We start from the raw sequence: 144179 nt of genomic DNA on the forward strand, positions 1-144179 counted from the left end.
CAGGGGACTTATGTCCCCTGGGCATGGTCATTGGGCATAGTGGCATGTAGGGGGGCCCAAATCAGGCCCCCCTATGCCACAAAAAAAAAATATATATATACTTACCCCAACTTACCTCAACTTCCCTGGGATGGGTCCCTCCATCCTTGGGTGTCCTCCTGGGGTGGGCAAGGGTGGCAGGGGGTGTCCCTGGGGGCATGGGAGGGCACCTCTGGGCTCCTTCTGAGCCCACAGGTCCCTTAATGCCTGCCCTGACCCAGGCGTTAAAAAACGGCACCCATCAGGCTGTGCGCCGTTTTTTAAGGCCCGCCCCCTCATGTGCGTCAAAATGACGTCAGAGTATAAATATGGGGCACAGGCCTTAAAGTCATTTTTTGGAAGGGAACGCCTACCTTGCATATAATTAACGCAAGGCTGGTTCCCCCTTCCAAAATATGACGCAGATGGTTGAATTTTGACGCCAGCGGGGTCGGACGTCAAAGTATAAATATGGGGCAGAGTTTGCGCCGATTGTGCGTCAAATTTGTTTAGGCACATTCGGCGCAAACAGAGTATAACTATGCCCCACGGTGTCTTAGTTGTGTGCCATATGCTGTGATGAACCATGTTGCCAACATGTATGTGTGAAATAGGTGTGGTCCTCTGCTATTGCCCTTCAAAGGTGAAACATACAGGATATATGTCATTTACATTGTGTGTATATGTGACTGTTGTATTATACGCATCACAATTGCTCAGGAAATTTCTGTGTCATGATCGGTATATCAGCAATGCTCCATGAGGCTACACTATTATTCTGATAGTTAGAGATAAAGGTGAGCAAAAATGATTAGCCAGACCATGATATGGTGATTATTATCGGTGTTTATGTACATTAGTTAATACAGTGGTGATAGTGAGTTGGTTTCAAAGAAATTGTTCACAGTATGTTGGCGCCTACGCACTCCAGCAGCTGTGTTTTGTTTTCCCCCTCATGTTGCAGGCCAGTATCCTCCTCTTCAGGCATGTGTTGCTCTGGTTTTAAGAGGGGAATGTTCCTTCGTATGCAAATGTTGTGCAGGATGGCACATGTTAGAATGATCTTACAGACCAGTTCTGGGGAATATAGGAGGCTGCCACCAGTGATGTCGAGGCACCTAAATCTCGACATGAGGATTCCGAAGGTCCTCTCGACTATGCTGCATGTCCTCATATGTGCGTCATTGTAGGCACGCTCTGCTGCAGTGCTTGGGTTGCCAAATGGTGTCATAATCCATGGCTGGATCCCATACCCCTGATCAGCTGAAAAAGAAAATGAATGGGATCATGTTGATGTAGCTTGCCCCATTGATATCAGCTTGCATGGCAGTAGTTGTCTTGTGTTGTCTGTTACTCTTTTGTATTATTGTGTTCCTTCCTAGGCTTGTAGGATGTACCATCTGCATTGGATTGTTTCCTTGGCTGAACAAGTGTTTGCCTACTGACTGGTTGTCAGCAGTATGTTTGGGTATTTGCAGTAGTGTGCACTCCCTAGCATTGTGACTTGTGATACAGGTGTCCCTGTGTCTTCACTGGGGGTGAGATGATAGTTCCATACACAGATTCATTTTGACAGTGGTGGTAACATGTTAGCATCTATGTACCCTGGACATCCCATACCTTTAGACTTATGCAATGGATTAATTTAAACATCAGTGAGCCGCTTACATTTTGCAAGGTGACAATTGGCCAAACCTCTCCATACGTTGTGATCATTGATGTCTTAACATTAGACTGTACACTAATTTCAGATGTGTGACAGGTTCACTGCAGACCTATGAAACATGGCTAGTGATGTCACTACCTCAGTGTGTTCCTGTCCACATGTTGCTGTCATGGTGTATGTGTTGTGTGTCCTAGAGGGTTGCTGTGCAGTGTGTATATAAGTAGGTTTTTGTACTTACCAACAAGTAGTCCATTGCCATATCGTCCATCCTGGAAGTGTTGATTGATGGTAGAGTGACAGAAGATGAATGAGTCATGGACACTCCCAGGATACTTTGCCACGATGTTGGTGAACAATCCTTGGTGATCGACAATGGCCTGCACATTGATGGAATGTGAGTGCTTCCAGTTGCGGTAGAGGTGTTCTGTTGCAGCAGGTGGCACAAGGCGTACATGTGTGCAGTCGATGGCACCAACGACGTGTGGGAAGCCACTAATGTGGTAAAACCCCTGTTTTGTCTCCTGCTGCTTCTGCAGTGTGTTAGGGAAGCAGATGTGGCGGGGTGTGAGTTCAATGATGGCATCCAGTACTTTGGGCAAGAAGGCAGAAAATGATGGCTGTGATATTCCGGCAACCAGGGCGCCAGTGCTTTGAAAGGAGCCACTTGCCAGCATGTGAAGTACAGCTAGCAGCTTGGTTTCTGTTAGGATGGTGCGGGGTGTCAGCAAAGTGGGTGCCATCTGTGGCTCGATGTTGCGCAGCAGCTGCTGCATGGCCTGCCAGTTCAACCTGTACCTCTGGATGATGTCATGTTCCCTGATGCCATGAACGGTTGTTCTGGTGTGGAATATTCTCTCCTGTCTTCTGCGCTGCCTTTGGGGTCCCTGCTGGTGTTGTTGTAGCTGCTGTTGCTGTTGCTGGGCTTTCCGTCTGCGTGCACGCTGGACGAGAAGCACCTCCATGTCTCCCTTTTGCTGCTCTGCTGTTGCTTCTGTGTGTTCTAATTAAATACAGGTGTGTTTGCCCCATTTTAATGCCTGCCCTGACCCAGGCGTTAATTTTTGCCGCAAATCAGGCTGTGCGTCATTTTCCGGCTCCACCTCCCGGCATTTTTGCCCGGAAGCATAAATACGACGCACGGCCGCTTAAGTAATTTTTTTGACGGGAGCGCCTACCTTGCATATGATTAACGCAAGGCGGGTTCCCGCATCCAAAAAATGATGCACACTGCAGGATTTTGACGTCCATGGGTTCGGGTGTCAAAGTTTAAATATGGGGCAAGGTTTGTGCTGAATGTGCGTCAAAATATTGGACGCACATTCGGCGCAAACAGAGTATAAATATGCCCCTTAATTTCTCAAAAACTACTGAACGGAGGTAAACCAAATCACAAAAAGCACAAATTGTGGAGCAAGATCAAGGTTCCTGATGAATTTTGTGTTTTGTTCAGTTTTTTGCTGGAGCTCTACCTAAAGAAGTCTATGGAGAATGCATTGGGAGTTTATGTTTTAGGGCCCTTCTTTTTTTCAGCCCTGCTTGATGGATCACCCCAAAACTTTTCAGGAAGGCGCTCAGGTAGATAAATTTTTTTGGGAAAGTTTCGTGAAGATTCATCAAAGGGGGGCAAAGTTATTAGCAAACCAAAAAATGCTCTGTCTATAGAAAAAGCAGCCCTAACTATAACTGCCTAGTAACGACTGCAAAGAATCGGAATTCCAACGTATCAATATTCTTTTCCTTTAATAACTCTGAAACTACTGAACAGATTTACATCAAATTACAAAAAGGGCTCTGTCTGGACCAAGATCTTTGTTTCTGCCAAATTTGGTGTTAATCCATTCAGTGATTCAGGCTGTAGCCATGTCTAAAAATTGCAAAGTTCCCTTAGCCATTGCATGGGGAAAAAGTGTTTTAGGATGCCCTCTTTTTCTCAGACCCTTCTAGACAAAGGACCCCAAAACATTTTCCACGTCATCCTGAAGTGAGTGGCAAACTAGTTTTGTGACTTTTGTGAAGATTTATCAAACAGCGCTTACACTCATTCTTATTCATTCTCACTCACTTGCCTGCATTCACTTCTAATCTCATTCATAATCTTTCATATTTATTGACACTCAGGCCCAGATATACTAATGCTTTGCACTGTGTTAGTGTAATTTTTGTGACACAAACTCAGCTAAACTGTTGGGGTGGGATTTACTAGCCAGCGCAAACCCTGATATGCATTGGATAGTATCCCAAAGTTATACAAAATCGTGCTACACAGCATTTTGCATTATTTTGTGTCAAGGGTATTCCATGAGTGGTGCATGGGTGTTCCCATTCAACCACCCACAGGTTTGACATAAAACTCTTTCTACAAACATTGGAAGACAGGAAGCCAAGGGTGTACCAATATGTGAGAGTTCAGGGGTGAATCCCACCTCAGTAGCTGATTTTCTCAATGGGGAGTAGCAGGTGGAGGAGCTACAACATGGCAAGCAGATGAAGACATCATTGTGGGGATTCTTAACTGGTGGTGGGTGCAGTTTCAGGCCCAGTGACAACAGGGTTTGCTCCTAGGACACAACAGATGAAATGTCTTGGCAAGGAGGAGCCCCATCATCTGCTTCCTCCTACCATGTTATGACCAGATCAACCATGGTCTTGGTGGTCTCCAAAGCATCCATCCAGAGTTTCTTACATTGTCAGTGAGTGACTTTACAAGCTGGTGCAAATTGCTGGGCGATTCTCCTTCCTTTTCAATCATGGTCTCCTATTACTTTGCCTTTTGCCTGTGTCAACTCTGGCCTCCTTCCTTGGGAAATATGCAATGACCTTTATGTTCACCTCAAGGCACCCCCAACACAGAATGCTGCTATACCACAGAGTATTAGGGTGGCCAGGTGAGAGAAAGGGTATTGGGGAAGGAACTGCAGGGAGGGAGATCTGAAAAGGAAAAGGTTAGATAAAACCAAAACAAATATACAAGTTTGCAAACACCACGCTTCTCTGATTATGAGTTGTTAGGCGAGTGGTTGTCTTCCTCTCATACAATAGAAACATCCAAATCAGGGCTGCAATCCACAAGAGGAATTGAGACACACATAATGGTTAAGCTCCATTTATCCATTAGCTGACACTTGCAGCATTCTCACAATGAGGCCAACAATACGCAAGAACAGTTCCTTTCACTGCAATGCGCTTTTTATGTTGCCAATTATGAACCTAACAGGTCTTTTTACTGCTGTGCAGTTTTCATGTAACCAACATTATGCAACAACATTGCAATGTGCTTTCCATATGGCCAACTATGCATCAGGACAGGTCCTTTCACTCTAGTGAGCATGTCAAATGGTTCTACTTTTAAAATCCTTGCTACACTCCCAAAGGGAGAAATGGCCCAGTTCACGTGATCACACTGGAATTCAAAATAACCTCCTGAAGGAAGCATTTAATCTCCAAAGCCATTGGATAATAGAATATGAAGAAGGCTTACCAAAAAAGAGCTCATCGGTCTTACTTGGATCACTTGCACTGAATTGAAGTTCCAGCAAGAGCTCGACAGCCAGGGCAGAATTCAGGAAGCTTGAGAATCCTTTTGTCGGGAACGCTGAGAGTACAGTTAGTGTGGACCCTCAGGGTGGGGCCGCTCTTTATACCCAGCCACACCCAAGATGGCTGCCATCTGGGGCATCTGGGAAATGGAGTCTGGATGGGTAAACCAGGCTGGAAAGAAAACAAGGCAAAGTGAAAACACCATTGCAGCACAGCTACCAGCGCACAGATCCAGCAAGGCTGTGAGCCTTACCAAAAGGCAGGCCTCTAACCTTGCGGGTTCTACAAAAGGGGAGCAGGAACCTGCAGGTGAGTGATCTATCTGGGCCTGGAGATAGCATAACTATGGCGACTGAGCCAGCCCTAGAGTGCACACTTCAACAATGTTGACAGCCTGTCTAACAGCCAAGACCCTCCTATGTCTTTTCCTCTCATCCCACTGTTCTATGATTTGCCCTTGGCTGCCAACCGAAAAGGAAAGGCAAGAAAAGAAATGTCATGAATGCTTATGTCCAGGACTACATTTAATTTAAAAAAATCATTAATGGAGTATTAAGGGGCATATTTATACTCCGTTTGCGCCGAATTTGTGTCGTTTTTTTCGACGCAAATTCGGCGCAAAACTAACGCCATATTTATACTTTGGCGTTAGACGCGTCTAGCGCCAAAGTATGAGGAATGAGCGTCATTTTTTTGCGTGAACGCCTTCCTTGCGTTAATGAGATGCAAGGTAGGCGTTCCCGTCTAAAAAAATGACTGCGACGCAAATGCGTCGTATTTATACTCCCTGGCAAAAATCACGCCCGTGAGTGGGCGGGGCAAAAAACCCCGCATTTGCGTCTCTTTTTAACGCCTGGGTCAGGGCAGGCGTTAAGGGACCTGTGGGCTCAAAATGAGCCCACAGCTGCCCTCCCATGCCCCCAGGGACCCCCCCTGCCACCCTTGCCCACCCCAGGAGGACACCCAAGGATGGAGGGACCCATCCCAGGGACATTCAGGTAAGTTCAGGTAAGTATAATTTTTTTTTTTTAATCTTTTTTTTTGGCATAGGGGGGCCTGATTTGTGCCCCCCTACATGCCACAATGCCCAATGACCATGCCCAGGGGACATAAGTCCCCTGGGCATGGCCATTGGGCAAGGGGGCATGACTCCTGTCTTTACTAAGACAGGAGTCATGTAAATGGCGTCTGGGCGTCGTTAAAAATGGCGCAAATCGGGTGGAGGCGATTTTTTTGCCTCAACCTGACTTGCCCCATTTTAAGACGCCCTAACGCCATTTTCCCCAACGCCGGCACTGCCTGCTGTACGTGGTTTTTTTCCACGCACACCAGGCAGCGCCGGTCTGCTAGCGCCAGCTAACGCCATTCAATAAATACGGCGCCCGCATGGCGGTTCAGAATGGCGTTAGCCGGCGCTAATCTTTTTGGCGCAAAACTGCGATAGCGCAGTTTTGCGTCAAAAAGTATAAATATGGCCCTAAGTGTGACAAAGAATGACACTATCACATAACCCACTCCCCTTTGCCAGGCAAGTTGATAAATCTCACATGACACTTCTACCAGGGGTGACAGTGGTAAACAAAGGTGCTGTTGAAGCACATATTATTCCAGCAGTGTCTGGATTGGGTGGGAAGCCTGTGCTTTGTGTCTAGGTGAATGCCCGGGAGGAGAGGAGCACAGAGGCAGCCAGCAGCGTACGAGTCAGCGGCAGCAACAGGTAACTTTTTTTAATTATTATTCTCCCAACACTCCTCAACCCCAGCATTTAGGATTTTTGGAAGCCACCACTGATTACGTCCCAATTAAACATGTAAGTATGATACAGAAACCTAATTCACCTTAGCATTTGGGATACCTTGAAATACTACAACAATATCACCCTAACATTACCTTATGCTGACAGGAAGAAAGACATGCATGATTTGAAGGTCAGGAGATGAAACTTGATTGTTACTCTGTGCATGGATATTATGAGGCCAGGTGATGGCTGATCCTTGTAATTGTACACTGAATTTACATTATATGACATTGACTATTTTAGGTTTCTATCTTAAAAAAATGTAAAAGATGTGTTTCACACTGTCTATGAAGTGTGTCTGACATGACTGTTTATCGATAATGTGTGTTATGTGGGTTCAACATTAGTAAGTCACTCATTGAGTGAAGTAAAGCATATGACCATATTGCACTACACTTACTACAAACATGTAGATTTATTTTTTTTTTAAAGTTCCTGTGTGGCAATATAAAATACTATAAATTGAAATATTTTTTATCAAAGTAAAAATATAATGTAAGGTACAAATATTTACATCGATAATTCAGCTGCGCATTTAAGTGAACATATATTCATGATAACATGGATGTAAACTAATTAAACATGACACTATGAAATATTCAATCCATGGATACTTAAAAAAAATATTTTATGGGTAATGCATATTTATCCATCTGCCGGGAAAATAATTCCTTTTCCCTGCTATTTACTTGACCAATGGCTAAACAGTAGAAATTATTTACTATTATTTACCTCATGCGACCTTGAAAATAGCAGAGAAACGTCACTAGTTCCACAGCCGCTGGTTAAATAATAGAGATTCGGCAATGTTTCCATGCAAATAGCCTAAAAACTTTACTATGTACTCAGCCTCTTACTAACTAGTAGAGATTCTGCACTGTTGCGCCAGCAGCCATGCAAATGACATGGAAATGTCATTAAATACTAGCACACTGGCTAATAAGCTGAGGTTTTGTACTATTTTGTCCAGTAGTATGGCAAACAAAAAAACTTCACTCAATACCCAGCTGCTGGCAAAACAACGGACGTGTACAGTTAGGCCAGCAATCATGTAAAAAGCAAATAAATGTGATTAATTACATGGCTGCTTGTTGAATAGTAGAAATTGTAGATTGTTTTACCAGTAGCCTGCCAAGTCCTAAAGAAATCTCAGTATTTACCCAGCAGCTGGCAAAATAGCAGAAATGATATACTGTATTGCCGGTCACCTTGCAAATAACTTGAAAAGTCACTTCATTATTTACCTGGAAGCTGGCTAAATGGTAGACAGTATGCACTACTTGGCCAGTATCCATGCCAATAGCAGAGGAAATTCACTATTTACCTGGCTCTGATCTAAACAGGTAAACTTTTCTTTTAACATGCCTTATGTAGATTTGAACTCGGGAGGCCGTTGTTGAGCTTCCCCATGCTCCACAAATGTTCCTACTCCTTTGTTTACCTGCAGAGATTACTAATGATAAAGATTATTAGAATCTTTGCATAACTAGTTAGAGCTGTTTACTCTTCGAAATCTATGTACTCAATCTTTCTCACTAAGCGATGGGAATAATCCAGGGCCAGATGTAGGACCACCAAATGGTTCTATGTTATCAGACTATCCCTTTTTCTGCAGCAACTCAATGCATTCTTGAATTATTAACTCTAGTTCATATCAATTAAACAAATCAGACAAATCAATAATTTATAAAAGCAAACACTAGAACTGGAAATTCTATCTCCCTGTAACATAGAGCCACCTAATATTTAGGGTGATTTTATCAAAATATAAAAATTACAGTGAACAACACAGTATAATTGAGAGGCGTCATGCCAATCTAATGACAAATGGAAGAAAAACTATGGTTTAGAGTTTGCATGATGGAGTTAACTTTGAAAGATTGGTGGTGGACAGTACCTCTGCCACCTTGAGGATCCTCTGTCCACTAAATTTAGAGTTGCCCATTGACTCTGTAGCCAGCTCGCTATATTTACAGGAACCGCTGCCATATGCACAAAACATTTGAAGGATAGCACTGTCATACAAAATGGTTGGCCAGAAACTTTTCAAAAATGTATTTGTGTTTAAAAAACAACTCCCCAGAAGGAGGAGTCTGTTTTTGAAAATCAAAAAAACTAATGCTTCCATATGTTGGGAGTTTTCTCCTGTGGTAAGTCATTTCTTTTTTTCCTGTCTCTTACACCCAGGCTTTCCTCTAAATCACGGTGAAGGCATAAAGACGTTCTTTTGATGGCCCCTACTCGGTCAGACTATCAGAGGAAGTGTTCCGTTGAGGAGCCACAAGCAAAGAAATGGGACTATAATTAATTCTACGTAAACAATTTGAATATGATTTACATTTCCAAGTAAATCAGGGAGGGACATACAGGTATCAAAGACACAGAAAAAAATAAACTCACACAGATTTTTATTCATTGACTTTATTGTAAATGTTGTAAGAAATAAGACATTGAGTAAACAGACATTTTGTTACCTCCATTAGTCTGACCAATGGAACAATATTTTCACAGTTCCAATTTAATACTCATTCTCTAGACCGGGGAAGTGGATCCACTATTAGTGTTTCAGAACTGATGCCGGGTAATTATTTTTCAAATATTATTTTCTGGTTGTACCTAGGACACAGCCTTTTTGATAGATGATGACTCTCACAGCATACTGCTGGCTGCAAGCAGGTGCATTAAAAAACGGATACAATGAAATGTGAGATCTCAGCACTTGGATGTCATTAGTGTTCCTAATCAGTCATTAGGCATATACAAAAGGGCAGCCCTTCTTAAAACCCTTGTTACCTTTAAAAAAAAAACTTGTGACCTACCCCATATTCCCTGAATGTACCCTATGTCGTCACTCAGTAGGAACTAATTAGCAATGCCTTGCTATAAAGGACCTCACAGAATAACTTTGGGAGCCTTTACTTCATTACCCCTCACTTCAGTTCTAGGTCTTCGCCCGCCATCCACAGGGATAATTGGCAGATACTGACTTACTTGTGGCACTGACATATGGGGCCAGATGTATCATCACGGCCCATTGCGATTCGGTAATAGCGATTTTTAAGAAATCGCTATTACCGACTCGCAAAGGGCCATGTATCACATTTGCTAATCGGTAATAGCGATTTCTTAAAAATCACAAATGCTATTACCGAATCGCAAATTGCGATACCGGCCCCATTCGCAGCTATGGGCCTGTTGGGCCATAGCTTCAAATTTTTTGCATTTCCAAAATTTCGATTTCTGAACCAGAAATCGCAATTTTGGAAATGCAAAAGGCCAGGGTGCTGGGGGTCTAAGGCCCCCTCTCCTGCACCCAACATATTTTTTTTTCTCAACATGTAACGTACACACATGCCAAAAGGGCATGTGTGCTTTACATGTTAAATTAAAAAATGCAGTTTAACTGCATTTTAAAATTTTGCACCAGGTTACCACCTGGTTGCAGATCCTGATATTTTGCAAGTGCAAAATGCCATTTTTGGAAAAATCTCAATTTGCGATTTTTTCCAGCATAGCCTTGCAACCTGGAATTTGCGAATCGCAAATTGCGACTCACAATTTCCAGGTTGCAACGCAAGAAATCGCAATTTTAGCGATTTCTTATTTGTGGTCTGTGAATGCATTTCATGCATCGCAGACCACTGTTTTGCACTCGCAAACGGCCGAATTTACCGATTCATACCGTTTGCGAGTGCAAAACTATTTCATACATCTGGCCCATGGTACCCAGGGCATGTAAGCCAGAATGTCCACCCAAGGCTGGACCACTGATAGTGTCATCCTAAGTGTTACAAAATATTAAATGGCTCCCAGCCTGCCACTGCAGATTGGAAAGGGCAGTGGTAACACTGCTAGTTCGAATTTGCCATTCAAACCAATGACAAAGTCCCCATTTTCCTTAACAATATATGTAAATCTCCCCTAAGGGACACCAACTGAGCCCTAAGGCATGAAGCTATACAATATTAAGTTCGACATGCATTTTTTGTATATGTCTTGGCAGCAACAATTCTAAATTGTTGTTTTGTTGTGGGAGAGTTAGTAGCCCCATCGGCAAACACAAGGTTACCAGCTGACCCCTGAGACCAGCTAACCTCTGCGTGGGACTACTTCGATGGGTACTGTAAGGTATCAAATTATTCATGGCATTAAACTCAACATGATGCCCAAGTCGACTTTAATGTTTTTAATAAAGAAATGCAACTTTTAGAATGTTGTCACTCTGTGACCTAGTTTGTCAAGTAGCCTCAAACGGTCACTGGTCAACAGACAGCTTTATGCCCTCCTGGGTATAATGTGAACAACTTCCAGGCTTACGAAACATTCAGCCTGCTACATTGTGAGGTGTCACCTTCCCTTCACAGGAAGCCACTCCAGGTGTTAGCCCAAAAGGCGAGCTTCAAAGGCGATGCCACCTTTGGGTGGCAAATAGGGATAATTCTCCTGAGTGGCAGCCCTTTGTTCAGGTAGACAGGCCGACAGCAGTGCCAGAGAGGGGAGATCAGTGCCCAAACTGGTTTTACCATTTGCGTATAGCCCACAGGTAGCCACACCTCTAAGGTGGACTACCAAGCTCCTAACATCCAAGGAAGGGCTCAGACATCATGAGAGTTGGCAAAATAGTGTGCTTTGGGACTGCTAGATGCCACGTATAGCTGGAATGTCATCAACAATAGAAGGGGGGCCTGTAGCTCATTGGCTAGTCACTGCATCAACCCCTGGCACTTTCTACAGCTAAATATGGCACCACTGGCCTCAGATCATGCTGGAACTGGAAAAAGGACCCGAAGAAGGATTGCACTGCTGACCCCTGGACTTAGCAAAGAGAGGCTGCACCATCAGCTGGACTTCACTCGCCATACCTTGTGGTAGCAAAGAGAGTATGCCTGTGGGTTCTGGCTTTAAGAAAAGTCACTCCCAAGTCCCAGACAGAAGAAGTGACTCCAAGGGTCAGTTGGTTGTTCCCTGGAACCAGTCCCTGGGATATCAAGGCTGTATAGCCGACTTCGGTAAGTCAGTAGCCACTCCAGAAGAATCATAAATGGATGCTGCTGGGCACCCAAAGACACCACTCCTAGATGGCCAAAAGTTATCAGCAAGACCCAGGAGTGATGTCTGAGTCCTGATTTGACAGCCAAGAAGGAAAATCAGCCTCCACCGTGTGGTAGCACTGGGACCGCTGTGGATGGAGACTGTTGGCCCTGCCACAGTTGGCCTTCTACTGTCTCAAAGAAGACTATAAGGGGCGCCAACCTCTGTGGCCAGAGATTCCCCACCTGACCTTTGAAATGAGGAATAATTGCAAAGGCACTCCCATTGACTGCACAACACCCAGCACATCCTTGAGCATCTTGCAACGCCTGCAACCACTGCATCAGAATCACTCAACTGAAGTCTATGGCAGAAGCGCTGGAAAGTTTGGAACTGAACTGGAAGGCACTTTGGTGGCCAGGTAACTGTCCAAACACTCCTTATTGACCTCCCAGACCTTTGCCTGGCAGATGTGGTGGCCAAGGCGGGCCAGAGTAGTTGAAGTCAACACTTACAAACTTTTCAAAAGATTACACACTTTAGAGTTACCAATTCTTGTTGCAGTTGAACTAAGATTTAAATTGCTTTTAAAAATGTGCATCTCCTGTATCCTCTGGTGGATTTTCCTAATCTTGGTGTGTAAAAATTCATAAAAGTATAATCCATTTTTAAAATTGGTCTCAGATTTCTTTCATGTTGTGTGGCTTACGTATTCCGTTGTTTGGTACTGTTAAATGCTTTACATTACTTCATTTGTTTAAGCCTTGCTGCTCAAAGCCATAGAGACCCGGTTTGAATTTAAGGTTTTTCAAACTAGCCTGGCTGGACTCAGGACAAGTTTTTGCAAGTGTATTACAGGGTAAGGTTGCACATTATATAATACACCTAAATCTGCACAGTATGCTACTGATAAACTAACCAAAAAACGTTGCTTTTCAATCTGACTGCCCCTGTGTCATGAAAACGTGGAAAATAACTCATTTAAATCTGACTAAGGGAAGTTAATAAAATCAAGCCAATGCTAAGTACTTTTAGAAATGGAGTCTTTTGCAAGCATCCATATCAGAATGTTAGTACAAACATCTGGGGGCACACAGAATCCCTCTTTGGGGTATCTGTGATGATCTAACTGGAGCCTCCATCTACCCCTCATCTGTTCATCAAGACCTTCCTAGAATCCTAAACTTTCCTTTGGTGATTGCCATAGTCCTTTGACCCCTTTATTAGCCTTTAGCCATTTTTCCAGATTTCAGCCAACTGAGTTTCTCAAACCCTTTCTGTCATGCTTCACAGACCACACTCATTTTCACCCATCCACCTATAAACTCCTCTGCCACATTTCAGCCCCTATGCCCTCAAATCCACCCTTATACCACTGTGCTGGCATTAGACAGTGTCTTTTATCACTCAGAGGTCAGAGCATAACAGTCCCAGTTTTTTATTCACTTTGCACGCTCTGATTTTTTCAGCTAATATTTACCAGTTCTAAAGGTGAGCTGAAGAGGTGGGTCTTTCTAGGGGTTGACAGCATAAAAAGCATAAACAAGAACTATTTACAGAATGGATATCTGTTAGAAATGGGGTTTCTGGTTGGCTAGGGTATGCACCTAAGCCATGCAGAACCCAACCACTCTAGTAAGGGCAAGGGAGTTACAGGTCCAAGGCAACCCCTGATTACCCCCTTGGTAGCTTGGCACGAGCAGTCAGGCCTAACCCGGAGGCAATGTTTAAAGCGTTTGCACAACACACACAACACACGTGACGCAATATGTACACCACAAAATAAACACAACACTGAGCTATGTAAAAATAAACTATATTGCACAAAACCTAATTAGACCAAACATTACATGTCAGTAATACCCTGCTACCTTAGCGGTTGTCAGAACGTTACACAAGAATAAGCAGTTGTCACATTAGAACATGTAAGTACTCAGGATTCTGCAACATAAGCAGTAGTCAGGAATCACAGTAAAGAAATATATGTACTTGTCATAAGCACATCATTACTGTCCATAAAAGGATCATTATTACTTATGGCAAGTCTTAGCTCATGGCAGCAGAGCATGCCCATAAAAGGAACCTCCGGAACATCTACGGCAAGTCAGGGAAATCTATCATGATATCTACAACATGAACCATCAGCTTATTACATCCATGCGCACAGATTATCATTGAAACAGGGTAGAAACTGTCTCATGTGAGGCACCGTGGGAATCAGCTGGTGCAGATGTCATTACAACAGCTGGAATGCCCATTAATCAGAAGACATTTGTTACCGAGTACCTGCCAAGTTCCTGGGTCCACGGACTGGAGCCCCAGCACTCTTCCTGCGTGGGGTGTAGCCCAAAGCTGGCCTCGCAGGGACAGTACCTCCAGCGAGGGTCCCCTTCCCCTCTGGGGGCCGTTCTATTAAATGCAGGGGAATCGGGGGGATTCTCTCCTCGACGGTTGTGGATAACCCTCTACGTCACCCTAGGGGGTCCTCTGCTCCTAGATAGGGGGTGAGTGGTGCTTGAGATGGGCGACCCCACTCCTCACTTGGGGACGCCTCGCCCTCATAATCCTCAGCTGGATGGGGACCTCCGATGAGGTTTCCCTCCTGTTCGGCGGCGCAGATACAGAGCCTTCTGGGACTCCTGACGGCCATAGCCCCTTTATCAAGCCGCAAGGAGCACTCAGCAGGCCTGCCTGATCGGTGGGTGACTTGCTTTACTCCCCAGGCACGGCGGTGAAGTCCGAACAGAAGCGGTAGCCTGTGGGTGCCCCAGGGGCACTCTCCTCAGTGCCTGTCACCCCAGGGGTACGACGAGGAGCACACTCGCTCCAGTCTTTGTTTCCCCATCCTCCAGGGGCATCAGAGGGAATACATTTTCAGATGCGCTCCGAGTTTATAGTTGCCCTGGGTCCTGGCGGTGATTCCCTTCCTCTAAACCACACAGCAAAGCATTAGGAAGCACAGGGGCCACAGAAAATGTGCTCTCCAGGTGCCAGATATATAGAAAAGCAGCACTTTTCATATTGGATAGATGCAGGGGTCAGGGGTCTCGCCACCCTGCCCCTGGAGACAAGTGAGGGGAGAAGCACAGGCCTAGCAGGCCCAACAACAGGCCAGCACAAGGGATGCAGATGGTAGGAGTTCCTCCTAGTGACCAGGCAGGTCACAGGTCAACACAGCAGCAGCAGTCCAAGGAGGTTCCTGGCGAATCCACTCAACAGCGTAATGATATAACAAGTCAGACCCACAATTATTCAAAATATGCCCTCTCAGAATCAAATTATGCAGGCTTTCATAGTCAGTCACCTTACTGCCATTTAACCAACCTTCTAAGGCCTTCACAGAACAGTCTACAAAGTCTGTCCAGTCCTGTGATGACTCCAGACAGAGGTAACATGAGAGTGTGCAGAGGCAGATCTATCTCTAACAGGGGCCACTCTAGTGACCTGGCCTCTAGGGGTGAAGGGAGCCCCACTTGTGTGTGAACCCTTCCCACTACCAATTATACTAGGTGGCTTATTGACAGATAGATCTGTGGAAGGATCCTCCCCAGGTTTGTCAGTTTGCTCCTCTGAGCCTTCCTAGTTGGAATCATCCTCTACCTCTTACCCTATCTGATCTGGACGATTGCTGAGTCCCTGCTCATCTTGGAGGAGAGGATTTAAGAGGAACTCCTTATTGGGGTTCTTCCCAATCCCCAAATTTCTTTCAATACAGAGACCCCTCAAACTTTTAAAGTTAAGACTTTCATATGTTGTTTTCACATCTCTAGGGGTAGCTTATCCAGAAGACATATTGAAAGAGAAAAAATAAGTTTGGGAAAGTCAGTAAAAAGTTAGTAGAGTAACAGAGCTATCTTTTTAGAGAAAAGAAGAAAACTTTTCAAGACGTTGTTAAACGTTTTGCAAAGTTTAAATAACTTTTAAAAAGTTAGAAAATTACTTTTAGGTATATATTATATATGCTCTAAGTATTGTAGCAAGCTTTTCTTGTGAAAAGCACAGGTAACAAAGTGGTAAAGCAATTGCAAGTACTTATCCCACTGCTGCCACCAATGTAGGAGGCTGCCTGGTTTGTAGTGGGTACCTTGGGTACTTACACACTATACCAGGTCCAGTTTCCCTTATTAGTGAAGTAGTAGTGTTCTAGCAGCTTAGGCTGATAGAGATAGCTATAGCAGAGCAGCTTAGGCTGAACTAGGAGACATGCAAAGCTCATGCAATACCACTTATAGTTACACAGGCCCATATTTATACTTTTTGACGCAAAACTGCGCCACCGCCAAGTTCAGAAGTCGAAAGAAGTTCCAGGGAGGACAGGAGCCCCTGCCAACCCAGAAGAGGGTGCAAAAGAAGAGTCCCCGGTTAGTCAAAGACTGAAGGAGTGCACCCTAGGAAGATGCCAGCAGGTTCCTGCATGATGCAAAGGATGTCCAACGACATGAAGATGGATGCAGATGTGATTTCATGTTGGAAGTCGCCAACAAGCCTTGGTTATGAGAAATATGCATTTTGTTTTCAAAATGGCACTGACTGGACTCAGGAGGGACCTGGGGGCCTCAACTCTGTGTGAGGAGGAAGAGGGGGCTCTCAGCAATTCAGAGAGCCCTCAGGATGGCAGACATCACCCACAGGAGTCCCAGGACACAGGGACAAAGGAGATGCAAAACACAGTTGGTGCAGCACAACAAAGGAAAGTCCAACGCTGCTGGAGAACAACTCAGCGCGTTGAGCCTCACAGGATGGAGTGCTGGGGAACTGGGCCAGGCTGTGCACAAAGGAATTTAGCAAATAGTGCACAGAGACCTCAGGAGGTGAAAAAGACGCAGTACACAGGGGTACCATCGCTCTCAGGGAAGGCAAGGTATTACCTCCTCCAAATTGCGTCAGCAGGACCTCAAGACAGTCTATGTCAATGGGGTCCACTCTCTGTGTCCTTAGGAGCATGCTCATCGCTGTGAGAGGAGTCCAAGGGTACCAGTCGTCATGCTGCAGGGGAGTGACTCCATCACCCCCCGGGAGATTTCTTCGGTCCCTCTGGTGCAGGATGAAGACAGGGAGTCCCCAGAGCGTGCACACTGTGGAAACTGTTGCAGTTGCTGGCTGGGGCTGAAGTTGCAGAGGAAAGGTATCCCTTGTGGATACTTTGTTGCTGTTTCAGCGATTCCTGGAGCAGACTGCGGTTGATCCGAGGTCAGAGGATGTAGTAGTAGTTGTAGAGAATTCCTGAAGGAAACTTGCATGCAGAATCTGAAGCGAACCCAGGTATGGACCTATCAGGAGGGGTCTCTGACGTCACCTAATGGCACTGGCCACTCAGGGCCCTGCAGAGTGCCCCCACACCTTGCAAAGGAAGATGGCTGAAGTCTGGGACACACTGCAGGAGCTCTGGGCACCACCCCTATGGTAGTGATGGACGGGTGAGTGATCACTCCCCTTTCCTCTGTCCAATTTCACCCCAAAGCAGGGGACAAGGGGTCCCTGAACCAGTGTAGACTGGCTTATGCAAGGAGGGCACCAACTGTATCCTCCAAAGCATTTCCAGAGGCTGGGGAAGGCTAGCCCTCCCCTGCCTGTAACGCCTATTTCCAAAGGGAGAGGGTGTAACACCCTGCTCTCAGAGGAAATGCTTTGTTCTGCCTTCCTGTGACTGAGCTGCTCAGACCCCTGGAGGGCAGAACCCAGTCTGTGAGGTGGCAGCAGCTGTAGCTGCAGTGCAAGCCTCAGAGAGCTGGTTTGGCAGTACCCGGGTCCATGGTGGAGCTCCCAGGATGCATGGAAGTGGTTCCCCAATACCAGATTTGGAATGGGGGACAATTCCATGATCTTAGACATGTTACATGGCCATATTTGGATTTGCCACTGTGAAGCTACATATAGGTTTTGACCTATATGTAGTGCACGTGTGTAATGGCGTCCGGGAAATGGCCCTGAACTATGTGGGGGCACATTTGCTAGTACAAGGGTGCCCTCACACTAAGTAACTTTGCACCTAACCTTCAGCAAGTGAAGGTTAGACATATAGGTGCCTTATAAGTTACTTAAGTGCAGTGAAAATGGCTGTGAAATAACATGTGCGTTATTTCACGCAGGCTGCAATGGCAGGCCTGTGCAAGGGTTTGTCTGAGCTCCCTATGGGTCGCAGAAGAAATGCTGCAGCCCATATGGATCTCCTGGAACCCCAATGCCCTGGGTACCTAGGTACAATATACTAGGGACTTATAAGGGGGGTCCAGTGTGCCAATTGAAATTGGTAAATGAAGTCACTAGCCTACAGTGACAAATTTAAAAGCAGTGAGAGCATAAGCACTGAGGTTCTGATTAGCAGAGCCTCAGTGACACAGTCAAGCACTATACAGACTCACACATTAGTCCATAAACTATGAGCACTAGGGTCCTGACCAGCAGGATCATTGTGAGACAGGCAGAAACATACTGACATACAGGTAAAAATGGGGGTAACATGCCAAGGAAAATGGTACTTTCCTACACCTGTGTCCAGTGCCAACAGTGTCTCTGGAGTCCCAAGAATGTATAAATTGTGGAGAAAATTCCCATGTACTTATACTCAGTTTACAGTTGTTTTTCAACAGGAGGGGAGAGGAGGATCCAGCCAGTTACAACTGGTCCTGGGAGTGCCCCATCTCTCCTGCACCACAGGCTCCAAACATCAGTTGGGGGTAAATGACCCTATTGTGTGAGGCCAGGGCACAGCCTTCAGGAATGCAGTTGTGCCCCGCCTCTCCCTTCTCTCAGCCCAGGAAGACTCTTCAGTATGTAGATGCACCTCTGTGACACCTTCACCCTCCCTGTGTCCAGGCTGTCTGAAAAGTATGCACAAAGCCCAACTGTCACTCTGCCCAGATGTGGATTGGAGTCAAGCTGCAAAACACCAGAGTCATAAGCAGATAAATGCTCACTTTCTAGAAGTGGCATTTCTGTAATAGTAATACAAAATACACCTACACAGTAAGCAGAATTTCTTACTGCCATTACAACCATACCAAACATGCCTACGCTACCCCTCATAAATTAGACAATACCCCTTACACATAAGACATTTGCATTTCCAATGCAATCCTATGAGAAGGCAGCACTCACAGCAGTAGGAAACCAAATAGGCTTTTTGTCACTACCAGGACAGGCCACATTACTAGGCACATGTCCTGCCCTCTACATACTTGCCACCCTGCCCATAGGGCTAGCTAGGGCGTACCTTAGGGATGACTTACATGTAGTAAAAGGGGAGTTCTCGGCCAGGCAAGCATATTCAGATGCCAGGTCCCTGTGGCAGAAACTTGCGCACAAAGGCCCTGCGCTATCAGGCATGAGACAGTTTGAAAGGCTACTTCAGTGGTTGGCACAAGCAGCGTGGCAGGCCCACTAATAGAATTGAATTCACAGGTCTGGGTATAGGGATACCACTTTACAAGGGAGTTATAGGTAAATTAAATATGCCAATTAGGTATAAGCCAATCATACCAAGTTTACAAGGGAGAGCACATGCACTTTTGTACTGATTAGGAGTGAAAAAGTACTCAGTCATAACGTCAGCCAACAAGGGTCAGAAAATTAAGGAGGAAAAAAACAAAAATCTGGGGAATGACCCTGTAAAAGGGCCAGGTCCAACAATATCCAAATACATGTGGCCTAGATTTATATAAGTTTGTTCTTGCCAAGTCTTATTTCGGCCCCTCCAGGTCCTTGTGTGCCTTTAGTTGTTGGTCCTCCTCCTAGTCTTGTTCCATTTCTTTCTTTTCTTGGTTGTTTTGGTTGTCCTGATACTCATATTGGCCTTGGTCCACCTAGTTCTAGTTCTGGTCACCCTTGACTGGTCTCTGAAATCTACAGCTCCTGGTTGTAGTCCTTTGTGACCCTAGTCTTCCTGACCCTAGTATTCCTTGCCCTGCTTCTGGCTCATCATTGTCATAGCCCTTCTTGTCCTCTTGGTCCTGGTACTGATCCATACTATAATCCTGCAGGTTTGGTGGGTCCTTTTCCACCTAGCCATATTATACCATTTCTCCTAGGGCTGGCACTACTAGTCTTCCTAGTTTGGGTCACCCTAATTCTCCTTGCCCTGTGTTCTAGTCTTTGTGGTACAGCTGGTACTACATCCACTCATCCTGGTCCCTCTGATTAGATCCTCTTGGGCTAGGCCGGTCATTTTGGTCCTGGTCTGACCCCGTTGGTCCACATTGCTCTTGTTGTCCAGGTTCCTCTGGTCCTCACCAGCCTAATACCCTAGTTCCTCCCCTTAGAACATCAGATGCTAGCCCCATTAGTTCTAATCTCTCTGGTCCTCCAATCCATGTTCCTGCTTATTCTGATCTTTCCAGTCTACTTAATCCTCTACTATATGGTCCCTGTACTTAATGGCCCTAGTCCACTTGCTCCTGACCTGACTAGTTTTCTGGATCCTCCTCCAACATGTTATAATAGTTTGGCCCTGGTCCTCATGCTCATTTTCATCCTGGACTAATTTGTCCATTTTGTCCTGATATTCCTTGTTCAGGTCCTCTTGTTCTTACCACTGAGCTTGGTCATCATGTCTCCTGTCATTGTGGCATTCCTCACCCTGGCTTCCTTGTCCTCCTCATCCTGGTCCTGCTTGTCTTAGTATGCCAGGTCCTAATACTCTGGGCCTCTGTGACTTGAGCTTCCTTTTCCCCTGGTTGTTTTCCCACTGGTCCTCCCTAACCTGTCCCTTTAGCTGTTGTCCTGTTGGCAGTGGTTGCCTGGTCATCTCCTCATGAGTCTGCTGTTCTCCTAGTCTTCCTCACTCTCAGGCTGATTTGCTTAGCCATGGTCTTCTTATTGCTAATCTTCACAGACTGTGTTCTGTTCTTGATGTTGTGTCCATAAGACTTGATCCTTTTGTCTGGTCCTCCTTTTTGGGTCTTTGTATGGGTAATTCTTTTGGTTCTGGTCATCCTGGTTCTTTTGAGCCCTCTTCTCCTAGCTGTTCCTTTTCTTTCGTGATCCTCTTTACCCTCATCCATATTACCTGGTCCTTTTGATTGTTCTCACCCTGCTCATCTGATTTCCTGTACATCAGGTTCTGGTCCTGCTAGTTCACTCTGTCTACTTGGCCTCTTGTGTCCTGGTCTTCTTAGGTATTGCCTTCTTAGCCCTTGGCTTCTTGGTTTAGCTCATCCTTTTCCTCCCAGCCCTGTGTCTTGTCCATATGGTCCTTCTGGCACTGCACCCAATAGACTGGGCCAGTGCTTAATATGAGCTGTAGTTTCCGGTGCTCAGCATCTGCACCTAATTGTCAACACCAGCACTTATGACAATATGTCACCTGGGGATGCTGTTGGTCTAATTTAGAGATGAGCACAACAACTGTTGGTATACATAGAACATGGTTAATATCTGTCACCCAATGGGGTCCTGGAATAGTCTGAATTGTCACACTTGTAGTAGTTTGAGGGTAGTAGTTGTGTTGGTACTGTCTTTGGTAACTCTGCCAGTGGTAGTGGGTGGTGCAAGCTGCAGTGGCCTCCTGAAAAGGACTTTGGCACTTGATTTTTCTTTACAAATTAAGCCCTGGGCTCTCTTGGTCCTGGTTCTCTTTGTTTGGGTACTTCTGACTGCTACCTCCAAGTCTTTCTGCTCCACTTCTTGGTCCTACGGTAATTTTCCCCCTAGCACTCATAGTCCTGTTCGTGGTACTATTGGTGCTGCTCTTACTAATCCTCCTTGCTCTGTTCCTGACCCTGCTGGCTTTGGTTCTTCTGGTATTCTTGGTACTGACCCAATCATATTCCTAGTTTATTCTGCCCCCTTGTCCTATTGGCTGGGATTGAGTCTTCCTAGATCTGGCCCTATAATTCCTGGCACAGGTATTCCTACTTCTTATCCCTGTGCTTCTACACAAACTAATCATGGCCCTCCTTTATCTGGTCCTGCTGGTTATGCCCATAATATTGTTCATCTTTCTGGCCATCCTATTCCTAGCACTGTGTTCTGGACCTCCGGTATGTGATAATCTTGGTCCTGATATCCTCGGTCCTGACCCTCTTTCTCCTCCTTACCCTGGTTCTCCTAGTCCCATTACTCAGTGTCCTGATCCTCTTTGTCCTGATCTTCCTGGACACTCTAGTCCTTTGTTTACTGGTCCTTGTTTTCCTCTGACTCTGGTTGCCCTTTTCCCTGGTCTCAGCTACCTGGCACTCCTGGCCAAGGTCAGGTGTTCTTGTTTTTCATAGTCCTAGTCCTTCTTAAGATTCTGTTCCCATTGTCGATCATCTTCTTGGTCCTGTTCCTTATAGTTTGTTTTTTCTTAAGCCTAGATCTCTTGGACCTGACCCACCTGGCATCCAGGTCTTGGCCAACTTGGATCTGGTCGCCCTGGTCCTTTGTGTTATATTGTGCTTGTTATCATAAACTTTGCCTTCTGGCCATCATGGCCCTTCTTTGTGTCCTCAGTATTGGTCCAGATGGCCATGTTCATATCTGGTCCTCTCGTCCCAGGCCACCTTGTCCTGGCTCTCTTCACCGTCTACCTCCTAGTACTGGTACCACAGGAACTGTTTCATCAAGGACTTGTTTCTTGTGTCTTGACATTCTTAGTCTTTGTCCTCCTGGTTTGGGTTACCCTGGTTCTCCTGCATCTGTTGTTTGTCCATTCAGTCCTAGTGGTACTGCTGCCTTTGAGCCATGATCCTCTTGATCCTGGTTCCTCTTCTTTGGGTCCTCTTGAGCCTAGTCATGTTGGTCCTGGCCACCACATTTAAGTCCACTTGGAGTTCCAGATTCCGTTTGTTTTTCTTCCATCTGACCCTCTTCATCCTGGTCCTGCTACATGTAATGATTGTTCTGCCCCACTTGGCAATCCAAGCCTTAGTCCCGTAGGTCCTGATCTTCATAACCATCTCAGCCCTGTTTCAGTTGTTTCTGGTCATGATGTCACGGTTTTCACTGGGCTTACCGTCGAAGTTGATGAGGGTTGGGGAACGACCCCGATTCCGGCAGGTTCTGCTCTGGCCAATGTAGGGGCGACCCCTTCCGGTAGCCACAGTGCTGTTTGACAATAGCAAGCCACTACAGTCCGTGCCCTCCAGAAGGAGTCCCAGAGGAAAAACCCCAAAAGGGTAAAAAACCTCCAACAGGAACTCCCTGAAACAGAAGGAGGACTCAAGGACGTTAGAAATGAAGATCCAAGAGTACAGGAAAACTGGAGACGAAGACAGGTCAGGAAATACTGGATCCACAAGAGGAAACCAGCCGGAGCGTGACTACCACCAAAGGAGTGTTGCAACGCAATGAGCAAGCAGCTGAATTCCCCTTATATATCCCCTAGACAGGAAGTAGGAAACAGGAAGTAGAAACACCACCATCTTGGATTGGGGAAAAGAGTATAACATTGAATAAAGAACATGCGTCCAACAAAGAGAAACAATGCATGCTGGGAAGAGAGGAAGTGGGCAGCATGCTGGGAAAGGCAAAAGGCATGCATAAAAACACCACCATGTGCAGGTATCCGGCATTTGCCTGTTAAGACTGGTAAGTGGTGAAGAAGAAGGTTGCATTAATGCCAGAATGTAAAGCGCACTAAATGCGCTATGCGCGGCAGGATCGAGACCGAACTCAGGGTCTTATCTCCTGCCGCGTCTGCCCTTGCGGCAGAAACAAAAGAAGGGGGCGCGGCGAGTGCTGCGACCCCTGGCCGGACTCGCGGTTTCCCCCGCGGCCCGCATGCAGGCCACGGTTTTCACCAAATGCCGCGCCGCGGCGGCCTGTGCTTGCGGCAGCGGCCGCCGCGGCGTGACACATGATCCTTTTAGTTTACCTAGTCCTCTTGGTCTGGGCTTCTGGGTGCCCATGGTACAACCCCTCAGACTTCCTAGTCCCTGTCCTGCTTATCCTAGTATCCTGGGCATACTGGCTATTGCCCTTCAAGCCCTGATCTTAATAGTCCTCTTCAGTTTGGTCCAGATACTCCTGGTCCTTATCTGCCTGCTCCTTCCACTGCATGGTTCTGCAATTATTTGTCCCATCACAGATTATCCTAGTTTTTCCTAGATCCGGTGTTCCTTGACCTGCAATTCATTCTAGTATAAGACCTTCCTGGCCCTGTACTTCTAAGTCCTGGTCTGTCTGGTCCTCATTCTCACTCACACTCTTTATTGTGTTTTGAAGACCTTAAAATTTTGATGAGTTTGGAAAATGTTTCATTTTATGTACCCCTAACAATCGACACTCATCTCTCTTTCCACTGCCCCTTAAACCCCCCTCATGTCCTGCTTCTCTTATCATGTGTTTTAACAAGCTGTACCAGCATGAAAGTTGGGAAATCTGAGCTCACTCCCCCCAATCATACTGACCAAGCTAGACCCTGACTACATGCCCAGTTGGTTATCTGGTAGTACTTAAACCTGGAAAGCATGTACTCTGTTCTCCTCAATATATCTTTCAACAAAATCAAGCCCTCTTACTGGAAAAGTTGGCCTCACTTTTCTAAACCAGTCAGCATCAAGGGTAACGCAATCTGATCTCTCAGACATTCTGGGGTACTTGAGGAATCCTGTATGTGGGCCGATTCACTATAATAAGGTATACTAAATATCGATCTGATGTGGGTCCAGAGACTGACCACCATGCTCATGACTTTGTTTCACCTTTTTTAAGGACTTGGGCCCATATTTATACTTTTTGATGCAAACCAGCGCCGGCACTGGTTTGCGTCAAAAATGTAATCGCCGGCTAATGCCATTCCTACGCGCCATGCGGGCACCTTATTTAAGGAATGACGTTAGCCGGCGCTGGGGACTGGTCAGAGTAAAAAAAAAATGACTCAAACCAGGCAGCGCCGGCGTAGGGGGAAATGGGGGTTGTGCGTCAAAAAATGGTGCAAGTTAGGTTTGAGGCAAAAATCATGCCTCAAACCAGACTTGCACCATTTTTTGACCCACAACCCCCATTGAAATGACTCCTGTCTTAGCAAAGACAGGAGTCATGCCCCCTTGCCCAATGGCCATGCCCAGGGGACTGCTGTCCCCTGGGCATGATCATTAGGCACAGTGGCATGTAAGGGGGCCCATATTAGGCCCCCCTATGGCACTTTAAAAAAGTTTAAAAAATACTTACCTCAACTTACCTGTACTTACCTGGGATGGGTCCCCCCCATACATGGGTGTCCTCCAGGGGTGGGCGAGGGTGGCAGGGGGTGTCCCTGGGGGCAGGGAAGGGCACCTCTGGACTCCTTCCATGGTCAGAGACCATGGAAGTGAGCCCACAGGTCCCTTAACGCCTGCCCTCACCCAGGCGTTAAAAAACGTTTTTTAAGGCCCACCTCCTCCTGTGCGTCAAAATGACACAGGAGTATAAATAAGGCACACAGGCCTTAATGTCATTTTTTGGGCTGGAACGCCTACCTTGCATGTCATTAACGCAAAGCAGTTTCCGCATCCCAAAAATGACTCACACTGAGGAATTTTGACGTCGCGGGCGTCGAAGTTTAAATATGGTGCACGGTTTGCACTGAATGTGCGTAAAAAATTTTGATGCACATTCGGCGCAAACAGAGTATAAATAAGCCCCTTAACATCTCCAAACTTATGCAGAGTTTGCGACCCTCAAAGTAAATCTTTGTAATATGGTGCTGAACATACAACCAATTTGTGACTGGTCGGGACAGAAGAGCAACATACATATTATTTTTTCATTGAAAGGCCCAGCAACGTAGTTAAGATCCAGGTCCTTCTAAGCCTCCCTCCTCCTTTTTCCTAACCAGCTTCCTCCAAGCATTCCTAGCCCCTCCTGGAGGCCCAGATAAAACTGCTCAGCTCACTTTGTAATTTGTTTTAACAACACTTCATGAAACATAGTGGGATGGAGTAAAAAAGAAAGTTGAATGTGGGTAGCATTAACATGTTAACAATGTTAGTTCTACTGAATATAGTAAGAGGGAAGTTCATTCATCATTCTCAAAAGCTCTCCAGTCTTAGTCATTATTTTATAGAAATGTCCCTGTGCTAACATCTCCATATCATGTGTTACCTGTACGCCTAAGTATTTGATCTCTATTTTCATTAGATGGCCCACCATTGCTTGTTCCTTATCATGATCTCAGTCTTAGTATTGTTAAGTGCATATCCAGTGATATCACCATATTTCCTTAAAATTCCCTCTATAGCAGGATAATAAGTTCCTAAGTCTGACATAAAAAACATTTAGTCATCCACATACAAAGCCACTTCTCCCAAATATTATATTGGAAAGGTACAATGCCTGTCCCTCAACCTCCTTGGCAGTGTCCATAGTTTAAATTAGGTAGAAGTGGGGACAGTGTCTTGTACTCCTCTGAATTCTAATCTCCCTTGTAAGACCACCGTTCACAGCAATCCTAGCCATGTGTGCCCTATAGATCAGTTCCGTTGTCCTACATAACTTCTTTCCAAGGTCTTTCTTCCTGCGCACTGCATTTACATTCTGCCAGCTCCACCTGTCAAAGTCCTTGGCTGCATTATAGGTCAGGATAGCGAATGGAAGGTTCCAAGATATTGCATGTCAATGGATCCAGTCAACCCACTTTTTATCTCATGCAGGTGCTGCCACTAATAAACTCCTTCTGATCTTCCTGCACCAAAATGCCAATCATATTGTCTATTCTTTTGCCTGAATCCACATTAAAAGCTTATAATTGCAGATCAGCAGGGAGACTGATCTGTGTGATTCAGAGAGTTGTGTTTCCCAGACAGCCAAATACTCCTAGACTGCAGCAGAAAATATATGTGTATCATATCCTTAAGCTCCTAAAACCGAAGCTTGAATCCTGTATTTCTTATTTGTATATTAAAATAACATACATGTTTTTATTTGGAATTGATTTGACTGTTTGTCATCTATAAACTGTTTAGCTTAATCCATGCACTCTCCTTTGCACAAACTCTGGTACATTTGTATATACACTGACTTTCAAATGCCTCATATGTGTTGCATCCCCATTACAAGATGGCCACCACACTACCTTTGTTTGTACTTCCTGTATGTCATATTTTATTTGTTGTGGTAGGTGGAGAATTCCAACCCAAGTATGGAGTTCTCCACTTCTGTTATTGAGATTTCCACCTACATAGCAAAGGTGGGAAATTTTGCTACTTAGGTGGATTACATTGTTATCTGTAGAAAATGAAGAAAAAGACATGTCTGGGCCTGAGGAAGTCTCACAAATGGTACCTGAAATACATTTTTATTCTTATGATGTAATGTGATATAGAAGGAGAAACTTGTGAATAGGAAGATTTGTGGATGTAATCCTATGTAATCCCATATGTTACTGTGTTAGCAGATGCAATTTACAATGATACTTGGACATTTGGATGTGACATTACTGTAGTGGTGTCTCAGAATAGATAGTGATATAGTCCTAATTCATCATTGACTCAACACTGTCCAATCACTGAGTGGTACATCAACCAAACCGGTAGCTCCGGTGAAATGTGAGGCCACTGATACATTGTATACTTGTAGATACACCTGTATACCTCTTCATCAGGATTAAGGTCTACACTTAAGCTCTGTTGCATGACAATGTTGTGCAACATGTTACAGGCTATAATAACCTTGCACAGTACTTCTGGGGAATACTGTAGCACACTCACTGTATGGTCAAGACATCAGAATTGTGACTTGAACATACCAAAAGTGGTCTTAATAATGGTTCCTGTATGTGCATGCTGTGTTATACCTCTGCAGAACCTGCATGATAGCTCATGGAAAGGAAGTGGGGCCATGAGGAGAGAGGGCATACTCAGCAATTCAAATGCAAAAAGAACAAGCGATGGACAAAATGCTGAACAATGTCAAACATTCACCCCCAGTACAGAGATCTGGACCTAAATCCCTCTTTTTTTTTTACTATCCATGCCATTCCAGTTTGGACCCAGCCACATACAAATCAGTCTTGACCCTGTTCCCCATGGGAACAGTCCATCCCGAATTGCCAAATCAGGTCCTCCCTGGACTGAAAACAAGCATTCTAGGATCGGTTTAAGGGTTTCACCCTTCATCAGCCAGGCTAGCTTGATTCTAGTGGCATGGGGAGCACGGACCCCAAGTCAGGGCATACCCTTCCCACTTGAGACAACAAATGCAAAAAGAACAAGTGATAGACAGAATGTTGAACAATGTCAAACATTCACCCCCAGGGCACAGATCTGGGCCTAAATCGATCGTTTTTTCCTCTCCATGCTATTCCATTTTGGACCTGCCCATATGCAAATCAGTCTTGACCTTCTTCCCCATGGGCACAGTCCAGCCCGAACTCCCAAGTCAGGTCCTCCCTGGACTAGAAACAAGCTTCCTAGGATCAGTTTCAGAGTATCATCCTTCATCAGCCAGGCACGCTTGATTCAGGTCTGGGCATACCCTTCCCACTTGGGGCAACAAATGCAAAAAAAACAAGTGATGGACAGAATGCTGAACAAAGTCAAACATTGACCCCAGGACAGAGATCTGGGCCTAAATTCATCGTATTTTTTGCTACCCATGCCGTTTCAGTTTGGACCCAGCCATACGCAAATCAGTCTTGACCCTGTTCTCCATGGGAACAGTCCAGCCCGAACTGCCAAATCAGGTCCTCCCTAGACTGGAAAAAAGCATCCTAGGACCGGTTGCAGGCTATCACCCTTCGTCAGCCAGGCTAGCTTGAGTCCAGTGGCATGGGGAGCACAGGACTCACGTTTGGGCATACCCTTCCCACTTGGGGCAACAAATGCAAAAAAAACAAGTGATGGACAGAATGCTGAACAATATCAAACATTCACCCCCAGGACAGAGATCTGGGCCTAAATCCATCATTTTTTTGCCATCTATGCCGTTCCAGTTTGGACCCAGCGATATGCAAATCAGTCTTCACCCTGTTCGCCATGGAAACAGTCCAGCCCAAACTGCAAAATCAGGTCCTCCCTAGACTGGAAAAAAGCATCCTAGGACCGGTTGCAGGCTATCACCCTTCATCAGCCAGGCTAGCTTGATTCTAGTGGCATGGGGGAGCACGGGTCCCACATCTGGGCATACCCTTCCAACTTGGGGCAACAAATGCAAAAAGAACAAGTGATGGACATAATGCTGAACAATATTAAACATTCACCCTCAGGGCAGAGATCTGGGCCTAAATCGATCATTTTTATGCTCTCCATGCCATTCCAGTTTGGAACAAGCCATATGCAAATCAGTCTTGACCCTGTTCCCCAGGGGAACAGTCCAGCCCGAACTCCCAAGACAGGTCCTCCAGGGACTGGAAACAAGCTTCCGAGGACCAGTTTCAGGGTATCATCCTTCATCAGCCAGGCTAGCTTAATTCCAGTGGCATGGGGAGCACGGGACTCACGTCTGGGCATACTTTTCCCACTTGGGGCAACAAATTCAAAAATAACAAGTGATGGAGTGAATGCTCAATAACGTCAAATATTCACCCCGAGTACAGAGATCTGGAACTCAATCCATTGTTTTTTTGTTACCCATGGCATTCCAGTTTGGACCCAGCCACATGTAAATCAGTCTTGACCCTGTTCCCCATGGGAACGGTCCAGACTGAACTGCCAAGTCAGGTCCTTCCTGGACGGGAAACAAGCATACCTGGACCAGTTTCAGGGTATCACCCTTCATCAGCCAGGCTAGCTTGACTCTAGTGGCATGGTGAGCACAGGACCGACGTCTAGGCATACCTTTCCCACTTGGGGCAACAAATGCAAAAAGAACAAGCAATGGACAGAATGCTGAACAATATTAAACATTCACCCTCAGGGCAGAGATCTGAGCCTAAATCCATCATTTTTTTGCTATCCATGCTGTTCCAGTTTGGACCCAGTGATATGCAAATCAATCTTGATCCTGTTCCCCATGGGAACAGTCCAGCCCGAACTCCCAAGTCAAGTCCTCCCTGGACTGGAAACAAGTATCCAAGAACCAGTTTCAGGGTATCACACTTCATCAGCAAGGCAAGCTTGAGTCCAGTGGCATTGGGGGAGCAGGGGACTCCCGTCTGGGCATACCCTTCCCACTTGGGGAAAGAAATGCAAAAGAACAAGTGATGGACAGAATGCTAAACAATGTTAATCACTCACCTCTAGGGCAGAGATCTGGGCCTAAATCAATCGTTTTTTCCTCTCCGTGCCATTCCAGTTTGGGCCCCAGCCATATGCAAACCAGTCTTGACCCTGTTCCCCATGGGAACAGTCCAGCCCAAACTGCCAAGTCAGATCCTCCCTAGACTGGAAACAAGCATCCTGGGACAGGTTTCCAGGTATCACTCTTCATCAGCCAGGCTAGCTTGAGTCTAGTGGCATGATGAGCACGGGACCACCGTCTAGGCATACCCTTTCCACTTAGGGCAACAAATGAAAAAAGAGAAAATGATGGACAGAAGGCTGAACAATGTCAAACATTCACCCACAGTACATAGATCTGGGCCTAAATCCATCATTCTTTTGCTGCCCATGCCGTTACAGTTTGGACCTAGCCATATGCAAATCAATCTTGACTGTGTTCCCCATGAGAACAGTCCAGCCCGAACTCCCAAGTCAGGTCCTCCCTGGACTGGAAACAAGCATCCAAGGACCAGTTTCACGATATCACCCTTGATCAGCAAGGCTAGCTTGATTCCAGTGGCATGGGAGCACGGGACCCACGTATAGGCATACCCTTCCCACTTGTACAACTAATGCAGAAAGAACAAGTGATGTACAGAATGCTGAACAATATCAAACATTCACCCCATGACAGAGATCTGAGCCTAAATCCATTGTATTTTTTGTTACCCATGACGTTCCAGTTTGGACCCACCCATATGCAAATCAGTCTTGACCCTGTTCCCCACGGGAACAGTCCACCCCAACTGCCAAATCAGGTCCTCCCTGGACTGGAAACAAACATCCTAGGACCAGTTTCAGGGTATCACCCTTCATCAGCCAGGCTAGCTTGTTTCCAATGGCATGGGGAGCATGGGACTCACATCAGGGCATGGCCTTCCTACTTGGGACAACAAATGCAAAAAGAACAAGTGATGGACAGAATGCTGAACAATGTCAAACATTCACCCCCAGGGCAGAGATCTGGGCCCAAATCAATCGTTTTTTCCTCTCCCTGCCATTCCAGTTTGCACTCAGCCATATGCAAACCGGTCTTGACCTTGTTCCCCATGGGAACAGTCCAGCCCGAACTGCCAAGTCAGGTCCTCCCTGGACTGGAAACAAACTTCCTAGGACCAGTTTCAGGGTATTACCCTTCATCAGCCAGGCTAGCTTGATTCCAGTAGCATGGAGAGCACAGGACTGACGTCTGGGCATAGCCTTCTCACTTGGGGCAACAAATGCAAAAAGAACATGTGATGGACAGAATCCTCTACAACGTCAAACATTCACCCACAGTACAGAGATCTGGGCCTAAATCCATCGTATTTTTTGTTACCTATGCCGTTCCAGTTTGGACCAAGCCATGTGCAAACCAGTCTTGACCCTGTTTCCCATGGCAACAGTCCAGCCCGAACTGCCAAGTCAGATCCTCCCTAGACTGGAAACAGGCATCCTCGGACCGGTTTCCGGGTATCACCCTTCATCAGCCAGGCTAGCTTGAGTCTAGTGGCATGGGGAGAACGGGACCCACGTCTAGGCATACCCTTCCCACTTGGGTCAACAAATGCAAAAAAAACAAGTGATGGACAGAACGCTGAGAAATGTCAAACATTCACCCCCAGTACAGAGATCTGGGCCTAAATCCATAGTATTTTTTGCTACCCATGCCGTTCCAGTTTGGACCCAGCCATATGCAAATCAGTCTTGACCTTGTTCCCCATGGGAACAGTCCAGCCCACAATGCCAAGTCAGGTCATCCCTGGGCTAGAAACAAGCATCCTAAGACCGGTTTCAGGTTATCATCCTTCATCAGCCAGGCTAGCTTGAGTCCAGTGGCATGGGGGAGCACGGGTCCCACATCTGGGCATAGTCTTCCAAATTGGGGCAACAAATTCAAAAAGAACAAGTGATGGACAGAATGCTGAACAATATTAAACATTCACCCTCAGGGCAGACATCTGGGCCTAAATCGATCATTTTTATGCTCTCCATCCAATTCCAGTTTGGACTCAGCGCTATGCAAATCAGTCTTGACCATGTTCCCCATGGGAAAAGTCCAGCCCGAACTCCCAAGACAGATCCTCCCTGGACTGGAAACAAGCTTCCGAGGACCGGTTTCAGGGTATCACCCTTCATCAGCCAGGCTAACTTAATTCCAGTGGCATGGGGAGCACGGGACCCACGTCTAGGCATACCCTTCCCACTTGGGGCAACAAATGCAAAAAGAGCACGTGATGGACAGAATGCTCAACAACATCAAACATTCACCCCAGTACAGAGATCTGGGCCTAAATCCATCGTATTTTTTGTTATCCATGCCTTCCCAGTTTGGACCCAGCAATATTCAAATCAGTCTTGACCTTGTTCCCAATTAGAATAGTTCAGCCCGAACAGTTAAGTCAGGTCCTCCCTGGACTGGAAACAAGCATCCAAGGACCAGTTTCACGATATCACCCTTCATCAGCAAGGCTAGCTTGATTCCAGTGGCATGGGGAGCACGGGACCCACGTATAGGCATACCCTTCCCACTTGTACAACTAATGCAGAAAGAACAAGTGATGTACAGAATGCTGAACAATGTCAAACATTCACCACATGACAGAGATCTGAGCCTAAATCCATTGTATTTTTTGTTGGACCCACCCATATGCAAATCAGTCTTGACCCTGTTCCCCACGGGAACAGTCCACCCCAACTGCCAAATCAGGTCCTCCCTGGACTGGAAACAAGCGTCCTAGGACCAGTTTCCGGGTATCACCCTTCATCAGCCAGTCCAGCTTGATTTAACTGGCATGGGAGAGCATGGGACTCACGTCTGGGTATACCCTACCAACTTGGGGCAACAAATGCAAAAAGACAAGTGACGGACAGAATGCTGAACAATGTCAAACATTCACCCCCCAGTATAGAAATCTGGGACTAAATCTATTGTTCTTTTGCTGCCCATGCCGTTCCAGTTTGGACCCAGCCATATGCAAATCAATCTTCACCCTGTTCCCATTGGGAATAGTCCAGCCCGAACTCCAAAGTCAGGTCCTCCCTGGACTGGAAACAAGTATCCAAGGACCATTTTCAGGGTATCACACTTCATTAGCAAGGCTAGCTTGATTCCAGTGGCATGGGGAGCATGGGACCCATGTGTGGGCATACCCTTCCCAGTTGGGGAAACAAATGCAGAAAAAACAAGTGATGGACAGAATGCTGAACAATATCAAACATTCACCCCCAGGACAGAGAACTGGGCCTAAATCCATCGTATTTTTGCTACCCATGCTGTTCCAGTTTGGACCCAGCCATATGCAAATCAGTCTTGACCTTGTTCCCCATGGGAACAGTCCAGCCCAAAATGCCAATTCAGGTCCTCCCTTGCCTGGAAACAAGCATCCTAAGACCGGTTTCAGGTTATCACCCTTCATCAGCTAGGCTAACTTGAGTCCAGTGGCATGGGGGAGCAGGGGACTCACGTCTGGGCATACCCTTCCCACTTGGGGTGAGAAATGAAAAAGAACAAGTGATGGGCAGAATGCTAAACAATGTCAACCATTCACATCTAGGGCATAGATCTGGGCCCAAATCAATCGTTTTTTACCTCTCCCTGCCATTCCAGTTTGGACCCAGCCATATGCACATCAGTCTTGACCCTCTTCCCTATGGGAACAGTCCAGCCCGAACTCCCTAGTCAGGTCGTCCTGGACATGGAAACAAGCATCCTAAGACCGGTTTCAGGTTATCACCCTTCATAAGCCAGGCTAGCTTGATTCCAGTGGCATGGGGAGCACGGGAATCACATCTGGGCATACCCTTCCCACTTGGGGGCAACAAATGCAAAAAGAACAAGTTATGGACAGAATGCTCAACAACGTCAAACATTCACCCTCAGTACAGACATCTGGGCCTAAATCCATTATATTTTTTGTTACCAATGCCTTTCCAGTTTGGACCCAGCCATATGCAAATCAGTCTTGACCCTGTTCCCCATGGGAACAGTCCAGCCCGAACTGCCAAGTCAGATCCTCCCTGGACTGGAAACAAGCATCCTAGGACCGGTTTCCAGGTATCACCCTTCATCAGCCAGTCTAGCTTGATTCAACTGGCATGGGGGGGGAGCACGGGACTCACATCTGGGTATACCCTACCAACTTGGGGCAACAAATGCAAAAAGACAAGTGACGGACAGAATGCTGAACAATATCAAACATTCACCCCCAATACAGAGATCTGGGACTAAATCTATTGTTTTTTTGCTGCCCATGCCGCTCCAGATTGGACCCAGCCATATGCAAATCAATCTTGACCATGTTTCCCATGGGAACAGTCCAGCCCGAATTGCCAAGACAGGTCTTCGCTGGACTGGAATCAAGCTTCCTAGGACCAGTGTCATGGTATCACCCTTCATCAGCAAGGCTAGCTTGATTCCAGTGGCATGGGGGGGGGAGCACAGGACTCACGTCTGGGCATACCCTTCCCACTTGGGGCAACAAATGCAAAAAGAACAAGTGATGGACAGAATGCTCAACAACATCAAACATTCACCCCAAGTACAGACATCTGGGCCTAAATCCATCTTATTTTTTGTTACCCATGCCATTCCAGTTTGGACCCAGCAATATGCAAATCAGTCTTGACCCTCTTCCCCATGGGAACAGTCAAGCCCGAACTGTCAAGTCAGATGCTCCCTGCACTGGAAACAAGCATCCTAAGACCAGTTTCAGAGTATAACCCTTCATCAGCCAGGCTAGCTTGAGTCTAGTGGCATGGTGAGCACGGGACCCACATCCAGGCATACCCTTCCCTCTTAGGGCAAGAAACGAAAAAGAACAAATGATGGACAGAATGCTGAACAATGTCAAACATTCACCCACATTACAGAGATCTAGGCCTAAATCCATCGTATTTTTTGTTACCCATGCCGTTCCAGATTGGACCCAGCCATATGCAAATCAGTCTTGACCCTCTTCCCCATGGGAACAGCCCAGCCTGAACTGCTAAGTCAGGTCCTGCCTGGACTGGAAACGAACATATTAGGACTGGTTTCAGGGTATCACCCATCATCAGCCAGGCTAGCTTGATTCCAGTGGCATGGGGAGCACGGGACAAGTCACTTAGGGCAAGAAATGCAAAAAAGAACACGTCATGAACAGAATGCTAAACAACGTCAAACATTCACCTCCAGGGCAGAGATCTGGGCCTAACTTAATCGTTTTTTTACCTCTCCCTGCCATTCCAGTTTGGACCCAGCCATATACAAATCAATCTTGACCCTGTTCCCCTTACAAACAGTCCAGACCGAACTGCCAAGTCAGATCTTCCCTGGACTGGAAACAAGCTTCCTAGGACCAGTTTCAGGGTATTACCCTTCATCAGCCAAGCTAGCATGATTTTAGTGGCATGGGGAGCACGGGACTCACATCTGGGCATACCCTTCCACCTTGGAGCAACAAATGCAAAAAGAACAAGTGATGGACAGAATGCTCAACAACATCAAACATTCACCAACAGTACAGAGATCTGGGCCTAAATCAATTCTATTTTTTGTTACCCATGCCGTTCCATATTGGACCCAGCCATATGCAAATCAGTCTTGACTCTATTCCCCATGGGAACAGTCCAGCCCGAACTGCCAAGACAGGTCCTCAATAGACTGAAAACCAGCATCCAAAGACCAGTTTCAGGTCATCAACCTTCAGCAACAGGCTAGCTTGGGTCTCGTGGCATGGGGAGCACGGGACCCACATCTGGGCATACCCTTTCCACTTGGGGCAACAAATTCAGAAAGAACAAGTGATGGACAGAATGCTGAACAATTTCAAACATTCACCCCCAGTACAGAGATCTGGGTCAAAATTCATAGCTTTTTTGCTATCCATGCCGTTCCAGTTTGGACCTAGGCATATGCAAATCAATCTTGACCCTGTTCTCCATCGGTACATTCCAGCCTGAATTGTCAAGTCAGGTCCTCCCTGGACTGGAAAAAAGCATCCTCTGACCAGTTTCAGGATATCACCCTTCATCAGTAAGGCTACCTTGATTGTAGTGGCATGGTGAGCACGGGTCCTACGTCTAGACATACCCTTCCCACTTAGGGCAACAAATGCAAAAAGAACAAGTGATGGACAGAATGCTTAACAATGTCAAACATTCACCCCTAGTACAGACATCTGGGCCTAAATCCATCATTTTTTGCTGCCTATGCCGTTTCAGTTTGGACCCAGCCATATGCAAAATCAGTCTTGACCCTGTTCCCCCTTGGAACAATCCAACCCGAACTGCCATGTCAGGTCCTCCCTTGACTGAAAACAAGCATCTTGGGACCAGTTTCAGGATATCGCCCTTCATCAGCCAGGGTTGCTTGGTTCCAGTGGCATGGGGAGAACAGGACTCACATCTGGGCATACCTTTCCCACTTGGGGCAACAAATGCAAAAAGAACAAGTGATGGAAAGAATGCTGAACAATGTCAAACATTCACCCCCAGTACAGATATCTGGGCCTAAATCCATCATTTGTTTGCTGCCTATGCCGTTCCAATTTAGACCCAGCCATATGTAAATCAGTCTTGACCCTGTACCCCATGGGAACAGTCCAGCCCGAACTGCCAAGTCAGGTCCTCCCTGGACTGGAAACAAGCATCCTGGGACCGGTTTCCAGGTATCACCCTTCATTAGCCAGGCTAGCTTAATTCCACTGGCATAGGGGAGCACGGGACTCACATCTCGGTATACCCTTCCAATTTGAGGCAACAAATGCAAAAAGACAAGTGACGGACAGAATGTTGTACAATGTCAAACATTCACCCCAAGTACAGAGTTCTGGGACTAACTCAATCATTTTTTACCTCTCCCTGCCATTCCAGTTTGGACCCAGCCATGTACAAATCAATCTTGACCCTGTTCCACTTACGAACAGTCCAGTCCGAACTGCCAAGTCAGATCTTCCCTGGACTGGAAACAAGCTTCCTAGGGCCAGTTTCAGGGTATCACCCTTCATCAGCCAAGCTAGCTTCATTCCATGGGCATGGGGGAGCGCGGGACTCACGTCTGGGCATACCCTTCCTACTTGGGGCAACTAATGCAAAAAGAACAAGTGATGGACAGAATGCTCAACAACATCAAACATTCACCCCAGTACAGAGATCTGGGCCTAAACCCATTGTATTTTTTGTTACCCATGCCTTTCCAGTTTGGGCCCAGACATATGCAAATCAATCTTGACCCTGTTCCCCATGGGAACAGTCAAGCCCGAACTGCCAAGTCAGATCCTCCCTGGACTGGAAACAAGCATCCTAGGACCAGTTTCAAAGTATCACCCTTCATCAACCAGACTAGCTTGAGTCTAGTGGCATGGTAAGCAAGGGACCCACGTCTAGGCATACCCTTCCCACTAGGAGCAAGAAATGCAAAAAGAACAAATGATGGGCAGAATGCTAAACAATGTCAAACATTCACCTCCAGGGCAGAGACCTAGGCCTAAATCGATTGTTTTTTACTTCTCCTTGCCATTCCAATTTGGACACAGCCATATGCAAATCAGTCTTGCCCTTCTTCCCCATGGGAACAGTCCAGCCCGAACTGACAATTCACGTCCTCCCTGGACTGGAAACCAGCATCCTTGTACCGGTTTCTGGGTATCACCCTTCGTCAGCCAGGCTAGCTTGATTCCACTGGCATGGGGGAGCACCGGACTCACGTCTGGGTATACCCTTCCAACTTTGGGCAACAAATGCAAAAAGACAAGTGACAGACAGAATGCTGAACAATGTCAAACATTCACCCCTAGTACAGAGATCTGGGACTCAATCTATTGTTTTTTTGCTGCCCCTGCCGATCCAGATTGGACACAGCCATATGCAAATCAGTCTTGATCCTATTCCCCATGGGAACAGTCCAGCCCGAACTGCCAATTCAGGTCCTCCCTGGACTGGAAACAAGCATCCAAAGACAAGTATCAGAGTATCATCCTTCATAGCAGGCTAGCTTTATTCCAGTGGCATGTGGGGCACGGGACCCACATATGGGCATACCCTTCCGGCTTGTGGCAACAAATTCAGAAAGAACAAGTGATGGACAGAATGCTGAACAATGTCAAACATTCACCCCCAGTACAGAGATCTGGGCCAAAATCCATTGCTTTTTTTGCTACCCGTGCCGTTTCATTTTGGACCCAGCCATTGGCAAATCAATCTTGACCCTGTTCCCAATAGGAAGAGTCCAGCCTGAACTCTCAAGTCAAGTTCTCCCTGGACTGGAAACAAGGATTAAAGGACCAGTTTCAGGATATCACCCTTCATCACCAAGGCTAGCTTAATTCCACTGGCATGGGGAGCACGGGACCCACATCTGGGCATGCCCTTCGCACTTGGGGCAGCAAATGCAGAAAGAACAAGTGATGGACAGAATGCTGAACAATGTCAAACATTCACCCCCCAGTACAGAGATCTGGGCCAAAATCCATTGCTTTTTTTGCTAACCGTGTCATTTCAGTTTGGACCCAGTCATATGCAAATCAATCTTGACCCTGTTTCCAATGGGAAGAGTCCAGCCCGAACTCTCAAGTCAAGTTCTCCCTGGACTGGAAACAAGCATCCAAAGGCCAGTTTCAGGATATCACCCTTCATCAGCAAGGCTAGCTTAATTCCACTGGCATGGGGAGCACGGGACCCATGTCTGGGCATACCCTTCACACTCAAGGGAAACAAATGCAGAAAGAACAAACGATAGACAGAATGCTGAACAATGTCAAACATTCACCCCCAGTATGGAGACCTGGGCCTAAATCCATCAGAATTTTGGCTACCCATGCCGTTCCAGTTTGGACCCAGCCATATGCAAATCAGTCTTGACCCTGTTCCCCATGTGTACAGTCCAGCCCGAACTGCCAAATCAGGTTCTCTCTGGACTGGAAACAAGCATCCTAAGACCAGTTTCAGGGTATCCACCATGCTAGCTTGATTCTAGTAGCATGATGAGCACGGACCCACGTCTGGGCATACCTTTCCCACTTAGGGTAACAAATGCAAAAAGAAAAAGTGATGAACAGAATGCTGGAGAATGTCAAACATTCATCCCGAGTGCAGTGATCTGGGTCTAAATCCATAATTATTTTGCCATCCATGTCCTTCCAGTTTGGACCCAGCCATATGCAAATCAGTCTTGACCCTGTTCCCCATAGGAACAATCAAACCCGAACTGCCAAGTCAGGTCCTCCCTGGACTGAAAACAAGCATCTTAGGACCAATTTCAGTATATCGCCCTTCATCAGCCAGGGTTGCTTGATTCCAGTGGAATAGGGAGAACGGGACTCTCATCTGGGCATACCCTTCCCACTTGGGGCAAAAAATGCAAAAGGAACAAGTGATGGAAAGAATGTTGAACAATCTCAAACATTCACCCCCAGTACAGAGATCTGGGCCTAAATCCATCATTATTTTGCTATCCATGCCGTTCCAGTTTGGACCCAGCCGTATGCAAATCAGTCTTGACCGTGTTCCCATGGGAACAGTCCAGCCTGAACTGCCAAGTCAAGTCCTGCCTGGACTGGAAACAAGCATAGTAGGACCGGTTTCCGGATATCACCCTTCATCAGCCAGGCTCGCTTAATTCCAGTGGCATGGGGAGCACAGGACCAACATCTGGACATACCCTTCCCACTTGGGGCAACAAATGCAAAAAGAACAAGTGATAGACAGAATGCTGAACAATATCAAACATTCACCCCCAGAACAGAGATCCTGAGCTCAATCCATTGATTTTTGCTATCCGGGTTGTCCCAGTTTGGACCCAGCCATATACAAATCAGTCTTGACCCTGTTCCCCATGGGAACAGTCCAATCAGAACTCCCAAGTCAGGTCTTCCCTGGAAACAAGCATCCTAGAACCAGTTTCAGGATATCACCCTTCATAAGCCAGGCTAGCTTGAATCCAGTGGCATGGGAAAGCCCTGGACTCAGATCTGGGCATGCCCTTCGCACTTGGGGCAGCAAATGCAGAAAGAACAAGTGATGGACAGAATGCTGAACAATGTCAAACATTTCACCCCCCAGTACAGAGATCTGGGCCTAAATCTATCGTTTTTTTGCTAACCGTGTCATTTCAGTTTGGACCCAGCCATATGCAAATCAATCTTGACCCTGTTCCCAATGGGAAGAGTCCAGCCCGAACTCTCAAGTCAAGTTCTCCCTGGTGAGGAAATTCGATTTTTAATACGATCGTATCGACCCGCCATTTTGTGGCCCGCCGCCATTTTATGCTGCCTTCACTCAGGCAGCACAGCGAACTAAGTCCATTCTGCCTTTTCTGCTTATTCTGCAACATGGTGTTCAAAACAGCCTTCTGCCTCTATCTTTACAAGGCTGGTATTAAGGTCTGACCGAGTACACTAATCCCTGTCTGGTTTTCTAATCCTTGTTTCAACTATCTGTAGGCTCACACTATTCTCCGCCGATCTTATCTTATCGTCTGGCCTTCGCTGTCCTTTGCTAGTATTCTCTCATTTCACAACTGTCCTCCAAACGCACACAAACTTATCACACCACATGCAACTTCGTTGTGGATCGGATAATGAATTAGTTCAAGGGAGGGGTGACAAACACAGCTGGAGGGGAGGCAACCTTAAGTCACTTGATACTTTGTTTTCCAATTCCTTCTATTGGTGCTGTCTTGTTTTCCGACATTTCTATTGGCTCTGTTCTATCTTTACATTATTCTTACTGGCTCCTTTCTATGTGTTCTGGGAGTGTATGTAGTTAATAAATGGTTTTTATACGGTATATAAGATTGTGCGCCACAAAGTAAAGTGGCAGTCTCCTGAGAACATACCTTGTGTACTTCTTGGACAACTGTACTAGCTGCAGCTAATAAAATCTGATCTTTTACGCCTGACAGAGTGTCCCGTGTCTCTGTTAGTTGAGGCAGGTGAATCCAAGGAGATTTCAGGCGTACCCTGCGACGCCAGGCCCATAAGGTTCTGGTTCTTCAACTGGCGCCCAACGTGGGGCGGCTTCAGCGGTACCGGTTCTGCTTGAAGGTCGTGAGGAACCCCGCAAGAAAATTCTGGAGGAATCGCGAGCCACGTCAAGCGACCCCTGTATGTCGAAGTGGTCCGAAGGTCTTTTTCAGCGCGGTTACTCCTTCCTGACGGCTACTGACGACTGCTGCCCTGACTGCCGCCCTGCCTTGGCCCTTTCTTTAATGATGTATGGTAAAGCGAGACGATAGACGGGCCTCTGTTGGTGTAAGAAGACATCCTTAGTTAAGTATTTGGTGGATCGCGCCCACAAATTTTGGTCTTTGTTTTGTCCTTAGGTCCTTAGATTTGGCCATTGCAGTGGCCAAAAGCCGAGGGGTAAGTGCATTTGTGCTGTGTAAACTGAAAGTTTTACCCCCTTGATGTTTGTGAACAGCCAGTAAAAATCATGAGATGTCTGGTCTGACTAAGTTTGGAAAACTTTGTTGCTTTGGTTGTAATAGGGACTCCCAGCTTGAGGACTCCTGTCCGATTCCTTCGGTTGGAACTCCCACATATGAGCTCTATTCTAAACATGGTGTTGGTCCTATTGCCTTTAATAAGACATGGACCCGATATACAAAGAAAGATGGTGTTTTAAAATGGCCAGAAAATGGTAGTTTCGAAACTGATGTGCTAGATAATTTAGAAGCAACGTTATTTAAAAGAAAAGCCCGGCCGGCAATGTTTGACTCTTTTCGCCTTTGGCGTAAGGAAGCCAAACAGAGAGAAATTAAACAAGCGAAACGAGATAGGAAAACACAGGGAATGACGATTATACAGGCTGCTCAGCAATTCAAAGATGATGAAATAGATAATGCAATGGAAATTTCAGACAGACAGCATCGAATGGCAATAGATAAATGCTATCCGACGTTGCCTATCTCTTCCCTTGATAAGAGAAAAGATTTTGAGGAAGATCCCTTAATGTCCCACTTATTGAAATTGCCTCCGCCCTATGTACAAGGTGCTAATGCACCCCCGATGTTACAGCCTGTTCAGCCGCCAGTTGTGCTTCCGCCTGCTCCAGCTTTTCCACATTTGCCTCCTCAAGTATTGCCTATGCCAGCTTTGCCTTTAACTCCTTTGCCTTCTGCTCCTTTGGCAATTCCTAATGCTCCTTTAGTTAATTCACCTAATACCTTGTCCCCTATCCTTATGTCAAATTCTCCATCTATGCGTAAGCGATTTGCAGATACTGTCTCTGGTCTCTTATCACCTTTCTTTGAAGCTTTAAACGTGTCTCCAGCTTTTTCTCGAAGACAGTCTCGTAGTCAATTCCCAGACTCCGAAGAGCGAGAAAAATTGGACTCACTTGCTTGTAGATGGATCAAGAAGGGTCCCCAATATAGTACGTCTGATATTATGTCCACCTTTCTGCAATGGAATGCACCTACGCAGAGATATGTTTTTAAAGTTATGTGCGATACTCTCGCTAAAGAATGGGAGGATATGAATTTGGGTTCGGTCCCACAGGATCTGTTAGATGTTCAGGCTGACTTTGACAAAGGACTTATTGTGGGTCCTAAGGTTGAAAACGCTGTCAGAACACTTATTTCTTTCAGATCCCTATTGTTCTCACAGACTTTTCCTGATTCTGATCCTTCAGATAGGACAGCACTGAAAAACTATCCCATGAGAGAGGTTTCTCCAATATGGAAGGAAGAAGTTGCAGCAGCAGGTGCTAATCCAGCTATTCCTGCGCATTTTCAGCGCATATGGATACATGTCCCCTGGAAAAGGTCTGAAGTTTTAGCACTTAAACAGTCACTACCAGATCCACGCAAAAATCCTGCTGGTTACTATAAAGAGTTGTCGCAAACAGTTGATGCATGTACTATGAATCTAGCAGATATTGACATGTTGATGGGAAATGTAGTTCCACAGACAATATGGGCTAAAATTCGTAGAGAGGATCACGCTCAAGAATTAGGCGGCGATTGGAACGCTATTATTGCCGCAGATAGAGGTCAAGTAGGTGGTGCAAAGCCCGACGCTTTGATCTCAGAACTCCCTGGTAGGATTATTACATTAATGAAAACAATGATGCCTGCTTTGAGAGTTAATTGGGATAAGCTAGCAGCATGTAAACAAAAGAAAGATGAAAGTGTTTCCGATTTCTTTACCCGATTCGAGGAGACATTCATTGATCACAGTGGTCAAGATATGGCTACAGAAGGGGGACAGCGATTATTTGTGGATAAGTTCGTATATAACTTGCTTCCTGAACTATCACACAAGCTAAAAGACTCCGAGAGTTCATGGGCAGTTTCTTCTTCCGCCCAGATATTGGCTACTGCACAATATTATGAAAATAGAGACAAAGAAGAAAGGGAAAAACAAGAGAAAAAGACGAAAGAATTAAAAACTAAAGTTCTCTTGCAACAGGCTTATCCTCCTCGTTATGTTCAGCCTCAGTTTCAACAGCCTCCGCAGTTTCAGAGGTTGTATCAAAAGCCTGAACCATTCATTCCAAGACCTTTGCTAGGTCCCAATCAATGTGCTTATTGTAGGGAGGAAGGTCATTTTAAGAACAGTTGTCCGGCATTGTTGCAGCGTAATGGAGCAACATCTGCTTCACGAGGTCGTGGTGGTCCTCAGTCAGCAAATAGAGGTAGAGGTCGAGGTGTGTTAACCCAAGGGCAGCGTTCTTTTGTTCCTCCAAATTCCGGAAATTACTTTGACCAGCAAAATGTTAGGTCTACACAGTATTACAGTGAGGATCAGTATATTGAAGGAGGGAATGAAAGTCTTCATTTTGAATAGGACAGCCATGGACAAAGTAAGGGGGTTACGTCAATTCCAGTGGATCAGAATGGACCTTATGTTAATGTCACTACAATGGGTGTTTCAGAGCCATTTCTTTTAGATACTGGTGCCATGAGAAGCTCTATCATTCATTCTAAACTCCCTGGCGCACCTTTGTCTGGCTTAACGAATGTATCTGTAGGATTCTCTGGCGCCCCTGTTCGCAATCCAGTTTCTTGCCCTTTGCCTGTTTCAATAGGCCCTTATGATTTAGAAGCTCCGCTTCTTCTGACGAATGGTTGTGGTGAAAATCTGTTGGGTTTAGATCTATTAAAAAGAATGCATGCTACGATATATTGTTCACCTTCTGGTGTATACCTCACTCTAGGACAGAAAATGACTAGTCCAATGTACTTATCAAAAGATCAATTCCCACCTGAATTGCTTTCTCTTCCCGAAACGCTTTGGGCTACGGGTCCGAATGACGTTGGTTGTCTTGAGATCCCACCTTATGTTGTTACTCTTAAGCCCAATGCTGAAATGCCACGTATTCCGCAATACAGAATCCCTACTGAAGGTGAGAAAGCACTTCTGGAAATTGTCCATGATTTGATTCAGAAGGGTGTGGTTGAGGAAACGAGAGGAAATACATGTAACAGTCCTGTTCTTCCGGTTCTTAAACGCACTGATCCTTCTCAGCCTCCTGTTTATCGTTTTGTAATTGATCTTCGGGAGGTAAACAAGATTGTCGTACCGCAGTTTCCTGTAGTCCCAGATATCACTGCTCTGTTGACGATGATACCTTCTACAGCGACTTGGTTTTCAGTTATTGATCTAAAGAATGCTTTCTTTAGTATTCCCATCGCCGAAGAGAGTAGAGATATTTTTGGTTTTTCCCTCGGAGGCCGAAGCTTCCGGTTTAAACGCGCACCTCAAGGTTATTGTGAAAGTCCCTCTATTTACAGTCAAGCTCTAAAATGTCATCTTGATGCCTTTTCCTTACCGTCCGGTGCCGCTCTCATTCAGTACATGGATGACTTATTAGTTGCCGCTGATTCAGAGGAGATTTGCAAAAACGTGACCGTTGCACTGTTGCGTCATTTGTTTGATCTGAATCACAAGGTTTCTCCTTCTAAATTACAATATGTCTGTCGCGAGGTGACTTATTTGGGTCATCTCTTGTCAAAGGAGGGACGACGATTGACCCCCGAACGAATTCAGGCAATTGCACAAATGTCAGTGCCATCCACACAAAGAGAGGTACGTGCCTTTTTGGGCATTACTTCTTATTGTAGACAGTGGATTCCGAGTTTCTCTTTATTGGCTAAACCGCTGTTGGCGCTAACTTTAAAAGATACGCCTCAGCCTCTTCCGTGGACTGACGAATGTCAGAAGAGTTTTACTGATTTGCGTATTGCTTTGTGTTCTGCTCCTGTATTGGGTACTCCTGATTACAGTAAGCCCTTTACGCTCTATGTCCACGAAAGAGAGGGTTGTGCATTGTCAGTCTTAACGCAGCGTTTTGGAGATCAACAGCGACCATGCGCATATTTCTCAGCTACGTTAGATCCAGTAGCTAAAGCATTGCCTAGTTGTCTTAAGGCGACAGCGGCAGCAGCAATTTCTATTCGACAGTCTGCTGGAGTAGTGCTAGATAATACTCTCATTGTTATGGTGCCACATGCAGTGGATACTTTACTAAATAGGACAAAAACGCAGCATCTTACGAGTGCTCGGTTGTCCGGATATGAGCTGACGCTTTTGGCTAGTCACATACACATCAAACGATGTAATACCCTGAATCCAGCTACTTTGTTGCCTCTTCCAGAAGAGAGAGATGTCTCTGAACAGCATGATTGTTTTCTCCGTACTGAAGAAGAGACTAAGGGTAGAATTGACCTAAAAGACACGCCATTAGTGAATTCAGATGGAACACTATGGGTAGATGGTTCTTGTTTCAAGCTCCCGAATGGAGATACAGTTTCAGCCTACGCTATTACTACTTTGCATACGATTGTGGAGACAGCACGCATTAGACATAATTCAGCTCAGGCAGCTGAATTGATAGCCTTAACTAGAGCGTGTGTGTTATCCAAAGGAAAAAGAGTAAACGTGTACACTGATAGCCAATACGCTTTTGGTGTAGCGTTTAACTTTGGGCGTTTATGGAAGGAAAGAGGATTCTTTACTTCCCATGGTACTAAGATACAACATGGTCAATTAGTGACTGAACTTCTTGAGTCACTTACAATGCCTACTCAGATAGCGATCGTGAAGTGTAGTGCACACAAAAAGATTGTGGACGATGTTGGTCGAGGAAATGCATTTGCAGATGAGGTAGCGAAAAAGACAGCCAGAGACAACACAAGTCGAATGTATGTTGTAGGTCCCGCAAACTGCGTAAGAGAAAAGGGAATGTGTGAAGATACAGTAGAGAGTGTGAAATCAATTCAAGGAGAGGCTACGGAGAATGAGTTGAGAAAGTGGAAGGAAAGTACAGGAATGTTAGATGAGATGGGATGTTGGGTTGAACATCAACGTTGGCTGTTACCAGATGCTTATGTACTACCTGTAGTTACTATGGCACATGGTCCAGCTCACCTAAGTGCAAAAGGAATATGTAAACTTCTGGCTCCAGTGTGGCAAAATGAGGGGATCCCAAAGTGTGCAAATAATGTAGTAAAACATTGTATTGTTTGCTTGATGTACAATCCGGGAAAGGGAACCCCAACTCCAGCAGGTCATTTTGCTCCTCCAACATATCCATTTGAGGTGTTGCAGATCGATTATATTCACATGGAACGATGCAACAACCTCAAATATGTTCTGGTGGTAGTATGTGCTTTTTCTAGATGGGTAGAAGCCTACCCTCTGAAGGACAATACTGCTTTATCAACTGCCAAAATACTTTTGAAAGAATTCTTCCCTAGGTTTGGTTTGCCGCGCATTGTCTGGAGTGACAATGGGAGCGAATTTGTGGGTCAAGTCATGCAAAAAGTTTGTGCAGGTCTTGGCATAAAACAGAAGTTCCACGCGGCGAATCACCCACAGTCGGCTGGTTTAGTAGAATGCTACAATGGAACCTTGAAGCTTAAAATTGCTAAGGTGCAAGCTAGCACAGGACTTAATTGGCCTGATGCTTTACCATTGGCTCTTCTGTCCACCAGAACAGCAGTACACTCTCGTTTGGGGCTTAGCCCTTACGAAGTGATATTTGGTCGCCCAGCTAATGTATGGGGAGTTCCTCGCCCTAAGAAATACTCAGACTTGCCATACCCGATGTTGATTGACTACTTGCATGACCTTACAACTAAATTGCGTGTTCTTCATCAACAGGTTCAGAGTGCTCTACCAGAGGCTTCCACAGACCCAGGTCATTCCATCCGACCAGGTGACTGGGTCTGCACGAAAAATTTCCAACGACAGAGAAATTTGGAGCCCAGATGGAGAGAGCCACGCCTGGTTCTTTTGACCACAAGAACAGCAGTTAAAGTCGAAGGAAAGAAAAACTGGGTGCATGCCGTGCACTGCAAGAAAGTGCCTTTGCCCTTGCCTTTCGATCAGTGGGTCCGTAGAGGCATCAGTGACTCTGAAAGTGAGAAAGTTCCGCAATTTGTACCATTCAGTGATGCGCGTCTAATTGGAACACTTTCTGAGAAAGAGGACGACGACATCCTTCAAGAAGCAATACCATCGCATCGTCGCTTGAACACGACAAATCCAGGAACATTGTTTCAAAACCAGACTGCCTCTGGACAGGAACGCTATAATTTGAGACCAAGACCAAAGAACTTGTAAATTTCTCTCCTATGTAGTACTCTATCCCGGTTGCAGGGTCACGGTAGGAGTCTTAGTTACGACCTGAGTAAGTGGCAATAGGCCTGCAGGACCTCACAGTGTCATAGGACGGTAGATAATCGTGACTACAGTGATTGAGGAAGATTGCCGTGAGCATCCACTTAGAAAGATGGAGGCTACATTAGATAAAAGAGAAAGTAAAAATGTAAAGAATAATTGTAAAGAAATATATAGTCGTTGTAGTATTGCTCTATGCGTCATTATATTGTCGTGTATTCTTTTGGCATCTGTAAACTGGATCATTATTACTCTGCAGCAAAAAGTTGTCTCTTCTCCTACCTCTACATCTTCTTCTACTATCTCTCCGCACCTATTTCACACTCTTCCCCAGCATGAACTCATCAGAAGAACTGAATACTTTAACAATTCCTTCGTCCAGTTGTTACATCAACATCAGTTAGTGATCAATACAACTGACTGTTGGGTGTGTGGACTCATACCACATACGGTAGAAAACGGAATGCCATATTTAGTTCTTCCATTCTCCTATGAAGGTTCCGCTTGGGCTTATTTTGTCATTTTCAATAATGCATATCAAAGTAAAATTAAACAACCTGTCAGTTCACATAGTGTTGGTTCAGATTTCAGTCATAGTTTATTGATAAAGGGAATGGTAGCTATGGCTAAAATCATGGAAAAAAGTGAAGCTTCCATAGATGAAAGAAAAGCATATACCAATTGGAACATAACTAATTACATTTCCAGCCTCAATGATAAGGTTAAGCAAGGAAAATCTCCTCCGATACGGGTCATACCCCAACAAGGAAATTTCTGTCTGCAAATAAATGGTAGAACTCCAAACACCGGACAAAGAGAAAGTTTATGTTCCCATACATATGTTTATTCAGCCCTGAATTCACTGCCGTTAGTACCATCTCAAGGTACATACTTCGTTTGCCACGATAGGGCTTATACATGGTTGCCAGCTGATTTCTCTGGTACTTGTTATATAGCCTTTCTTCTTCCCCCTACATACACCGCTCCTGCGAACCATCATAAAAATAGATATGGCAGAGGGATTGTGGATTCGAAAGACACAGCAGGACAAGAGGGAGGAGATTTCCTCAAAGGATTTCTTCCCTTCTGGGGTCCAATGGCCAACAGCAGAAATATAAGGCAATTGGTTCGTGTCGTAGAAACCACCATAGACATCACTGTAGGAGCTTTAAGTAACATTACAGCTGAACTACAGGCTGATCGTCTTATGACCTTGCAGAACCGTGTTGCCTTAGACTTTGTTCTTGCGGACCGTGGTGGAGTATGCAAATTGATCGGATCAAGTTGCTGTATTTTCATACCTAATGACGCTCCGACAGTATACCAAGCTATCTCTAAGTTACACATAATCTCCGAGTCGATTCATCAGGACGAAGGAGATTGGTCCTTTTCAGAGTGGTTTTGGGGATTACTGTCCAAATGGGGTTGGAAGGTATTGACATTCTTTGGAGTAATTTTAGCTTTTATATTCTCTTGTTGTCTTTGTATGCACTGCGGTCCTGCCATCTGTAACCTATGTGCTACTGCATGTATTCCCAAACCCAAGTCACAAAGAGCAGAGAATATCAAAATGATGGTACAGCAACAGCTTGATGACCTCATGGCCATAGACATCGACTCAGATTAACATGAGTTTGTGTATCTTGCCTGAGTTCTGGCAAAAGGAGGGTCTGAGGAAATTCGATTTTTAATACGATCGTATCGACCCGCCATTTTGTGGCCCGCCGCCATTTTATGTTGCCTTCACTCAGGCAGCACAGCGAACGAAGTCCATTCTGCCTTTTCTGCTTATTCTGCAACATGGTGTTCAAAACAGCCTTCTGCCTCTATCTTTACAAGGCTGGTATTAAGGTCTGACCGAGTACACTAATCCCTGTCTGGTTTTCTAATCCTTGTTTCAACTATCTGTAGGCTCACACTATTCTCCGCCGATCTTATCTTATCGTCTGGCCTTCGCTGTCCTTTGCTAGTATTCTCTCATTTCACAACTGTCCTCCAAACGCACACAAACTTATCACACCACATGCAACTTCGTTGTGGATCGGTTAATGAATTAGTTCAAGGGAGGGGTGACAAACACAGCTGGAGGGGAGGCAACCTTAAGTCACTTGATACTTTGTTTTCAAATTCCTTCTATTGGTGCTGTCTTGTTTTCCGACATTTCTATTGGCTCTGTTCTATCTTTACATTATTCTTACTGGCTCCTTTCTATGTGTTCTGGGAGTGTATGTAGTTAATAAATGGTTTTTATACGGTATATAAGATTGTGCGCCACAAAGTAAAGTGGCAGTCTCCTGAGAACATACCTTGTGTACTTCTTGGACAACTGTACTAGCTGCAGCTAATAAAATCTGATCTTTTACGCCTGACAGAGTGTCCCGTGTCTCTGTTAGTTGAGGCAGGTGAATCCAAGGAGATTTCAGGCGTACCCTGCGACGCCAGGCCCATAAGGTTCTGGTTCTTCACTGGAATGGAAACAAGCCTTCAAGGACCAGTTTCAGGATATCACCCTTCATCAGCAAGGCTAGCTTAATTCCACTGGCATGGGGAGCACGGGACCCATGTCTGGGCATACCCTTCACACTCAGGGGAAACAAATGCAGATAGAACTAACAATGGACAAAATGCTGAACAATGTCAAACATTCACCCCCAGTACGGAGACCTGGGCCTAAATCCATCAGAATTTTGGCAACCCATGCCGTTCCAGTTTGGACCCAGCCATATGCAAATCAGTCTTGACCCTGTTCCCCATGTGTACAGTCCAGCCCGAACTGCCAAATCAGGTTCTCTCTGGACTGGAAACAAGCATCCTAAGACCAGCTTCAGGGTATCCACCATGCTAGCTTGATTCTAGTAGCATGATGAGCACGGACCCACGTCTGGGCATACCTTTCCCACTTAGGGTAACAAATGCAAAAAGAAAAAGTGATGAACAGAATGCTGGAGAATGTCAAACATTCATCCCAAGTGCAGTGATCTGGGTCTAAATCCATAATTATTTTGCCATCCATGTCCTTCCAGTTTGGACCCAGCCATATGCAAATCAGTCTTGACCCTGTTCCCCATAGGAACAATCAAACCCGAACTGCCAAGTCAGGTCCTCCCTGGACTGAAAACAAGCATCTTAGGACCAATTTCAGTATATCGCCCTTCATCAGCCAGGGTTGCTTGATTCCAGTGGAATAGGGAGAACGGGACTCTCATCTGGGCATACCCTTCCCACTTGGGGCAACAAATGCAAAAGGAACAAGTGATGAAAAGAATGTTGAACAATCTCAAACATTCACCCCCAGTACAGAGATCTGGGTCTAAATCCATCATTATTTTGCTATCCATGCCGTTCCAGTTTGGACCCAGCCGTATGCAAATCAGTCTTGACCGTGTTCCCATGGGAACAGTCCAGCCTGAACTGCCAAGTCAAGTCCTGCCTGGACTGGAAACAAGCATAGTAGGACCGGTTTCCGGATATCACCCTTCATCAGCCAGGCTCGCTTAATTCCAGTGGCATGGGGAGCACAGGACCAACATCTGGACATACCCTTCCCACTTGGGGCAACAAATGCAAAAAGAACAAGTGATAGACAGAATGCTGAACAATATCAAACATTCACCCCCAGAACAGAGATCCTGGTCTCAATCCATTGATTTTTGCTATCCGTGTTGTCCCAGTTTGGACCCAGCCATATACAAATCAGTCTTGACCCTGTTCCCCATGGGAACAGTCCAATCAGAACTCCCAAGTCAGGTCTTCCCTGGAAACAAGCATCCTAGAACCAGTTTCAGGATATCACCCTTCATAAGCCAGGCTAGCTTGAATCCAGTGGCATGGGAAAACACTGGACTCAGATCTGGGCATGCCCTTCGCACTTGGGGCAGCAAATGCAGAAAGAACAAGTGATGGACAGAATGCTGAACAATGTCAAAATTTCACCCCCCAGTACAGAGATCTGGGCCTAAATTTATCGTTTTTTTGCTAACCGTGTCATTCAGTTTGGACCCAGCCATATGCAAATCAATCTTGACCCTGTTCCCAATGGGAAGAGTCCAGCCCGAACTCTCAAGTCAAGTTCTCCCTGGAATGGAAACAAGCCTTCAAGGACCAGTTTCAGGATATCACCCTTCATCACCAAGGCTAGCTTAATTCCACTGGCATGGGGAGCACGGGACCCATGTCTGGGCATACCCTTCACACTCAGGGGAAACAAATGCAGATGGACAAAATGCTGAACAATGCCAAACATTCACCCCCAGTACAGAGACCTGGGCCTAAATCCATCAGATTTTTGGCTACCCATGCCGTTCCAGTTTGGACCCAGCCATATGCAAATCAGTCTTGACCCTGTACCCCATGTGTACAGTCCAGCCCGAACTGCCAAATCAGGTTCTCTCTGGACTGGAAACAAGCATCCTAAGACCAGTTTCAGGGTATCCACCATGCTAGCTTGATTCTAGTAGCATGATGAGCACGGGACCCACGTCTGGGCATACCTTTCCCACTTAGGGTAACAAATGCAAAAAGAACAAGTGATGAACAGAATGCTGAAGAATGTCAAACATTCATCCCGAGTGCAGTCATCTGGGTCTAAATCCATAATTATTTTGCCATCCATGTCCTTCCAGTTTGGACCCAGCCATATGCAAATCAGTCTTGACCCTGTTCCCCATAGGAACAATCAAACCCGAACTGCCAAGTCAGGTCCTGCCTGGACTGAAAACAAGCATCTTAGGACCAATTTCAGTATATCGCCCTTCATCAGCCAGGGTTGCTTGATTCCAGTGGAATGGGGAGAACGGGACTCAAATCTGGGCATACCCTTCCCACTTGGGGCAACAAATGCAAAAGGAACAAGTGATGGAAAGAATGCTGAACAATCTCAAACATTCACCCCCAGTACAGAGATCTGGGCCTAAATCCATTATTATTTTGCTATCCATGCCGTTCCAGTTTGGACCCAGCCGTATGCAAATCAGTCTTGACCGTGTTCCCATGGGAACAGTCCAGCCTGAACTGCCAAGTCAGGTCCTGCCTGGACTGGAAACAAGCATAGTAGGGCCGGTTTCCGGATATCACCCTTCATCAGCCAGGCTCGCTTAATTCCAGTGGCATGGGGAGCACAGGACCAACATCTGGACATACCCTTCCCACTTGGGGCAACAAATGCAAAAAGAACATGTGATAGACAGAATGCTGAACAATATCAAACATTCACCCCCAGAACAGAGATCCTGGGCTCAATCCATTGATTTTTGCTATCCGTGTTGTCCCAGTTTGGACCCAGCCATATACAAATCAGTCTTGACCCTGTTCCCCATGGGAACAGTCCAATCAGAACTCCCAAGTCAGGTCTTCCCTGGAAACAAGCATCCTAGAACCAGTTTCAGGATATCACGCTTCAAAAGCCAGGCTAGCTTGAATCCAGTGGCATGGGAAAGCACTGGACTCAGATCTGGGCATACCCTTCCCACTTAGGGAAACAAATGCAAAAAAGTACAAGTGATGGACATAATGCTCAACAACATCAAACATTCACCCCCAGTACAGAGATCTGGGACTAAATCCATCATTTTTTTGCTGCCTGCGCCGTTCCAGTTTGGACCCAGCCACGTGCAAATCAATATTGACCTTGTTCCCCAGGGGAACAGTCCAGCCCGAACTGCCAAGTCAGGTCCTCCCTGGACTGGAAACAAGCATCCAAAGGCCAGTTTCAGGATATCACCCTTTATGAGCAAGGTTAGCTTTATTCCAGTGGCATGGGGAGCACGGTACCCACGTCTGGGCATACCCTTCCCACTTGGGGCAACAAATGCAGAAAGAACAAGTGACGGACAGAAAGCTGAAAAATGTCAAACATTCACCCCCAGTTCAGAGATCTGGGACGAAATCTATCGTTTTTTTGATGCCCATGCCGTTCCAGTTTGGACCCACCCATATGCAAATCAATCTTCACCCTGTTCCCCATGGGAACAGTCCAGCCCGAACTGGCAATTCAGGTCCTCCCTGGACTGGAAACAAGCATCCTAGGACCAGTTTCAGAATATCACCCTTTATCAGCAAGTCTAGCTTGATTCTAGTGGCATGGTGAGCACTGGTCCCACGTCTAGGCATACCCTTCTCAATTAGGGCAACAAATGCAAAAGAACAAGTGATGGACAGAATGCTGAACAATGTCAAAAAGTCACACCCAGTACAGAGATCTGGGCCTAAGTCCATCCTTTTTTTGCTGCCTATGCCATTCCAGTTTGGACCCAGCCATATGCAAATCAGTCTTGACCCTGTTCCCCATGAGAATAGTCCAGTCCGAACTCCCAAGTCAAGTTCTCCCTGGACTGGAAAAAAGCATCCAAGAACCAGTTTCAGGATATCACCCTTCTTCAGCAGGGCTAGCTTGATTCCACTGGCATGGGGAGCACGGGACCCACGTCTGGGCATACCCTTCACACTTGGGGCAACAAATGCAGAAAGAACTAGTGATGGACAAAATGCTGAACAATGTCAAACATTCACCCCCAGTACAGAGATCTGGGCATAAATCCATAGAATTTTTGCTACCCATGCCGTTCCAGTTTGGACCCAGCCATAGGCAAATCAGTCTTGACCCTGTTCCCCATGGGAACAGTCCAGCCCAAACTGTCAAATCAGGTAGTCTCTGGACTGGAAACAAGCATCTAATGACCGGTTTTAGGGTATCAGCCAGTCTAGCTTGATTCTAGTAGCATGGTGAGCACGGGACCCATGTCTGGGCATTCCCTTCCCACTTAGGGTAACAAATGCAAAAAGAACAAGTGATGGACATAATGCTGAACAATGTCAAACATTCACCCCCAGTATATAGATCTGGGCCTAAATCCATCATTTGTTTGCTATCCATGCTGTTCCAGTTTGGACCCAGCCATATGCAAATCAGTATTGACCCTGTTCCCCATGGGAACAGTCCAGCCTGGACTTCCAAGTCAGATCCTGCCTGTACTGGAAACAAACATATTAGGACCGGTTTCAGGGTATCACCCTTCATCAGCCAGGCTAGCTTGATTCCAGTGGCATGGGGAGCACGGGACCGATGTCTGGGCATAAACTTCCCACTTGGGGCAAAAAATGCAAAAAGAACAAGTGATCGACAGAATGCTGAACAATGTCAAACATTCACCCCCAGTACAGAGATCTGGGCCTAAATCCATCATTTTTTTGCTGCCTGCGCCGTTCCAGTTTGGACCCAGCCACATGCAAATCAATATTGACCTTGTTCCCCATGAGAACAGTCCAGCCCGAACTCCCAAGTCAAGTTTTCCCTGGACTAGAAACAAGCACTCAAGGACCAGTTTCAGGATATCACCCTTCATCAGCAAGGCTAGCTTGATTCCACTGGCATGGGGAGCACGGGACCCACATCTGGGCATACAAATGCAGAAAAAACAAGCGATGGACAGAATGCTAAACAATGTCAAACATTCAACCCCAGTACAGAGGTATGAGCCTAAATCCATCGGATTTGTTGCCACCCATGCCGTTTGAGTTTGGACCCAGCCATATGCAAATCAGTCTTGACCCTGTTCCCTATGGGAACAGTCCACGCCGAACTGCCAAATCAGGTCCTCTCTGAACTGGAAACAAGCATCCTAGGACCGGTTTCAGGGTATCCGCCAGGCTAGCTTAATCCTAGTAACATGGTGAGCACGGGACCCACGTCTGGGCATACCCTTCCCACTTAGGGTGACAAATGCAAAAAGAACAAATGATGGACAGAATGCTGAAAAATGTCAAACATTCACCCCGAGTACAGAGAGCTGGACATAAATCCATCATTCTTTTGCTAACCATGCCCTTCTAGTTTGTACCCAGCCATTTGCAAATCAGTCTTGACCCTGTTCCCCATAGGAACAGTCTAGCCTGAACTGCCAAGTCAGGTCCTCCCTGGACTGGATACAAACATCTTAGGACCGGTTTCCCGGTATCACTCTTCATCAGCCATGCTAGCTTGATTAAACTGGCATGGGGGAGCACGGGACTCACGTCTGGGTATACCCTTCCAGCTTCGGGCAACAAATGCAAAAAGACAAGTGACGGACAGAATGCTGAACAATGTCAAACATTCCCCCCAGTACAGAGATATGGGACCAAATCCATCATTTATATTCTGCCCATGCCGTTCCAGTTTGGACCCACTCATATGCAAATCAATCTTCACCCTGTTCCCCATGGGGACAGTCCAGCCCAAACTGGCAATTCAGGTCCTTCCTGGACTGGAAACAAGCATCCTAGGACCGTTTTCAGAATATCACCCTTTATCAGCAAGTCTAGCTTAATACTAGTAGCATGGTGAGCACGGGTCCCACGTCTAGGCATACCCTTCTCAATTAGGGCAACACATGCAAAAGAACAAGTGATGGACAGAATGCTGGACAATGTCAAACATTCACCCCCAGTACAGAGCTGTTGGCCTAAGTCCATCATTTATTTGCTGCCTATGCCATTCCAGTTTGGACCAAGCCATATGCAAATCAGTCTTGACCCTGTTCCCCATAAGAACAGTCCAATCCGAACTCCAAAGTCAAGTTCTCCCTGGACTGGAAACAAGCATTCAAGAACCAGTTTCAGGTTATCACCCTTCAGCAACAGGCTAGCTTGGGTCTAGTGGCATGGGGAGCACGGGACCCACATCTGGGCATACCCTTTCCACTTGGGGCAACAAATTCAGAAAGAACAAGTGATGGACAGAACGCTGAACAATTTCAAACATTCACCCCCAGTACAGAGATCTGGGTCAATATTCATAGCATTTTTGCTATCCATGCCATTCCAGTTTGGACCTAGGCATATGCAAATCAATATTGACCCTGTTCTCCATCGGAACAGTCCAGCCCGAACTGCCAAGTCAGGTCCTCCCTGGACTGGAAACAAGCATCCTCGGACCAGTTTCAGGATATCACCCTTCATCAGCAAGGCTAGCTTGATTGTAGTGGCATGGTGAGCACGGGTCCTACGTCTAGGCATACCCTTCCCACTTGGGGCAACAAATGCAGAAAGAACAAGTGACGGACAGAATGCTGAACAACATCAAACATTCACCCCCAGTACATAGGTCTGGGCCTAAATCCATCATTTGCATTCTGCCTACGCCGTTCCAGTTTGGTCCCAGCCATATGCAAATCAGTCTTGACCCTGTTCCCTGTGGGAACATTCCAGCCCGAACTGCCAAGTCAGGTCCTCCCTGGACTGGAAACAAGCATGTTTTGACCAGCTGCAGGGTATCACCCTTCATTAGCCAGGCTAGCTTCATTCCAGTGGCATGGGGAATAAGACACTCATGTCTGGGCATACCCTTCCTACTTGGGGCAACAAATGCAAAAAGAACAAGTGATGGACAGAATGCTCAAAAACATCAAACATTCACCCCCAGTACAGAGATCTGGGACTAAATCCATTGTATTTTTTGTTGCCCGTGCCTTTCCAGTTTGGACCCAGACATTAGATCATCCCTGGACTGGAAACAAGCATCATAGTAACGGTTTCAGAGTAACACCCTTCAGCAACCAGGCTAGCTTGAGTCTAGTGGCATGGTAAGCACAGGATCCACGTCTAGGCATATCCTTCCCACTTGAGGCAAGAAATGCAAAAAGAACAAATGATGGACAGAATGCTAAATAATGTGAAACATTCACCTCCAGGGCAGAGATCTAGGCCTAAATCGATCGTTTTTTACTTCTCCCTGCCATTCCAGTATGGACACAGCCATATGCAAATCAGTCTTGACCATCTTCCCCATGGGAACAGTCCAGCCTAGTCAGGTCCTCCCTGGATTGGAAACAAGCATCCTAGGACTGGTTTCCGGGTATCACCCTTTGTCAGCAAGGCTAGCTTGATTCCACTGGCATGGGGTGGAGCACCGGACTCACGTCTGGGTATACCTTTCCAACTTGGGGAAACAAATGCAAAAAGACAAGTGACAGACAGAATGCTGAACAATATCAAACATTCACCCCTAGTACAGAGATCTGGGACTAAATCTATCCTTTTTTTGCTGCCCCTGCCGTTCCAGATTGGACACAGCCATATGGAAATCAGTCTTGACCCTATTCCCCATGGGAACAGTCCAGCCAGGACTGCCAATTCAGGTCCTCCTTGGACTGGAAACAAGCATCCAAAGACCAGTATCAGGGTATCATCCTTCATAGCAGGCTAGCTTTATTCCAGTGGCATGTGGAGCACGGGACCCACATCTTTGCATACCCTTCTGACTTGGGGCGACAAATGCAGAAAGAACAAGTGATGGACAGAATGATGAACAACGTCAAACATTCACCCCCAGTACAGAGATCTGGGCCAAAATCCATTGCTTTTTTTGCTACCCGTGCCATTTCAGTTTGGACCCAGCCATATGCAAATCAATCATGACCCTGTTCCCAATGGGAAGAGTCCAGCCCGAACTCTCAAGTCAAGTTCTCCCCGGACTGGAAACAAGGACTCAGGGACCAGTTTCAGGATATCACCCTTCATCAGCAAGGCTAGCTTAATTCCACTGGCATGGGGAGCACGGGACCCACATCTGGGCATGCCCTTCCCACTTGGGGCAACAAATGCAGAAAGAACAAGTGATGGACAGAATGCTGAACAATGTCAAACATTGACCCCCCCAGTACAGAGATCTGGGCCAAAATCCATTGCTTTTTTTGCTAACCGTGTCATTTCAGTTTGGACCCAGCCATATGCAAATCAATCTTTACCCTGTTCCCAATGTGATGAGTCCAGCCCGAACTCTAAAGTCAAGTTCTCCCTGGACTGGAAACAAGCCTTCAAGGACCAGTTTCGGGATATCACCCTTCATCAGCAAGGCTAGCTTAATTCCACTGGCATGAGGAGCACGGGACCCATGTCTGGGCATACCCTTCACACTCGGGGGAAACAAATGCAGAAAGAACAAACGATGGACAGAATGCTGAACATTGTCAAACATTCACCCCCAGTACGGAGACCTGGGCCTAAATCCATCAGATTTTTGGCTACCCATGCCGTTCCAATTTAGACCCAGCCATATGCAAATCAGTCTTTACCCTGTTCCCCATGGATACAGTTCAGCCCGACCTGCCAAATCAGGTTCTCTCTGGACTGGAAACAAGAATCCTACGACCTGTTTCAGAGTATTCGCCAGGCTAGCTTGATTCTAGTAGCATGGTGAGCACGGGACCCACGTCTGGGCATACCCTTCCTACTTATGGTAAAAAATGCAAAAAGAACAAGTGATGGACAGAATGCTGAAGAATGTCAAACATTCACCCCAGTACAGAGATCTGGGCCTAAATCCATAATGTCTTTGCTATCCATGTCCTTCCAGTTTGGACCCAGCCAAAAGGGAAATCAGTCTTGACCCTGTTCCCCATAGGAACAATCCAACCCTAATTGCCAAGTCAGGTCCTCCCTGGACTGAAAACAAGCATCTTAGGACCAGTTTCAGGATATCACCCTTCATCAGCCAGCGTAGCTTGATTCCAGTGGCATGGGGAGAAAGAGACTCACATCTGGGCATAGCCTTCCCACTTGGAGCAACAAATGCAAAAAGAACAAGTGATGGAAAGAATGCTGAACAATGAAAACATTCACCCGAGTACAGAGATCTGGGCCTAAATCCATCCTTTTTTAGCTGTCCATGCACTTCCAGTTTGGACCCAGCCATATGCAAATCAGTTTGACCCTGTTCCCCATAGGATCAATCCAACGTGAATTGCCAAGTCAGGTCCTCCCTGGACTGGAAACAAGCATTTTAGGACCGGTTTTATGGTATCACCCTTCATCAGCCAGGGTAGCTTGATTCCAGTGGCATGGGGAGCACAGGACTCACATCTGGGCGTACTCTTCCCACTTGGGGCTACAAATGCAGAAAGAACAAGTGATAGACAGAATGCTGAACAATATCAAACATTCACCCCCATTACAGAGATCTGGGGCTAAATCCATTGTTTTTTTGCTATCTGTGTTGTTCCAGTTTGGACCCAGCCATATACAATTCAGTCTCGACCCTGTTCCCCATGGGAACAGTCTAATCCGAACTCCCAAGTCAGGCCATCCCTGGAAACAAGCATCCTAGAACCAGTTTCAGGATATCACCCTTCATAAGCCAGGCTAGCTTGATTCCAGTGCCATGGGGGGGGGAAGCACTGGACTCACATCTGGGCATACCCTTCCCACTTAGGGAAACAAATGCAAATAGAACAAGTGATGGACAAAATGCTCAACAACGTCAAACATTCAACCCCAGTACAGAGATCTGGGCCTACATCTATCGTTTTTTTTGTCACCCATGCCGTTCCAGTTTGGACCCAGTCATATGCAAATCAATCTTGACCCTCTTTCCCATGGGAACAGTCCAGCCCGAACTGCCAAGTCAGGTCCTCCCTGGACTGGAAACAAGCATCCAAAGGCCAGTTTCAGGATATCACCCTTCATCAGCAAGGCTAGCTTGATTCCAGTGGCATGGGGAGCACGGTACCCACGTCTTGGCATACCCTTCCCACTTGGGGCAACAAATGCAGAAAGATCAAGTGACGGACAGAATGCTGAACAATGTCAAACATTCACCCCCAGAACAGAGATCTGGGCCTAAGTCCATCATTTTTTTGCTGCCTATGCCAATCCAGTTTGGACCCAGCCATATGCACATCAGTCTTGACCCTGTTCCCCATGAGAACAGTCCAGTCCGATCTCCCAAGTCAAGTTCTCCCTGGACTGGAAACAAGCATTCAAGAACCAGTTTCAGGATATCACCCTTCATCAGTAGGGCTAGCTTGATTCCACTGGCATGGGGAGCACGGGACCCACGTCTGGGTATACCCTTCACACTTGGGGCAACAATGCAGAAAGAACTAGAGATGGACAGAATGCTGAACAATGTCAAACATTCACCACCAGTACAGAGATCTGGGCCTAAATCCATCGGAATTTTTGCTGCCCATGCCATTCCAGTTTGGACCCAGCCATATGCAAATCAGTCTTGACCCTGTTCCCCATGGGAACAGTCCAGCCCGAACTAACAAATCAGTTTGTCTCTGGACTGGAAACAAGCATCCTAGGACCGGTTTCAGGGTATCAGCCAGGCTAGCTTGATTCTAGTAGCATGGTGAGCACGGGACCCACGTCTGTGCATTCCCTTCCCACTTAGGGCAAAAAATGCAAAAAGAGCAAGTGATGGACAGAATGTTGAACAATGTCAAGTACAGAGATCTGGGCCTAAGTCCATCCTTTTTTAGCTATCCATGCACTTCCAGTTTGGACCCAGCCATATGCAAATCAGTCTTGACCCTGTTCCCCATAGGATCAATCCAACGTGAACTGCCAAGTCAGGTCCTCCCTGGACTGGAAACAAGCATTTTAGGACCAGTTTTATGGTATTACCCTTCATCAGCCAGGGTAGCTTGATTCCAGTGGCATGGGGAGCACAGGACTCACATCTGGGCGTACTCTTCCCACTTGGGGCAACAAATGCAAAAAGAACAAGTGATAGGTAGAATGCTGAACAATGTCAAACATTCACCCCCTGTACAAGGATCTGGGCCTAAATCCGTTGTTTTTTTGCTATCCGTGCTGTTCCAGTTTGGTCCCAGCCATATGCAAATCAGTCTTGACCCTGTTCAGAACTCCCAAGTCAGGTCTTCCCTGGAAACAAGCATCCTAGAACCAGTTTCAGGGTATCACCCTTTACAAGCCACACTAGCTTAATTCCAGTGGTATGGGGAAGCACTGGACTCATGTCTGGGCATACCCTTCCCACTTGGGGCAACAAATGCAAAAAGAACAAGTGATGAACATAATGCTCAACAACGTCAAATATTCACCCCCAGTACAGAGATCTGGGCCTAAATCCATCTTTTTTTGTTACCCATGCTGTTCCAGTTTGGACCCAGCCATATGCAAATCAGTCTTGACCCTATTCCCCATGGGAACAGTCCAGCCCGAACTGCCAAGTCAGGTCCTCCCTGGACTGGAAACAAGCATCCAAGGACCAGTTTCAGGGTATCACCCTTCATCAGCAAGGCTAGCTTGATTCCAGTGGCATGGGGAGCACGAGACCCACTTCTGGGCATACCCTTCCCACTTGGGGCAACAAATGCAGAAAGAACAAGTGATGAACAGAATGCTGAACAATGTCAAACATTCACCCACAGTATTTCAGGCAGAAGAGTCATGTGATATTTTCTTGTAATGTAGTTAACATGAGAATGTGGCAAACATTCTATACATACGTGTATACAATGTTAGTGTAATGTTTTTTTCTCATGATGAGGCGAAGGTATGAATGGTGATATTTGAAATGCCATTCTATAAAGATACATGCAATCACAGTGTGAGTTAGTAAAACTTACCCAGTTTCCATTTGTTACTGGAATCCCCAGCAAGCAACTGATGTGTAAGAGTAGAAAATGTAGCTATTGAGTATGCAGTCAAGAAAGGCAGCCTTAACATTAATGGTGTTGCTCCTAGCATTACATATAGCAGCTTCACTGCTATCAACAATGTAGAGGATTCATTGCTGAAGTTCCCAAATGAGTGCAACCAGTTGCACCAAATACCTGAGGGAACTGGACAGTAGAATAAAATTCCCTTGCCACACATTGCCTTCCCATTGTGATTGTGGCATGGCAATAAACTGGTGCACTTGGCTGCTGCTTGGTTGTCACAAGAAGCATAATTGTCTTGCCTGTGTGATTCTCAATGAGTCCTCTCTGACACAGTGGAAAGATGCAATTTGCTGGAGACTTAGCGCAGCAATTATTTCGACACATTCAGTGATGTCCTGAGCGCAGTCTACAACCATGTCAAAGATCGCAACGGGTGGTATCTAACATGGAATGCTTCTCTGGGTATCCCAAACATGTTGATCCTTTACTTGTAAATCCTCTCTCTCCTTCTCCAAAAACTGTTCCTCAAAATGAGGGCAAGACAACTAAAACATTCACTTTTGTGATCAAAAAAATTATTTTATAGCTTGCCTTCTTATGTGGGCACTTTGTGTTTGGTTGGATTGGTTGATATTTTAGTGAGTTTCATCTATTGATATGTGTAGTGCAGTCTTGACTGTTGACACCGTCCCTCCCCAGAAGCAAGTTTTCTGATTGTTACTGAAGCCTTTTTGCAACATGTTCTCGAGTAAGTTTAGATATAGTTACTTGTTGTGCCTGCTTTATATATTTTAAAGATTTTCTCATAATATGTATATATCTATTTTTGACACAAAAAAACACTTTAGCATCTGTATGAGAGAGCCAGGCGTACCAGTGACTGACAATGTATGGTGTATAACGTATTTTAAGGCATCAAAGGGTATAGCAGAACCTGTTTGGTCAATGGTCCTGCTGGAGGAGATGTAAGGGCATCTTAGAGGAATATGAAGTAATTTATCCTTTTGTGAGTGTATTTCAGTATTTACAAATGCCTCTCTATGTTCCTCCTTAACATTACCCTTACTCCTTCCATTTTGTACTGGATATTCTTTTTTTTCCTACCACTTACTCTTGGGCCTCTTCTACATTTACACCACAAATGTCAACTTCTACATGCATAGCTCTCCACAGTCGTGTGCTGAGACCACCGCACATAAAATATAGGGAAGAAATAGGCAGAACCTTCTGGCTGGATGTTAGTTACTAGCATTTGTGAGCATACAAATTAGCACTACTGGAGTTATGATTACTTATCCTTATGTAGGCCCCTGTGTGTGCCAGTTCTAGAAGATAGAACCAGGCACACACAGTGCAACTAGAGGTATTCCACCCTAGCTACAATGCAGCCATCTCCCATTGACAGCAAGAAAGAAGCAACGCTATAATAACCACACTTGTGTAGCCAGGTGCACCATCAAATAGTATTAAAATATTTAAAAGTAGTATGATTTTAATATCATGGATTCTTCTAAACAGAAGAACAAATCATGTCTTTCTTCAATGACTCAGTGGGCTTGTGACTGTGCCATTGAGTAACTAATTAGTGAATTACAGACTAGTGGCCTCATTTAGAACTCGGCGGGCAGGTTACTCCAACAAAACGGTAAGGGATGTCTATTCCGCTGAAATATAAATCCCATTATAGCCTATGGGATTCAAATGCAGACACAATATCCAAAACCTTTGTGACAGAGTAACCCATTCGCCAAGTTCTAAATCAGGCAAAGGGTCATTGTGTAAGTGAGACACTTCCTGCAATAGGTAAAGTATCAATTGTTTTAGCAAATGAGTAAATTATCTGCATGGATAATCTGTTATTGAATGCAGCATGTTTCCTTTCTGTGACTTCAAGGGGATTGATGGAATGAAGAAAAATGAAATACAGAAAGAACGAGAGTCCAATCAGTAACATGAAAGTTTAAAAGTCTTCAGTCACTTCCTCTGAGTGTGGATTTAGTTGCATTACACACCTAAAGAATTGACATTGTATTCCTTTCCTGCAAATACAGTAGTTTGGTTCTACTGTGATTCTACTCTGAATCTTTGGATTATTTTGGATTCTTGGACACACAGGGGTATCTGTCGATTTTAACTCTAACTAAACGCTGAATGTTAGGTAAGCATTGGCGAAACCTAGAACTGTTTCCTGTTGGCACATAATGGGTGACTATATTCTTCATATGTCAGGGCTTCTGCCATGGCAATCCTTGTGCATGGTGTGAAAACTTTTGATCATTATTCTTGCATATACTACAAGCAAGTGGAAACCTAATAGGCTGGTTGTATGTAATGAGCTGCCATATCTCCAGGAGCCTTCTGGCTGTTCAGTTCTGAATTATTGAGTCAATGACTTAGCCAGGAACTGAGTGATTTAGTGAGTGAGTGAAAGTATGAATGAGTGTGGGACTAATACTTAAGTGAGTATCTGAGTGAACTGTATTATTTTGTAGGTTGACTGAGATCAATGGCCCTACACTGCTTCTACCCACCAAGTCAATAACCTCTTCTGGCTTATAATTTAAACTGTCTATTGTGATTTTCCCAACAAAAACCCAATATACATGAAATGTACCATTTTAACTAACAGAATGAATCAGAATATGCAAGGAGCACAAGGACAGAGATGCAAAGCCCACTACTTCACATTGATAGGTGACTTGAGAATACACATGTAAGGCTTCAGCACGATCACTTCTCCAAAAACCTATTTAAATAGTGAATCTTGTGCACTGTCCGTGAAGTGTGAATCACTGAAGTGTATGAGCATCAGACGTGCGCTTAACTTCGGTCTGCAAATTATATGTGAAAGTGAATTGTAGGTACCAGTCACTATTAATACTTTACCCATAGCAGTTTAAGAATTATATATTTGTTTTACAGCTAGCCATTTTGGAAGTGGATCTGAATCAGATCCAGCAAGATAATGCACATTTGCATGGTCGTAGGAAGTGTGAGGGATGCAGACATATATCCCCCAGATTTTGTAGTGTGGGGGACATGGGAAAAAGGGTGGGGGGGACAAGGGAACCAAATAATTTCCCCTCCACTTCTATGACTTGCAGGGTCATTAGCGTGCAAAAAGCGCTAATTATAATGGCCATGCACTTTGACTGATGACCTGCCTCAAGTCATCAGTAACCAATATGGTGGTCACAGAATGATGGTGAATGAGGAGGCCACTAACGCCCTCTGCTTTTTTGTGTACTGTTTACAGTTGTCCCTGTGAGAACAAAGTACCTGTGAGAACAAAGGAGAGGGGCAAATTATACTTTAAGCCATTTCTGCCCTACCTGGGGGGATATCGGCCTATTGTTATTAGGCCAATCTGCCCCCAGGGGGGGAAGAAACCTCTAGGTGCCAGGCCAAATGTTTTGTTTTGTGTTTTTTTTTTGTATGTTTGTTTTTTTAGAGATAGGGAGCGACCCATTAGGCAAAGGTAGCTCCCCTGGGGGAAAGTTGTATTTAGACCATTTCTGCCCCCCTTGGGGGCAGATCGGCCAATTTTTGTTAGGCCAATCTGCCCCAAGGGGGAGCAGGGGGCAGAAAGCCCACCAGAGGACAGGGAAGTTTTTTTTCTCCAAAAATAAGAGGGTGGGGGTATGGCCATACCTCCACCCCAAATAAATGGGGCCAAAGTTGTTCTGCCATTAGCCCTGATCCACACCCCAGGGGGCAGAATGTCTACTAGATGGCAGGGAATTAAAAAACAAAAAAAAAATATTGGGGTGGTGGTTACCAACCAGTATGTGCCTGGTTACGCCCCCACCTCAACCGAAGGGGGTAACAGTCTTTCAGCTCTCCCCTGGACTCTAAAACATCTTATCCCACAGCAAGCAAGAAGACATTTGATTATTTTGGGTTTTAGTTTTACATTTGGGCCATGAGAACTTGGCTTACTCTCAAAATCGTCCCACTTGGAATGGTGAGGGCTGCACTTTATGGACTTTGGGACGCTGCCATGTAGAAAAATCCACAAGACCTAGACACATCTGAAAACTAAACATCTGGGTGATTCCAGGGTGGTGTGTTTCACATGCACCCCCCACCATATTTGTACCCACAATCCCCTGAAAACCTCCAACTTTGCTGGAAATCACACATTTTTCCCACGTTTTTGTGATGGAACCTTCCAGAATCTGCAGGAATCCAAAAAAATCCTACCACCCAGCATTGTCTTATCTATACCGATAAAAATTCTGCTGCACTTGTCAACCTAAAAATGTTTTTTTTCAAACTGCCCTTTTGGACCCCCTTTGTTCCCCCTCAATATCGACATGTTTTTCGCTTTTCCCTTTCACAAGCACTTGGCCCATCTACACAAATGAGGTATAATTTTTACCAGGAGACTGAGGGAAACATTGGGTGGTATGAAATGTGTCCCAGTGCTGTGATCCCACGCAGAAATGGTGGAAAATGTGATTTTTTAGCAAAATTTGAGGTTTGCTGAGGATTCTGGGTGAGAAAACATCGGGGGATCCACGCAAGTCACACCTCACTGGACTCCCTCGAGTGTTTAGTTTTCAGAAATGTTTGGATTTGGTAGGTTTCCTTAGAAGGCTTCTGAGTCCAGGACCAAAAACGCAGGTGCCCCCCTGCAAAAACAGGTAGTTTTGTATTTGATAAGTTTGATGTGTCCAGATAGTGTTTTGGGGCATTTCCTTTCGTGGGCGCTAGGCCTACCCACACAAGTGAGGTACCGTTTTTATCGGGAGACGTGGGGGAACGTTGGGTGGAAGGAAATTTGTGGCTCCTCTCAGATTCCAGAACTTTCTGTCACCGAAATGAGAGGAAAAAGTGTTTTTTTGGTCGAATTGTGAGGTTTGCAAAGGATTCTGGCTAACAGAACCTGGTCAGAGCCCCACAAGTCACCCCATCTTGGATTCCCCTAGGTGTCTAGTTTTCAAAAATGTGCTGGTTTGCTAGGTTTCCCCAGGTGCCGGCTGAGCTAGAGTCCAAAATCCACAGATAGGCACTTTGTAAAAAACACCTCTGTTTTCTGTGAAAAAATGTGATGTGTCCACGTTGTGTTTTGGGCCATTTCCTTTCGTGTGCACTAGGCCTACCCACACAAGTGAAGTACTATTTTTATCGGGAGGCTTGGGGGAACACTGGGTGGAAGGAAATTTGTGGCTGCTCTCAGATTACAGAACTTTCTGTCACCGAAATGAGAGGAAAAGGTGTTTTTTTGGTCAAATTTTGAGGTTTGCAAAGGATTCTGGGTAACAGAACCTGGTCAGAGACCCAAAATTCACCCCATTTTGGATTCCCCTAGGTGTCTAGTTTTAAAAAATGCGCTGGTTTGCTAGGTTTCCCCAGGTGCCGGCTGAGCTAGAGGCCAAAATCCACAGGTAGGCACTTTGTAAAAAACACCTCTGTTTTCTGTGAAAAAATGTGATGTGTCCACGTTGTGTTTTGAGCCATTTCCTTTCGTGGGCGCTAGACCTACCCACATAAGTGAGGCACCGTTTTTATCGGGAGACTTGGGGGAACACAGAATAGCAAACAAGTGCTATTTCCTCTTGTCTTTCTCTACATTTCTTCCTTCCAAATGTAAGGCAGTGTGTGAAAAAGACGTCTATTTGAGAAATTCCCTGTAATTCATATGCTAGTATGGGCACCCCGGAATTCAGAGATGTGCAAATTACCACTGCTTCTCAACACCTTATCTTGTGGCCATTTCGGAAATACAAAGGTTTTCTTGATACCTATTTTTCACTTTTTATATTTCAGCCTATGAATTGCTGTATACCCGGTTTAGAATAAAAACCCATTGCAAGGTGCACCTCATTTATTGGCTCTGGGTACCTAGAGTTCTTGATGAACCTACAAGCCCTATATATCCCCGCAACCAGAAGAGTCCAGCTGATGTAACGGTATATTGCTTTAAACAATCTGACATCGCAGGAAAAAGTTACAGAGTAAAATGTGGAGAAAAATGGCTGTTTTTCTCACCTCAATTTCAATATTTTTTTATTTCAGCTGTTATTTTATGTAGGAAACACTTATAGGATCTACACAAATGACCCCTTGCTGAATTCAGACTTTTGTCTACTTTTCAGAAATGTTTAGCTTTCTGGGATCCAGCACTGGTTTCTCACCCATTTTGGTCACTAACTGGAAGGAGGCTGAAAGCACAAAAAATAGTAAAAATGGGGTATGTCCCAGTAAAATGACAAAATTGTATTGAAAAATTGGCATTTCCGAATTCAAGTCTGCCTGTTCCTGAAAGCTGGGAAGATGGTGATCTTGACACCGTGAACCCTTTGTTGATGCCATATTCAGGGGAAAAAAACACGAGCTGCCTTCTGCAGCCCTTTTTTCCAATTTTTAAAAAAAAAACTTTTTTACTGTATTTTGGCTAATTTCTTGGTCTCCTTCAGGGTAACCCACAAAGTCTGGGTACCTCTAGAAGCCCTAGGATGTTGGGAACAAAAGGACACAAATTTGGCATAGGTAGCTTATGTGAACAAAAAGTTATGAGGGCCTAAGCGCGAACTGCCCCAAATAGCCAAATAAAGGCTCGGCACAGGAGGGGGAAAAGGCCCGGCAGCAAAGGGGTTAACATTATTGTTTGACTTATATCATCATTTTTTTAATTCATTTTCAAATTGTATGAATACTGTGAAAAAAATGGCAAAAAACAGAGAATAACAGTTGCTTGCTGATATATTGGTGATAGTCAGGGCCACTGGAAATATGCAGCAACAGAGGGACAAATTATTTGGCAGGGTTGACTACATTCTGTGGCACAAAGAACCAAATTAAGCAGCATAACATGACACATTTTGTGATAGTATTTCATTATTTAGTTATTTTTGCACTTGTTAACACTCTCTGGCTTTAGGTTGCACCTCATTAGCAACAGTTTAACACCTAAATATAGCCACATGCAAAAGAGAGGTTATCAGTCACCTTTTGAAAAGGGGCCTTCCATTGTGCAGGGCATGTGTTACTTTGATTTTAGTAACTTTTGAACCCTTTGAACTAGAAACAATTTTTTTTGCTTAAATCTGTAGGTTATGCAGCAGAGGATGGACTTTGCGGCAAATGTGGTAAATCCATAATTATGAAAAAAAACACCACTGCAGTGCACAATCACTCGATTCTAGTGTTCCCGATGGCAGTAGACCAAGGCATCGTCACTATAGTGTTTGTATCACTGTATTAAAATTAATCTACATACATTTCCCAATCTTACAGAAAAATACAGTGAGTGCAGTCCATGCCCACTATAGCATGTGCAAAAGGCCCTAAATAGCAAGATACAGTTTGACTGTCACAGTGGTTAGATTGTATTCTAGCCTGTCAGATCTCCAAGTAGTGGCAGCATTTTTTTTTTGTCATAAAATCTTACTCTGATGTGTGGGTTAGGCTAGAGGAGGCCGGTGGTTTAACATTGTTGTCTTCAGCAGCATGGGATAAAAGGTACATAGCAGACCTCAGATATTTTTGGGTATCAAAGGAGGGAGTGATAGTTCTGCATATATTTTAAGCTGTGCTACAAAGGGCATGATCTGTAAGCCAATCTTCTGACGTGCATCATAAATGATTTTTCATGAATATTCCATTTCACACAGCACCCCTCCAAGTGATGTAGGGGTGGGGGACAGTGCACTGGTCCAGGAGATGAGGTATGGAGGTTCAGTGTGCAGGTTTACTCAGCCTTGCAGGAGATTGTTACTTTCAGTACATCGTTCTTAATATAAGACATAAAGTAGCCCCTGCTGTACATTATAAGGATATTGTAAGTCACAGAGGGGTTCCATAACCATATAGAAAAACGAGGCTGAAGGCTGAGTTCATTAGGTCGAAGCCTACCAGACCCCACAGCTGTCTGGTTTGCTAAAGACATTTAGGGGACATTTGGAAAGCTTCCCTGAGAATGCATTTTGCATTTTGTTTACCATTGGCTTTGTGGGTTGTAACTCACTTTTGCTTGGGTTCTATTTGCTAGCTGTATTTATTTTGGGCTGTCTAGCTTGAGTTCACCCCTCCTATAGAGCATTATTTGTTTACTATATCCTTTCACCAGTGTTTGAATTCTATAAACAGGCCTTTAAATCTTGTTCTTATCTTGTCACAATTGCTGTGCTTTCAAAGACCACAGTTAAAGGACAGGCCTTATCTTTCTTTCTCTGGGTTCAAAGTGAGAAGATTTATATGAAAATCATGCTGCCCTCCTGGGGGTTTGCTGGAGGAAGGCTGTGGGATGCTATTTGTTCTACCACACAACAAAATTTAAATGTCAGTAACTGAAATGTGTGGATATTTAAGAATAGAAGTGTGGTGAAAATAAATACTCTAATATCATAAAAACAGATCAATACACTAGGTAATGAAATTCCCACACATTAATATTTGTGGGCTGTATAAGTTTATCTTTAAAGCTGTATGTCTGTGCAAATGTAATGGTAATTTCAACTGAAGATGTGTTGTCTTTAATGGCAGTGCATTTCCATACCATGCATACACCTCTTTACGCTACTCCACTCCACTTTGCACCATTCCATGTCACTGCACTCTACTTTGCACCACTCCAGTCCATACCTATTAGCTCTGTACCACTCTACTCTGTGCCAAGGCACTTTACCCTAATCCAGTCTAGGCCACTCCACTCTGCTCTGCACCATTCTACACTATGCCACCCTACTCCACTCCACAACACTGCACTCCCTGCCACTGCACTCTGCCTTATTGCACTAAACTCTGTACCACTCCACTGTAAGTCAGTCAACTCTATGCCAATCCACTCTATGCCACTCTAATCTACTCTGAACCACTGTGCTCTGCACCACTGTACTCTACACCATTGTACTCTACACTACTCTCTGCCACTACACTCTACCCCTCACTACTCCACTTTAGACAACTTCACTCTACACTGAAACAATCTACTGTACAACACTTAACTCTATGCCATCCTTCTCCACTCCGTGCTATTCTATGCCATTGGACTCTATGCCCAATCTTTTCCCAATGGCCTAATACAGACCAGTGATCAAGGAATCCCAGGAGACCTAGATAAGAAGCCCTAGCCCTTCTGGGAAATTGTATTATTTGATAAAAAAGTGTTTTGTACTACTACCTGTGCTTTTGCATTCTCTCCCCTACCTGGAAAGTAGACTCTGCTAGCTTGGAAGTGTGGAATCAGCCTCTCTGTATCCAAGGAGATTCTGAATAGAGCAGCAGCTTCCTAGTCCCTTCCCACAATGACTTATGCTTCAGTTAACTTGGCCCTTACATAAGTTTCTATTGGTTGTTGCATATGTTGTTGTGACTGGTTGTTGGGATTAGTATTTCTATTGATTTAAGCATTAGAGTAGGTGTTGTTATTGGCACTAGGGTTGATATTCTTATTGGTTCATGTTTTTAAGGTTGGTGTTGTTATTGGTACAATGGTTGAGATTCCTATTTGTTTCTATTTTTAAGGTTGGGGTTGGAATTGGTACTGTATTGAGGGTTGGGGTTGTGATTGGTTCCAGGGTTGAGATTCTTATAGGTTCATGTTTTTAGGGTTGGGGTTGTGATTGGTAGAAGGGTTGAGATCTTTATTGGTTCCTGTTTTTAGGGTTGGTGTTGTGATTTGTACTGGTGTTCAGATTCTTATTGGTTCCTGTTTTTAGGGTTGGGGTTGTGATTGTTACTAGGGTTGAAATTCTTATTGGTTCGTGGTTTTAGGGTTAGTGTTGCGATTGGTACTAGGGTTGAGGTTCCTATTGGTTCCTGTTTTTAGGGTTGGGGTTGTGATTGGTACTAGGGTTGAGATTCCTATTGGTTCATGGTTTTTGGGATTAGTGTTGTGATTGGTTGTCAGGACTAGGAGTATGATTGGGGAATCGGGCTGGGTCTCTCATTGGTTGTGGGGTCTAAGGTTACAAATCTGATCAGTTAGAGTTCTAGGGTTCTATTGGCCAATAGGGCTATTTAAGCCTAGGGCTTAGGGCGTCTCAGCCCGGGCATCGAGGCTAAGGGCGGAAAGGACAAGGGCATTTGCCTGTTTGGGTCTGTTCGGGACTGGTCGGGCCTAGGGCCAGAAATGGTGCCTAATTTTCCTTTTACCATAAAGGACCTTACTACGTACACATCCATCAACATGCAAACATTTATCAGCAAAGACATGTAACTCATCCATCTCAAACTGACTTCATACAGATTACAATGTCTCATTAACCAACACAACACCCCATTTACCACACCTATACACATATCCACCACACCTACAACAGTGAAACACCTTCATTTTCACAGCATACCCTACTCTGTCCATTCCCACTAACACAACCTGCCATCGCTCACACAACACAAAACCACATTATACATTACTTTCAGCCATCCAGATACACACTCCTTGTTCATTCAAACCAACAGCACTATCCTCTGTTTGCTCCTGCCAAACCCCTTTTTATGATGACAACACCTAAACCCAGCCTTCCAACACACCATCTACAAACACCTCCCCTTATTTTCCCCAATTACACACAACCATACAATCCTCGCACTCCACTCCACCACACATCTTACCTCTTCCAGTGATCAAAAATAACACAAACACCCCTGATCCACATCCATCCCCTCTTACACACTTCATACACTTGTCTCCAAAACACATCAACTTCCCTTGTAATATCCTAATATTACTCACCAGCAATAACTCACTTAGAAATCCTCCACAGAAAATCACTACATCAATATCTCCTCTCACTATGCCACAAAAACAAAACAGACCACACACATCAACACATCAAAATAACACCAACTTTCATAATACTTTCCGTCAAACCCACTCTCACCTTCATGACTACTCAAAGAATACAGATCCTTACCAATCATTATTCCTGTATTCTCACTCCTCACAAACATCTACCACAAGCACCCCAACACAGCAACATTCATTCAGCCGCCTCTCATCCATCGCATAATTTAGGGGCATATTTATACTTGTTTTGCACCAAATTTGCATCATTTTCTTTTAATGCTAATTCGGTGCAAAACGAGCTCCATATTTATACTTTGGCGCTAGACCCATCTAGCGCCAAAGTTATGGAGTTAAAGTCATTTTTTGGACGTGGGAACCTAACTTGCGTCAATGAAATGCAAGGTAGGCATTCAAGTGCAAAAAGTGACTCTATGGCCTTAGCCCCATATCTATCCCCATGCTAAAATCACGGACGGGGGAATAGGGGTCAACTTTGCACCATTATTTAACGCCTGGGTCAGGGCAGGCGTTAGGGGACCTGTGGGCCTATTTCCATAGTGGAACAGCATGGAATAGGTCCACAGGTGCCCTCCCCAGGCCCCAGGGACACCCCCACCCACCCAGAGGGACAGCGAAGGATGGGGGATGTAGTTCGGTACAGGTACATTTTTTTTTTTAAAGTGCCATTGTGGGCCCTGAAATAGTCCCACCTACATGGCACTGGGTCCAATGGCTATGCCAAGAGGACCCTGGTCCCCAGTGCTGGCCATTGGAGTGGTGTGCACAACTCCTGTCTTTTCCTTAGAGCCTTATATCATGTTCAAAATGCTCCTCAACCACCCCACCCCATACTCCTTCTACACTAAAAAGACGCAAACTAAATAAACAACATACCACTCTTAACAACTTTGCATCTCCTTGTCTATTACATAATAAGGCTACTCTACAATAAAAGTGAACTCTTCATGTCTCTCTCAGCCACCATGTCCACCACCAACACACACGGACCCAACAAAATGCCTCCAAAGCCTGCTGGAAGAGGAACACTATATTGAAAAACAGGACTATTGTTACACTCACTCATTTATCACATCTATCAACACACCTGCTACAAGCTCAAAATATACTGCTCACCCTTCTCCAAATCAAAACAACATCACCACAAACACATATTTTCTAAACTGCCTGCTCATAAATGCTCGATCACTGTAAAAAAACAATCACCACATTTACGACCTGCTCACGGACACACAACCTTACTTACTATTCGTAACGGTATCAAGGTTGGGAGATGCCATGGTCCCAGTGTTGCATCAAGCCATTCTTCCGGGCTTTCAAATCATCACACAAAACCATATAGGCAAGAGAGGAGGTGGACCATGTCCACCACCAACACACACAGACCCAACAAAATGCCTCCGAAGTCTGCTGGAAGAGGAACACTATATTGAAAAACAGGACTATTGTTAGACTCACTCAGTTATCACATCTAACAACACACATGCTACAAGCTCAAATTATACTGCTCACCCTTCTCCAAAACAAAACAACATCACCACAAACACACATTTTCTAAACTGCCTGCTCATAAATGCTCGATCACTTTAAAAAAACAATCACCACATCTACCACCTGCTCACGGACACACAACCTGACTTACTATTCGTAACGGTATCTAGGTTGGGAGATGCCATGGCCCTAGTGTTGCATCAAGGCATTCTTCCGGGCTATCAACCCATCACACAAAACCATATAGGCAAGAGAGGAGGTGGACTAGCTATTATATTCAAACAAGCAATACATCTCAGTTAAACAGACAACATTTCCATACAAGGCTGTGAGGCCCTCCTCACCAAATGCAACACTATTCAACTTCCTCCTGTAACTTTCTCCTCCTTTAGAGACCTCCACTTAACAACTCAACATTCCCAGACACTTTTCAAGATACTGTCTCAAACCTTATAACATTATACTCAAACCTATGCATACTTGGGGATCTAAACATTTGGTTTGACAAACCCAGTTTGCCCCATCCAAAAGCTATCACCACTGGCCTAGTCATATTGAACCTACATCAGATTGTACACAATCCCACACACAGCGCTAAACACATCCTAGATATCATTTTTGCAAAGCCTGAACTAGTCACTATTCATAGCATCACACCTATTACATGGTCAGGCCCCATTTGATAACTTTCCGACATAAAACACACCCCACAGCAACTTGCATACATGCATCCATCGATAGTTTTTTTACTCAAAATCAGTGCAAACTTACAACTTAAATAAGCAGACAGTGAAAAGCATGCTGGGGCCCTGTTAGGAGGCCCCTGCACTGCCCATGCCAGTGGCATGGGCAGTGCAGGGGCCCCCAGGGGCCCCAGGACACCCGTTCCCGCCATCCTCTTCCTGGCGGTGAAAACCACCAGAAACAGGCTGGCGGGAAGGGGGTCGGAATCCCCATGGCGGCGCTGCTTGCAGCGCCGCCATGGAGAATTAGCCCAGCCGGGGGAAATCCGGCTTTACCGCCGCGGTCAGAATGGGCTTTGAAGCACCGCCAGCCTGTTGGCGGTGCTTCAGTCATCTGCGACCCTGGCGGTCATAGACCGCCAGGGTCAGAATGACCCCCTAAATCTGCAACCAAAGAATTTTATAAAATTCTCAATTAATTTCAACAACCTAAATACATGGAAGGAAGTCATCCCACTACTTGAGATTTCAGAAACAAACTGGAAACTCACTACACAACCAAGGCAGACACATTGGACTCCTATTCAAAATGGAAGAAAACCATCAGCACAAACCATTTTCCTAAAATCCCCTCCAAGAATAAACCAACCCAGCCTCTGCACTTCGTCGAACAAATATCACAAGGTGAATGTATGGATTTGGTCAACGCAAGCAGGTCTTCCAGTTGCCATTCTGACCCTGGTCCACCACACATCTTCAAGAACATTCTTTTATCTACCTCTGGTGCCATACATTTAAGGAGAAGAGTTAATAACACTTTAACTACGGGAACCTTTCCTGAAGACCTGAAAAAGCCATACATACGTCCGTTATTAAAGAAAACAAACCTAGACCTACAGGACCCCAACAATTACAGACCAATCACAAATGGGCAAACTGATAGAAAGAGCAGCATTTTCCCAGATGTCACAATTCATTGAAGACAATTCCATACTTTCAGACTACCAAACTGGATTCCGCTGAGGAAGAGGAACTGAATCAGCACTCATAGCAATTTGGGAGGATCTTAAAAAACACAGTCGAATGCAATGGAGTTGCCTCACTACTTCTCCTGGACCTCTCGGCAGCCTTTGACACTGTTGACCATGATACCCTAATTCAAAGACTCCACGAAGTCGGCATAGAAGGGACTGCTTCGACTGTATTACATCGTACCTTCAAAACAGAACTAATATTATCTATTCTCCTCCCTTCTCGTCCAAACCCTACTTCACAAAAGTTGGGGCCCCCCAAGGATCATTCATCTCACCTTTGCTTTTCAACATCTACATGATATCATTACCAGAATTGATCAATGGTTTTCAACTCACATGCTACAACTATGCAGATAACACACAAATACTACTTAAAACTTAAATTGGAATGCCCCAAAAACATTGAAAACTCACAAAACTTCAGTTGTCTCAGCGCCGTTGATCAGTGGATAATTTGGAGCCATCTCAAACTAAATGCTTCCAAAATGGAAATAGTCACATGCAGTGACTGGGAAAATTATGACCCACTGCGCTCCTGGCCTGATGATCCCGGACCACCTCCTCAAGTATCCAAGTAAATTAAAAACCTTGGAATTACCATGGACTCCAAGTTAACAATGAATGCCCAAGTGGACAAATTAGCACAATCAAGCTTCATCACCTTGAAGACTCTTCAACACATCTTTCCCCACCTTGGATTTCCACACAAGGTGCAGGATACTATCTCTTTTGTACTATCCAAACTGGATTATGCCAATGGCCTCTACCACGGATCATCTCTAGCTATTATGAAAAAGCTACAATATATTCAAAACTCCACTGACAGGCTACTATTATATGTAAAGCCACAACACCACATCTCTCCTGCCTTGAGAGCACTATACTGGTTACCCATTGCCAGAAGATCCACCTTCAAGCTGCTTTGTATCTCCCACAAAGCAATACATGGAACAGGATCACTTTTTATCTGAAACAAAATAACCAAATACATTAAAAAAAGAAACCTCTGCTCAAGATTGGCACACTGCCTTAAATCACCACCATACAAGAAAAAGACAATAGGTGGTACATCCTTCTCTGTTCAAGCAGCCAAACTATAGAATTAATTTCCCCCAAATATAAGATCCACAGATAACTATCTTGCCTTCAGAAGACTACTCAAGATTTGGCTCTTTCCTTCATAACCACCATATTCAAATAACAATAGAATCCATATGCCTTTGTTGATAAATATTTATAATCTGATTATGTGTATATTCTAAATATGTATAGTTCTTTAGGAAATATGTATTGTTACTATGTCATAACAATAAATTATGTGTGTATAAGTGTGTGTATGTATATATGTGTGTGTGTATATACATTTATATGTGTATGTTATTCTATGCTTAACATGTTCATATGTCATTGCATAGCTCCTAGATAAGGTGTTGTATTAGATTCTTATGAATCCCTGCTCTCATTCTTATATCACATTTATCAAATGTTTTATTATCATAAGCAGGGAACTCTGTAGGGACTACATATCTCAGACTGCTTTGTGGCCCCAGGAGGCAGCCGTCTTGTGAGCACCTGCATCCACTTGATCACACCAACGAGCTCTATATAGCACGTGGGGGCACTTCGCGGGATGTGCATGGAACTCTGCAGTGACTACATATCTCAGACTGCTTTGTGGCCCCAGGTGGCGGACATCTTGTGAGCACCTGCATCCGCTTGATCACACCAACGAGCACTATATAGAACGTGGGGGCACTTCACGGCACTGGACGCGCCAGGTGCTCTGCAGGGACTACATATCCCAGACTGCTTTGTGGCCCCAGGAGGCGGCCATCTTGTGAGCACCTGCATCCACTTGATCACACCGATGAGCGATATATAGCGCGTGGGGGCACTTTTGGCGCGGGACATGCCAGGAACTCTGCAGGGTCTACATATCCCAGACTTCTTTGTGGCCCCAGGAGGCGGCCATCTTGTGAGCACCTGCATCCACTTGATCACACCAACGAGCGCTATATAGCGCGTGGGGTCACTTCATGGCGCAGGCCGCACCCGGGCAATGTCCAGGCCAAGAGTGGGCCCATCCACGCCCATCGTAGCCCAGAGGCTGGGCCACCCTGTAACATTTTTCATTTATTAGGCGCCATTGACTCTTGCCATTACTGTGTCTTTTTGCAGGTCCATCATTGAGAAGCTATCAATTAATTATAAGCAAATGGGCAAAAGGAAGGCATTAGAGGGTGGGGCAGGGGTAGTGTCAAAAACTAAGCGGAAAAGACAGAAGCATGTAGTCAACAATTGTGTTATGGACAGAATTGACAACCCTCTTGACGAATGTGAAGGAATCTTAAACTCCCCCCCAGGACAGCACCCCCATCGGAATTGGAGGAGAGTGCTCGCCTGTCAGGAAGGGCGTTGGCCACAAGAAAATTGCCGATATATTTGTAAAGCGCCGCCAACAGGCTACAGCCTCCTCAGGCCAGGGGTAGGGTAGGGATGTCATCAGCCACGCTCCCCCAATATCGGCGGATAAGCTTCCAGCTAATCCAAGCGACCCTATTCAGTGCATCGAACTCTTTACCCCTTTCATAAACATCCAGACCTATGTACCAGGGTGGGCGGGTCGGTAGATGTAGCCGTAAATGAGCACTCAGTCCAGTCAGATGCACAGCACATGCTATGCAGACAAGATTTAAAAAGGGAGGTGTCAGAACTAAAGTCTATGGTTAATTCCTTAATTGCGGTAGTTAAGCAGTTAATTCCTCAACACACAATGAGTTCCATAAATCATTATTGCAATCCAATACCATACCACTTAGGTAAGAGGCTGTTACTCTGTACTACTCGAGGATATAATTGATTCAGTAAGAAGGCCCGACCCTGGCACACACTTTGACATTTTACAGTTGGCATTCAGGGATAGGAGTATGGTGGACAACCTGGTGACCCTATACGCAAGGACAAGTGCTCCAGAGCAATCCAATATCCAGTTCAAATATCCTAGCCCATCTGCACATTGTATGGCCCACCCTATCCACTGCCCAACAGGTAATCCATCTGCTCATAGCGAGAATGATTGACTTAAAGTATCATCTGAAATACATGTTGAACTTCCCCCTGACTCGCATGAAACAACTGTCTATGGTCTGGCTGCAGCCCCCATTATTGCCCCCGCAAGCACTCACAATCCTTCTCTGTACAGATCCCACCAAACCGCCCGTGATCTACTGCATGGCCACGATAACATTATACATTCTTTCCTCTGTGATTCACACTCAGTACAGATAGCAAAGCATGAGAATACCACACCTAGGACCAGGTCAGGTCCCGCAGATGCTTATCATTACTCAATTCAGGATTCACTGGACAATAGTGATGGTGACCCCTCTACTTATAAGCAATCTCACCTGCTAAACCCACCTTTGGAAACCAAACCCTCAAAAATGTCAGTGGACAGGGCTGTCCATTCAACCACTGGGGTACGAATTGTCTCATGGAATGTGGCAGGTCTGAGATCTATCCTTCACCTCCCCTCCTTCACCTCCTTTATTGATGAACATGACATATGTCTTTTTCAAGAGACATGGTCAACCGATCCACTCTTTCAAACTGGCTACTCCAACTTTTATGTTTCTGCTCTGGCCAGTACCGGGGGCAGGCCCTCTGGGGGTCTAGCCATTTGAACTAGAACGTCACCAAACTGCCACATAGTACAGCTATTCATTGATTCCCCCGACCTGCTAGGTCTTCGCCTATCATTCGGGGCTGATGCAGTTGTGATTATTTTTAACATTTATGCCAGAGGGGTTGGGGGGGTCGGGTCTCCAAAACCCTCTCCATTCTGGAGGTATTTTTGCAAAACTATCCCCGGCATTACAAAATTATTGTGGCAGGTGATTTTAACGTCACATTTGAACCTCTCGACTGGGATGATCTTTGGTCTACCCACGAGAAGGATCAGGTATGGTCTATCCCTGCCCTTGATATCCCACCCATTAAAAGGTGGTCCCAGGTTGCTGTTCAAGCAAAATCATTGACTATGGAATTTGGACTTTGGGCACTAAATGGCAGAACCAAATCAGATGTAAAGGGATGTCACACAAAAGTTAACCATACCAGTAGAATTGACTATTGTCTAGTCGATGTAAGATTACGGCCTTTAGTCATTGATATGATGGTTGTCAAGAGATCTGAAAGTGACCATAATCGTCTCTCAGCCCACTTGTTAGCTTTGAGCAGCCACCTGCCCATAATCAACACCTCAGCTAAAGCACCAAAGGGGATCAGTCTGGTTAATGACAAACGACACCTAAAGTGGAACTAGGTTCTGGCTCGACCAACACTTATTAACGTTGCTAACGACACCTTAAGGACCACATTGACGGGTCTAGAGGGGGGCTCCACAAACACTAACGAGGAAATAAGCTTAACTCACACCACATGTTTTAAGGGTATCGCGGCCCTCTTCTCAGCAGACACAGCCCCTGATAGTAAAATACTTAAGGGTAGGCATCACTGGTTTAACAAAGAGTGACGCTCCTCAAGCAAGCATTTAATCCAAACTATCAAATCTAAGGATGTAAAAGCAATTAACTCTGCCATAAAGTCTTACAAATCTGCCATCGACAAAGCTAAATGTGAAAAAGACGATAAGTGGTGGGCTGCACTTAGTGACGCTGCACAAGAGAGGAACTGCAGCACATTTTGGTTCCTGACAGCACGCGCCCCTGCAAACAGCGATCTGAACATTACAACTAATATCGCACCAAAGAACTGGGTAGGCCACTTTATTGGGGAATATTCTTACAACCATGATAGTTCTACCGCTCAACAGAAGGACACTTGCTCATCTATTACTCCAACACCTACCCCTCCAGTGTTGCAACTATTTACCCAAGCGGACATAGCACACTCTTTATGCTCCTTAAAGCGTGGTAGGGCACCTGGTGCGGATAGTGATCCTGCAGACCTGCAATCTGATAAAGCAATCGGGTCAAGATATATCACCATCATAGCTAATGCAATAGCATCTGGGGCGCCAATCCCTGAGTCTAGGAAGGGGGCCATTGTTATCCCAATTTTCAAAAAGGGTGACAGAAGCCTGCCCAGCAATTATAGGCCAATTAGCTTAATACACTGTGTGCGGAAAGTGTTCTGTCATTGCCTTCGGTGCAAGATTCAAGACTGGATGACAGAACGCGACATCCTTAGTCTCCTCCAGGCAGGTTTTCGCAAAAAAAGTATCTACTATTGAGCAAGCCCTTAGGTTCCTACTCTTATACTGGAAAACCGTTTTTATTGATAAAGGGAACCTGTATATTGCTTTTGTGGCCTTGAAATTCGCATTTGAATTAGTACCCCGTAACAAGCTGTGGGAAGTTATTTCCCTAATGGGAATCCCTGAGCACATTGTATTTTTAACTCAGCTCCACGAGGGTAACTATGCACGTGTCAGGTGGGACGATAGGGGGCAGCTAAATGACAGAATTCAGGTATCAAGGGGTGTGCGGCAAGGGTGTGTCCTTGCCCCCACCCTGTTCTCCCTGTACATAAATTATATTGTCCCCTCTTTACTTAGACAGGAGGCTGAAGCACCATGATTAGGCACACAGTGAATTACGGTCCTGCTCTTTGCAGACAATGCATTGCTGATATCCAAGACCCCAAGTGGATTACGTAAACTCCTCGCGTGTTTTGAGGAATTTTGCTCCACACGGAGACTTGAAATCAATGCCTCCAAAACAAAACTAATAACACTTAGGGGGTCATTCTGACCCTGGCGGTCCATGACCGCCATGGCCGGGGACCGCGGAAGCACCGCCAACAGGCTGGCGGTGCTTCCAGGGCCATTCTGACCGCGGCGGTAAAGGCACGGTCAGAAAAGGGCAACCGGGGGTTTCCCGCCGGTTTACCCCTGGCCCAAGGAATCCGCCATGGCAGCGCTGCTTGCAGCACCGCCACGGGGATTCCGACCCCCTTCCTGCCATCCTGGTCCCGGCGGTAAATACCGCCAGGAACAGGATGGCGGGAACGGGTGTCGTGGGGCCCCTGGGGGCCCCTGCACTCCCCATGCCACAGGCATGGGCCGTGCAGGGGCCCCCTAACAGGGCGCCATAAAGATTTTCAGTGTCTGCTGTGCAGACACTGAAAATCGTGACGGGTGCCACTGCACCCGTCGCACCCCTTCAACTCCGCCGGCTCCATTCGGAGCCGGCTTCATTGTTGAAGGGGCTTTCCCGCTGGGCTGGCGGGCGGCCTTCTGGCGGTCGCCCGGCGGCCCAGCGGGAAAGTCAGAATGACCGCCGCGATCATTTGACTCGCCCGCCGGGGTCGGAATGACCCCCTTAATCCACACAGATCAATTAGAGGAAAGTTCATTCTCGAGGGAACTCCACTTGAAAAGGTTGACACTTTTAGTTACCTGGTTTTGGAAAATGGGTTATTGGTAAGGGCAGGTAGGTACCTACACTTAGCAATAGGCCACTAACCTCCACTAAGGTCCAGTTAGGTCTCAGTAAATTAACCCCAGCTCAACCCTTGGTAGCTTGGCAACGAGTGTCAAGGCTTAATTTAGGAGACTATGGGGGTCATTACAACATTGGCGGTAAATGCCGCTTACCGCCGTGCAGAAGACCGCCAATACACCGCCGCGGCCACGGAATTCCGCCACAGCTATTATGACACACATCTCGGAAAGCTCCAAAATTCAGACACCCACACCACTCCGCCGCACCAAAGGTCAGTGTTAAACTGGCAAAAACAAAACCTCCACCTCCACGCCAACAGAAACACGCCCATGCTATTACGACCCACATATCCACGCGGCGGTCTTTCAACCGCGGTATTCCATTGGCGGTACACACCGCCGTGCTCAAAATACACACACAGCTCCAAAACACCGCCACATTGGACAATTCAAAATATACACACCTGATACACATACAAACACCACTCCCACACACCCATTACCATATAAAACACACACTCACATCACTGACAAACCCTTACGACCAAAAATTAGTCACGAAGGCCAGAGAGACAGCACTGATTAGACAATCCCACCACACAGAGGCACACAACACCATCACCCACACACCATCCACGCACAAAACACCACACACCACTACACATCACTACACTCATCACCACATACACCACCCCACACATCACACACACCACCCCATGGCACGCCAAAGACACCCCCGCTTTTCCGAGGAGGAGCTCAGGGTCATGGTGGAGGAAATTGTACGGGTAGAGCCACAGCTATTTGGCTCACAGGTGCAGCACACATCCTTAGCCAGGAAGATGGAGCTATGGCGCAGAATAGTCGACAGGGTCAACGCAGTGGGACAGCACCCAAGAAATTGGGATTACATCAGGAAGAGGTGGACCGACCTACGGGGGAAGGTGCGTTCAGCGGTCTCCAGGCACAACATTGTGGTACAGCGGACTGGCGGCGGACCCCCACCTCCTCCCCCACAACTAACAACATGGGAGGAGCAAGTCTTGACCATCATGCATCCAGAGGGCCTCGGAGGAGTCGGTGGAGGAATGGACACTGGTAAGTCAAATCTTAACTATCATATCTCCCACCCTACCTGCATGCTATCACACACCCCCACCCTCACCCCCTCACCTATCACTCCAACTCCTCACTAATGTACTAATAACACAAACCACCTATCCCAACACCAAGCCCTGCATGACACAACTAAGCATGGTCACCCCTCACCAAAGCATGCTCACTGCACATACCCAGAACAACCCCCGAACCATCATCACACAAGCCCCCACACATGAATGCTAGCACTGGAGTACACGCTCACCTACCCATTGCACACCATGACACAGACAGATGCAATAATCATGCTCTTATGCCCCTGCAGGATCACGAAGGACCGTCACCACACCGGAGGGTCCAGACATCTCCACTCCACCCACAGAAGAGGCCCACAGTGACAATAGCAGCTCTGCCCTACTTGAGACTGATGACCAGCCCAGACCATCGTGGGCCTCGGGACAGTCGGTTCCCCTTGCACAGCCCAACACTGACCTTCCACCCTCTGGTAACACCAGTACAGCACCCACCCAGCGGGCCCAAACCTCCGTACCCTGAACAGGTCAATCAGCTGTGTGTCCACCACTACAGGGAACCCAGGATAACCCACCACCCCAACAACAACAGGGACCTGGGGGCAGTGGTAGTGGGCACACGGTCCAGGGGACGGAGGCACAGGAACACAGGGGAACTGGGAGGGCTGCTGTGCGACAGGGGGCGGACAGGCCAAGGGAACCCACTTTCCACGAGGCCCTATCCTCCATCATGGGAGCATACCACCACTCCCAGGAGACGATGGCGACGGTCCTGGTCAAGTTTCAGGAGACCCAGCACCTGCAGGAGGAACAGTATTTGGGCTTCAAGGAGAAGCTCAGGACCATCAGCTCCGCCTTGGGCACCATCGTAGGGGTGCTGAAGGACATACAAAAAACCATGAGGGACATCGTGGCACTCCAAGGTGCCCCTGACACTAGCCTGGACGATGAACTGCCCACCACCTCCGCCGGCGCTAGTGGACAGGACGCCCCGCCACAGGACCACCACACCAGCACCCCACCCCCTGCAGATGGACAACCACCACGCAAGCGGTCCCTGAGATCCAGGAACAGGACAGAGCAAGATGGCAAGACCCCCGCCAGGAAATGAGACCACCCTGATTGTCCCCCTACCTTCCCACTTTGTTACCCTGTCCATACTTTAACTGCCCCAGCTCCACTTCCTATGCCCATATGGGCAGTGCACCTGTGAGACTAATAGACTGGACTCTGCCATGGACATTCCTCCACCATCACCCATCACCATTTTACAACCCCCCTCCATTTTTGAGCACTTAAATAAACACCCTTGAACCACAAAACATTCTGGAGTCAGTCTATGATTTGGTAAAATGTATTATCAATGAGTGTCAAAATGCTTTTTTAGTTGTTAAGGCACACATCACAAGTCCATGAAAGATGCATGCAGATGACACACGTTGGTAACCACACCTGTGAAACCGTAATGGAAAGGAACAACTCAGTTACCAAATAATCCCATTAAACTACACACAGGATAGAGTAAGACTTGTGACAGTGAATGCAATGTTAAAAATGAAAATGTTCTCACCTCTGTGTCACTGGAAATATTGCTGTATGACTGACTCCCTGTTGTCGTTGTCTTCTTCCTCAGCTTCCGCCTCATCACTGGCCACAGGCTCCACAGGCTCCACAGCTGCCACAACACCGTCATCTGGACCATCCTCCTGCAGAAAAGGCACCTGGCGTCACAATGCAAGATTGTGAAGCATCGAGCAGGCGATGATGATCTGGCACACCTTCTTCGGTGAGTAGAATAGGGAACCACCCGTCATATGGAGGCACCTGAACCTGGCCTTCAGGAGGCCGAAGGTGCGTTCGATCACCCTCCTAGTCCACCCATGGGCCTCATTGTAGCGTTCCTCTGCCCTGGTCCTGGGATTCCTCACTGGGGTCAATAGCCAGGACAGGTTGGGGTAACCAGAGTCCCCTAATAGCCACACACGGTGCCTCTGGAGTTGACCCATCATATCAGGGATGCTGCTATTCCGCGGGATGTAGGCGTCATGCACTGAGCCAGGGAACATAGCATTAACCTGGGAGATGTACTGGTCTGCCAAACAGACCATCTGTACATTCATGGAATAAGTCTTCCGGTTCCTGTACACCTCTTCACTCCTGTGGGGGGGGACCAGAGCTACATGGGTCCCATCAATAGCACCTATGACGTTGGGGATATGTCCAAGGGCATAGAAGTCACCTTTCACTGTAGCCAAATCTTCTACCTCAGGGAAAATGATGTATCTCCTTACGTGTTTCAGCAGGGCAGAGAACACTCTGGACAGCACGTATGAAAACATAGGCTGGGACATCCCTGATGCCATGCCCACTGTTGTCTGAAAAGACCCACTTGCAAGGAAATGGAGCACTGACAGCACCTCCACGTCAGGGGGGATTCCAGTGGGATGGCGGATTGGTGACATCAGGTCTGGCTCCAACTGGGTACATAGTTCCAGGATTGTGGCACGGTCAAACCTGTAGGTGATGATTAAATGTCGCTCCTCCATTGTCAACAGGTCCACCAGCGGTCGGTACACCGGAGGATTCCGCCATCTTCTATAATGTCCCAGCTGACGGCGCCTAGGAAGGACAACAGCGAGGATCGAGTCAACTTTTTTCCAGGTATGTACCCACAGTTACACAGAACACGACACCAAACACAAAACCCTTCCTGTGTGTGTGTTGAGTGTAGGCCTAGCTATGTGTGACGCAGAAGTAAATGAAGCCATGTGGGCCCCTGAAATGGCAGCTGCCTGACCTCTAAACTGGGACAATGGGATTGTGGGGTAACTGCGTTGCCGTTGCACACCGTTGCGGTAGGCGGTCGTAGACCGCGGCGCAATGCTGCATTGGTTAACATTGGACCCTATGGGTCCCAGGAGCCAATGAACAAGTGTGCCGGCGGTGATGATACGCACCGCCGCGGATGTCACCGCCGCGGATGTCACCGCCGCGGACGTCTCCGCCATTTTCTAGCTGTTCAATCACTAGATACCTGATCTTCGACAGGAGAGGACCTACACTGCAAGTGCTGCTGTGACCTCGGTCTGGAAGCGACGATGGCTGCTGCGTCTGGGGAAAGGGCTCCTGCCTTCACTGCTCAGGAGTTGGAGAAACTGGTAGACGGGGTCCTCCCCCAGTACACACTACTCTACGGTCCTCCAGACCAACAGGTTAGTACACAGGTAGCACGTTGTATGGGCTAGGCCTAGGTGGAGAGGGCTGGTTGGAAGAGGGAAGGGGGCAGAGTTCAGGGAACATTAATGCATGTGAATGAATGTGCCACATGGCTAGGGTAGGGAGGGGGGCCATGCACATCGACGGTGCGGTTGTTACTGACTTCTCTTCTTCCCGTGTGCATGTCATGTAGGTCAGCGCCCACCAGAAGAAGGGCATTTGGCGTGCCATCGCCAAGGACATCCGGACCCTGGGGGTCCACCAGAGACGGGGCACACACTGCCGGAAAAGATGGGAGGACATTCGCCGCTGGAGCAAGAAGACGGCGGAGGCTCAGCTGGGGATGGCCTCCCAACGTGGGAGGGGTGCCCGTCGCACCATGACCCCCCTGATGTTCCGGATCCTGGCGGTGGCCTACCCTGAGTTGGATGGGCGCTTGAGGGCATCACAGCAGACACAAGGGGGTGAGTACAACATCATTCTGCGGACTTTGCGCGCAGTGGAGGGGTCTGGGTGGGGGAGGAGGCTGGTGGGTGTACATAGGCCAGGCAGAAATAGGTAGACTAGGCCCCTCCGTAATGCAGGCCATGTGGCACTCTACCCCACTGCAGTAGAGTGCCAAGTACAGGTATAGATGCCCCTGTGGCATCCATTTGTGCAGATGTCCACCATAGCCATGTAATCCAGAGCCCAGAAATTGCATCTGCAGAGGCCAGGAGCACGGCGTAGTGCAGGGGGCTGCTGTGTCTGTATTGTCCGCCAACGGTAGCGGTATGCCATGCACTCAACCATTCTTTCTTCTGTTTCCCCCCCCCCCTTTTTGTGCTCTCCCTGTTCTTTGGTGCATCAGCTTTATCAGGCGGAGGTACAGTGGCACAGGAGCACGAGGGAGCTGCATCCCACATGGCCATGGAGGGCAACAGTGGGATGGAGGGCGAGAGGAGCTTCACATCGGCCACCGGATCACCAACCAGCGACACGGACTCATCAGCCGATGGGAGCTCCCTTGTGGTGGCGGCACCATCTGTGCGCCCCACTTCTACAGGTACAGCCACCACCTCCCCTACCAGCACCGCCCTCCCAGCAGCCCCTCAGCGTTCGCCCTGTGCCCGCTCACCCAGGAGGGTGGGCATCACCTTCGCCCCAGGCACCTCAGGCCCTGCCCCAGTCAACCCGGCTGCCCTCAGTGAGGAGGCCATTGACCTCCTCAGGTCACTCACTGTTGGGCAGTCTACCATTGTGAATGCCATCCAGGGTGTAGAAAGGGAGTTGCAACACGGTTATGCATTCCTGGAGGGCATTCATTCTGGTCAGGCTGTCCTTCAGCGAACCCTGCAATGTCTGGCCTCAGCACTGTCTCTAGCCTCCCCCCTCCAACCTCCTCCACCGAGACCCAATCCCCTGTACCCCAGCCCATCCCAAGCACACCTACACACCAGCATGCACACACGTCAACACACAAGGGAAGCTCAGGCAAACATAGGCACCACACAACCCACAGGCACACACACAAGCATCACCCACCTGCAGACACAGCAACATCCACTGCCTTCACTGTGTCCCCTCGTCGTCGTCTCCCTCCTCCCTCCCAGTCTCGTCTACACTCTCACCTGCATGCACTACCACTACAGCCACTAGGACTCGCACCAGAACACCCAGCACCACACCCCGCTCACCTGCAATCACCACCTCCACTCCCATTTACACGTCCGATGTGTCCTCTCCCAGTGTGTCTGTGACTCCCCCTCCCAAAGTACACAAACGCGGGCACCCACACACCCAACATCCATCCACCTCATGACAGCCTCCAGTACCTGCACCTGCACCCAAAACACCTAAAGTGACACCTCCTACAACCACCTCCTCTTCCTCCACTCCCAGACCCCCTCCAACTACCCACCCCAGTGTTCGTCAGAAACTGTCCCTGTGTAAAGTTGACATTTTTGCCCCCATCCCCCCTCCAATTCATCAGTCCCATCGTAGTGCCTCAGCCAAAAAGCCTCCAATACCAGTGGTGCCTGTTGAAGGTGTGTGGAGTGCACCGGCCACCAGGGCAGGCAGTGTGACCCGGAGCCAAGGCACTGGCAGCCCACTCCCTGTAAAGGCTCTGAAATTGGAAAGTGGCCGACGGGACCCTCTGAAGACTCCTGGAGGCAAAACAACTCACAGGGGTTCCAGGGGGATTGCAGAGTCAGCTGTGACTCCTCGAAAGGTGGGGAAGGGCCAGAGGAAGTCTGCACAGCCTAGTGTGAGCAGCACGGCGGAGAAGGTCAGGAGACCACCACCAGAGTCATTGCCCAGGAGGGCCCAAGTATCATCACTGGTCAGGTGAACACCGCAACCGCCGGAGTCAGTGCCCAGGAGGGCCCAAGTATCGTCACTGGTCAGGAGACCACCGCCACCGCCGGAGTCAGTGCCCAGGAGGGCCCAAGTATCGTCACTGGTCAGGAGACCACCGCCGGAGTCAGTGCCCAGGAGGGCCCAAGTATCGTCACTGGTCAGGAGACCACCGCCACCGCCGGAGTCAGTGCCCAGGAGGGCCCAAGTATCGTCACTGGTCAGGAGACCACCGCCACCGCCGGAGTCAGTGCCCAGGAGGGCCCAAGTATTGTCACTGGTCAGGAGACCACCGCCGGAGTCAGTGCCCAGGAGGGCCCAAGTATCGTCACTGGTCAGGTGACCACAGCCACCGCCGGAGTCAGTGCCCAGGAGGGCCCAAGTACCGTCACTGGTCAGGAGACCACCGCCGGAGTCAGTGCCCAGGAGGGCCCAAGTATCGTCACTGGTCAGGAGACCACCGCCACCGCCGGAGTCAATGCCCAGGAGGGCCCAAGTATCGTCACTGGTCAGGAGGCCACCGCCACCGCCAGAGTCATTGCCCAGGAGGGCCCAAGTATCGTCACTGGTCAGGAGACCAGCGCCACCGCCAGAGTCATTGCCCAGGAGGGCCCAAGTATCGTCACTGGTCAGGAGACCACCGCCGGAGTCAGTGCCCAGGAGGGCCCAAGTATCGTCACTGGTCAGGAGACCACCGCCGGAGTCAGTGCCCAGGAGGGCCCAAGTATCGTCACTGGTCAGGTGACCACCGCCGGAGTCAGTGCCCAGGAGGGCCCAAGTATCGTCACTGTTCAGGAGACCACCGCCGGAGTCAGTGCCCAGGAGGGCCCAAGTATCGTCACTGGTCAGGAGACCACCGCCACCGCCGGAGTCAGTGCCCAGGAGGGCCCAAGTATCGTCACTGGTCAGGAGACCACCGCCACCTCCAGAGTCATTGCCCAGGAGGGCCCAAGTATCGTCACTGGTCAGGAGACCACCGCCGGAGTCAGTGCCCAGGAGGGCCCCGGCTGCCAGAGCCCCGCTGGGCAATGAGGGAACGTCATGCCACACACCAATGCCCAGTACAGAGAACGTCATGCCACACACCAATGCCCAGTCCAGAGAACGTCATGCCACACACCAATGCCCAGTCCAGAACCGCCATGGCAAAGCACCACTGAACAGTCCAGAGACCGCCATGGCAAAGCACAGCTGAACAGTCCAGAACCGCCATGACAAAGCACTGCTGAACAGGGCATGCACCGCCATGGCAAAACACCGCTGAACAGTCCAGAACTGCCATGGGAAAGCACCACTGAACAGTCCAGAGACCGCCATGGCAAAGCACCGCTGAACTTTCCAGAACCGTCATGGCAAAGCACCGCTGAACAGGGCATGCACCGCCAATGCAAAACACCGCTGAACAGGGCATGCACCGCCATCGCAAAGCACAACTGAACAGGGCATGCACCGGGGAAGAATGAAAAGGCCGCCACATCAAGCATCGTTATCCCATGTGCAGGTGGGACAGTGACGGGACAGGAACTTCCACGGGGAGACTAATCCAGTCTGGGCACCAGTCCCCCTCCAGAACCAGTGGAGGCTGTTATCTACTTTGGAAACTGTGGCTTTGCACTCCCCAGGATGGAACAGTGGGCAACCCACCCACTGTAGAGACTTGAGAGACTGTGGCTTTGCACTCCCCAGGAAGGAACAGTGGGCAACCCACCCACTGTAGAGACTTGAGAGACTGTGGCTTTGCACTCCCCAGGATGGAACAGTGGGCAAGCCACCCACTGTAGAGACTTGAGAGACTGTGGCTTTGCACTCCCCAAGATGGTAGAGTGGGCAAGCCACCCACTGTAGAGACTTGAGAGACTGTGGCTTTGCACTCCCCAGGATGGTCCAGTGGGCAAGCCACCCACTGTAGAGACTTGAGAGACTGTGGCTTTGCACTCCCCAGGATATGGCAGTGGGCAATCCACCCACTGTAGAGACTTGAGAGACTGTGGCTTTGCACTCCCCAGGATACATCAATGGGCATGGAGCCTCGTCGTGGATCTGGCTTTGCACTCCTCCGGCTGAGGTGCCCCTCCTTCCCTTCCCCCTGAGGTGCCTGTAGTATTTCTATCTGACGCCCCGGCAGTGTTCTCTCCGTTTGTGGACAGGTATCTTTTGTGGGCTTCGCCCATGCATTTTTGGACTAGTGGTGCACGGACATTGATATGTGCATATCTGCACTACTTCTCGTAATGTATATACTTTTGTATGATTTTATATTTTTGAGATATGTATATTGATACATTACAATGTTTGGACTGATTTCGTTTTGTCTTTGCATTCTTCCGGGAGGATTGTGGGTTGTTACTGTGATTTTTGTCAATGCATTGGTGTGTGTGTTGTAATATGCGAGGGTGGGGTGGGGGTGTTGTGTGTGTGTCCCCCTAACTTTTGCCTCCCCCTCCCCTCTGTCATAGGTGCAGTACTCACCGTTGTCGTCGCCGGCGCAGGCGTTGATCTTCGTAGATGAGTAGGAATACAAGGGCCGGTAGGATTTGGAGTTCCGGCTCCATGGAGTCCTCCTTCCTTGTGGGATGTGTTCAGGTGAGCGTTTTCCCATTGCTGTAACTGCTTCCGCCGTGTTTTTATCCACGGTGAATCCGCCCCGGAAAAGGTGGCGGATTGGTAGGTTGTGATACTATGGGCGTGAGAGAGCGTAATCTAAATATTACCTATTTTAGATGTGAAATGCTTATACTTAACAATGCTGCATTAATAATATTATTCATTGAAACATATTTTAAACGTGGAGAATTATCGTATGCATATACTAATATCAACTATAAGAAATGATTGCTTATATTAGGATTAATTGAATATGTTAACACGTACGAAGATTGCATTTATTAGAATCTATAAGCCTTAAGTTAGCGTGAGTCTAAGAACTAGCTGTGTAGCTCTCATATTAAAGCATATTTTCCTGTTTCTCCAGTGTGCTGACTTGCAAAAGGGCCATGACCCAGCATTTGTTCTCTTCTTCGTTTTTTGCAACAATGCTAGTTTTTCTCATCCGCATGCTAGCTGCTTTAATATAAAGTTTATACGCTTTGCAACAAAATATGGAAACTTCCAAGGACATTCTACCATGGAAAAGAGAACTTTTGACCTGATGAACGTGCCAGAAAATGAAGTAACCCCGGATGTGCCACCTACGAAAAACGTCAATTATGAAGACCGATCAAAATGTTATGAACTATCGTGAAATGACAAGTGCATTACTTAATGTATAATTTGATAGGTTGAAGATAGTGGGGTGAAGTGACTATCCAATAGAATTTTGGGGGAATGTATTATGAAAAAGGGATAAAAACTCATGACACAGGAGACTCGAGAGCATTAGGTAGGGAATGATATTGATTGCATCCAGAAACTCTGTCACTCTATTTGGTGATTTGAGACTTAGACAAAACCATCATCATCCATAGACTGCCCCATTTACACTTTCCCTCCTTATGAGGGACATGTCCCATGTCCTTAGATGAGATAGACTGTTGGCGCTCTTACTGATGTCCTGAAGACGAAGACTGATCCTGTATGCTGACTCATTCCGAGGAGGGTAACTATGACAATTGCTATTGTAATTCGTCTAAATGCTTTTCCTTTCTAGGTACCAACTGCTGTATTTTTGGTTAGAAACCCTAGATAGATGTTTTCCAAATTGGTGTTCTAAATTGTTTTGTATGAAGTCCAACATGCTGATGCCAATTAGCGGTTAGATTAGGTATTCACCTTGACTGACAACAACGGGCGTGACTGACATTGTACTATGCTGAACTGGGCTTATATGATGATCTATGCATTCTGACTTGTGTATCTCTTATGTTAGTGTCTCAATGGTTCTGATTTTTACATTGTCAAAATCTTATCACAGTTGCCATATCGTGACTATGTTTCTTTGCTTCTTGGTTTTGAGATTAATACATCTGCTGTTAGATTGTAATCAATAGGGAATACAATTCACAAAACTTCAACAAAGGTGTGGTTATTCGTGACTGAAAGGTCATGATTGCGCCGACAGTTAACTAAATGTCTAAACTGAAATATATTGTGGTGATATATGTTGATAATATAATTGATGTATTGCTTGACATATTGATCAGTTACCTCGTCTTACGGTGTCTCACCACTGGGTCAAAAGATTCATCGGCCTAAAACGAGTCCTAATGTGTATAAATTAACATAGAAGGATGCATTAACAGGCGGTACATTGTCTTCCGCCTGTCTGTTGGTGGTGACCGCCGCGCTGCTTGTTTGTACCACCATGGCAGGCGGTGTGTTAAAGTGGCTGTCTTTGTTGGCGGTTTCCGCCAGGGTCATGATTCCCTTTTTTTGTCCGCTGGCCTGTTTGCGGTATTACCGCATCTTTAACACCGTCCGCCAGGGTTGTAATGACCCCCCATAGTGTAAAGCATTCAAATATCACAAAACAGTATTTAAATAAAACACAGGAAACAGTTTAAAATTCCAAAACCAATTTATACAAATAGATTATATTCTAATCTTTAAAATGACACCAAAACGAATAAAATCGGATAAGGGGAACCGGAGATATGAATTTTAAAAGAATTATTTTTTTTTTAGCGCCTAGAAACAAAAAGTGCCAATCGGGTCATCTGGTTGCACCTCAACCGGGGCAAAGGCAAAGTTCTAGGCTGACCGCGAAGGAGCCCTGCTCGGCTACAGGCCGCGGGAGGCCTCGGTTAAAAGTTAACCTTCACACTTAGGGGGTCATTCTGACCCCCGTGGGCGGCGGAAGCCGCCCGCCTGGCGGGAACCGCCAGAAGACCGTACCGCGGTCAAAAGACCGCGGCGGTCATTCTGACTTTCCCGCTGGGCTGGCGGGCGACCGCCAAAAGACCGCCCGCCCACCCAGCGGGAAAGCCCCAGCAACGAGGATGCCGGCTCCGAATGGAGCCGGCGGAGTTGCTGGTGTGCGACGGGTGCAGTTGCACCCGTCGCGATTTTCAGTGTCTGCCAAGCAGACACTGAAAATCTCAATGGGGCCCTGTTAGGGGGCCCCTGCAGTGCCCATGCCAGTGGCATGGGCACTGCAGGGGCCCCCAGGGGCCCCACGACACCCGTTCCCGCCATCCTGTTTCTGGCGGTGAAAACCGCCAGAAACAGGATGGCGGGAAGGGGGTCGGAATCCCCATGGCGGCGCTGCTTGCAGCACCGCCGTGGAGGATTCCCTGGGGCCGCGGGAAACCGGTGGGAAACCGCCGGTTTCCCTTTTCCGACCGCGGCTGTACCGCCGCGGTCAGAATGGCCCCAGAAGCACCGCCAGCCTGTTGGCGGTGCTTCCGCGATCGTTGGCCGAATGACCCCCTTAGTCTCTTTTTCAAAGATTTTCTTCAGCGGGACGAACCTGCCAGTCCAATCCGACCTCCTGGAGCCCTTCTCCGGATATGCGATGCTGAAATCCTCGGTGGAGATTTTTACCTCCGGACTTAGTCATTTTTTCGAGGTGAAAATCCTTCAACCGGGGTAAACCTGGATCTTGATCTGACGTCCATGGAGCCCTCCTCGTATACGCTGTCTGCGAGGTACCGGTCAGCTTTTTACCTTCGGACTTAGTCTCTTTTTCAGAGATTTTCTTTACCGGGACGAACCAGCAAATCAGGCCGGGTCACGGTTGAGGCAAGCCGGCTAGAGTTGCCGCGGCAGGTCGGTCCCTCTATGAAGCTTTTTTACAAAAGTTGTCCAAACTTCTCCAACCTTCTGGGGCTTCTCCCAGATGTCCTTTTAAGGTTCTTTTGGGGTCCACAGCTCACCCCAAGTGTCCAGAAGTTCTGAGATGGTCCTTGGGGGGTGCGGACTACAACTTCCAGAATGCACTTGGCGCAAACTCCTTTTTGGCCACTGGACAGTGGTCAGCTGGTCGCTTTCTTCAGGAGTCGGTGCAGGGGACTCTGGATAGCAATTTTTCACCTGTAGCAAACAGGGAGTCCCTCCTTGAACCAGTTGAAGCCAGGCAAAGTCCTTCTTGTGGTGAAGCCCAAGTGTGCAGCTGGTGCAGTCCTTCTGATTGCAGGTTCCATGTGCAGGCCAGTCCTTCTTCTCCTTTGGTTCTTCCTTGTTGGAATCTGATGGGAATCTGAGGTGTGGGTGCAGGTCTGCCAAGTTTATCCTGGGTGAAAAGCATGGGGGGTCCTGGTTCTCCAATCAGGTGCAGTGTCCTTCCCCCTGTGATGACCACTTCCTGGGAAGTGTGGCAAAAATCAATCCCAGGAGGCAACATTCTCTAAAAATCGATCATGGCTGAATCTGATTTTTGGAGGTTACATCTGACTGAGCCCACCCACTGGTGTGGCAAAAAATCATAAACACACCCCTCTCCTGCCCTCTCCTAATCTAATCAAGGGGGCACATAGTTGTCTGGGGTTGCAGGATGTGGGGGTGTTGCTGGTTGCTCCAAATGTCCTTCTCTGCCTTTGAAGACCAGTTTGGCAGCCCTCCCCCTTCCTGCCTCAGCATCTGCTGAGGGGAGATTCCTTCCCACAGGCACATTCCTTTGTGTGAAGCCAGGCCACTTCACACCTCATCAAGGCAGCTTGGCCAAGCTGCTAGAGGCTGGTCAATCAGAGCACAGCAGCAAACACAATGCAGGGCTGAAATTGGCAACTTTTCAGGTAAAGTTTACCTGAACAAGGTATATTAAATCCCACAACTGGAGGTTGTGGGATTTATTACAACAATTAATTTGATATCAAATTCTTGGTATGCATCATTTAAGGAGACTTTAAAAATTAAAATAAAGTCTCCCCATTCTAGCCTATGAAGGCCATTTACTACAATGAGGGAAAAACGAATTTGGCTGTTTTTACCTCACCAGGGCTTATAAAACTATTTTTATAAAGTCCCTGCTTATAGTTACATGGCTCCCAGCCCTAGGGTCACATAGGGCACACCTTAGGGGTGACTTATATGTAAAAATAAGGTAGTTTAAGACTTGGGAACTACTTTTAATTCCAAAGTCGAATTTGCATATAACTTTAATTTAAAAGCAGCCAGCAAGGCAGGCCTGCCTTTAAAATGACACTGGGCACCTCAGTAGTGCACCTATGGGTGCACTACCTATGCTATGGTCCCTAAACCTACATGCCCTACCATATACTTGGGATTTATAGGTAGGTTAACTTAGCCAATTATAATTAGCCTAATTTGCATATCCATTTTACACAGAGCACAGGCCCTGGGACTGGTTAGCAGTACCCAGGGCACCATCAGAGTCAGGAAAACACCAGCAAAAAGTGGAAAATGGGGGCAAAAAGTTAGGGGGCCTCTGCAATCAGCCCTGTTTTCTCACACCTGGGCATAATGTTAACTGAAACAATGCTTTGGAATTCACATATTGCAAAGCAAGCACTGAAATTAAAGCAAACAATGGGGGATTTAATAAAGGACTTTAACCTTTCATAAATCAAACAAATACGCCCCGGAATCCGGATACATGAAACCAAGGCAGTAAGCTCAGCCCTCAATGGGGCTGAACTTTGGGGCTATGCCAAAGCCCCAGAAATAAAGGTGTCTGAAAATAATTTTTTACGGAATTTAGTGTCCCTCCCTTCAAATACTCCACTGTTTCCTCTTTTTAGAGACCTAGGCATGAAACGCATTGACCACAAAGCCCGTCTATGCCCCCTCTTGTATTGGTGGCGCCTTTGGACCACCCCGGAATGCGCCTACTTTACTACAGCCCTGCAAGTCATCTTAGAAGCTGACCAATCTCATAGTATCTAATAATATAATATGATACAATGTTCCAAAGAAAGGGGGTAGGAGAATAAAGGAGTCCTAATCATTAGGAACAAGAGTCCTCACACACCATATTTGGTGTCATGCTTCATCATCAGACAGCTCCTCGTCAGACCGGCGCTGCAATGTCTGACGGGCACCCCCCGAAGGGGGGCTCTTTGCCGGAGATCTTTTGGTATCGATGATGCAGCGGAGCCAAATAAGGGTCCGAGGGAAAAGGAGAAAACACAAAAGTAAAGAGTAAAATTGGCTCAGGACCCTCACAAAATATTTTATTCTTTCATGTTGGGAAATGGCCAAGATTAAAAAGTGACAAGGGAGTGAAAATAGAGGTAATGCTCAGACACTCACACAAAGCAATCAAGTGGAGGAAGACAGTAATTATCCGATGTTCCTCAATATGCGGTCGAAATGTTTCGCGTCTCTTATGGTCCAAAAGGATCCTATGACGCTTCTTCAGGACCTACTAAATCATTGGACTTCTCCAATTGAAAACAAGGCAAAAAATAGACTCCTGCAATCTAACGCTCACAGTCAAGACGTCATCAGTCACTTACTAGAATAAAACCGGACTGGCTTTTTCCTATCAGTCACCCTAAATACAAGAAGAGCAAAGGTTAAAATTGCATAGCTTCTTCATCAACATGAAAGAGTAGTTCGATCAAGCCAATAATGAAATAGTGACAAACTGTGCAACACAAAGTGATGAAGTGGATGATAGCAACCCATGCTAGCGATATATAGGAGGGCTTACCATCTCCACTAGAGAACGGGCTTCATGGGATCACGCAGACCTGTTGCCCGATTCACAACAGATCTGGTCATGAGGTGAACAGAGATACACAACAAAGGAACAAATACATCTGTTACTAAATACTGAACCACACCATTCGCATGGTCACTGGAAGCAAGCAAAACATATTTTGAAATGCAAACCAGATGCAATGAAATACATAATGGATTCAGACACACAAAAACTCAGCAGTCACATAATCACAGAAACATCAGTGATGGTAATAATCACCCCAGGTTTCAGGTATATATACATATAATCTTTTAAACAGTCGCGTTCAGACAGATAATAAAAATAGAATAGAGTGCACTAGAGTTACCCTGGTCATAAAACACGAGTCAATGCATATAAAAATGCTGTAGAGAGTAGTGCTAGGGGGGCCCAGGTTGTCCATTACATCCTCGGTAGCTCCCTATTACTGCCAAAGTCAACCCGACATCTGAGCAAAACGATCTAGAGTTGCAGGAATTCCCGTTTCACCTTCGTTTAATAAGTATCTTTCAAAGGATTAAGCAAAATGAAACATGAGTCCCACCTATGGGACCGGTGTCTATTTGAAAAAATAATAATATTGCGTCATGAATAACGCTTAAGAATAGGGTCCAAAGGCACTTAGTTGAGTGTTGACCGGTGTCAGATGCAGCACCTACCCTCTGGCTGCGTTCCCGAATGAGAACGAAGCCGGGCACTCAGGGGCATAAATAGTACGCGTGCAGAGCGCGCGCTGTCCAATTACTCTCTTTGTTGCCTGGCAGCACCTTCATACTTAATAGACGCGAGCCGAAGGGTGTAATCAGAAATAAAAAAGGGGACTTAAGAATACGGTCGCTGTAGTCAAGATATATATGGCGGCCATCTTAAGATAGCATGTATTCAAAGGAAATGAGTATATTATCCAATATAGACCAAAACAACAAACTAAGACATATCCATCTATGTCAGTGACATGAATACAGGTCATTCAATATCATAATGTACAGTCATTCTAATAGTCAAAAAAATATATTTCAAGATGTCGTGGTTGATATTCCCACCAAAACCTATGCTGCAACAATCACAAGGGGTTCCAGCCAGATGTGGGTAATTAATAAACCAACAACTGTCTACATTGAGAGATTAAAACAGGGTATATCATCATTTAACCCTTGACGATGGGTGTTAAGTCTGTACACCCAGCGCTGTTCAAGTTCAAAGAGTGGGTGGGTTCCTTTCAGGGCAAAAGTCTGTAGTACAACCCACCACATATCATCTGGTGTATGATTGAATTCAATGAAATGAATGCTGAGTTTGGTTGTGGCTCGTCCACAGCGGATGTTGCTGCGGTGTTCATTTATCCTCACTTTTAGAGCTTGTGTAGTCATCCCTACGTATCGCAGATTGCAAGGACAAGTAATCAGGTAAATACAATTGCGAGTATTGCAATTAGTATGTTTCATCAATCGCCATGTAAGTATGGGTTCAAACTCAAGGGTGTCTGTCCGTTTAGTAAGTGAACACACGTTACAGTTTCCACATGGAAAATGGCACTTGACTGGGGGAAGATCCCATAGAGACCTTTGACTGATCGAGGTAATGGTGGATCTCGGTCGAGTGTGCAGCAACATATCTTTAATGTTGGAAGTCCTCTTAAAAGCAAACACAGGCTTAGGAATATTTTCACCTCCACTACAGAGACCAGACCATCTTTTGTTAATTATCTTTTTGACTGTATTAGAAAATGGTGTAAATGTAGATACGCAAGTAAGTTTAGTTTCTGTGGATTTGGGAGTCAACTGTAATAGTGAATCTCTGTCACTGTATTTGGCTCGTTTGTAGGTCGTGTTTATAACTCTGTTAGGATAATGGCGATCATGCAGTCTTGTCTGTAAATCAGCAGCTTGAGTATTAAATAGCTGCAGATTGCTGCAATTCCGTCAGAGGCGCAAGAACTGCCCGTATGGTAAATTGTCTCTCAGTGCCTTAGGGTTATGGCTGTCATATAGTAACATGCTATTCCGATCTGTAACTTTATGATAAGTTCGAGTCTTCAATTTACCTTCCTCAATGCTAATCAGCAAGTCTAAGAAAGGAATATCAGTGGTAGAAACAGTAGATGTAAAGTTCAAAAAGGGATCCAGACCATTAATCCATGTTGTAAACGAGTCTACTTCTGAGATAGAGCCATGCCAGATAACTAAAATGTCATCTATATACCGACGCCATAGTTTGATGTTGTCAAAAAAAGGGTTAGACTCTGGTGGAATAAAGCGTTTTTCAAATACATACATGCTAGACTAGGGACGAAGGTTCTGCCCATTGAAGTGCCACGAATCTGGTGGAAGAGTTTGTCCTCAAACTGGAAAAAATTATTTGTCATGGCTAAACTAGCACAGTGCATAATGAAATGAACAGGAGTAGTTGACTCCAATCTAGCAGACAAAAGGGATGCCTCAACTATCTTCAGTGTAGCTGCCTGCGGAATGTTAGTGTATAGAGCCTCAACATCAAGGGTGATGAGGGCATTAACGTTGACTGTTAAATTTATGGATTCAATGAGATTGAGGACATCTTTTGTGTCCCTGAGGTAAGTTACCGATTGTTGTACAAGAGGTCGTAGGAAATGGTCACAAAATGTGGATAGTGGTTTGAGAACGGACCCAATTCCTGAGACTATCAGGCGGCCAGGTGGAGGAGACCTGCCCTTATGAATTTTTGGGAGACAGTAGAAGTACGGGGTACGAGGATCCTCAGTGTCCAGAAATTCTGCTTCTTTCTGTGATATCCAAGTATTTCCGTAGGCTTCCTCTATCATACCCCGGATCTCAATTTGCAAACTAGCTGTAGGATCCTAGTCAATCTGAGCATAGTAGGTGGAATCGCCTAAAATACGAAGGCATTCCTGTCTATAATCCTCTGTGTTCATCACAACAATCGCACCTCCCTTGACCGCTGGTTTAATGATAATATTAGTATCAGCTGATAGATCTCGAAGGGCCTCATTCTCGGCTCTAGGTATATTGACAAATCTATGCTGTGGTCGTATTTTCGTTATGTCAGAGGTGACCGCTTTTTCAAAGGTCAAGACCTCACAAGGCATAGAGGATGAGGGAGGCATGAATTTAGAAGATTTTTCGAGACCAGAGTCCAGGAGAGAGTCGTCAATGGGTCTATCTTTAAAGAAGAATTGCAATTGAATCTTTCTGAAAAACCGTGAAAGTTCACATTGTAAACAAAATGGGTCATCCTTGGGAGTGGGGACGTACCCCAGACCTCTGTTCAGTGCCCTTGTTTCATAGAGGGAAAGAGGCCTTGAGGACAAATTAACCACTAGATCTTGGTTGGTGGGGCTTTGCCCTGGCTCCTTGTGACCATCTGTGGTTCTTCCTGAGGCCAGTGGACTCTCCTGCCTCTTCCTCGCCTTCTGCCTCTTCCTCTGCCCCTGCCGTGGCCTAAAAAAGGCATATATGGTGGCATTGGACGGGGTTGATAGAAAGGGAAGGGTGCCCGTCAGACATTGCAGTGCCGGTCTGATGAGGAGCTGTCCGATGATGAAGCATGACACCAAATATGGTGTGTGAGGACTCTTGCTCCTAATGATTAGGACTCCTTTATTCTCCTTCCCCCTTTCTTTGGAACAGTGTATCATATTATATTATTAGGTTCTCTGGAGGGTATACACTGGACCATTAATCCTCCCATCCCTTCTCTTTGTTTGAAACATTCTCATAGTATCCCCTGGTTCAGACACATCAAGCGGCTACTTTACTCTCTTGGGCTTAGAGAACTTTGGGGTTCCCCAACCACTACTTCTTTTCCTTCAAAAAGTGATCTTAAAAAACTGTATTGGCACATGGTAGACTCTGAAGACACAAGGGTCGCTCTTCATTCTACACTATCACATGACTTCACCAACCTAAAAGTGACGTGCAAATATGAGGCTTTCTGGGACATAATCACAGTGCCAAGAGAGAGGAAGTTGTACTTCCAGTTCCGTATTGGCACCCTGCCATTAAGACTATTTACTAGTCGCTGGTAACACGATGAAACAACAATCTGCTCAGCCTGCAAAGCACCCATTGAAAACCTCCCTCACATCCTATTTGTCTGCCCTGCATACACTGCTTCATGCAGGAAATGCTTGGCCCCGGCTTGTAGACTGCTGGGAGTTCGCAGGTCCGACTTAGCTCTTCGAATCCTTAGATCAGACACTCGGCCTATGCTAGTGATTGCTGTTGCCAAATTCCTTGGGACAAGTTGGATTGTCAGAGGGAAACTATTATCTGTATAATGGCGTTAGCAAGAATGTATAGACTCACTCTGGGAGCGTACTCAATTTTTATTTAATTTTATTATTATTTTATCTAAATACATGTATTGTATATATCTTACATGTATATTTTTTTTATTTAATCCTGTGTAATTATTTATTGTTGCTGTGCTTTTGTGGCTCTTGTAGCCGAAATAAAGTTGTTTGACTGACTGACATAATCATTTTGCTATTCAAAAATCGAGGAAAGATAAATACATGTTAGAAAAGTACACTTATTAATTAACTTCAAATATTACAAATCTTGAAAGTCTGTGTTTATACAATACTACTTTTCTTCTCATATTATTATATTCCTTGAACATATATTCCCTTACTATGTATTTACATATCTACTTATTTATTACTCTAATTCTACTGTACTAGAGAAAAATAAATAAAATAAAATCTATAAATACAATTCAAATTATAAATAATTACATGAAAGTAAATAATAATAATAATAATAATAATAATGAATAAGTAAATAAAATAATATGTATATATATGAATAAAATAATAAATACATAAAAATAATATAAATGTACTCTCTTGTAAGCTTTTCTTTGTCTCCTCACCTCCCTATGCCTCCATCAATCCATCCTCCATCTCCACTCTGACTCATCCCAGACCCCTTCTATTACTTTCCAAAATAACCCTGCCTAAGCTCTTCCCTCCTCTACCACATCTAGCTCATCCCAAACATTATTTAGTACCATGATCTCCCAAACAGCCCTACTAAATTCTCCCTCATTTATCTCATCTTTGCCACATCCAAACCCTTCCTGCTACTATGATCTCCCTAACCCTTTCTTTCCACAGACTCTTCCCTCTTCCATCTCTTCTTTACTCATCCTAAGACTCATGCTGTTACTATAAACTCGTAATTAACACTTCTGGATTCTTCCCTCCTCTAGCCCTTCATTACTCTATTCAACTAACAAACTCACATATCCTCTGCTCAAATTAACTCATATTAATACTAATCCTGGACTCGTATTTCCCTATACTAATCCACCACTAATTCCTCTTGGGTTCCGGAGTGGTGTGCTACTCGCTGAAAAGTGCTTCGATGCCTCATCGGGGTATTAAGTGCTATATAAATACTATTACTATGCCACTTTAATATGTGCTGTATCATTTCACTCTATGCCAGTCTACTCTGCACCACTCTACACTATGTCACTGCAATCTACACCATTCTACTCTAACCAATGCACACTATTACACTGCACTTTATGCCAATGCACTTTCGACCACTTTACTCAAAGCCAATGCATTTTATTACACTGCACTCTATGTCAATATACTCTGCACCACAGCACTCTATACCACTGCTTTCTATGCCGCTCTACTCTGCACCACTGCACTCTATGCCACTGTCTTCTACCCAACTCAACTCTATGCCACTTCACTCTATGACATTCTATTCTACTCTGCACCACTGGACTCTATGTCACTGCTCTATACATCACTATACCACTGCACTTTATGACCCTCTAGTTGGCAACACTGCATACTACACTACTTTATTCTACTCTGCACCACTGTACTCTACACCACTCTAGTCTACTCTGCACCACTTTACACCACTGCACTCTGCACCAATGCATTATATGCCACTCTATTCTACACCACTGCCCTATATGACTCTCTACTCTGCAACACTGCACTCTTTGACATTGAACTCTACTCCACTCTACTTTGCAGCATTGCACCCTACTCTGCAAAACTGATCTCTAGGCCACTTGACTGCACTCTACACTAATGAACTCTATGGCACTTCACTCTATGCTACTCTACTCTGCATCACTGCACTTATCCCCACTGCACTCTGTGCCAGCCAACTCTTCATCTACCACATAATTCTACAAGAGCACTTCACACCACTGCACTCTGTGCCACTGCAGTCTATGCTGTGCCACATCACTTTGTGCCCCTCTATTCTTCACCACTCTACGCGACTGCACTTCACTCTAAACCAGTGCAACCTTCACCAATGCACTCTACACCACTTTACTCAAAACCATGCACTCTACACCAGTCTACTCTGCACCACTCCACTCTACATCACTTCATTCTCCTACATTACACTGCATGATACTCCACTCTCACAGTCTACTCCATGAAATTCTACTCCACTCTGTGCCAGTCTACAACACTTTACTCTCTGTGACTCTACGCAACTCCCTCTAAGCCCCTCCTTGCCACTTTATTCCACTTATTTTTATGTAACACTACCCCACTCTATGCCACTCCACTGTCTGCCACTCCACAACACTCTATGCCACTTCAATCTATGATACTCTACTCCACTATATGCCAATCCACTTTAAGACATTCTATACCACTTCACTATACACCAGTGTACTACACTCAATAACACTTTATTCAGCTCTCTCTATACCACTCCATGTTACTTCATACTACTCTAGGCCACTCCACTCTTCTTTAGGCCTCTGCACTCTACCACACTCTACCACTTCACTCTACAACACTCTAATCACTCAATTACACTACTCTAGTCTATGACACTGTACTCACTCCTCAACACTCCACACCACACCAGTTGTTGACACGCTATCATACTCATGGGGTAAAGCCATTCTCCTTTACGCCCTTAATGTTTAGACATGCTGAACTGTAGCCATACTAGTGTACAACATAGCTAAATAGCATTGGCAAAGCCAATAGCTCTTGCATAGGCAAGATCTATTGGCTTTGTCAGTGCTTGTTTATAAGATATTGAACTCTAAGGTGAATTGCAATATCCTTATAGTGTACACAAGGGGGTACTTTAGCCCATATAATACATGGTCACACCATCAACTTCCCCACAAACCACTTAAAATTTTAGGGGCGGATTTATGAAAAGTGGAGCTGAACCTTAGCGCCCCCTAACGCCACCATCTGTGCACCATATTTAAAATGTGCAGCACCATGGTGGTAGCCAGGGGGACTAGTATCATAATCTTTTACGTTAGTCTGGCGCTTCGTAGGATCAGCGTAAAAAATTATGATGCTAATCCTGCAAAGCACCCAGAGGCCCTTTGAACATAATGGGAGCCTTTTTTAACACCTGCTCTCAGCAGGCATTAAAACGTGTAGATAAAAATAACACAAAGAAATCTGCAGATTTTGTTGCACCATTTTTTCCACCCCCTAGTGCCAGAACCCCCCCTTTCATACATTATGCCTTGTGCAAGCATAATTTGGTGCAAGGGTTTACAAAGTGGCAACATGCAATCATAGCACCACTTTGTAAATATAGCTCAGCATTTTTGGCTTCCAATGCCACGTTAGCGTAAAATAAAATCTGTACCTTGGTGCGTAGCTTCTGTCACTGTAAGCTATTAAAACAGAGCAGAAGAAAGAAAAGCAACCTTCCATTTGTTGCTTTAAAAAGCTGCATTAATTATGCTCCATGACGTGACCTGCCTTTCACCTTGGCTGCTGGCCCTGGCAGAAGGCATTGTGAGGTCAGAACTTGACTTTAATAACCTTATAATAGTCAAGTTCTGACATCTCTTGTTTATAATCGGTGACTTGATGCGTCACAAGTAGCCAATTATAAAGAAATTAGTGACTGCAATTTATATAGGGATTACAGGATACCATGTATTTAAAAACCTGTAACAACCAAAAGCTTCTTCATTGTAAATGCTCCCAGTTGTGACTGATGTTGAGCTGAGCTGTCCAAGATCGCATAGAGGAGTAGCAATGTTATTAGAACTATGGTTTCAGAGCACAGTTTATGTTACACCTCACAGCCTTAGGGTAGTCATCCCCCAAGTTTTTGCCCACCTCCCTCTCTTTTTCCGACCCTGTTTATGCTGGTTTTAGGACTCTGCTCACTTTACCACTCCAGGGCTAATGTGAATATGCTGTCTCCCTGAAACATGGTAATATTAGTTTCTACCCAATTAGCATATTAAATTTACCTGTAAGTCCCTAGTAAAGTGTCCTACATGCGCCCAGGGCCGGTAAGTTAAATGTGACTAGTGGGCTCCCACTACTGATTGTGCCACCCACATAAGTAGCCCTTTAACCATGTCTCAGGCCTGCCACTGCAAGGCCTGTGTGTGCAGTTTCACTGTGACTTTGACATGGCATTTAAATCTACTTGCAAAGCCTTAAACTCCCCTTTTTCTACATAAAAGTCAGGTAGGGCCTAGGTAACCCATAGGGCAAGTTGCAATGTAAGTAAAAGGCAGGACATGTACCTGTGTGTTTCACATGTCCTGGTAGTGAACAACTCAAATTAATTTGCCACTACTGTGAGGCCTGCTTCTGTCATAGACTAGCATTAGAACTGTCCTTATATACTTTTAAGTGGTAGATTCTGATCTGGAAGGAGTAGCTCAGTCATGTTTGGTATTACTAGAAAAAAGTAATAGAAAATCCTGCTTACTGGTGAAGTTGGATGTAATATTACTATTTCAGAAATGCCACTTTTAGAAAGTGGGCATTTCTTTGCACTTACTGCTATCTGTGCCTTACAGCCTGTCTCCAATCCATGTCTGGCCTGTGCTGCTTGACAGCGTCTCTTGTGCATTCCACCCAGACAGCCCTGAACACAGGACAGTCAGTCACATCTGTATTCATCTGCCCACTGAATGGGGTCTCACTGGGCAGGAAGGGTAGAGGGGATCTCTCTTACACTTCAAAGGCCAGTGGCCTGCCCTCACACAAAGGAGTGATAACCTCCGACTGGGATACTGGCAGACAAGACTGAGCTGAAAGGGGAAAAGGGAAAATTGTGCACTTCAAAACCACTCTTTGAAGTTTCCCCCACTTCAAAGGCATTTTTGGGTATCTCAACTGGGTCTCTGACCCCACCAAATCAGATACTTATGGACCTACACCTGGACTCTGTCAGAGAAGCTGCCTGGCTGCCCAAAGGACTCATCTTGACTGCTTTGTGGAAGAACTGCTTTCCTGCTTGTTGCCCTTCTGGCTGGTGTTTCCCACTCGACTGGAAGGACTCTGCCTTCCCCCTAAAGTGCTCTCCAAGGGCTTGGATTGAACTTGCCTCCTGTTTCTGAAATCTCAGGGCTAACAAAGACTTCACCTCTTCAAGAAATCCCTGTGCATTGGAAAATTGATGCAATGCCTGCAGAAATCAATGCAGCACCTGCATCGCAGCTGCACCGCTGACCGGAACAAAGCTACACGAGCTTCGCAGCCTGAAATCCGAAGCAGTGCCTGCCTCGAGACTGAAGTTTCACTGTATAGTCGACCGGATCGACACAAACATCAGCTCCTTCTCCAAGTGCGTCAAGGAGTTCCAACGCATCCTCCCTGGGCATCCAAATATCCCTTCATCAAATGCGGGAACCAAGCCTGCACTCCTAAAAATGACCCATCACGTTGCACTGTGGAAAGAAACGACGCATCTGCCGAAAATTCCAAACACAACACCCTATTTTTCCACACATCTCCTCCTCTGTGTTCCATGTGAGTCATATTTTTTACGCAAACCAGGCACTGTGTATTAGAAGGATACAATCACGGTTTCTTAAGAACTGAGACTCTTTTAAACCTTTAAAAAGTGATATTTAAACTTGTGTTTATTGGATTTTTGTCCTTCTGACCTTATTTTATTCAGATAAATATTATCTATTTTTCTAAACCTGTGTGGTGTTTTGTTGTGTTTTCACTGTGTTAATGTATGAGTTATTCCACAAATACTTTACAGATTGCTTTCTAAGTTAGGCCTGTCTGATCTGTGCCACACTACCAGAGGGTGAGCACAAGATCATTTAGGTTGTGTTGTGAGTTACCCTGACTGGGATTGTGGTCCCTGTTTTATACAAAGAAGTATAGTTCAGCCTACTAGAGACATCAATTTCTAACAGTTTACATTTGTTGTTCTTGTTCCCTTTTCTCCAGTGTAGTCTCAATTTCCATGAGGCAAAGGGATGAGTGTGGGGCACAAAGTATTCTTCCTTTGTTCCTTCCTATCTTTATTTGCTTGGTACATGAAGATGCAAGGTTAATCAGCATTTTTTTCACATTTAGTCTAATTACTTTCTGAATGTAAATAAGAATATAACATACTTTCAAAGTGTGACAACATGCCTTCCTTTCTCCCTATTACATGTCCAAACTATATGATTGTATACATCTATCAGAGCCTGCAGTTCTTAAACAATGGGCGATTTGTATAGAGTCAATTGAAAAGTACCCAAGGCTGTCCCTGACCCCCCTAAGAAATGTATTTTCTCATATGCCCCTTCACATTAGAACAGCTAAAGTGGTTAACATGTCCCTGTTTCAAATGGAATTTAAGGGGCACCTGACAGATGTACTACCATTTTGTTTTGGGACTCGCAATTTGTGATCTTTCGGGGATCGCAAATTGCGCGTCGCAAAAACAAAATGTACAACAGTACCAACCACACTGTTTACAATCACAAATAGGTCTCAAGGGACCTGCCTCATCAATATTCATGAGGCAGGTTGCAATTTGCAACCCATTTGTGAATTGCAACAATCACAGGGCTAGTGGCCTGCTGGGGAAGGAAACAGAACCCAGAAAAGAAAAACAGGATACATTTAAAAAACAAAAATGAAAAATTGTGTTTTCATTTTTTCAGAGTAGGCAGTGGTCCATGGTACCTCTGCCTGCTCTGAAAAAAGGTTGACACCCACATTCACAAAGGGGAATGGGTCCCGTGGTTACCCCTTGCTGTTTGCGACTGGGTTACCACCAATTTGAAATTGGTGGCAACTGTGATTATTTTGCCACCACATTCATGGTCACAAAACAATCACAGATGGGCCTGCGAGTCCCAATTAGTTAGGGATGCCTTGAACCGCCCTTCCAAATTGTGAGTCACAATCCCTAATTCACAAGATGGTAACAGGATACTGACAAGCAAAATAGGGATTGTACATCCAGCAAGGCCGTTTCACGGTCACCTAAGGCAAAATTGCTTTGTTCATCTGGCCCTAAGTGTTTTAAATCTTTGTTGAATTTACTATAAGAGGTAGTTATCCTGAGTTGAAGAGGATGGTGTTCCAGACAATCAAAAGGTAATGTGAGAAAGACTATGCCATGTTGTAGTGTTTCATAAATCCTCCTCAGTCCAGGAGTAAAGTCTCAGAGCTCCAAAGGGAGCATGGTCAACTTGGGATTTTACCACATGATGCAAAGCAGATTTTACAAGGGCGGGGTTATTCTTTGGAATCTTCCTGCACTGAGAGTTTCAATTTTAGTGTCAACAAAAATGATTACTGAACAACAAGTCCTTGAGGTCTTGTTCCAGGATTTAGGATTTTATTCCACACTAGAGCACAAATTGGACCTGTTCACCCTTGGGTATGTTGCTTGTGCATGTTTTGTGTCTTGTCTCTGATCCTAAGCGAGGCAAAGATTTTTCATGCTATCTATGATGATTAGTTTGCAAAACAGGACAAATAAGTAGTCTAACCAAGATGGAGTATGTTAGAAATGGGGTTTTTGGTTGGCAGTCAGGTTGCCCTCTGTCCAAGCAAGAGCCCTCAATCTAGTCAGGGTAAGTCACACACAATCCAAAATCAGCCTGCGCTCACCCTCCGGTAGCTTGGCACGAGCAGTCAGGCTTAACTTAGGAGGCAATGTGTAAAGCATTTGTGCAATAAATCATACAACACCATAGCATAATACCACAAAAATACACCACACAGTGTTTAGAAAAATATATAATATTTATCTGGGTATCTTCATGTCAAAACGATCAAAGTTGCAATATGAATTTGTAAAGATATCACTGAAAAGTGATATAAAGTGTCTTAAGTCTTTAGAAAGTAAACAGAGTCTCTTTCAAACACAAAGTACCTGGTTTCTGGTGGAAAATCTCCTCAGAGGGCCACAGGAGAAGAGGTACGTGGAAAACTGGTGTGTGCGTCGATTTCTTCTCAGCACACACCAGACTTGCGTCGTTATTTTCCACGCGGGGAGTCAGGCGTCGTTTTCCGGCGTGCGGACAGTCTCTCTCTGTGGTTCGCGGGGAGTACCAGATGTCCCGGGTCTGTGCGTGGATTTTCCTGCTTGTTTTCCGGCTGCGCGTCATTCTGCGGGGCTGCGCGTCGAAGTTTCGATCTCACGGCAGGCGTCGCGTCGATTTCTCCCGGGAAGTCGGGTGGCGTTGTCCTTGCGAGGCCGTGCGTCAAAGTTTCGGTCGCCCCGAAGGCGTTGCATCGATCAGCATCGGTGTGCAGCGTTTTTCTTGCCGCGGAACAAGCTGTGCGTCGAAAAGTTCGGCGCACGGAGCGTCCAAGAGGAAGAGAGAAGTCTTTTTGGTCCTGAGACTTCAGGGAACAGGAGGCAAGCTCTATCCAAGCCCTTGGAGAGCACTTTTACAGCCAGACAAGAGTTCAGCAAGGCAGCAGGCCAACAGCAAGGCAGCAGTCCTTTGTAGAAAAGCAGACAGGTGAGTCCTTTGAGCAGCCAGGCAGTTCAGCAAGGCAGCAGGCCAACAGCAAGGCAGCAGTCCTTTGTAGAAAAGCAGACAGGTGAGTCCTTTGAGCAGCCAGGCAGTTCTTCTTGGCAGGATGTAGTTTCTGGTTCAGGTTTCTTCTCCAGCAAGTGTCTGATGAGGTAGGGCAGAGGCCCTGTTTTATACTAAGTTGTGCCTTTGAAGTGGGGGTGACTTCAAAGAGTGTCTAAGAAATGCACCAAGCCCCCTTTCAGTTCAATCCTGTCTGCCAGAGTCCCAGTAGGGGGTGTGGCAGTCCTTTGTGTGAGGGCAGGCCCTCCACCCTCCCAGCCCAGGAAGTCCCATTCAAAATGCAGATGTATGCAAGTGAGGCTGAGTACCCTGAGTTTGGGGTGTGTCTGAGTGAATGCACAAGGAGCTGTCAACTAAACCTAGCCAGACGTGGATTGAAGGGCACAACAAGATTTTAGTGCAAAGAAATGCTCACTTTCTAAAAGTGGCATTTCTAGAATAGTAATATTAAATCCGACTTCACCAGTCAGCAGGACTTTATATTACCATTCTGGCCATACTAAATATGACCTTCCTGCTCCTTTCAGATCAGCAGCTGCCACTTCAACAGTGTATGAGGGCAGCCCCAATGTTAGCCTATGAAGGGAGCAGGCCTCACAGTAGTGTAAAAACGAATTTAGGTGTTTTACACTACCAGGACATATAACTACGCAGGTACATGTCCTGCCTTTTACCTACACAGCACCCTGCTCTAGGGGTTACCTAGGGCACACATTAGGGATGACTTATATGTAGAAAAAGGGGAGTTCTAGGCTTGGCAAGTACCTTTAAATGCCAAGTCGAAGTGGCAGTGAAACTGCACACACATGCCTTGCAATGGCAGGCCTGAGACAAGGTTAAGGGGCTACTGAGGTGGGTGGCACAACCAGTGCTGCAGGCCCACTAGTAGCATTTAATCTACCTGCCCTAGGCACATGTAGTGCACTCTACCAGGGACTTACAAGTAAATTAAATAGTCAATCATGGATAAACCAATCAGTAGTACAATTTACACAGAGAGCATATGCACTTTAGCACTGGGTAGCAGTGGTAAAGTGCCCAGAGGTCAAAAGCCAACAACAACAGGTCAGAAAAATAGGAGGAAGGAGGCAAAAAGTTTGGGGATGTCCCCGTCTAAAAGCCAGCTCCAACATGACCCCCTACCAGCCTAAAGCCAGGGGAGAACAATCACTATCCTGATGTACTTCCCTGTTTGAGGCGACAGAACAAGGACCCAGGCCCACAACAGCAGGGGCATGCTCCAGTTCTTCTCCTTCCTGACTCCAATTGGATCCCTCTGTCCATACTCTCAGGGCCCACTAAGCCAACCCATGGGGAACCTTTCTCCTTACCTGCGGATCCCATCTGTGCAGCACCTAACCTTACTTTGCTCACAGATGTATCCCAGGAGCAGGATAGTACCACCATGACCAACACAGTGGTGTTGCCCACTCAACCCCCGGGGTGTGACACTTGTCCCCTCCCCAGGGATAACTCTGTCCACCCGGACAGCAAGCCACAGTGATTACTGACAGCTGCCAGGGATGAGAGCCAGGCCCCAGGCCTCTCAAAGCTCTCCAACCACTGTGGCTGTGAAGAGTGGGGGGCGGTAGCCCCAGGTGCTGGGCACCCTTTAACCACTCTCCCTTCCACCAGGTCAGGGATGACAGCCTGAACCTGGTCCTCCCCTCTGGGGCTCTGTACCCTCCCTCCTGGAGCAGTACCCCCAGAGTCCAACATGGTCAGGGTGCTTACAGAAGTCGCCCTGTACCATTCCTCCACCAGTGCAGGGCTGTTAACCTGCAACTGGCCCTCCAACCTGGGGTCTGTACCTTCAGGTTGGACTAGGGCCCGGGGTGAGGCTTCCCTCCCCCTGCCCTCCCTTCTGGGGTCCAGCACCCTCCAACTAGGAGTGGCCTCCTCAGAAGACAACATGGTAGGGGCACTGTTATCAGTAGCCCCTCCCTCCAGGTCCGGGGGGACACCCTGAACCTGGTCTTCCAGCCCAGGGTCTGTACCCTCAGACTGGATCACTGCCTGGCAAACCAGGACTTTCTGGGAGGCACACCTACCCCCCACCAGGTCAGAGTTTAACCTCTGCACCTGACCATTCAACTCAGAGTCACCACCCTGAAGTTGAACAATTGCCTGGCACGCCAGGACTTCCTGGAGGGCACACTGACCCTCCACCAGGTCAGAGTTTAACCTCTGAACCTGGTTCTCCAACCTAGGGTCACCACTCTGAGGTTGGGCAACTGCCTGGCACACCAGGACTTTCTGGGAGGCACACCTACCTCCCACCAGGTCAGAGGTTAACCTCTGAACCTGGTTCTCCAACCCAGGGTCACCACCCTGAGGTTGAACAATTGCCTGGCACGCCAGGACTTTCTGGGGGGCACACCTACCCCCCATCAGGTCAGAGTTTAACCTCTGAACCCGGTTATCCAACCCAGAGTCAGCACCCTGAGGTTGGACAACGGCCTGGTACACCAGGACTTTCTGGGGGGCACACCTACCCCCCAACAGGTCAGAGTTTATCCCCTGAACCTGGTTAGCCAACCCAGAGTCACCACACTGAGGTTGAACCATTGCCTGGCAGGCCAGGACTTCCAGGGAGGCACACCTACCTCCCACCAGGTCAGAGTTTAACCTCTGAGCCTGGTTCCCCAACCCAGGGTCACCACCCTGAGGTTAGGCAATTGCCTGGCACGCCAGGACTTTCTGGGGGGCACACCTACCCCCCACCAGGTCAGAGTTTAGCCTCTGAACCTTTTCATCCAACCCAGAGTCAATACCCTGAGGTTGGACAATTGCCTGTCACAGCAGGACTTCTTGGGAGGCACACCTTCCTCCCACCAGGTCAGAGTTTAACCTCTGAACCTGGGTATCCAACCCAGAGTCACCACTCTGAGGTTGAATCTTTGCCTGGCATGCCAGGACTTCCTGGGGGGCACTCTCACCCCCCACAAGGGACACACCGTCCCCAAGGGCCACACAAGAGTCTGGTTAGCGAAGGTCTCCCAACCTCTGCCCATCCGGCAGAGTCTGGGTTTCCCCCAAACCAGAAACGGTTTCACCTGGGTCATTCCTGGGGGGCTCTGCTCTCAGAGCTGTCCCCTGACTCTCAAGGTCCTCCACTGGGGTCTGCAACCCCCTCTCAACCCTATGTCTGGACTTCTGCACCCCCTCACTAGGAGGGGTACTGCCAGACACCAGAACTGTTGGGATGCTGGCTACAGTCACCCCCCCCCCAAGTTCTTCTGACACTGCGGGGCTTCCCTGAAAAGGTGGCCCTACGGTACAGGCTAGGCTTCCCTCCTGGTGTTCCCTCATGGAACCCTCTAGGACCTGGGACCTACCTGGGACACTACAATCCTTTCCCACCTCACTCGGTTGGGAACCACCTAGACCACTCCCTTCAGGAGCACCCCCAAATGCCTCTTCAGACTCTCTGGTACTCACCCAGAAGTCTGCCTCCATTGTAAGTTCCCTGGGGTCAGAGAACTCACACTCCACCTGGTGTTGGCGTAGCTCTGGAAAATAAGGACCAGACATATGCTCTCCAGCAATTACATCACTCTGCCCTTCACATGTATTAACCACAGTACCCTTCACCCAACCACCCAGTAACTCAATTTTGGAAAAGCACTCTACCTCACCCTCCTGAGACTGGTGAGACAGTATCTGTCTGTCCCTGACACTCAACCCATACTCTTCTGGGATGTCTCTACACTCTATATCCAGGACGTCCACCAGGGGGGAACCCTTTTCTCTGTCACTCTCTGCTAGAGTCAGTAAAGTGTCCCTCCCCCCAGTAGGAATATCACTCCCTGTGCCAGTTCCCCAATCCTTCTCAGGGACCCTGTGCATAACGGGAACTACCTCATACCCTTGAACAGCCTGGGGTGTGTCAACTCCCTTCTTCAAGTTGGGCACCACATCTCTGGGCTTGTGCCCTTCTTCAGCAGTACCGGATGCAAGATTTTTGCTGCCACCATCTGAACTGGACTCAGCCCTTCCGGCCTCCAGTTTCAGCTCTTTACAGCTCAGCTCTTGAGCTGCAATCTTTTCTTCTTCCAGGGCTAAGAGTCTTTTTGCCTCAACCTCTGCAAGATACTCCTCTAATTGTTGCTCCTGTCGCCTTTGACTTCGGAGCCATTCATCTATCTCTGGGTCTCTTTCCTCATCTGAGTAGCCTTCCTCCTCATGTGAGCAGTCTTCCTCCTCATGTGCGTAGTCCTCCTCCTCATTTGAGGGGTACTTAGTCATTTGGTTTCTTGCTGCCTCTCTCTCTGCCCATCTTTCCTCCCCCCAGACTATGTAGTTATGTAGCATCTCCGCCTTAGTAGATCTCCTTGCTACAGGAAGGCCCCATTTTCTGCAAAGCTTCCTTAGGTCAGCCTTAGTGAGGTGGTCAGTACGAACAAAGAATGAGTAGGTAAGCAATCCCATTCTGATAAGATCTTACCAGCAAAAACCAAAATCAAAGTCCAAAATATCAATAGTATATCCAGGAGGACATCAGAGAATCAAAAGCCAAAAAAAAAAAGATGAAAAATCAAGTTGACCTTCAACTGTGGGTAGGTAGTGAAATACTTAGCTACTGTATGTCACTGCACAAACACAAGTCCTATCCTCACCGCTGATCACCAATGTTAGAAATGGGGTTTTTGGTTGGCAGTCAGGTTGCCCTCTGTCCAAGCAAGAACCCTCACTCTAGTCAGGGTAAGTCACACACAATCCAAAATCAGCCTGTGCTCACCCTCCGGTAGCTTGGCATGAGCAGTCAGGCTTAACTTAGGAGGCAATGTGTAAAGCATTTGTGCAATAAATCATACAACACCATAGCATAATACCACAAAAATACACCACACAGTGTTTATAAAAATATATAATATTTATCTGGGTATCTTCAGGTCAAAACGATCAAAGTTGCAATATGAATTTGTAAAGATATCACTGAAAAGTGATATAAAGGCCCTCATTCTGACCTTGGCGGGCGGCGGAGGCCGCCCGCCAAAGTCCCGCCGTCAGATTACCGTTCCGCGGTCGAAAGACCGCGGCGGTAATTCTGACTTTCCCGCTGGGCTGGCGGGCGGTCGCCTTCAGACCGCCCGCCAGCCCAGCGGGAAAGAGGCTTCCACGATGAAGCCGGCTCGGAATCGAGCCGGCGGAGTGGAAGCTGTGCGACGGGTGCAGTTGCACCCGTCGCGTATTTCACTGTCTGCGCAGCAGACAGTGAAATACATGTAGGGGCCCTCTTACGGGGGCCCCTGCAATGCCCATGCCAGTGGCATGGGCACTGCAGGGGCCCCCAGGGGCCCCGCGACCCCCCCTACCGCCATCCGGATCCCGGCGGTCCGACCGCCGGGATCTGGATGGCGGTAGGGGGGGTCGGAATCCCCGCGGCGGTGCAGCAAGCTGCGCCGCCGCGGAGGATTCAATGGGGCGGCGGTACACTGGCGGGACCCCGCCAGTGGTGCCGGTCCGACCGCGGCTTTACCGCCGCGGTCTGAATCCCCATTGGAGCACCGCCGGCCTGTCGGCGGTGCTCCCGCGGTCCTCAGAATGACCACCAAAGTGTCTTAAGTCTTTAGAAAGTAAACAGAGTCTCTTTCAAACACAAAGTACCTGGTTTCTGGTGGAAAATCTCCTCAGAGGGCCACAGGAGAAGAGGTACGTGGAAAACTGGTGTGTGCGTCGATTTCTCCTCAGCACACACAGACTTGCGTCGTTATTTTCCACACGGGGAGTCGGGCATCATTTTCCGGCGCGCGGACAGTCTCTCTCTGTGGTTCGCGGGGAGTACCAGATGTCCCGGGACTGTGCGTGGATTTTCCTGCTTGTTTTCCGGCTGCGCGTCGTTCTGCGGGGCAGCGCGTCTAAGTTTCGATCTCACGGCAGGCGTTGCGTCGATTTCTCCTGGGGAGTCGGGCGGCGTTGTCCTTGCGAGGCCACGCGTCAAAGTTTTGATCTCACGGCAGGCGTCGCGTCGATTTCTCCTGGGAAGTCGGGCGGCGTTGTCCTTGTGAGGCCGTGCGTCAAAGTTTCGATCTCACAGCAGGCGTTGCGTCGATTTCTCCCGGGAAGTCGGGCGGCGTTGTCCTTGCGAGGCTGTGCGTCAAAGTTTCGGTCGTCCCGAAGGCGTTGCGTCGATCAGCGTCGGTGTGCAGCGTTTTTCTTGCCGCGGAACAAGCTGTGCATCGAAAAGTTCGGCGCACGGAGCGTCCAAGTGGAAGAGAGAAGTCTTTTTGGTCCTGAGACTTCAGGGAACAGGAGGCAAGCTCTATCCAACCCCTTGGAGAGCACTTTTACAGCCAGACAAGAGTTCAGCAAGGCAGCAGGCCAACAGCAAGGCAGCAGTCCTTTGTAGAAAAGCAGACAGGTGAGTCCTTTGAGCAGCCAGGCAGTTCAGCAAGGCAGCAGGCCAACAGCAAGGCATAAGTCCTTTGTAGAAAAGCAGACAGGTGAGTCCTTTGAGCAGCCAGGCAGTTCTTCTTGGCAGGATGTAGTTTCTGGTTCAGGTTTCTTCTCCAGCAAGTGTCTGATGAGGTAGGGCAGAGGCCCTGTTTAATACTAAGCTGTGCCTTTGAAGTGGAGGTGACTTCAAAGAGTGTCTAAGAAATGCGCCAAGCCCCCTTTCAGTTCAATCCTGTCTGCCAGAGTCCCAGTAGGGGGTGTGGCAGTCCTTTGTGTGAGGGCAGGCCCTCCACCCTCCCAGCCCAGGAAGACCCATTCAAAATGCAGATGTATGCAAGTGAGGCTGAGTACCCTGTGTTTGGGGTGTGTCTGAGTGAATGCACAAGGAGCTGTCAACTAAACCTAGCCAGACGTGGATTGAAGGGCACAACAAGATTTTAGTGCAAAGAAATGCTCACTTTCTAAAAGTGGCATTTCTAGAATAGTAATATTAAATCCGACTTCACCAGTCAGCAGGACTTTATATTACCATTCTGGCCATACTAAATATGACCTTCCTGCTCCTTTCAGATCAGCAGCTGCCACTTCAACAGTGTATGAGGGCAGCCTCAATGTTAGCCTATGAAGGGAGCAGGCCTCACAGTAGTGTAAAAACGAATTTAGGAGTTTTACACTACCAGGACATATAACTACGCAGGTACATGTCCTGCTTTTTACTTACACAGCACCCTGCTATAGGGGTTACCTAGGGCACACATTAGGGATGACTTATATGTAGAAAAAGGAGAGTTCTAGGCTTGGGAAGTACCTTTAAATGCCAAGTCGAAGTGGCAGTGAAACTGCACACACAGGCCTTGCAATGGCAGGCCTGAGACAAGGTTAAGGGGCTACTGAGGTGGGTGGCACAACCAGTGCTGCAGGCCCACTACTAGCATTTAATCTACCTGCCCTAGGCACATGTAGTGCACTCTACCAGGGACTTACAAGTAAATTAAATAGTCAATCATGGATAAACCAATCAGTAGTACAATTTACACAGAGAGCATATGCACTTTAGCACTGGTTAGCAGTGGTAAAGCGCCCAGAGGTCAAAAGCCAACAACAACAGGTCAGAAAAAATAGGAGGAAGGAGGCAAAAAGTTTGGGGATGTCCCCGTCAAAAAGCCAGGTCCAACAGAGTATATATATCGAAATGCAAACCAGCTGGAACTCCGTTCTTGGGATACATATTCAGTGGGTTACAAGTACCACTTTGAATTTACTTTTTTTTTTTTTGGTAATTTCTTTTTTTTTTTAGACGCACAGTGATATGCAATTTCATCACAGAGGAAAAATCATGATCAATACATAAATATCCAGATATCAATTATTAACATTATTGATACATAGACCAGGTGGATGATAATGAAACAAAAAACAAAGCAAGAGAATTCATTAATTACTTGGTTTTTATCCATCCGTTCTCGGGGCCCTGAAGCCATGAAACCAGGGGTGCCCAGATTTTGGAACCTCTTTTTCTAGAGGCGGCGCCCTTTATTCTATATAAGCAATATTCCAGATGATATACAGATAAAAGCCTTTTTATCCATTGATTCCAAGAAGGGGGGTCAGATTCCTGCCAATCAGATGCCACACACCCACGTAATACAGACATTGCCAAAAACAGAAAGTATCTCGATTGATTCTTGCAGACAGGCTCATCAACCCCCAGTTGAGGTGTTAAATTAATATTCTGTTTAAGGACTTTTTTCACGAATTCGGATATATCGTTAATGAGCCTAGATAGTTTCCCACAATTAATAAACATATGGCAGAGGTCTGCCTCCGAGCAACCACACAGCGGACAGGTATTACCCTCTGTCCTTCCCCAGCTGGAAATCTTTGCCGGTGTGTAGTATAAATTATACAGAACCTTGTGATGCTTTGCTTGCGGGCCGGCTGACAATAAAACATTTTGAGCCATGTCTATGGATTTATTAACTGCAGACTCATTAGAGCCTACCTGCAGCTCCCATTTCTTGACAAGTACCGCCATGTCATCTTGTACTAAATCTAGGAGAAGCGGGTAGAAGTTCCTGATAGTACAACCTGTGGCTTTACCCACGGCACTCAACAGTCTGATCCTTCCCCCACACAGGTTGTGTTTGAAAGAAGTCAGTAGGAAGTTCCTAATCTGCATGAATTAAAAAAAAATCTCTACTATTTAGGGCAAACTCTGCTTTCAAATCCTCAAACGTCTTTAGGTGACCGCTTTCAAGAAAAAGATCGCCCACTTTCTGGACCCCATGATTAACCCATCTTATACAATGCCTGTCTTTAAAAATCTCTGGAAACATAGGTGTGTTCCAGAGTGGTGTGTAATAACAAACCCGCTCCATGCCTATCTTGCGCTTGGCCTGCGTCCAAAAAGCAGCTAATCGTTTTGAATTTAACCTTATTGAAATAGCTAGGTTCATGTGAAATGGTGACACAACTACTCAACTGATACTTCACATGCCCCACTTAGTGGCACATAACCCCATCGTGCCTATACCTTAGACTAACAATAGTACACCATGGCACAGATTCACTGCTAAATTGGAATGTACATGAATGCTATAGTAGACTCCTTTAGGAGTATGGAGGACATGACTGGCCATGCACGTACTGTACTAAGTAACCCAACACAAATATAGCAGGTCCCCCTCCTAAAGTCTGCACTTTGCAAGTGTATTAAGTCTGGCAGAAAACCCAATTACCATGATGATAGGACATACACCGGTACCAAATGTGATCATTATGCCAAAATATGATACACACCCTTGGACACCTGGACACTCATCATGAGTTTGTTGACTGGCAGAGGCCGCTTGTCAAACTTTCACCACAGTCAGACCACCATTGTGGTCTAAACCCTACTGGCCCAATTAGGAGTTCACTGCTGGGCCTGTGAGTGGAAACATAATTTTCTGTACGCTGAGCCAGCTGGAAAGAGGCCCAAAGCATTGTAGCTGGCTTGTAAGTGATCCGGCAGCAATGTGGTGCTGTGATGGGTGGAGCAGCACCTGTAGCGGTTATTACTGCATGTACTTTGTGCATCGGAAAGTGCTGCAGGACTGTCCATGTGGGACCTGGCACTGCCCATGTCAAGAACATGGCCAGTGCAGGGGTCTCCAGGGGGCACCTGACACTTCCATACCGCCAGCCCTTGCTGGCAGAAAATAGAGTCCAAATCCAGAGGCCTGCTCTGCTTGCCGCGCTGTCCTGGCAGATGAAGACTGCTAGGACTGCCGGGCAGCTCGCTGGTGGCATCCTGCCAATGATGGCGGTCAAACATGGTGGGTCTACCACAGTCATAATGTGGGTATCAAACTGCCACAACCGCAGCAGTGCAACTGCCACTGTGATTCTGACATATTTGAGAACACCAGACATGCAATGAGGGCCAAGATGGTTAAAACAACCTCCATCTGCCACTAAGGCCCACTAAGTATTGCAATGCATGAGTAATGCCACATGCCGACATCAACGGAATAGGCTGGCTTTGTATGGCAACTATACTGGCCACACATCAGACACCATTGTGCTGCAAGGCGGTGGTAGCCTTCATTCAATATAGGACCCTGCTACTAAAATGAACTGCACATAACATATAACATACATGATGAGCACACATATTGCAATCCAGATAGTCACATATAGGTCCGTCAGGCAATACCCAAGAATGACATTGTGCCGGGTCGATCCACCCGAATCCGGCACATCAGTGCCCCGGGGGCACTGCCACGTCTCCAGGAAGTGACCCGGACGTAGTTCAGCGACGGACCAATCCCGAGCCGGCCGAACTTAGGAACGCAGCTGTGAGACATCCTGGCCGAATGCCGGAAAAGAGGAGCGTCAGCAGCAACAGGAGCAGCAGGCGGATGGCAGAGCGAGGAAGAGGAGCGGAAGGCTGTCGGAACCGGAACCGGAACATCGGATGGTGCAGTCCTGCGACAAGAGAAGACGGAGAGAAGATGCCAAGTGGTGAAGAGCGGGAAGGACGACTCCACCTTTGTGGAGACGTCCAGCTGGAAGGTGAGGAGGCAGTACAGCGCACAGACCGGCCAAGCTCTGGGGAGAGCGTGGCCTCACCAGGTATGTCCCACTAACAACACCCAAGGGAAACGTGGACGGTGGGAGGAGGGACAACTGAGCCAGGAAAGAAACATTGGGGGTATAAGTTACATTTGTGTTTGGTTTTCTATTTCCTCCCCCCCAGAGTGTAGTGATATTTAGTCTGATGTGTTGTTTTTGTTTTATTTTAATTTCATTATTTGTAAGGTCAATCAAAGAGAGAGAGGGGAAGACGAATAAAGAAAACTCCAGACTAGTGTTATAACCTACAGATAACAAGAAACAGTAGGTTGCTGAAAAGAAAACTAATAAAACAAGAGATTGGAGAAAGGGAAAATAAATGTAGTAACCAACAAGACAGAAAGCTGCAGCCCCTGAACTCTTACAAAGAGAGGGAACAGACAGCCAAGATAGGAGAAGAGATAAACAAGAAAAAGAAAGAAAAGAACCAAAAGGAAGAAAAGGAAAAGAACCAGTAAGAGTAAGAAGAAAAAAAAAAGAAAGACAGAAGAGTGAGACAGAACAGGGAAAAAGTCAATAATACCACTTACCAGTCCACCAACGATCTTGTCTTCTTCTTTTCTCCCACACCCCTCCTGAGTCACAATCTGGGAAGAAGAAGAAGAAGAAGGACAGCAAATGAAAATCCCCATGAGTGATCTAAGAAGACAGAAGTCAAAACACGTTAACAACCACAGCTAGGAAAGGAAACTAACTAAAATTCTATTTTTGAGTGCCTAAACCTAATAAAAAGCATACAAACGAAAGCACCTGCGATTCTTCATTACTCAGACCCTACGACAGACATGTACATCAACACAGTCAAAATGTACCATATCAGGAAAGCTGGAACATACACAACACCACTGGGTCACCACTCAAATGGCAACCAACCACTGCCATGGATTCATGGTCTGTCTCAACTCTTCACTAACTTTCTCCTGCTTATTTTTGCAGCTGACCAAGGTTATGGCATATAGCTGTGGGTCAAGACCCTATTTGCTAATCCAGATAGAAATGAACAGCTTGCCTACAATGAAGCACACTGGAAGACACACAATGTGGTGGAGAGGAGCTTTGGCCTTGTCAATGCCCGGTTCAGGTGCTTGGAAAGGACAGGAGCCTATTGTATGCATCCCTACTGGTATGCAAGATCATACTGGTATGTGCTATCCTGCACTACATGTGTGTCAGAAACAATATCCCCAGGGATGGACAAGTAGATGTCCACAATAAGGAGGACGAGGATGCGGATGACGACCAAATAAATGTTGTTCAACCACACAAATCTTGGTCTTCTCATTGTCCAATACTTATATTTTTGGAATGTGAATCTATCCTCCGGGAGTGTGTCAGGAGCACAGGAACAACAAGTATGGTATACACATCTTTGGTGATGTAGGGGGGTTCTACAAATTCCAAATCACATATCAATGATGGCCAAATCCCTAGCATGTGACTTCTGAAGGCCAGGATCCATGTACCACTACATATATTATTACATCACATGGGCAATGTTCAATTCCATGGGCCATTCACCCCAAAATCACCATCCCTAACAGGTTGCATGCAAGAGGGCCACACATAAGGTAGGGTCTGTCAGGAAATGGCGGTTAAGTAATGTCAAAACTGAACACTGTCACAACACTGAGTGGGAGTCTCTTGGCCTGCTCTGTACATGTGTGTCAAGGGGGGATATCATAGGTGGTAGTTAGTCAATGTTGGAAGCTGAGCCTGCACAGTGTGTCCATGGGAATATGTACTGCCAATACAATAGGCCACATCCCTGACACATGAAGGACTGTAAATCATGTATGGAACAAACACATTGGCTGGGGAATGGTCAATAACTTGGCAGTGACATGAATCAGCTAGGGGTGTTGAATCCATATACAGACACATTACAGATTGTATGGATTATGATTTACAATGGGAGAATGTATCTTCCAAATGATAGTTTGGCTGGAATGCAGGCAGAGTGTGTGACACACCCATCTATATAGGATGCACAACGGTCACACAAATAGGTTTGATTCACACATGTTTACTGCTAATAATGATAAATACATGTTGACAAATATATGGGTGTCTATCCTATGTAGCAGTGGGTACGCCATAGTCCACAATGTATGACCTGTGACTGAATGTCTACACAATATGCCTATACAACAACATAAACCAGCAAATAGCAATACAAACAACTCATTGTCACTTATATGACAGATCCATTTCATGGTACCAAATATAACTAACTTGCTCATACATGTAATGGCCTCCAGTTTCACAATCATGTGTGGCATGTGTGAACATGTGCAGCATTCTCCAATACAGTCAGGTACCCACATCACACTGAGTGGGAGTAGACACAACCATACCGTCAGCATCTGGCAAAAGATGAATATAGCACAAAGGAGATTATCAACCTCAACATCAGCCAGTAATTGTAAGAGTCAGTTAGGTTGTGGCATGCTGGGAGAATTGCATTGCCATGTTCAACGGTCGATGTGGATGGACAGCTATGAGATACCCACAAATTTCATGCCACGTTGAGACTACTCAAGTGCTGTGGCATGTGCTATGTCATGTGTGTCTGGCACTCATTCCAACTCACTAATTATGCCAATGGGACAATGACAACTGAGCTGACAGTTGTAGGAGGAGAGAATACTCCCATGTAACACAAGTCACATGTAGTATCCCATCCCAACATCACCTAACAATGTTGCTGTAGAAGATGTGTACAAGGTGCTAGCAGAAAAAAGACTGGGAGCAATGGAGGACACAAACATACCTCACCAGTCATGGCAGACAAAAGGGATAATGACCAGACAAACACTAAAACAGACAGTGTTAGACACCAATGTCTACATGTCAAACTCTAACTGATGGGCAGAAAGGGTGGGCATGTCAGTACAGGACCATGACATGTGTGCCACCAAAATACCATGGTAATTGCCCTTTGCATGGTACCAGAACAGAAGACCGTCACATACAATTCAATCTTAACTGTTTCATTTGTCTAACCTTTATATCACAGCAGTCATGAAACCCCAAGCAGGGTGAACATGGACACAACTTTGGACTCCTAAACATCCATACATGTTCTACATGTGTAAGCACACAACATCTGTATTTGAGAGGGGAAGGCTGACATCTCGTACTACATTGCAATTTATCACAACCAGGGCTGTATGTCCACAATTGTGCATGTCCCCATCCACTAAGAAGTGTGCACAGGCTGAAAATTAGTTATCGTAAATGGTAGAGATACCAGCTCAATAAACCCACGCACCACCGTTCTGACAACATCAACGTATGATAATTTCAGATGCTTGATGCACAAGGGGCAGAGTGAAGTGGACCACCATCAAACCATGGGTTTATGTAGCCACATACACTCACATAGTGATGTAGATGGGTAGGCCTGCTTTCTATGCTACACTGCAACACTGCAGCACAGTGGTACGGCATTGTATGTGACAGTCATGACTGACATGATGTTTACAGTACATAAAACACAAATGGAGGCAGGCACACATATCCCAAAGATCTCAGTGCACATGTACCACCATAATGGGCCAGCCATAGTAATGTGAATGGATAAATCATAAAAGCTAACCTAGTAGCAACATAATGGTATAGGTGTCACAAAACCTGTGACAGTTGAAAGTACCCATCAATTGTGCACTGATGTACACTACATATGTGCCAGTGATGTGACAACACAGGCAATAGTGAAAAGGACAACTTCTGTCTATGCAGGGAGATGTCAATATGAGCTAGCACATCCCCTGGCACAGCAATGTTGTGACGTATGACACAAATGGCACTACACATGTCCATACAGACACATGGCATATAGCATTCTCCATCAGCACACGTGTCCATTACATCTGCAGCAACTAAGAAACCTAGGAGAATACAGGGCACATGTGCAGCTGGCCTATAACTAGGTAATTACAATAAGTAACCAGTGAGTAGACACAAATGCACACTCAACTTGACAGGGGATGCGTGATGTCAAAGCAGTCCCAGTCCTCTGCATACTCTGAGTATATGATGAAATGGTTGGCACATCCCTCAGCATGTGAATGACACAGGGCCATTATAACAATATGGATGTAGTTAGGTAGACATATATTGCCCACAGACATAACTATGTATTCCACTTGCTACTCAGTAGTCATACACATAGGTGAGCACATAGCACACATGTGCCAACATACATGTGGACACAGTGTAGGACACATGAACATATGCCCAAATCATGAGTGAGTGCCTACAGCTGCATCATAATAACACATATTGGTTGCACATACCAATGACAGTGCAATTACAGTTATGCATAGACTTGCACATGTAACCAAAAAACATTTACCACATAGTAGTACAGGCCATGTAACATTTGAAATTACTCAGGGTGCATTCAAGGGCCTCAATGAAAAAAATTACGCTATTCCGAAAGGCGTAAAAAAATGACGCTAATGCATCAACACCACACCGCAACGTTACAAATATGATGCCTGGGCCCTGAGCGGCAATTCAATGTTACCACTACTCTTAGTCCACCATGTAGAAAAATCCCACATGACTCCCATGTGTCAAACAAATACAGGCAAGACGCACAAAATGTGACGCACACACCCAGGAAGTGATGTACAAGAATATCCTGCCTGTAAGCAAGGTACAGAAAGTGTAGTTCCACTTTCACTTCACAGCCTGTTCCCCTGTGTGTGGCTGTGTTTTGGAGGCGCTGGTGGATTAGTGGTGTGTTTTGAGGTCTTGTTGTGTCCCTTGTTCTGTGTCCTGTGTTCTTTTTGCATAAAATGTATATTTACTTACCATTTGCATTAATGGTGTACTGGTTTTTGTCATTGTATTGTGGGGTGTCTGTCTGGGGTAGTTTAGTTGTTGGGGTAGTTTTGGAAGTTTGGGGGACGTTGTGGGTTTAAGTTCCCTTTCTCATATATTTTTGTTTTTTTCACGCACTGTACCCTTTTGTTACGTCTGGGAAGGGTAGGATGGGGAGAATGTCTCCGGAGGAACTGGGGGTGTTCATATTGTTGGTGGGCATTACCTGCCTCTCATGCTGCAACTGGGTGGCCGGGGGGATCCTGGGCTACCCCACCGAGGCAAGGCATCTGCAGTGGGTCAAGGTCGTGTACCATCTGGGGAGGATCTGGTGGCTAGGGAGCAGGATCTGCTTGAGCATTTGGAGATCTAAATTGGCAGAACTGTTGGTAAGTCACGGTTGCCATTCAGTTGGCTACAGTAGCATTTGAGTGAAAGTAGCAGATAAGTCGGAGTGCTGCTTGTAAAGGTTGTGAACATGTCACATGCAACCTGTTTGAGGAGTCTCTGCCCCACATTACAACTAAACTATCTAACCTATGCTAAATTTATCTTAATCATAAAACAGTACACTCTAAACATTGCCCCCCCACCTCCCTTAAGAAACAAGAAACAAGTATGACAACAATTCGTTTTTCTGGTACTCCTGGCTGACAATATTGCAATAGACTTGCTTTTTAACTATACCTGCTGTATATGGTTAGTCTACCATATCTGTGTTCATCATTTGTGACATACTCAGTGAATTGCCTGTAGGTGATATGACCAGCATACACATTTGCCATGTTAGGAACCTTGTGTGTAGCTTTGTGCCTCCATAGTCCTGCACTCTTTTACTGACATTCTGTGACCAATTACATGAATTCACACATTACAATCATTTGGCAGAGTCAATGGATCACAATAGACTTAGACATGCTGATTGTGTAGTAGGTGTTTATTTACAAGTGGAAGTTGTAGTGTGATATTTACAATATCCAGGTCAGTGACCCCGTTTGTGAAATCCACACATTTGTGACACAACAGAAGTCCAGGGTTTGAGAGACATGTCCTGAAACCTGCATCAGCGTCGGTTCAGTCAATGTGGAGGACAATAATTGCCAATTGGTAAGTGAGAGACAGTGACAGTCCATAGCAGACAGGTCAACAGTGTGTAGGTAGAGTGCATATATCCTACTGTGATAACACTGGCATGATCTTTAACACAGAACTAATGAGAACACTGCCTGTGTGGCATAGGCTGGTGCTACCAGGTACTCTTCCGAGTAGAGTTGATCTGTTCCACATCTATCTCCTCCGATGTGTGTGGTGTATCCTGTGCCATTGGTGGTGGTGGTGGGGAGGTAGAGGGGGCCACACACACATCAGTGGTTGAAGATGTGGAATCCCAATTCCCAGCAGCTGCCATTTGTGAAACATATGACATCACATCAGGAAGGAGGACCTGCTGGTTTTTCAAAATAGCAGCAACAACCCGGTGGTAGGAAGCCATGTCTGCCCTGAGGGAGGCCACTTCACGCTGAATGGAGTCCAGCTTGTTGTCTGTCATGCTGCTGCAAGTTTGGGAGGGCAGTTGTTGTGGCCTCTCCCTCATAGCAGCAGCTACGTCCGTCAGACACTGCTGGACTCCAGGCAGTGGGGAGTGTGTGCCTCGTTTGGCAGCTGTGTGTTCATTAGCTGTCACAAGGCATGTGCGCATTCCCTCTAGACTGGCTCCCATGGTCTCTATCCCCACCTGCACCTGGTTGGCCAGCACCCACTGGACTCCTACCACTGTCCTCTGAAAGCTTGTTTCTGGGTCCTCAGAGTCCTGAGCTGTGTGGGTGCTAGTAAGTCGTAATATTTGGGTGTTGGGTGGGTCATCTGGGATGGCTGCTACATTGGTTGTCCTCCTTGCAACTGGAGATGATGTCTGAAGGGATACCAGGACTTCCTGGAGAGTCTCTTGGCTGATGGTTGTCAGCTGGTCATCCAGATCATCGGAAAACTCCAGGACAGGCAGATCAGCAGGAGACCCATCATCCTCTGCAATGAGATGGTGCAAAATCAAACCCTCTTTGTTGTGGGCGTTTACATGTCACACCACTGATTTGCCGTTGGTGGTTCAGTGACAACTTACAGCCCACACATTGTTCTTGTACATTATGGGTGCAATTGCTCAACTGTTTGCCCCACCTGAGTGTCACATTATGGAAAGTTCAGGTGGTGCAATTGGCTGCGTCATATTTACAAGGAGTGATGTATTTTCTTTTGATGGCTTGACACCATCTTGTTATTGTGGCCCCTTCCTATGCATCCATTTGGATGGTTGGGCCTTGCAATTGGTGTTGCAGTGGTCAGGCCACAGCAACACACATTGCAATTTTCCCTGTCCCAGTTTTCGGTGTTTTTCATATGCCAGGGCTGCACCAAAACCTTACCCCACCCCAGGGATGGCATTATGAAGGTGCTACATTGCTGTTTCCTTTGCTTGCTCCTCATGTTGATGTATGTGTATGTGTGCCACATTGCACGGCACACATGGACCTAGCATATTGCCATTTCAGTTTCTGGTTGTGCAGGGAGGTACTCCGTCCTACACAACTATGGTCTCCCCCTCAATGCAGCCATCCTTGCACTATGGTGCAAGAGATGGAGCATTGTGGCTGTGCAGCTAATTTGACAGTGTCACAGGGGTGGACCAAGGGATAGGCAGCATGTGAACTTCATTGTCTACATGACAATGCCTGATGCCACAAAATAATGGACATAGCCTGTTGACAACTGTTGAACTTAGATCAGGGCCACAAGCTAGTTTGATGGAGATTTTGCAGGTAGTTGTACTGGTGCATACATGGAGCATCATTACAAGTCTGGCAGTCCTATGACCACCAGACTTCCATTGGCAATATGATCACCGCCAACAGCGCAGGCGGAAGTGGCACATGTTGTCCATAGGGAATGCCGCATGGGCCAATGGCCTGGCACTGGCAGGTTGCTGGCACCTTAAAGACTGGCAATACCACCTGTCTTGTGACACCAGACCAGTATTACAATCAGCACTACCCTCCAGGTAAGTTCCCGCTTTTCCACCACGTTTGCATGGTGGTCAAACCTCCATGCAAAGGTTGTTGGTTATGTGGTGTGGTGTGTCCGTGGGTGCCCCTGCACAGCCCGTGCATCTGGCATGGGCAGTGCAGGGAGCCCCATGCCCAGGCCCTTTGCGCTTTCCACTGCCTTATTTGCAGTGACAGTTGCAGCAATTGCTGTCACACCCAATACACTCCAAGATTGGTGCTGACTCCATTTGATCCATCAACAATGTTGTGGTAACTGCCCTACAGAGCTGACATGAGGATACAGATTTCCACCTGCCATCCCAGCGTGTTACCCATACTGACAGCTGCGGAGGGCACACTGCACTAGCAGTCTTACCAACGCCAGACTTGCCCATGCACCATCCCCCGCCCGTCAATGTGAAATTGTACACCATGATGTTCACAGACGCACACCACATGTTGTGTTTGTGTGATTGTTTCCCCATTCCTATGTGGCGCACATGGTTGTGTTAAAGTAGTTGTGGGCTCAGCCTCGATGTGTTGTGACCTACAGATTGCAATCTGAAGTTCTTATTTTCTCTAGTGGCACTGTTCTGATCAGCGTCAATATGTGTGGCTCCACACTGCACCAGGATAGTTACACTGGGTTGTGCCATGTTTCCTGTGATACAAGACCACCCTGCAATTCCCCTAGCAGCTGCCCAGATTACTTTTCCCTGCACTCAGACAGGCATCCTTACTGAATGATGGAGAAGTGGCTGCCTCATGAGGATATGCTATTTATGTGCGGGGTGGTGGTGCTTCCTGCACATATCTGAGGAATGTTATCTTCTGTGCCTTTTTAATATGTGCTGTAAGATGCAGCACACATGTGTTTCAGCAATGGGACAAGGCAGTTGCAAAGTCTTACTGCAAGAGACACCATCATGACGTAAACCCAGAAATGGTATTGACTGACGTACTAGTCTCTGATGTCTTAGTTGTGTTAGTAGGGTTTGTTTGACTATATGCAAGGGATGCTGTGATGACACAGCCACAGGCACAGTAACTAGATATGCCTTCCATCCTATGTGCTGCATATGTAAATGCTGGTATGTAGCCCTGGTGATTGACATATGTCCAGGTTGTGTGTGTGTTGTGGTGCATGGCACAGCCAAGGCGGGTGTACATGTGTTGTTTATGTTTGAATGGTGCAACTTGATTTATGGGCAATGTGTCCCTCTGCACTCCACACACATGCATTGTGAGTGTCCCATGTGCCTCCCCATTCTTGCATTTGTTACATTTGCATTTCTATTCCCCATGCACCTTACCCTGAATCTGTGGTGGTTCCTGGTAGTCTCCGCTGTCCTGCGATTCCAGTGACCAGCTCCTCTCGGATGACCACTGCAACCATCTCCTTCATCTCATCCAGGGCCTCCTGTGGTGCTGGTTTTCCACCTTCAGTTTGCAGTGCTGCCTTTCTGTTCCTTGAAATCTTCTCCTTAGTTCTTCCTTTACAATCATGCCAGTGTTTCTTGCACACAGTTGCAGTTTTCCTCACCTCTGCCATACTGTTAATTTTGTTAACTATTTTCCGCCATATTGCCCCTCCCCTACCAACTGGCAATTTGGAGGTGACGATTAGCTGAAGTTTATGCTCTGTTACCTCTCTCAAAAGTATTTCACGCTCCTACACACTAAATCGACATGCGCTTTTTCTTCTCCTTTCCCTGGGACTTCTGTGTGTCATCCTGGCTGGTTCCTGGCTGTATGGGGTCACCCTGGGGTCTCTCCTGGCCTGCTCGTTCCATTTCCCCTCTCCTTTGCAATGTTTTCTCCAGGCGCAAATGCAGGCTTAAAATGGTGCATATTTATTTGCAACATATTTATGTGCCATAAAACAGGTTAGACAGCATTAACGTCAGTTTGCCTTACGACAGGGTGCAAGGGTTAACATCAACATTTTTTACTCTAACCAGTTTTAGCGCCATCCTGCATCATAAGTATGATGCTCGGGTGGTGCTGAAAAATGGCGCAAGCGAGCGGTAAATTTTTTAGCGCAAAACTGTGTTAGCACAGTTTTGCATCAAAAAGTTTCAATATGGGCCCCAGTATCCAATAGTGTCTAGTGTAAACCACTCCTAGGATGCGGTAACATGAGGAATAGGAGTCACTGACAGTGGCCCTCTCTTGAGGTGATGGAATCATAAGTAGTCCTGGTCATTCAATGCAAGCAAGCAGTTCCCTCACCAACGGGTATTGTCACATGCATCTACCCAAATCACCAACACATACGACTACATCCCATGCCTAAGTCAAGTACCATCTATCTAGAGTTACTCAATTGTCTCACATATAAAATGTCTCATATATAAAATGCTATTTGATAAATATACAGCCTTCCTGTGCAGATTCTTGAGCTAGTCCTGATGAGAACCAGTGAACTGAAAAATAAGGCTGAAACACTTCAATATTTTCATAAAGCACATTCATCGCATAGTTGAAAATTAGGACTAATATTGTGGTGAGGTTGCTATGCCGGACTAATCTTTGTTGTCGTGTGCAAGAAAAGATGGCTTCCTTGTTCTAGATCAGTTTCGATAGAGAAACATTGATTTTTAAATTCTAAAGTTGAGAACTCAAGGTCCCTACTAATCAGGAGATAGATTTATCTTGTTCATAACATATGGGTATTAATTCTGTTATCTTTGTATGATAATATTTGTTAGACTTGGCATCCTAGGCCTGGTCTCCCCTAACTGTTTGCCTCTGTTTCCCAGGGTGTTGATGTGTGCTGGACTCTGTTTTTACTGTTTTTGTTACCCTGGGCACTTTACCACTGCTATCCAGTGCTAAAGTGTTCCTATATAAAATGTGTATGTAATTGTCTTTCCATGATTGGCATATTTGATTTACTGGTAAGTCCCTAGTACAGTGCACGATGGGTGCCCAGGGCCTGTAACTCAAATGCTACTAGTGGGCCTGCAGCACTGGTTGTGCCACCGACATGAGTAGCCCTGTAATCATGTCTCAGACCTGCCACAGCAGTGTCTGTGTGTGCAGTTTTAAACTGCCAGTTCAACTTGTCAAGTGTACCCACTTGCCAGGCCTAAACCTTCCCTTTTCTTACATGTAAGACACCCCTAAGTGTATGTTTAAGGTAGGATATATACTAATGTGTTTTATTTGTCTTGACAGTGAAATACTGCCAAATTTGTTTTTCACTGTTGCAAGGCCTATCCCTCTCATAGGTTAACCTTGGGGCTGCCTTCAATCATGATTAAAGTGTAGATTCCCTTTGGGAACGCATGGACATGTGGAGTTTGGGGTCTCTGAAATCAAAATTTAAAAAAACATCTTTTAGTAAAGTTGGTTTTGAGATTTTGTGTTTGAAAATGCTACTTTTAGAAAGTAGGCATTTTCTTGCTCAAACCATTCCGTGACTCTGCCTGTTTGTGGATTCCCCTGTCTGGGTCAGTTTAACTGTTTGCACCTCTCTCTAGACAGTGACACAAAGGGAGCTGGGTTGTAGCCTGCATATCTTGATGAGCCATCTGTGCTAGGAGGGTGGGGAGGAGTGGTCACTTACACCTGAAAGGGCTGTGCCTGCCCTCACACAATGCAGTCTCCAACCCCCTGGCGTGTGTCTGGGGCCTGGCCTGGGCAAGGCAGGATTTCCCAAACAAGAGAGACTTTGCTTTGAAGTAGGCCTACTTCAAAGGCCGAAATGGGTACGAGAAGAGCACCCAAACCACTGAAAATTAGATCACTTCTGGACATCAAGAGGAACCTCTGCCTGGAGAAGCTGAGGATAAGTGCTGCCCTGCATGTGACTGTGCTTTGTGGAGCTATCCTGCAGTAGCTGCTTCTGCCTGGTGAAAGGGGACAAAGGCTGGACTTTGTTGTACATTCCCGCTTGTGAAGAAATCTCCAAGGGCTTGTCCCGAGTTTGCCTCCTGTTGTTGAAGTCTCAGGGCTATCAAAGACTTCCCCTGCCAGCACCTGGACTCTCTACTGAGACTCCCGCCATGCCAAGTCATGCTCTATCCAGTTCCTGGGGCCTTGACAGGTGAAGCTGGCAGACCAAGATTGAAAATCCATGCACAGACCGCCAAGCGGGGAAAATATTGACGCACTTTCCGTGACAAGGCTGAGAAACGACGCGCTGACGGCTTTGCGGCTGAAATTAATGCTCCACCTGCATCGCAGCTGGAAGATCGACGCAAGCAGCTGGAGAAATGATGCACAACACCCGCTGACGGAGGCTGATAACGTTGCAACCCACATAGTGCTGTTTTACTCATACCGTGTGGCAGGATTTTTGACGCAAACCTTGATGGGTACGGAAATACAACGCAAAGTCTGCCCAGACCTGAATGCTTGCCTGGATCGAAGCATCGCTCTCCTGCAGAGAGGAAAAATGACGTATGCCGACCCAAGGAGGAGAATGACGCATGGTCTCGCTTGCAGGTGAGAAATTGATGCATCACTAGTCTTTTCCGGTGCACACTCACCCGTGCATGTTATTTTGACTCTACCCTGGTACTTTTCAATGCTAACAGTGTTTTTACTGTGTTCTTAAGGATTTAAGACTCTTTTGCTTTTAAGATTAATAACTTGACTTGTGTATGTTGGATTTTTGTCGTTTTGGTCCTGTTTTGTTTAGATAAATATTTCCTATTTTACTAAACCTGTGTTGTGTCATTTTGTAGTGTTTTCACTGACTTACTGTGTGTGTTTGTACACATACTTTACACCTAGAGTCTAGGTCCTAGACTCTGAAGTTAAGCCTGCCTGCTTGTGCCAAACTACCAAGGGTGTGAGCGGGGGTTAACTGAGGGTGATTTTCCTGTACCTTGACTAGACTGAGGGTCCTTGCTTGGACAGGAGGTAACCCGACTGCCAATCAAAGAACCCATTCCTAACAATATTAAAATGTATGTACATAACGGTACTCCGGAAATCAGATTGGAAAACTTAATTTGAAATAGTAGAGGAGTGGGACAAAAATGTGCTGAATGTATTGGCAATTAGCTTCCAATCCACTTTCTCCCTCGAGCTCTTTAAGACAACATTTGTTTTTTAAACTATTCCCTTGGAGTTTACCTTCCTCTTTTTCATATGGGGTATCACAGGCCACCACCACATTAAAGTACTATTTTGTTGAGTGCATTTCATTTTCAAAGACTTCAGCTGCGCTATAACAGATGGTGGCCCTTTTTACTATATATGAGGCATGTAGATGTAGCAAAAGCACTATAGTTTGCCACTGTAAGGCACCCAGCTTTGGTTTGGTTCTCTATGACTCCACATCCACCAATGTGCAAATATATATGATGTTTTTTTGTTTGTAAGATATAAACTTTAATTTATAATGATGATTGTACCCCTATTTTCTGAAGAGGAACTCAAAATTGTAAAGTGTTTGTCTTGTGTCATGTGTTCACATTATGAAAGTTTCGGAGGCTCTTGGTGGGATTTTCAAGTCAGTGCTTAATTCGAGTGGGTGGTTGCTGGTGCGGGGCATCAGCACTTATTTGTTTGCATCAGGCGTTGCTGAGAGCAAAAGACAAATGGGAATTAAGGAGGAAGAGAGGTACGGAAAAGCGTCACAAAGTGAGAAAGCAGGAAGCTGCAAGAGTGAGCTGAAGGGGCAAGTAGTGGCTGTAAATGGATTAAAGATGCCCGAGATGGCTTTATGATTATGCTGCCTCAGCATTCAGTAATCGCACATTTAATTGCAGCAACTTCATGTTTCAGAGGAGGGCTTTGGGCACTGGCACATTTTTATACAAATTAACCACTGCTTCAAATCCATTGTAAAATGTGGCTTTGTGACGTGATTTACCCTCTATGTGCAGCTACAATCCCAGATTCATATAATCACTCAATCATTGTGGTTAGCTTCCACAGAAAGATTTCCATACCAGACCTGAATGTAAAGCTTTTCTTCCAAAAAAACAAGCTGACGGGGGGGGAGATGGGAGAGACCATTATATTCTCATTGAGCCTTGATAAAATACATTGGGGGTCATTCTGACCCTGGCGGTCATGGACCGCCAGGGCCAACGACCGCGGAAGCACTGCCAACAGGCTGGCGGTGCTTCCGGGGGCATTCTGACCGCGGCGGTAAAGACGCGGTCAGAAAAGGGAAGCCGGCGGCTGCCCCAGTTAATCCTCGACGGCGGCGCTGCAAGCAGCGCCGCCATGGGGATTCCGACCCCCTTCCCGCCAGCCTGATTCTGGCGGTTTTCACCGCCAGAACCTGGCTGGTGGGAACGGGTGTCGTGGGGCCCCTGGGGGCCCCTGCAGTGCCCATGCCACTGGCATGGGCAGTGCAGGGGCCCCCTAACAGGGCCCCACATGGATTTTCATTGTCTGCGTGGCAGACACTGAAAATCACGACGGGTGCAACTGCACCCGTCGCACCCCTTCCACTCTGCCGGCTCCATTTGGAGCTGGCATCCTCGTGGAAGGGGGTTTCCCGCTGGGCGGGCGGGCGGCCTTCTGGCGGTCGCCCGCCAGCCCAGCGGGAAACTCAGAATGACCGCCGTGGTCTTTTGACCGCGGTACGGTCTTCTGGCGGTTCCCGCCAGGCCGGCGGCATCCGCCGCCGGCGGGGGTCAGAATGACCACCATTATTTTTAAGAAGTCCTTTGATATAAACCTATTGCTTTAAAAATGCTCTCTTAAAGTGTTTGAAGAGAAACTGACTTTATTGTATGTTACAGCTTAGCTAGGCCCTCATCACATCCAGCTGTTGGTTCAGCTGAGCTCTAGCTGACTAGCACCAAACACCATTTAAACAAAGGAATTCTGTACTAGACCCCAGCCGACTAAACTATGATCTCATGGGAAAGGAAGGTACCACATTCCCCTACTGCATGCCAGTACAATAAAGTACAAGCCCTCATTCACTTTTTTCACACTTGATGCCAGGAGTGGGAGATAAGGTTCCTTGGCCCAATATGCATTCACATATCGCTGTAGTGCTGCACTGGTGGTGCAGGGTTCTGTTTGGTTTGCTTGGTTGGTAAGAACACGTTTGTCAATTCAGTGCACAGCACACAGAGGTCCAGATTTACTAAAAACTGGTGCATCAATACTGATGCACCAGTTTGCTTGCAAGTAGCCGCTAGGGCCTTGTAAATCTGGCCCAGAGTTTGAGGAATCGGAGGGACTGCCATGATATGCTAGACAAAAACATTTAATAAGTCAGACCAAGATGCAAATTTCATGCTTTCCCGGCTTCAACCTTACAGCGTGACAATCAGAGGAGACGCAGTGACAATGGGGAACAAGAAATATTTTACTGCATAAAGACACTGATACTCGTTACAAGACTATTTGACGAATGGTTACGATGTGCCCTTACCACAGAAGAATACCCAGAATTACCCCATTAATGACAAGGAGTAGTGGTTTATATCTCTTTAAGACAAATCATATAACAGTTGGGCAAAAATACACGAAAACGCAAATCTATTTTGCAACATAGTCTAGCTATGTTCCAGCTTGCAACGGAAAGTTTCTCAGCCGTTTTGTTGAAGAATGACCGTTTGTCACAGTCGGTGGTGCCTCTGGCAGTTCCTTAGTCCTTGGACACTATATTGTCAGGGATGGATCCAAGGTCGAACCCTTGAATGGACGAACAACATTTAGGCTCGGCCGATGTGACCACATGTACTCCATTTTTTGTAGGGATGTGATTTAACTCAAAAGTGGAGTAAAGTAAATTCAGCGTCTGGTCAACCGTTTTAAACTAAAATTAGTACACGGCGTGGCAGGGAAAAATACCCCAGGGCCTTCATATTACTCTAAATTTTCAAGCCATTTAAATGTCCCTTACTAGTGGCCCTTGGTGAGCAATCAAACCCAAATGTCAACTGTAGCTGCAAGACTTCCTCACTAACATATCTAATGTCACTTGCTTTTTACTGGTGAATGTCCTTGATATTGCCCGCTGCTCTTTTATTTGTTAGACTCGGTATTGGTTGAAACAAAAAAAAGAGAAAGGGGTCTTACTCTATCATCTCCACAGAGGATAAGTTTAACTAAGCCATGATCATAGTTCCCTGAAATAAGAAAAGATAAAAGGTGCTGTTCAAATTGTTAGTACAATTTCATATTTCTAATGCATTTACTTTGCCTTTTTCACATCACGACTCACTAGTCATGATGCCAATAGTGGGCGAAGATGACATCAGATTTCTTGCTACTTTAAAAACTAGTCAGTCAATAAAACACTGCTCACACCAGTATATTGGTATAGTCTTCTATCGAACCAGTTGTGAACTCAACTGTGCATTTATTCATGGTGATTAGTTTTGATGTAGACCTGTTTTAAAATATGTAATGCAATTCATATGCAAACCCCAGAACATATATATGTTCTGATTTTTATTAAATGCTTCTTCACCTAGAACACACATATAATCATAACCTTTTAAAGAATTACCTTAAGCAAATATTTTAACTGATACAGTGAGTTATTTATTTATGAACAACATGGATGATTTCCTTAGTATTAATTTAAAACAGGAAACCCCCAGTACCCTGACCAGCTGGCAGGGTCAAATGAATGAGCAAGCACCTCATCTATCCCTACACTTGTCACAAAAACATTACTGAGGACCTTTCTAACAAAGTATATTTCCGTCTAAAAGTGCAAACTTTCTTCTTGTGAATCCCTCGGTCCATCTGTGTTAGGTACCTAGCAGTACTTCAGACTCATATTGCCAAAGTTACAATTCGGTGACTAGGATACTCTGGCACGTGAAGGATGACTCGTACACTGTGCTACAAGCACATTGTATCGTATGGCAGTCGTAATACAATGTACGGCCAGACTCTAAATAAGGCTCATAAGCTCTTTGAAACTTTAGACAATATCTCATCACTTATTAGCTCTACTTTGGATTAGGAAACCTATTTGAACATAAACCAGTCAACCTTACTTACCGGGTGACTTGCAATAACTGTCACCACATAGTACTACAAAGTCGCAGCTAAAGACTAACTAGAATTTGTCAAGTGTTTGGAATCTATAGCTAATATATCCAAAGGACTTCAGGTCAGAGAAATTTTATTTATATCTGAATATAACTTCTTCCTCCAACCATTATTTTGGGATCAGTACCTTCCCTCACATCTTTTTTTGTGGAACCTAACACACAACTTATCAACTCACATACACAATGTGCACTGTAGCCATCCACTCATTCATACACAATTGGAAAGTCAATGCTCTTGGCCTTCAACTCGTTATAATCTCAAATTTAAATCTCACATCCTGATGTCTCTCTCTCACCAGACATGCACTCTCTCATCATTTAGTCCATTTACCATTTATTTAATTGTTGTCAGCCTATCCGGCCATAACAATAATACACAATAAATATCAATCCATCACACGCAATAAAATCACATTAAATAAAACATTGTAAAAAAGAAAAACTATACTTGAGTTTTTGATTTTACGTGGCCCTAGGTGAATCCAATATGCCCTGCAATATCATAAAACTTGATTATTAGCCATAATTGGCAAAAGACTCTTTACTTATTCTAAAAACATTATAGATCTAAAATTTAAATATCCTATTCTTGCACTAATCATTTGGGTTCTTGCGATACCTGCCAGCAGTATAATAATAACCCAGGACCTTGCCTGGTTTAATCAGCAACCTTCAGCGATGTCTCATACTAATGATAGCTAGGATAACACAAGTAATTATACTTAGGCCAACTGTGAGTACATTGATGAACGTAACTTCCACGCTTCCAATATATAAGTTGAAACCTTCGCCACAATATGTTTCTCATCTGATCGCATACAAAGCACTTCCGCCTCATTACATTTCCTGATCCCGTATGATCTAAAGAGCGGACGTAAGTACAATTTGCGGAGTTTAAGCGTAAAATGACATAATAAAAGGAAGTGGGATAATGTTTCTTGGCCACCATGAAGGCAAGGACAGCATTCTGATCCGCACTGTGAGACGGCTTGCCATCTGTTAGTCACCGCCATCACTGGTAATGTACCCATACGAAATTTAAAATAGAGAGCCCTTTTTTCTTCCGGATAGATGCAGTCTATGAAAATTGCTGGTTTAAGCTCTTGATTGAGCAAAATGTACCTCTTGAGTAAAGGGCTAAGTGTCTCACACATACTCTGAGTCTTTTGGTCCCAGTATGCCTTTTTAATGACAGATAAACTGGGCTTTCTGATTTTCCCTGGATGAAGCCAGAGGTCTTCTTGGCCAATAGCAACCAGGGTAGTTGAGATGTGTTTAAACCAAGGCAATTTTCGGTAATTTTGTAGCTTCATGATGTCCATGAGTGTATCTCTGTATGGTTTGAGTTCCTCTTTTGCCCAGATACGGATCCAATATCTTATCGGGGCCAGTGCAATGTAATCCTCGACCTTTCTGATTTGTAAATCAGTTCTCAACGCATTCATTGGTGCGGCAGTGCCTAAACAAAGTAATCGGCGTAGGAAGTTATTCTCAGTTACTTGTATTAATGGGGTCTTTCTAAATCCCCAAATCTCTGCGCTGTAAAGTGCTGCCGTCCTTGCTTTGGTTTTATAAGCAAGCAGTGCAGAACTCACAGAATGGTTGCCTGTGGCTTTAGCAAATCTAAGTACCGCTCCGGCGTGCTGGGCCAAGGAGATGTTACTTTTGTAGATTTGTGATTTCCATGTCTGTTTTTCGTCCAGTCTGCAACCCAGGTAGTCATAGGTGGTCACTCGAGCCAAGGGCTTGTTGTTTACCCTGAAGGTCGAATGCATCGTTTGTTTTGGGTTGAGAATCATAAACTTTGTTTTCTCCTCATTAATTACCATGCTCCTTGAGGTGCAAAATGATTCGAAACCCCTAAGTAGACGATGCATTGCTATCTCTGTTCTTGCCAGTAATACAGCGTCGTCAGCAAAAAGCAGGATAGGTATACTTTCATTGGCTAGTTTTGGCACATCCAGATTTAATTCCCTCAGATCTTGGCTTACTTTATTTATATAACAGTTAAACAAGGTTGGGGCCAAAACACATCCTTGTTTTACGCCACGCTGGATTGGAATTTCTGCTGTATAATCATTTCTCGTGGAATATCTAACCCTGGCAGTATTCCCTGTGTGCAGTAGAATTAACAGCCTTAGAATTTTCCCCTGTATGCCCATTTCTGACAATAACTGCCATAATATTTGGCGATTGACGCTGTCAAAAGCTGTTTGAAGATCCACAAAGACCAGATATAATGCACAATCTTTTAGGGTGGCGTATTTCGCGCAGATCATATTCAGCTTAAAAAGTTGATCTATTGTGCTTTGGCCTCTCCTAAAACCAGCTTGGTGTGTCGATATTAAATCTCCATCCTCCAGCCATTGATCTAAACGCAGCTGGATCAATTTGGCGAAGATTTTTCCAACACTGTCAAGCAGTGAGATAGGCCTATAGTTGCACACCAAGTCCCGAGGTCCTTTTTTGTGTATTGGGACAATTATTGATTTCTTCCAAGAGGTCGGAATTACCTCGTGGTGCCAAATACTGTTGAATATGCGTGTTAGAGCAGGCAGCCATAACGTTAACTGATTACGATAAACGTCTGAAGGTATGCCGTCTGGGCCTGCAGCCTTATACGGTTTTTGAAGGAGAATAACTTGTTTAATCTCTTTCTCGCTGAATTCCGGTGTCAGCTCCATTGCACGAGGGATAGAATGGGTTGCTTGCGTGGCATTTGTGCCAAGGAGTTCATTTGGGACTAATTCATTCTGGGTTCCATTTGACGATCTAATAAACCTTTTTGATGATGCTACATAGGTCGTTTGAAGTGGAACTCCCTTGTTTGATCTTTGGTTACTACCTTCCAGTCCTTGGATGAGGCTGGTTGAGTTATTCATACTCCGGGATGCCGTCTTGGCCTCTTCCTGGTACAAGGCGGTAAAATGCTCTACCCAGAGTTGTGGGTTGATATTCAATTCTAGGTTCTTCGAAGGGCCTTCGCATCCCCATCTGACTATCTCCCAAAACTTTTTGCAGTTTCCTGCCGATATTGCCTGCAGGAGGGATTTCCAGAGCTTATGTGGAAATGTCTTCCTTTTATATCTTAGTAATTTTTTGTACTGTTGCCTGCATTCATAAAAGTATTGCTCATTATGGTTGTTCAGATGGCGATTCTTTAGTGCTTGCGATAGTGTCTTTTTTAGTTTCAAACACTCTTCATCGAACCAGCCCTCCATCGTATTAGGGTTAGTTTGGGGATGCTTAGTTCTTTCCTTTGTTGTTTGTAGTAGCAAGTTGTTAAAATTATCCAGTAGGGGTAAAGCTTCATTAACTGGTAGGTTTAATAATGTACTAAGTGATAGGAACCAGGTTTGACTAGGTACACTCAAATAGGGTTCGTCCACGTTCGACCTTAGTATGTTTTTCCTATTTGGTCTCATGGTTATTGCTAAGCAATTTCCGTTAAGTGGAAACTCAACCTTCCCCAGGCTTGCGTCCGGATGGATTATCTCCATTATCAATGGGTCGTGGTCACTCTCGATCCTGTCCCTTATTTCCATATCGATAACATAATGCCAGGCTTCGATGTTTATTGCCATATAGTCAATTATACTGTGTCTTTTTCCAGTTCGAAAGGTAGATTTAAAAGTTCTGTCTGAGTTGGTTCTTCCGTTTACTGTGCGAATTCCGCCTTCTATTAGTACTTCAAAGATTAGTTCCCCTTTTTTGGAATCTTGGCAATGTTGGATGAGGGGCGTTGGAATATTCCAAGCGTGATCTTCCTCTACTACTTGTTCATCCCAAAGAATAGAATGGGGTTTAGTGTTGAAATCGCCACATATTAGAAGAAGGGTTTTACAAAACTGAGGGGGACGGTTATTCGCGTGACCTAGTGTTGGGTTCCTCCAACCCTTAGATCTTTTATTTGAGATATGATCTTCGAGGAGCCACACACCAGGCATGACTTGGGCCCGGCTAACGGGAGGGAGGTACACGTTTACTATTTCAAGTGACCACTCCTCATGTTTTACTGCAAGCGTCTGGATTTCCTTGCTTAATATGGCATGGGTTACAGCTGAGTTTCCCAATAGTGAAGTTCTGATCCAAGTGGTCAGACCTCCCGATGGTCTTCCTTTTTTTTGTTTGATAGCAGGTATGTAAAAAGTGGAAAACCCGTCTAGGTCAATGACGTTGGTAGACCAAGTTTCTTGGAAGCAGCTGATGTCTTGCTGTTTAATAAATTCAACCCAATCCTTATCTTCCATTTTGCTTTTTAGGCCTGCAATGTTCCAGCTTAAGATTTTTAATGTGGGACTAGTTCTATTTTTTATATTTGAGCTACCCATTTGTTGCTACAAATTTCTAGATGGTTGCTCTTCATCATTCTGCAACTGTGGGGGATTGCCCCTGCTGTTTCTAGGGGAGTTAACAGACAGGCAGAACCTCATATTACTCAGGTTTATTCGTTCAGGGAGTTGTTGTTTGGAACTAATTGCTCCCTGTAGTATCGAACCAGTATTGCCTTCTGCCTCTTGCCTGCCCGACATATTTTGCTTTGGAGCTTTTTCAAGAAATATTGTTGGATATGGTTCCTTTTGTGGAATAGCAGTGGATATTCCCCATGTCTTCATCGTGTTTAGAACATTTTAGAATCTGTTCTACTATCCAAGGTGAAGCCCAGACTGTTTCTGTTGATTCCCCGTTCTCCGATTCTTTCCTTTGCATAAATTTTACTGAGAGGAGGTCTTTAGTTGTTACGTTCTGCAGAGCTGGCAAAGAAGTGACCAAATGTAGGATGTTAGTCCTATTTAGAATGTCGTGACTTCCTCTTGAGGAGTACTCGGGAATAAATGTAATTGTGGCGTCAGGCTCTTTAATTATTTCAGTGCGAATCTTGGTTTGCCCGACTCCTCCCTGTGACCATCTTCCTTGAGGTTGATTATCTTCCTTTGCTTTATTGTAAATAGTAGCTGCCCAACTAGTCAATGTTCGTTCTACCTGGCCTTTTTCCCTCCCGAGTTGCAACTCTCTGTTCCTAAGTTCATCGTAAGGTTGCCTTTGTGGAGGCCAATTATCCTTTTTTCCTTTAGTTTCCAAGTCAAGCACTGGACGCGGTGGAGCAGGTGGATCAGTAACCCACCCTGGCTGGCTACTAAAGTTGTGGTTTCCAGAGCTAGCCTGAGAGCAGTATTTTACTTTTGACTGAGGTGCGGGAACCGGGGCTATTGTATTATCCACGCACATGGTTTTTCTTGTACTTTGTTCGCTTCTTGTGCATTCTGGGCTCTCTGCCCTTCCGTTTTCACTTTTGCTATTTTCTTGTTCTACCCCCTCGATGATAAAGTTCAGAGACTGATGACGTTTTCCATTATGGACTCCTACTGTATTTGGATAATGCGCCTGAATTGAGTGTTCTCTTTTTATGGCTGGGAGGTGCTTATCAATGCCGGTACTTGATTTTGTTGTCTCTGGGCTCCATTTATGTTGTCCATTGACTAAGGGATCGTTTGCCTCATTGATCCCGTGATTTGAACCTGAGTCTTTTTCTGGTCTATTTCCTTTGTCTAAGTCGTACCCAGATGCTTGGTAGCCCCTAGGGCCAATGGGGATTCGGTTTATATGAGAATGGTGGGTGCAGCTTTTATCGCACAATAATCCAGGATTTTTATTTATAAAACTAATATCTTTGTCAGTTGGTTTCTCGAGACTCTCGGGCTTGATGCACTGATCTTTAGGCTGCTGTTGAGTAAACTCATCGCCTGTGTTCCTGATCTGCCCTGTTGGGCTTGCCTGTTTCGGCATATTTAAAGCCTTTTTTGCTGATACTTTGTTGTTTCCTCTAGCTTTTTTCCATGTGTATTTCCGTCTACTTGTTTGTTGATGCCCTTTACTCAGAGTCCTTTTTTCTACTGTATTTGAGATTTCGATTGCAGATACAGGACTTTTGTTGATTCTCTCCGTCTTGTCTATGTGGGTTTTTGCGTCTGGGCACTCGTCTCGTCCCGTGCCAAAGGGCCCTTCTTTGTCTTCACTATCTATTGGTCTTTCAGTTACTCTAGATTCTGTTTTTGCTGACTCGTGATTACACGCCTGTGTGTTATTGAGACTAGATTTGCAATCTTCGATTATGTCTTTGATTACTTTCGGAACTTCCAGTAATTTTTCCAGCAGTGGGCCACAAACTTGCCTGTCCATCATGTCCATTTTTTCAGCCACTGCCT

Source organism: Pleurodeles waltl, chromosome 2_2 (genome assembly GCF_031143425.1).
Source record: "Pleurodeles waltl isolate 20211129_DDA chromosome 2_2, aPleWal1.hap1.20221129, whole genome shotgun sequence".
NCBI classification, from domain to species: Eukaryota; Metazoa; Chordata; class Amphibia; order Caudata; family Salamandridae; genus Pleurodeles; species Pleurodeles waltl.